This window comes from Aplidium turbinatum, chromosome 2 (genome assembly GCF_918807975.1).
Source record: "Aplidium turbinatum chromosome 2, kaAplTurb1.1, whole genome shotgun sequence".
In the NCBI taxonomy this organism is placed as follows: Eukaryota; Metazoa; Chordata; class Ascidiacea; order Aplousobranchia; family Polyclinidae; genus Aplidium; species Aplidium turbinatum.
The window spans coordinates 21,924,805-22,068,983 of record NC_137473.1 but is presented as its reverse complement, the minus strand read 5'-3'; the positions used below and the strand labels follow the sequence as shown (position 1 = coordinate 22,068,983).

Below are 144,179 nucleotides of genomic sequence, written 5' to 3'. Positions count from 1 at the left end.
ATACCAGTGACTGACTAATGTCATACTAACGACATACTCACTTTATAAATAAAATATTTATTAACTAACGCAATGTCACAGAACATAAAACACAACAAATAAAAAAATAGAATAAAATAAAATCAAGAACATTTAATTGACTTTGTAAGCATTAGCAGTAGGTTTGCTCGCTGACTAGCTGATAGGCAAGACAAAGGGCGAAAATAAATAATAGAAACACAGCCCGCATTCCTCCAGTACTGATGTCAGAGTTGCCCACACTACGCTCACACACGATGACGTTACAACGTCGTAACAATGATATGAAGGTTGTTTAATTGTCATTGTCAATAATAAACGTCGTTTCCTGTCCCGGTTCTTCCTGTGCCTTGGGCAGGTTGCGATCCGTTGGTTCTTGGCTTTGACAAACATCTTTATTGTCATCTTTAGGAAAGATTGACTTTTTATTTAAAGCGTCTCGATATCTATGAGCAAACAATAGGTTAACTTCAGTCCAAGGCAAATCAGCGCAAACAGTTCTAGAATGAAATACGTAGTTAATGTTTAACCAATTGTTGCACCAAATAACATCCGGGTATTTACCAATCGATTCCTTTTAGTTTGTTACTAAAGCAATTCCATTAATTTCGAATAAACCTGCAGTGCTCTACTACATCTACGATAATGCGGGTGTTATACGTTGTGACTGTACTGTAGGCTACAGACGTTTCTTGTTGCAAAACACGATTCGCAGTAGTAGGTATAAATTGGTGAACTTTACCTAGGTTTGTGTTTGAAACATGTAACTCTTTTTTATTCTACCCAATAGGTTTTCTATTCTACCAATCGTGAATGTTAACAGGACTTGAGACATCTTGGTTTTCTGTGCTTTCATGGTCTCGTATTTAAACGCTTTGTTTTATTACCAGGGCAGTGGAATTGGTTGCGTTTCATTTTTGTTGTTTTTGGTAGAATATGTGTTGAAAATATGTCAAAAAAAATCTTCAAGAAATAACGCATGACAAAATACTGTTGTATTGGTTCGCTTTGCTCTTGACGAGTTTCGGCTTGATTAACTGCTCAGTTGGATGGAAACATTGAATACAGCTAATTGCTAGCATTGATGTAACCTTGCTCTTTAGACTTTAAAGGATGCTACGCAAGCTGCCATGGTTATGAAACTAGTGTCACAAACTACTACCGAACAAAACATTTTGGTCTAAAGCTTCCTCATTTTGTCCATGCTTTGTAGCAAGGTCAAAGTGAGAAAGCTTAAAACATCTGAAACTACTTGAACATTTGACTAGTCCAATTCCAGAACCAGCAAGCTAGTTCTGGGACGAGAAACGTGCTAGGCAGGTACACCAAGGTTAAGTAAATACAATACTTAATACAAGCAACACCTACACCACGCGAGGCTGGAACATTATGAGTAGATAGTAGTGTAAACATCTGTTTGGATTGATGCACAGCTGCAGGTTGAGATTTTAAAGATGAAAGTTACTGAGTTTTTGCTATCTTACTGACCTTATTAAGCAATAAGCAGTTAGAAGAGTTAAAACAAGGCCAAGGGCTGCTATGGTAAAAAGAAAAGCAACTTTGTAAGTAGATTCCTCCGCATCACCCCCAGTTGGAATCTGTAAGAAACTTTAAGATTACCGACCGATTCCAGAAGAAACTGCATCAGTGATGCGATTGAGTGCATGGTCGAAGTGAAAATAGCAGTGATTCGTCATAGCAAAATGACAAGGAGTGTGTTGCAAATGCAATTGAGAAATGTAAATGTATCAAAAGAAAGAAAATTTGAAAGAGCTGGCATAGCTTTGATGGATTAAGGGACTACCGTGCAAAATTATCAGTGCAAACGTTGCATTAGAGAATCAAGTCAGTGCGTTAGTTAATACACATGCGACTAATTATGAAAAGTTGATGGCATGCACGATACAAGCAAACATGAACAATTCGTTCAACAGGTCGATGAAGCTTTTATGATTTTTGAAAACATCAGAACAAAAGCTGCATATTTATTCAAACGAAACCAGCGTAAGTAGCATGCAATGTCAACAAAACAAAAATTTCAATTTCAATAAATTTAAATCCAATTACCTCCAAATTCCGAGGATCAATTAGTCTTAGTTCGCATCTCGCCCCAAAGAATCCGGCCAAACAACTGAAAGAAATATTTATTTAACCATTTTCACACCACAAAGAAGCGATTGAAAGGAAAGCTTTAACAGTTACTTTCATCGGCAACATAGATGTTTTGACGCCAGAAAATAGATCGAATGACTTAGCACAGGGGTCACCAACTGGCGGCCCGCGGGCCGCATGCGGCCCGCCACGCTGTATCGCTGCGGCCCACGGAAGGTATCAGCGTACAAGTACAGTAGAATTTGCCTATAGTGACTTTGGCTATAGTGACACTTCGCCTATAGTGACACCTGTTGCAAAGTCCCGTTTGCATACGCAACAGTTGAGTAGAATTCGGCTATAGTGACACTTCGGTTATGGTGACACTTTTTCCGCGGTCCCTTCAGGTGTCACTATAAGCGAATTCTACTGTATAACTAAAAAAAAAATACTTTTCTTGAGGAGTTAAAGAGCACAAAGGCAAAAATTACTTTCCGGGAAGCATATTTTCGCTTTGCATACGATTCCACCAACCGACCAATCAGATTATAGTTCTAGGGGGGGAGGGGTTGCTTAAAGTTATTCCAATGCGATGTCCAACCACACTGTCCTAGTGGTTGATTAAAACGTCTGTTTTCGAATTTCGATATTGTCTATGAGCATAGGGTTGCTTATTTTAAGTTTGTAAATGTCCTGTAAACACTAGTGCGAGTTTCACCGTTATTGTGTTTCACGAGCAGTGTTCTCTTTATAAATGCAAGTTTTTGTTGGCAAAATAGGTCGGTGTGCCAACTCAATTTATAATAAATTGGCAAAATATTATATATAAATTTAAAGACTTTTTCTGATTGTATTATGAAAATATTTAGCTTAGTACTGCAAAATGTTTTTTTTTTTTTAAAGAAATATGGAACGCTTCATGATTTTGCGTGCCATCCTTGCGCAGGAGCTATGCTAATCTTCTCTGTATCGTTTATGTAGCCTACTGCTGAAGCAAGTACTGCAAAATGTTGTTAATCAACAAATTCGTGCCATGCTGATAAGCACCGCAAGTGACAGTTGTCTTATAATAAAAGAAAGATGGTTTTATAGACTCTCATAAAAAGGATGAAAAACCAACTCATTGCTTTTTTAGAGGGAAGACTGTTCAATGTTCATGAATTACGATTTTTCGGTGATTTCCACAAACGTTTGTTTCATGGTGCCTGGTTTCTTTTTCCATGTTATTGGAGCCTATTTTTCGGTGATATGTTTGCAGGTCACTATTGTTGCCTGTATTGCGATGTGTCAAACATTTCCTTGTTTACTTGCAAGATATCTTATGCGAAGCGAAGTGACAACACCACTCTTGCTTGGCGATGAATATTTTGATGAAACCGCTCGCCTCGCTATAAGTGCACAAAACAAGTGGCCTCGTTTATTAGGCATTGTTAAAAATGCCAAAAGTGTTGTAAAAGGAGCTTGGCCTGGCAGTAGCATTGTTCGATTAATTTTGTTGCTGCGGTATTATAATATAAATATTAACAACATGTAACGCTGGATACTGAGTATGAAATGCGTTTCTCTCTAGAATAAAAGTCAACCTACCTAACATTTTATTAGTGCGGCCCGCCACAGCTCTCCTTAGTGCCAAAGTGGCCCGCATGCAAAAAAGGTTGGTGACCCCTGATTTAGCACATTACCATGGCTTGCGGCCACAACGCTTTAAACCTTGCTTGTCATAACACCCTTTTCTCACCTGCAATATGGCTCCCCAGTCTGATCCGATATTAGACACTCTCCAAAGTTGACACAGCGGCCACTTTCGTTAGGAGGGCATCGAGTTGTTGTTTCCACTATCTCTGTGTATATATTTCATATTACGTATTTTCAACGCACACACATTCTAGCAATTCTGCACTTGACAAAAAAATTTAAAAATAACAATTTATCTACTGTTTTTAGTCTCAACGTAGCGTTTTTGTATTATATTTATTAGAATGATAAAGTTTTGATGGAGAGTTTACTTTCTTGTACAACAGACATACACTTATTAGCCACACATTCTGTTTTGAAATACCAAGGCATTGTATTTGAATAATATGTATAAACCAATCGGTTTTATACTAAAGCTATAAAATGCACGTTTTATGTTGAAACAAGAGAATTGTTGAGATTTTTCAGTGGAAAGACAAATATCTTAACTGGTGCGTTTTTAAGAAATCCTGTCGATTTTGTTTCTAGGCCAATGGATTTAATAGCATTGGAAAATTAGTAGTGCTTATATGGTTAACAAACAAGCAAGCAAAGCTCTAGTAGAGTTGGTCTCGTAAGAAAGTTGACTATTTGTAGTCTACAGCTTCCGCCCATCCACTTAAATGACGACACTTTCTAAGAAGCCCAAGCTATTAAGTTTATTTCTTGCAAGCTTTCTTCAGCGACACTATCAATATGTCATGTTGGAAAAATTGCATGAAATGCTATTTTGAAATCCTTTTATTTCAATGCGAATCCTTGTCTGTGATATCACACTGTGCTGACAGCCACGAGAATCAACACAAAGTGTCAATATACTGTAGACGAAGCATTGTGATTTATTTCTACATTCCAGCTAGTTCAATGTATAGATCTCAAGTGTAATATACTCAACATTTCCAATTACTGCTGTGTCATTAATGCCGCGTTGGTGCACTTAGTCACTATGTTTACAGTAGTACAAAAATTCAAGTTTTTGATTTTATTTTGTAACAGTTTTCTTCAGTTCATGTTGCTGAATTTTTCTCAGAAACAAAACTTTTTCTAGCTATCATCGTTGTCACTGAGATAGACATTAGACATTCAACGTCCTTACGATGCCACAACCTTTAAAGAACGAACAGTAGAAGAAAACAACTTTTACCCAAGAATGTGCATGAAATCCTAGTGTATTACTTTCCTGAGTGAAAAGAATATCTCCAAATTTCACCATAAACAACTAATGAAATTCTGTCTGGAATACCGCAAGTATCGGTATAAACGAACGACATAGCCAAAGTCCATAAAAGAAAATTTTATATTTTTTATTTGATTTTTACAATTTAAATTTAAGTTTTTGATGCTTTTAACTCAACGTTCTTTAAAATCATGACAATGTAAATTCTAATGATTTAGCTCATAATCATTCCGTATTAATTCAACGTGAACTCACTTTGACAGTCCGGCTTTCCACATATTCCTTTGCATGTTCGAGCTATCGGCGCCTGGTTTGCGCACTCCTGGGCTCTCCGACAAGCGTCGTTCACGTATGTTCTACAAATGTTGAAGATTAATCTAATTTGTTGCGTTGATTTACTAACCCAATTGCTGATTGCGTAGTGCCTTTGACTCAAATTCTGATAGGTTTGGATTGAATTCCAGATCGGGCCATATCAAACCCTTTAAACAAGGTCTCGATTTGCCGCATGTAGTTTCTCTCGATGAAAATATATTTTGCTAGCGATGCAGCCACGTTGTAACTATCAAGTGCACGGGACTATTGCAAAAAGATTTTGACAGTCACAGAGCGACAATGAATAAACCATGCCACGGGATGATAAAGAACCTAGTCCATGCATGTCATCACAATGTCAAAACAAAGGTCACTTTGGACATTTTATCTGATTCACATCAAACGAGCCTCTCACAAAAACTTTTTAATATTTAAACATCTAAATAAACGTGTCATCGTTTCGGTTGTTTTGTTTTTTATGATTTTAGCTTTTTTTTAGAAACAAATGAGTAAACCTATTTATTGGCCATTTACTTAAACACTGCAATAACCAAACACTGAAGCAACAACTTTTTATCCTGAGATATAATTTCAAAACTTACAGCATCACAGAAAAAATCACTGTACCATTTTTTCGTAATTATAAATCAAATACCGGTATAAACTCTTTCACTTACTGTCCATTATCCCCGCATACAGGATCAAATCCTATTGCCGAACAATCGAAAGCTTCACATCTACAAAGATAATCGCTTGGCTCAAAATTCCCGTTCTGGCTCAATCGGGGGACTGTGCTCATTGAAGAACATTGGCCTCCAAATCGACAAGTGGCCGGTTTAAAGGGGTCGCACAAAAAGTATGCACTTGTCTGGGAAGAGCTTATGCTCACTGATAGCAATAGGAAAAAGAGAAAAATCCAAGTTCTACTGCTTCGGGATGAAAATAACGTAAAGTGGTTCGATATTGAAGTCTTGTAATCCATGCAAATTTGTTTTTGATGGGTCATTATATTTCTGCTCAGTTCTCTAAGCCTATATAAATTAATAAATAAAATTTTTGCTTGATATAATCTGCACAACAAGTGATACATAAATTTTGTTAAATTTTATCCACAATTTTCGCGAAGCTTCAAGAGTCTCCGTATATCACGTAGGCTATGTATCATTGACTTCCTCCTGGCAATTTGCTAACCACTATTTTGAAACAATTATACTAAGCAACGTTATAATCTCATAACTTCAAAACAACTCAACAGTCGAGGACAATTCAAAATGACTTTGAGGAATACAAAAGTCGCCAAGCGACTTTTGCGTTGAAATCGATAAGCTACTGAAGATAGGGATATTAATAATGAGCTGATAGGCCTAATACCTGACAAAGTCCCTCACGCTGACCACATCCGCAGTGAAACCACAGCTTGGTCACAACCATACGAACGTCTTATCAAAGCGCTTCAGGCAATCGTTTGCGTAAAGATTTTCTCTTTCTTAGTTCAGTCCAGCAACGTTTCTTTTTTCAAGAATTCGAGTTGCACAAAACTTTCCTGATAGCCTATTTGCTTCCAAATGTTTATGCTTACCGAAGTTAAAAGCTAGATGTGGTTAGTCTCGACAGAAGCGATTTTAGTTTTTTTATTTGTTCTTGTTTAACCTCTGCTGGTATTCGAAATATTCAAAAACCATTATTCAATAGCAAAGATGAAAACCAGATACAACGTTGCCTGTTAGTCTAGTCTAGTCGGTGCCGCGGCAGTCGAGCCACACATACTCTATTCTAACACGAAGTTGATTCCAACAATTCAGTTCGACCTAAACATACTGTGCTTACTGGTGATAATAACAATTCTCAAGAAGCTTCATTCGTTCATTCTCCTCACCACAATAATTATATTTTGCTACGATAACGACTCCAGCTGCCTTGCCAATTTTTACTTTTTGTGATGTGCCGAATGGAAACTTTTATCTATCTCATCGTGATATCCGGCCACTGAAGGCTAACCAGCTCAAAATTTTACATTGTGAAATGGCGTCTTTTATTTATATACGCATCCTTCTTCTTTTCTTGTAAAAAGGCGATTTCCAAAAACAGTCACGTCGGATTACCATGACGCGTTTATGATGTCATCACTATGTGAATAACCAAGCACGTGAAGTCGAAAATAGAAAGAAGTAGAGATGTCGAACACTGAACAATTAATATCCTCGATGAAGAAAATTTTTCAGAAGCTTTATTCTTTGCGGATTACAGCATTTCCATGTTTAGATTTGTAACAGAACCTGTGAGAAGGCAAGTTTAAACGCGTTCGAATATGCATTATGGATTTAAACATAATTTCTAGCTGTAATTATATTCTATTCAAGATGACAATTAAAGCGATTTCTACATCTTGACACAGGATTGATTTCTCAATTCGCATGGTTTTGCTTGGGAACTTCTTACTTTTTCCTCAAACTCGGAAATTGTCCTACGAGCCTACTTGTAGTGAAAGGCAGTAGCGCAACCAGAAAAAAAGTTAGGGGTGGGCTAATTCAGAAATGTCAGCCGAGTGATTTGTGACAATAGTGACGGTGACAATACACCAATGCCCATCCCTTTGATTAATATTTAAATGCACTCACGGCCCACAACCCACCGGTTGCCGATACATCAGGATTCGTTCTTTCAATCAGATTAAAAGTTGGCTTAGTGAACCCCATGCTACTATAGCACCATCAGCATCTGCATCCTCATCCCTACGGCCACTCTTGCAATCTTCTATAGATTTAGACGTTTTTGTCATGTATGACAAAATAGAATTAGCTTTCCGTTTTCCAACACAAATAAGTGCGAAAACAACAACTAGCACGAAAACAGTTTGAAACAAAACACTAATTTTGTAAACAATGAATTTGATGTGGACGTTTTTCTTACTTACAAAACATTCAAATTTAGTTGTTTTTTTTACTAAAGTCCCAGACGCCTTCGTCTCTCTGCTCAAATGTCGCATACAGTTTTACATGTCCGTGTGATTCGGCATTGACATACGGAACATCGGTATGTCCACCAGACATTTGACCACGAGAGTACGGGAGCATCTGAACTTTATGGAGTTCAAGAAAAGTGCCTTCAAAGACCATATCATGGAGTGTTCTTTTTGCTCTGAGCGAAATTTCTCTGCCGACTCATTTAAAATTTTACGCAGAGGCAAATCCCTATTTGACACCAAAATTCAGGAAGCGCTGTTAATGAAACGCTATAACTCAAATTTAAACAAACAATTATTTGCTGGAGGCGCGTCCATTCTCTTCAACGTTTACTTAATGTATCATGTTCCTTGTGGTGTAAATTTTTTCATAGTTATTTCTGTAGTTGCCTTTTCCTAATGTAATTTTACCTTCAAGAAGTTGAAATTCATTGCATTTTCATAAATATTTTCAGATTCCTGACGAGGGCTTAAGTTAAACCGAAAACGTTCAACTGTTAAGTTAAAACTATTTGTAAATATGTAAAATATATGGTTATAATGCTCAGCCCTGTTGTATTGTTGTGTCTTATTCATACCTAACCTGTAAGCAAAATGTATAAATGAGGAACATACAAAAACTTCATTTTTAGTGGCGGGTTTGGGGGGGGCTTGATCCCCCTTAGCCCCATGCTGGGTGCGCTACAGGTGAAAGCTAGAAGTTGTCGTAGCCTAAATAGCTACAAAGGTTTTTCACATTTCTTGTCACGAGGGCAGTGTTAACCGCTCCCCGTGCCCACGGCTGTTTAGGCGCCCACTCATTTTTAGTCTATTTAAAGCTTTTAACGGTTTAAAAAAGCTGCTATAAAAGCTCGATAATCAATAGCTTAAATCAGTGGTTACCAACCCGCGGACCCCTTGGGGGTCCGTGGTTACCTTTATGAATTTTGGAGAAGAAAAAAAACGAAAAGCGATCTTTTAACACTCGTCTTCCATTTATTTGGCATTCCTTTTCCATCTAACACACGTTGACTGACTTCCTGCATTGTTTTCAATCCTGTCTCTCCACTTGCGCGTATCATTTCCACAGTGACTTCAGATAGTCCAGGAGCCTTCCCGATTTCATTTTCTTCATTGCTTGCGTCACCTCCTCTCGAGTAACTCTCTTTAATGGACCTGTTACCACGTCGGCTTCCACATTTTGATCCCAATCGTTTTCCTCGTTCATTATCATCTCCATATGTTCTTTCCGAATTCTTCCACGATCTTTCTCACTGAAACCAAGCTTTCCATCCCTTCCTTTAATAAATCGTCCACCATCTACATCTTTCCCATCCCGCTTCATAACCTTCATAAACTTATATACTTCGTTAGGACTGTTTTTTAATTTGGTCAATTCCTGCTCAGCTTCTTTCTTCATAGCTTTTGCAACTATTCTCTTTGTCCGATTTTTCAATTGCTTGTACTTGAGCTTAGTTTCTTCTGATCTATTTCTGCACCAAGCCTTGTATGCGACTTTTTTCTCCCCAATTGCTTCTCTCACATCTTCATTCCACCACCACGTATCTCCTCGATCCATCCTGCCTTTTGTTTTCCCACAAACTTCATCGCAAGCTTGCAGAACTCCATTCTTGAAGGATCCCCATACATCATTCACATCGTTGTAAACAAGACTTTCAACTCTCTTTTTAAACCTTTCTCTTGTGTCGGCATCTTTTAACTTCCAAACTTTTCTTTTGATCACCCTTTTTTTATTTACAGTTTTCTTCAGACCTTCCTTGTCCAAATCGATAACCACTAACCTATGCTGAAGTTCGCATGGTATCGCTTACACATCTTTGATCAGTTTTCTGTTTTTCCTGCATACCAACCCAAAGTCAATTTCGGTTTCATTTCCACCTGCACTGAAAGTCACTTTTCTTCCTTCCTCTTTCTTAAATCAGGTATTTGCAACACACAGGTCCTTTTCATCACAGAACTCAAGTAGTCGCCTTCCATCGCGATTTCTTTCTCCCACGCCAAACCCTCCATGAACACCTTCAAACCCATCAATTTGTTGGCCAATGTGGCCATTAAAGTCCCCAAGACCCAATACAATTTCCTGATCACTTCTTGTGCTCCATTCATAGGCCATTTCGTCATAAAACCTTTCTTTTTCTGCATCGGATCTTCCACTTTGTGGTGCATATCACTAGTGGAACTTTGTGGTCCACTTAGTGGTCTCATCACTACACTCTCGACCAACGGGCAATGACCAACGTTGGGACCGGAGGAGTTGGGATTTTGGTAAAGGAAGAGCTATATGAAAATGTTGTTGAGGTTCGTAGACAGAGTGACAAAGTAATGGCGATAGTGATGGTGGTCGTCTTCTTCAATTCATCAAATATTTGACCCCCCCCCAAACAAAATTCTGGCTACGCCACTGTATGCAACCAAAGTTTACCTCATAGTGGCGAGAACGACACCACTGCTTGCAGTTGAAGACTACGCTGTACTGGTAGGCCAGTAGATATGTACCGGTAAGCATATAGGTGAATGGTATGCATAGTCATAGTCAGTGGCGCCGGCAGGGGGGGGGGCAGGCGGGGCAGCTGCCCCCCAATGTTTTGGGCATCACCTTTTTAATTTTTTATTTTATTATGACATATTAATATTTTTTTTTTAATATATTTGGATCCCAACCTGAAGTCAACTCAAGTTTGCAAGGGGGGGGGGGGGGGGGGGGGGGGGTTAGGGCTAGGAAGCTCTCTCTTTTATTTAAACTTTTTCTTTGTGCTGTAGTTATTATTATGATTTTGTGATTCTAGTCGCAGCCCAGCAGATTGGTTCTTGCATAGGTTGGCTATTTTAGTTGCGTAATATATCATCTTTTTACGTCATGCGGTTGTAATTCTTTAGCTCAGTTTAATTTGTTTGCTGCATAAGCATAAGGGTCATTTGCTTCCATAGTGTAACATCACTTTTGTGAAAATAAAAGTTGTGTGAGCGAAATCAAAACTTTCCTATCTGGAAATTAGGTTGTCTGTTGGGTTACAGAAAAACATTTACATTCTCCCTTTGTCTGCAGCGTCCGGAAAAAAACAAGTCTATTAACTATCTTAGATTCTGACAGTTTTCAGACTCAAAAGGAGTCTATGCCGCTTTTTGTCATACAGTGGAGCCCATATTTCTGAAATTGTGTTATTTTTAACTTTTAACGCATCGAAAATAGCCTGTGTTGTCGGATTCTTTCCAGTTGATTAATTATTGCGAGATTACATTTGTGTATACATTGGCATAGCACAGTTTGACGTTGATTCTAATTTCTATGCTAAATGGGTTCACTTGTTTGTAAACGTATTTCTTTGTGTCATCATCATCATTAAGTTCCTTCCTCTCGTCGAGGGTTGGAGGCAATGAGACGCCAAGTTTCTCTGTTGTAAGATTTTTCTACTGCAGTTTTGTAGTTAAGTCCTGACCAGTCTTCAACATCATTAGTTCAAATTCTTGGTGTCAATTTCTTGAAAATTTGTTGTATTGTGAAATATTCAGCATTAACGTTAACGAACAGCCTTTTTATGCAACTGTAACGTTTTTACATTCAGCATCAGGAATAGCCTTTTTCCTAATCCATCGCTTCAAATAGAAGAACTTCGCATTATTTCTCAAATTCAGCAATAATAGCTCAGCTAAGCGAACATTCCTTTGGGTCATGTATTAATGGATAGAATTGTTCAGCAGTTTAGAAATAGATTACTGCAGTTGTTAACTGAGCTATTGAAATGAACTCTTGATCGTAATTTAAGAAAGGTCATGTTGGATTTTCTGGAGTATTTGTTAATTATGATTCTATTTGAATAAGTCGTGATATAATGCTTAGGCGTATCACCTTGTAAATGAATTCTGGAAAAAGGTTTGTCAAGTGTCAACAAATGAGAATTTTGTTAAACCGTACAATCAGTGTTCTTTATTTAGAGCAGTGATTCAGTAAATCTTAATATTTACCAACTAAAATTCTACAATGGACTTAAAAGATTATAAATTTGATCCTGCCTTCCCTTTGCCAAAACATAGTTATGGCCAAAATGCCGTGAAGCATGTAATTATGTTATTAGTAGAGGACGAATTAAAACTGTCAAGGCCAACTATCCGAAAGTTAAAGGTAGAAAATTTCGCTCACAATGGTTTGATGACTATCTCTGGCTGGAGTGTTCAGAAGCTAAGGATGCCGCATTTTGCTTTCCTTGTCGAGTGTTCAACAGCTTGGTATGTTATAGTCCTGTTAAGTGTTAATATTATTTAAAGTTTATTAAATTGCAATTATGCTCCACCGGTGTTAAATGATTATTTGTTCTTAATATTTCTTCTTCCTATCCACGAGGATTTCATGCACAATTGTATAAATTGTAAGACCTGCGTCCCCGTGAGGAAGATTGTACATTTTTTTACATCGATTCAACGCCCTACAACGTTGAATCGATGTAAAAAGCAGCAGAATCAGCTGGCTGGGGTTAGGGTTTTAATTGATTATTTTTACTATAAGTGAAGCTTGTTTTCACGTCTAATAAACGAAGAAACATGTTGACTTTAACTGTAGCCTATTGTTCCGTCATACTGCATTTTTGGCATCTTAATAAGAAATATAAGAATTGTTCGCTAACTTTGTGTTTTAAACTTATCATTTGATATAGTGCATTCTCCTGATGAAATCTTCGTGGAAAAGAAAAAGAAATATTAAGAATAAAAAATAATTTGCAGAGCATTTATTGCAGTTGAACTATGCCTGGTGGCCGTCACAGTAAATTTGTTCTATTAACTTTTATTGGCCTCAATGCTCGCAATGTCATAAGGCTACGCATGTGGCCGCCTCTGTGTTTGATATATCTACTATGTCTTGACATCTGTATTTTGTAAGCATGGAAAAACGTTTTCACAGCGTTTCAGTGCAGTATTTGATAATTTTTCTATCAACTGACAGACTAGTCCAAATCATGAGGCATATTTAACTAACAGACTGTTGGATAATCAGAAAGTGCAGCTACGCAGAATTTCGCTAGCAATGGCAGTTGCAAGTCCCATACGGAATCAAACTGTGATTTATTTTTTTCAACAGATCAGACATGTCAAAAATGTAGGACTTTTGGTAGGCTATATTACAATAGACAATAGCAGTAGAAAACAAGAGAAATTAAATAATATATCACTGTCTTGCATGTCTTGCACCAGTGGCGTAGCCAAGGAAGGGGGGTTGGGGGTTTCAACCTTTCAAATTGAATTTACGGATGTTAATATATTGTAAAGCTTTGGTAGAGAGTTTGCTTTATATTGTTTGCTTTGCTTTATATTGCGTAGTTTAATATATTGTTTGCAAGAAAAGCTTTAGCCTATGATGTAATTTCACGTCAAACTGTGCAAGGATGCAAGCCATCTGTAACTGCTGAGATCGCTTGTTCGATATAGATTAACGTCTAAACAGCTATTCGTTATACAAAACATGAATATATTAGAAATAAAGTAACTTCATTCTCTCAAAGCTTTTTGTTTGACACTCATCAAGATGTATGACCTCTATGACGTTACATTTTCTAAACTTTGGGTTGACTTTAAAGCATAAAAGTTAGTGACTTACCGGAATAAGATCGCTTTTTGGATCAACCAAGGAGAAAATTGATAAATAATAAAACTGTAATAATCTCGCAAAAAAAAAGCAAATCAACCTATGTCTCTAAAACAAAGTTTGCCTAATTTTAAACGAAACTGCATTAAAAGAGCGAGTTTTGCTAATACCAAACATTCAAATATCTCAGCCTGGAATTAGCAACAACAAAACATAGAGACTTAGCTTTATTTTCGAAAAATGCCGAAGAAAACGTGATCTTATCCTTTTGCTATGCCACCGGACAGCACCATTTTACAGGAATATTCATACCCACAATTTTTTTGAAAATGCTCTCAGAATGCACCAAACTGAAAGTAATTTTTCAAAATTTTCTGGGGGAGGCCCCCCAGACCCCCCGCCGCTAAGTGTCGCCTTCGGCGAACACGCCATCGGGCTTCGCCCGCCGGCCGTCAACACCTCCTTTTCAAAATTCCTGACTACGCTACTGTCTTGCACTGTCAATATTTTGCCCCCCCATTGTTGAAGGTCTGGCGGCGCCACTGGTCATAGTCAATATTTGAATGAAAACACCAAGATGGAGTTACATAGATATGAGGAATAAGGCGTAGGAATAATTTTTAGTAATGATTAAGTGTGAAGTTTTGAGGCTTAAAATATGCCTGTACCGGTACTTGTACGACCGATTGTGCATGACACTCAGCTTTGGCTTTCTTACAGTTATCGAAAATATGTGAACTAAACGGCCAAAAAATGGCACGAATTTGGATGTATTGAGAGTTTGTCATGGTATCGAGGACTTATCCTCTGGTAAAAATGATTTACCACTAATAGGTTTACGCTCGTAGACATGCAGCACGTGGCAGCGAAAGATTCTTAATACCTTACATTTTTAGGATTTAGCCCTTTAGATGTAACAAAAGATAAATTTAAATAGCAAAAAAACGAAAGTAGGCTATAATGACAATTATATATTGTATGGTTTTACTTTTACGGAGGATCGCGATGGCACAGAAAAACCTCAGTCTTTCCTGTGTGGAAAAGTTCTTGCAAATAGTAGCATGAAACCAGCAAAATTGAAGGAACACCTCAACACTAATCACCCACGAAATGTTCACGATTCCCTCGATGTATTTCGAAGTAAAAAAGCTCGATTTGAAAAAAGTGGAATTTTGACAAAACTTGGCTTTGTGCCAACTCAAAAACCTTTGGTGGAAGCATCTTACAAAGTAGCTTATCGAAAAGTTTCGGCATGGCACTTTGGGTCACCTTAATATTCAAATACTGCTGACATAATCTTGAACAACTCATTTATTTTAGCACCTGTTTAACCTGATATTTGCTGCCAGAGTCGTAGCGGCAATGCAATATGACACAGTATCAGTATAGTTGAGTAGCATAATTATTACAATAGTATGTTAATTGAGTTTCAGGAAAAAATTAGGTAGGGGTCCACAGAATTAATATACAATTTGTCAAAAGTGGTCCGTGACAACAAAAAGGTTGGGAACCACTGGCTTAAATCATGTAAGGCCGTATTTACTGCTTCCCAAACTACCGGCTGGAAAGGCGAGGGCCCATGCATATTTAGTTCCTGCAGCGTTTTGTTTTTGTGCTTGTAATTTACTTGCACCGGTAACATTAAAAATGAATTTTTCGTCGATTTTTACAAGACTTTCTTGCTCGCTTTGTTCGCTCAACTACATTTTATTCATCTAACCAGCGGTGTTGGGCATGTACTGTATAGTTTTAAAATTGGATTTAAGTGAGTAAAAAGCTTTTATGTCTCACAAAAAACTAACAAATTAATGTAATATTTTATTCCGAAGTAAACACGGCTCACTTAAATAGCCTCATTAATTAGCAATTAGATTGATAAAATTTAGTGTTAATGGAAATAGGCTATAGCCTACAATAAAATGTGGCTTATCGTGAAAATACAACGGGTCAAAGAAAAGTGGGGACACGGGACACCATAAATAAATTTTCGAAGTTCTAGCCTGCTGATAGGCCACGCCACCACAGGCTATACAACTTTTGAAGAAATACATCATTTTTCTGTGATCATGAATGATTTTTTTTTTAAGTTGAAAGGTGACTTAAACTTAAACCAAACCTTCTACATTAATCCAATTTTAATATGATGAAGTTGGATATATATAAAACAATCTATGGTCACATACACAGTGTGCATCTTGATAAGAAAAAATCATTGCGCCAAAAATGCATAAAAAGTGACCTAAACAAGATTGTATTTGTCAAAATTTTCCGGGAGGACAAGCCCCCAACGTCTCCAATGGCAATCCGCCTTTACTTAGTTCGGAAATTAAGATTTGCATTGTCCATTTTTCTTATAAACTTTGCTTTGTTAAAAGTCTGGTTCTTTCCCAACTTCTTTTCACATCCGCTACTGCATTGTGGGCAGGGATGGAGGGACCATTTTAAAAGTAGGTGGGCCCAGAGGCGCAGCAGTCAAAGTCAATCCAACTTCTGGGGGGCAAAGCCCCCCAGACCCACTTAGCATTGCTGCATTCCAAATACTTTATACCATTTATACATTGAGTTTTCATGATTGCCTTTCGTACCAACAAGCGAAAAGTTTCCATTCTTGGGTCCAATTTGGCCAAAACATTTACAAAATTGTTAAATTGCTTTATAGTGCTGCACAAAATATGGCGATGAACACACAAATAAAAAAGAAACAATACACACACAGTTATAATACCACCTGGGATAAATAATCTGCAGCTTTATACTGTAGGCTGTGCGCATATGTAACGGCCGCAGCACCAATATGCAAATATAATACTGGCATCAACAATGCACAGCTAATTATCACAAAGTTTCAACACCAGGAGTACCGGTACTAGTACCGTATATACACATATTTAACAGTTAGCAAAGTTATCCGGGAGTAACAGCCTGCAGTATTATGTGCATACACAACAGCTGCACCACCAATATGCAAATATAATAGGCCTACTGGTATCAACCACCAAGGTTCCTTCAATTGTCACTATATAGGTGGCTGCTACTGTATTACACTTGAAATTTTTTTACTAAAAAAGTTAATAATACGATCATTGAAAGCAATAAATTCTTGGCAAATTGAGGTGAGATCAACCTAATCGATCAAGTTTTTGAGAATGTGTTCAACTGTTTATCCTATGGTTGAAGTGCTCTTAGGTTAATCTGCTTTTTAAGTAATTTTTCACCAGTCTGTGCTGGCACGAAAAAGACCTTTTTGCAGTAGTATTAAACATAGGGATTTTCAAGTAAAACTGTATCAGTTTTGATAGATTTATGTAAATGTTTTATCTATTTTAACAGCTTGAGTTCGTTTTCGAGAGAATTAACATCAATATCCCCATCTAGCCTAGTTTAAGTGCCTTTTTTTGGAGACAAAGTTGCTGTATCCTCTACCTCTGCTGCAGCTAAAATTACTTTCTCTATATCACAAAAAACTGCATGTTATCTTGGTCAAATCTTTCGCTACCTTTTCAAAAATATTTGGCTTTCAAAAGTGGGTGGGCCGGGCCCACCCAGACAATAAAGTAGGTGTGCCCAGGCCCACGTGGTTCCTCCATCCCTGATTGTCGGCCTATTTAGACCCACTATTTTTTTCTAAAATTTTTTGGAGTTGTTTACTCTTCGCTGAAACAAGGAATGTGAATTATTGTCTCTACATTGAAAGAGTTTGCTGCTATAACCAAACGCTTTCTTGTCCGACTTTTAAAAGCCATCATTAAACATGGGAGTCCACTAGTGGATTTCGGTAGGGCAGGGCAAGATGGTGCTCACATGGGCCTGGTTGTTTCAGGACTACTTGAAAGAACACATATCGCTTACTAACCTTGTTTTTTTGCTTCGTTGACATAAGTCTTAAAAAATGTGAAATACGAATGCAGGCCTTGAAACAATTTTTTTCCAGCGGCCAAACGTGTCCGACTGAAGCAAGCTGTTCGGCGGCCATCGAAACTTGGACACGCGTGAGTGAATCGCATTGCCTGCTGGGCGATAATTAACGGACAAGGAACAAAAGTTTACCATAAAATCTACACAAACAGCTTACCTGAAGCAGAAGGGCCCAGCGCATAGGAAAAGGTTTGTTGAAGTGCTTTACAACTACAATATATACATGTGTATTTTATCAAACTGGTCGGGAAATAATAGTATTTGATCTTATCTACGGTACTGGAAATTTTTTTCTGTTTTAAAACCTCCCTTTGATGGAGCTAACTGCTCTAGGCTGCTGCTAAGCTGAGTCGGAGTCTGCCTCGCTTTCTGACCTACTCTTGTTCTGAAACGATCCCTGGTCCATATCTAGAAAGCTAAAACCTCAACTGCTAAGGCAACAATGATCAGTTGTCAGTAGATGTTATACAGAAAATATATTTCGCACTTGCGAGTGCATCTTCAGTTCTGACTTCTGACTTTTTATAAAGGGCAGTTAAAGCATGGTTAAAGCCTACAAGAAATGTTTTAAATAAAATATAGTGACGCAATAATGTCAAAACAGTGGCAGTTCCAAAACAGTGTATTGTTTTGTCACTGTTTTTACATTATTGCGTCACTGTATTGTTATTTAAAACATTACTTGAAGGCTTTAACTGCCCTTTATCAGAACTGAAGATGCACTAGCACTGTGGTTCTCTAACCTTTTTTCTTTCGTGGCCTATTTTCGTTGCACAAAAATTCTTAGCGCCCTTTAATTGTTTATGCAAGAAAAAAACTGCAAAATAGAATTTAAAAAAAAAAAAAAAGCAGAAAATGTTCCAAAACAGATTGTACCGTGCATCAATGAGATCTTTTCTTCTTGCGTTTGAGGCCGCCACAGATCACGTTGTTACATCCAGGCGCAGAAGCCAATGGATTGTGTATTCATCGAGCGTTGTTAGGTCCACATGTCTATCTTGTGGTCGGTATACAAGACATTGATAGATAATGTGGTGTGCAGTTTGAAAATCTGAGCCACACGCACAAGATGGTGAATCGGCGAGGCCCCACTGGAACATGTTGCTGCTGAAACGGCCCACTCCAGTCTGCAGGCGATTGAGCTTCACCCATTCCTTCCGGGGTAGTTCTGCTCCAGGTGGGGTGTCGGTATTGGGGAGGACTGTGAATTGGGTTGGTCTCGCAACTTCTCCATTCACGGTTCCAAACTTCGGAAATGTAGAAGTTCGATTTGCAGATAGCTGCAGCATGTCGGGAGAACGGGCGTCGAGATTTCAAGCGCTGGGGCTTTTGGGAGTGCGAGTTTAGGACAATGTGGTTGAGGAGGTGGTCATCCCTTGACATAGCTTGTAGGACCAGACTACGTACGTGGTTTTCCCTACGAAGTCTACCTGGGGCGATGCCTGATAGTAGCCTACCGGCAGAAAGTCAGTGGGAGTTGGAAGCAGGCAACCGGTGATTATTCTCATGGTGGTGTTGAGGGCAGTGTCAATTTTAGAAGTGTGTGCACTGCGGCACCAAGTGGGGGAAGCATATTCGGAGGTGCTGTAAACAAGTGCAAGAGCACTTGTACGGAGTGTGGATGTACTAGCACCCCAAGATGTTCCAGCTAGGTATCTCAGCAAGTTGTTGCGTGTTGATAGCTTAGCATGGAGGGCTTCAGCATGGTGTTTGTAGGTTAATTGTCGGTCGAGCTTCACTCCTAGGTAGGTGGGACACGGGTTGTGTGGGAGTGGGTTTCCGTTGAGAGAGACTGACAATTGGCGCGTAGATTCCATGTTGCAAAAGTGAAAAGGCGTGACGGTGGTCTTTGCCAGGCTCAGTTTCAGCATCCACAGCTTCAGGTAGTCTGCGATTTGGGCCATGTCATCTGTCAGTGCTTCCTCTACCACATGCCAGGACTTGTCAGAATTGAGTAGTGCCAGATCATCAACATAGCCGTACTGGCGTGACGTAGTCTCTGGCATGTCACTAATGTAGATGTTAAATAGTAGGGGTGATAAGCATGATCCTTGTGGAACACCGTTTTTTAAGCGGCGTGGCCGGCTGCACTACCGTCACTCGTCTTAAGCAAAAAGGTCCGATTTGCAAGAATATTTGCGAGAAATCGCACTACCTTTTTGTCTGGGATCATGCAGAGGAGCTTTAGGGTTAGCCCTTGGTGCCACACAGTGTCATAGGCAGAAGTGAGGTCCACCAAGATTACTCCTGCTTTGTTGCCCTTCTCGAAACTTTCCTCAATATCCTCGGTCAGCTTGACTGCTTGATGAGTCGTACAGCGTCCGTGCCGAAATCCAGCTTGTTCTTTTGGTAGCTGGGGATCAACAACTGGCTCGAGTCTAGTTAGCAGGAGCCGTTCCAGGATCTTGTATGGGACGCAGAGTAGTGATATTGGGCAATAGCTCTTGGGATCATCAGCTGGCTTGTTTGGTTTAGGTACTGCCACTACAATTGCTTTTCGCCAGATTTTTGGTAGGGGAGACTCGGGTAAGTTGGCCCAGCAAAATGAAAAATTGAATTTGTGAGCTAATAACAAAACATATGTTAAAGCGAATGCTATTGAAGAGTAGAGAATTCATCACTTTAGAAATGGACATATTCTTGCATCAAACAAACATTCTTAGGTATATAATTTTTCAAGTTTTCCGAAAAAAATAAAATAGACCATCTTGCCTTCCTGTGCGAGTAATTTGGCCCACCATGAAAGGTAAGTTGGCCACGTGGGCAACATGTCCATTTACGGTATATTAAACAGTGGAAAAGTTCTCTTTCTCTCCAATTTTATTTCTTTCTAATTATTTCTTGGTTTTATAGAGGCATACATACCGTACATAATTTATTCTATGTATGCATTCATGTATGGTTTATAATATAATCTACTATTAGGCTATAATGCTTTTTTTTACATCAGTATCCTACACAAATAAGCTTTCGAAAATAACAAAGGTTGTATCAAACATCATGTAGTTGGAACGGCATGCCTTTATTCCTAACGATCTGGTCACCTTAACAATACTGATAGGTAGGACCATGTTTGCAATAGGCTACAAACCCCTTTTTGCATGGGTACCAATATCGGAACATTTTTTAATGTATCTCCGAAACGAGGTACGTTTTAGACCGTCGCTTGAGAAGTGGTTGATACACATTTCCGCGATTGGTTTTCTTGATTAGGCTACTTAGCCTACTATTTTCTGTTATTACCATATGGGTTAGGAATAAGTTGTCGCAATTTGTGGCATAAAAACGATGTTAGGAAGTGTATTATTGTTATTGTTCGTTTAAAGCCGATGTAGGCTAAAGCCGCGATTTACTTACTTTGGATACTTGATGATAGGCTACTTCAATCTTGCAAAAATAAGTCATCGTATTAATTAGTCAATTATTATCATTCGCTCGTGTCTTACTGAACCGCCTCTTGAACCATCTCGAGCAAGGCCTCCTCCCTGAAAGCCAGTGTGGATTTCGCCAGGGCCGAGGAACTGTAGATATGATCTTTGCGGCCAGACAGCTTCAAGAAAAGTGCATGGAGCAACACCAAGACCTTTACACTGTCTTTGTCGATTTGACAAAAGCTTTTGATACAGTGAGCAGAGAAGGGTTGTGGAAGATCATGCACAAATACGGATGCCCAAGCACATACATCTCCATTGTAAGACAATTTCATGATGGAATGATGGCCTACGTTGCTGATGACAATGAATTCTCTGAAGCCTTCCCAGTTACAAACGGCGTTAAACAGGGCTGTGTCCTGGCACCTACCTTATTTAGCATGATGTTTTCAGCAATGCTAACAGATGCTTTCAGAGATAAAGACTGCAATGGTATTCCAATTCGCTATCGTTGTGACGGAAAACTTTTTAACCTGAGACGCTTCAAAGCAATCACCAAAGTTACCGAAACTTTCATTAAAGAACTTCTGTACGCGGATGACTGTGCCCTGAACGCCTGTTCCAAAAGCGAAATCCAACAACAAATGAATAAGTTCTCCTCTGCTTGCGATAATTTTGGACTAACAATCAGCACTAAGAAAACAGAGGCAATGTATCAACCAGCCCCTGGACAATCCTATAGCAAACCACTCATCACTGTAAACGACCAGATACTACATGCATGTTAAAGTTTCAAGTATCTCGGTAGTACTCTTTCTAACACAGCCACCATTGACCTGGAAATCAACAACAGAATCGCCAAAGCATCTATCGCCTTCGGTAGATTGAGGTCTAACGTATGGGAGAGGCGGGGAATCAAGCTGCCAACAAAGCTAAAAGTTTACAAAGCAGTTATTCTGACGACCCTTCTGTATGCATGTGAGGCCTCGACTCTTTATAGGAGACACGAAAGGCAGGTGAACCACTTCCACCTCTCCTGCCTCCGAAAGCTCCTCAAGATTCGATGGCAGGACAAAGTTCCAGACACCGAAGTTCTCAGTAAAGCCAACATGCCCAGCACTCTTACCCTCGTAAAAAAGGCACAAATAAGATGGGCTGGCCATGTCCACCGGATGCCGAACCATCGCATTCCTAAACAACTGCTCTACGGAGAACTGACTAACGGCAAACGTCATGTAGGTGGTCAAAGAAAACGCTTTAAGGATACTTTAAAAACTTCCATGAAAGAATTCGCCATCGACGTAGATTCGTGGGAAGACTTAGCCGCAGAACGACCAACATGGCGCAGTCTTATTTATAAAGGCGCAGAATCAGCTGAGAAACACCGTACGCTATCTGCTGTCAGAAAACGAGAACATCGCAAGGCCCGAGCCTCAAACAACCCTGGCCCTAGCCAACCATCCTTCCAATGTCCATCCTGCAGCAGAAGTTTCACCGCACAGATAGGCCTCATCAGCCATCTCCGCACTCATGTAGCCTACACTGACCAAAGTCAACACTAAAAAAAGAAAAAAAGAAACTTGATCTCAGTCTCATTGGCCATCTTCGGAAACGAAGGGCGAACATCATCATCATCATCATATAATACCACATGAAGGCAAGTTAGCCATGGTGGCCAACGTACCCACCCACGAAATGGGCCAACTTTCCTGAATGGCAACCATATTGTAAAAACTAAAATTTATGTCAAACTATCGAGCTTCTGACAACGGCTTCACCGTCAAAGTGAGCCTTGATATCCACACTAGCGCTGCACTCACTAAATAATTCTTTCTTATACAGTAAGAAAAAACTCACTTGACATCTAAAAAGTTCTAAAATCCAAAAATTTTAAAAATCATAATTTTTCATACAAAAATTGTGCTCACATGTTTATTCTGCTTGCTAGAGCCTCCCAACCTGGTGATAAGGTAGTTTCAACAGCACTTTCTCAGTATGCGTATGATACGTAACAATAACTATTGTAGTTAAAAAATTATTTAGAGTGGACCAACTTGCCTATTGGGCCAACTTACCTGAGTCTCCCTTATGGCCTGGAGGGTCAGGCAAGCAGAATAGAACCTTTTCAACCATGCCAGACATTTGGAGCCACAGTGCCTTAAGAATTCTGGAGGGATGTTATCGGGCCCTTGTGCTTTCCCGATTTTAACTTGTTTGATGGCAGACGCAAGTTCTCTGGTGCTGAAGGGGGCTAACAGATGGCCATCTGCGCTTGGTGCGTTCCAGAGCCTGCCGCATTCTTGCTTCACTGCAAGGGCGTGCTTCTTGTTTGCCACTTTACATTTGCCATTGGCTAGGAGCTGTTGTGCTATGGCGTTAGCGGTTACAGGGCATCGTTTAGGATTGGAGGTGCGGCCTGTAAGGCGATTGAAGGTTTTCCATGCAGCTCTGCTTGAGTGGGTGAAGTCAATGCCTTGCACTGTATCTTCCCAACGCTGCTTACGTTTTACGTTGAGGTGTTCCAACAGATCAGTGGCAGTTATGGATGTCTCTTCACTGGTTTTTGAGGCCAGGAACGCATCATAGCGTTTGTTGCATTCTTCGTCCCATGATGGTATAAATTGACGACGGAATCCACGGGGGACGGACTTCTTTGCTGCCACGAGTAAGGTTTTGCAGAAGGCTTTATAAGACTTCTCCAGTCCGTCAGAAGTTGATTCTGGGAGGTGCCGGGTTTTCTTTTCAACCAGGAGTGTAAACTTGGTCCAGTTTGCCTTGCGAAAATTCCACCTCTTCACAGATTTGCTTGGGACTGGGTTGAATGGGTTTTCAGGTGTGATAAGCAATGGTCTATGTTGGGACTTAGGAAAGGGGTTAAGGATGGTACGGTGTGGTAAAGGTCCTTTTAGGTTGTGCAAAGGCCAGATCCGGATTGGTTGTTGTTTTCCATCTTCCTGACAAAAAACTGTCTGGTTGTTTTGGATTGAACATTAATTGGATACCAGAGACAGCTGCCCATGATTCAAGCGCTATGCCGTCTGCCCTTGAGTGGCGGTAGCCCCAGGTTGTGCTATGGGAATTGAAGTCTCCGGCATATATGCATGGTGGAGCAAAGGCGGGAATGGAGTTAGCTTGCAGACGTGTATTTGGTGGTTTATACACGTTGATCACAGCTGTGCCTTCAATTTCAGTGGCTGTCCATTCAACTTCACAGTCAGGGTTGGATGAAGTAATCGGGATCCACTTAGCGGAGTTCTTTACATATGTGGCTATTCCATAAATATTGCTATTGGTGCATGCTGCCAGGGTATATCCACTGATCTTTGACTTCGATACTTTGGTGGTGTGGGTTTCTTGCAGGAGTAATGCTGTCACGTTAGGCTATGCTTTTGTGTGAGATGTTCCAACATGTCGCATTTGGCGTTGGTAAGGCCTTGAACGTTTAGCTGCAAGATTGTTATTCCGACAGGAGGATGAATTTCTCTCATTGGACACCGGGGCCGAAGGTTTATTCTTTTACCACCCCAGGTGTCCTGTGAGTTGCGGTCTCTGATTGTTGAGATACGTGATTGATCAATGAGATGCGTGCTCCTGAACGTTATTGAACAACTTGTAGTTACAGTAGTTCTCAACATTAATGCCGTATTCCTTCTTTAAAAGACACAACAATTGTCAATTTCTCCCCACAATAATTCACAAAAAAATACTAAAAACAGATCTGCACAAATTTCAGTAGGCTACCGCTTTCAGTTTGGCTATGACTTGATGGTAATCACAAAGTGGTCTATTACATCATAAAGTGTTGTAAAAACTCGACATTGATTTAAATTCTAAAACTATGTGCTCAGTCATAAATAAATTAACCATTTCAATAGATTATTTAGATAAATTTACATTTCATTTACATTTCTTCCCAATTCCTTTCAACACGATTATTACTTTCTTTTAAGTTGAAAATTTCTCTTAACAGAGCCAGGTGGCTTCCTATAAGAACCACACTGTTGTAGTTGCTTAAAATCAACGTTCGTATATCAACAGACGGCATTGATTACATCACGCCACCAAAATTATTATTTCAATAATTAGAATGGAAATTACCATTCTGCAGCAAATTACAGCAGCACTCTTCATTGTTGCTACAATCAAAACAACTAAACAAAACACACAAGTGTAAAATTAACTATAGTAGCACAAATGAAACTAAATTTTTCACTAACTCTAACAAAATTTTAAATAGGTCTGTGGCCCACCTCAAAATCTTTCCATGGCCCACTAGTGAGCCATGGCCCACCGGTTGAGAACCGCTGCGTAGCAAGTGCGAAATATATTTTCTGTTTAACATCTACTGACAGCTGATTCCTGTTGCCTTAGCAATTGAGGTTTTAGCTCCCTTTGATGGTGTTGACTGTTGATCAAATCGATGATAGTAATTCACTCCGACTCAGCGTTGCCAGATTCTCAAATAGGTTGGTCACCAGAAATCTCAATAAATTTTACCAAAAAAAAAACAAATCAATAGCTTTTTTTCTCAAGTCTAAACCTTAAACCATTTGACCAGGTTAATACTCCCAATAGTATTTCAAAATTTTTTTAAATATATTTTATGTTATGGAACCGGTTTTCTTCCAATAGGATTCATCAGCACAACTGGATCGAAACGAAAAAATTACAGAAGATTACTATCAGCACAACTAGCCCGAAAAAACGCAAAATTACATATTAAATAAATAAAAGTCACTGAATATTCAAAACCTTCATTTCTTTGCTTTTTTTCTTTTTCATTTTTTTTTTAAAAGCATGGCGGACAAATGCGGCCGACGGATGGGCGAGATCCAGCGGACAAAATGTAGGTTGTTGTAAGTTAATCGCGGCCATGGCTCCGATGGCCGCCTTCAGTTTCGAGACCTGAATGAGAAAAAAATCAAAAGTGATGTTTTGTGAATAAGCAGTTTTACCAACTCACAAGCTTTGCAAACGAATAAATATTGAAGTTAAGCAATGATTGTTCAACTTTCGAGGTGCGCACTTCAACCACCGACTTCAAGCACACTTTTCCACCTAGCTTTACTAAGTTCAGAAAAATTCGTAAGCAACCAACCCAAACTATTTCATCAACGACATAAATGTTGGTTGAAACTTAAAACACTCTCTAATGCCAGTTTCCATGGCAACTAAACTATTATATGTTAGAGGTAGGCTTCTCCAGTCGCTTCAGAGCAACTATGTAGGCCTATTCTTCAGTTAATTTCGTTGAAAATAAAATGGAAATAGTTTTGCCATACCGACACACGAAACTGAGAAAAACAAAAATGCAATTAAACTTCATCATGTTACAAATATTTTTTTTTCATTTTGATTGATTTCTGTCTGAAGCACATTGTCAGCATTCATCCATTAAAATACGTAGTTTCCTGCTAAGGAAGGTTTTCACAAAAAAGACGAACATCGGAAATGGCTTCTGTGTTTATTTGACTTCCCAACAAAGTCTGTGATTTCCATGACAAAGAGCCTCAGCAAACGATAATTATTATTCGCAAGTAGCCCAGTGAATTTTGTTGCCTCATAATACTGAAGGAAGGTCCGGGACGTTTCACTTCCGGCGACGTGTGAATAATTTTGCTTTTTTCACTAGGTTTACTTGTGATCTTCCTGCTAAAGCTTAGAAAGAAATTTTGTACAAACTGCATAAGCACAGTCACTATGATATTTAGGAAATTGCTAGTGATTATTTTTCATATTAATGTATTTGAAAAATAATCCTTTTTTTTTGCACAGCTGAGTATTATTTATACTTACGGTTCTGTAGTCACATTCATGTGCCATGAAAGAATGTCATTAGCAACTTATTTGATGTAATTCAAGCAGTTTGGTTTCATAAAACGCTACTTGATAGTGTAGTAGGCCAACTCAACATGAAACATCAATTAAACAAGAAACTTTTTAAATATAATATGGCTTAATAAATCTAATAATAATCAATAATACATATATAATTCAAGAGAAGTTGACATCCATAAAACATAGTAATAATATTATTGTGTGTTATTAATCAGCGCTGTATCGCAGATATACGTTTCTCTTAGAGCAGTGGTTCCCAACCTTTTTGTTGTCACGGACGCCTTTAGACAAATTATTAATTCTGCGGACCCCTAACTAAATGTTGCCTGAAACTCAATTGACATACTATTGATTGACTATTGTAATAATTATGCTACTCAACTAAACTGTACTCTGTCATATTGCATTGCTGCTATGACTCCTTCGGCAAATATCAGGTTAAACAGTTGCTCGAATAAGAAAATGAATGAACTGTTCAAGAAATGTCAGCAGTATTTGAATATCAAGGTGACCCAAAGTGCCATGCCGAAACTTTTTCAACGAAAGCAAATTTAATGAGAGAAGTGAAAGTAAAAAGATCGCTTTTCGTTTTTTTTTTTTTCCAAAATTTATCAAGGTAACCACGGACCACCAAATGCTTTCTCATCCACCCACAAGGGGTCCGCGGAGCCCAGGTTGGAAATCACTGTTTTAGAGCTTCACAAAGCAGACAGTGCCAAATACAGTATTGGTTTAAAAATCCACTTTAATTCGTGCATAATTTCAAATTTCGATTAGAAAGCAAACACCTTATAAACCTGGAGTTTTTCGTATTTTTGCAGCTCTTAGCAGAAGCCCTATTTGTATGTGTGATTTATTGTAGAATGCAGAGTTGTAAACCTTCATGTATGACCGTGCTTTTTCAAAATTAATGTTATAAAATTATTTTATTGTATTTGAACTTTGCTTTATTGAGTGACTAATAGGCTATAGCCCATTTCTCAAGATAGAAGTGCGATTTTGTGTGAAGCCCATGTAGCAATGTGATTTGCGGAAAGAGGGGAGTTCTGTTTTTTGTCTGGCTTCTCACTCAACTCGTGCACAACATCATGAGCAGATATGTGACGTAACGCTCACCATCGTGACTATTATTACCACCGTCACAATATGACGTATCTAAAGTTATACACCTTGCGCACGCCTGATTGAATGACACACAAGTTGATAGCCTATTGGATGCTATTTTGTTTTGTAAATTGGGACAAAGCTACACATAACTGCGTTTATAGTAAAATTGAAAATAGTATTAAAATTGCTTAGTCACACTAAAATATCAATCATCCTAGTCAGTAGTATTAATATAGAGCGGTGATTTTCAACCCTTTTGTCTCGGCGTGCACTTTTGGTGTCCTCGAAACGGTCGTGGACCTTTAAAGATTTTTTATATGAAATTTTGCTATAATTTTTCCTAACAGAAACAAATGTTTCGTTAGTTTCGAAGTGACACGCTTAGAAGAATTAACTGCCGACGAACTTATGACAATTGATGACATTGGCGAAGTTAAGATATTAACTATATGTTGGCACCATGGACTTAAGTAAAGGACTGGAATGTTGCGATCTCGGGGTTTGTAACTTGAGTCTGAAGGATCAACTTGAGTTCTGGGCTGAAATGACTTCAAGAGAAGCTAGAAACACAATCTTGGATTCCCTATTAGGGTTTTTGAGGATGGAAAGTTCAATAGTGTTACTTTCAAAATCATCTGTAGTCATTTTCAAGATCAAAATATCATATTTTAAGGTCAAGTTACAGAATTTTGGTCATTTTTGCCCATTTTTGCGTCTAAATCGTAAAGCAAAACTGTTTGAAAGAAGTCTGTGACAAAATATGCTATTACACAAACATCATATGTATTTCTCAACACATTGACTATTATCTAAAGGAGTTTATGATTACAATATAATAAACAAATTGACAATACGTAACAAGATGACACTATAATAGACAATGTCTATCACTAGTTGGAAAGCTTTTCTTGCCTCCTGAGGCATCGCAAAGACTTTTCTTTGTCACTTACATTGAGAACATAAGCTTTCAATAAAATGTTAGCTAAAGTAGTACAAGCAGCATTATTACTAGCTAAAGGTGCATCTACAAATGATAACAACTCAGCAAAATGAAACCGGCAACGCATTTCAGTCTTGTCATGCAAATTACAGCTATAATTTCAGTAAATTGTTTGGAACCGCAAAAGCTTGGAATCGCAATGTTTTGCAAGGGCATATGAAATCACCAAAATATTTCCCAAAATAAATAAAAAGAACTTGAAAGAACTTACGCAGTGTAGAGAAAATATCTTACACAATAGATGCAGTAGGTGCACAATTATCATATGTCGTCACAGACTTCTTTCAAACAGTTTTGCTTTACAATTTAGACGCAAAAATGGGCAAAAATGACCAAAATTCTGTAATTTGACCTTAAAATATAATATTTTGATCTTGAAAATGACTACAGATGGTTTTGAAAGTAACACTATTGAGCTAGCCATCCTCAAAAACCCTAATACACTGTAAACGAAAAAGGCTCGAAAAAGAACCTATAAGGGAGCTACTGCGAATGGGGTTCTTTTTAAGAAAAGAACCCTTTAGGGGGTTCTTGAAAGAACCTATAAGGGAGCTACTGCGAATGGGGTTCTTTTTAAGAAAAGAACCTTTTAGGGGGTTCTTGAAAGAACCTATAAGGGAGCTACTGCGAATGGGGTTCTTTTTAAGAAAAGAACCCTTTAGGGGGTTCTTGAAAGAACCTATAAGGGAGCTACTGCGAATGGGGTTCTTTTTAAGAAAAGAACCCTTTAGGGGGTTTTTGAAAGAACCAATACAGGGTTCTTTCAATAACCCCCAACGGTTTTTTTTCTTAAAAAGAACCTTTTTGAGGTACTATTATGAACCTTCTGAACGTTCGATAAAATACCTTTCAGGTTTTTTTCTTATTTAGTACCTTTTTGAGGTACTATTATGAACCTTTGATAAAATACCTTTCAGGTTTTTTTTTTATTTAGTACCTTTTTGAGGTACTATTCTGAACCTTCTGAACGTTCGATAAAATACCTTTCAGAGTTTTTTTCTTATTTAGTACCTTTTTGAGGTACTATTCTGAACCTTCTGAACGTTCGATAAAATATCTTTCAGGGTTTTTTTCTTATTTAGTACCTTTTTGAGGTACTATTATGAACTCTCGATAAAATACCTTTTAGGTTTTTTCTTATTTAGTACCTTTTTGAGGTATTATTATGAACCTTCTGAAGGTTCGACAAAATACCTTTCACGGTTTTTTTCGTATTTAATACTTTTTTGAGGCACCAACCTTCCTATGATTCCAATAGACACCTTTAGATAAACTTACAGTGCTATAACTGATGCTTAAGGTTTTATTGAAAAAGACGGTTACAAAGCAAATACCTTCACAAAACACGATTATCAAGAAATCGTGTTTTGTAGAAATGAACAAGTGTAAAGAAAACGATGAAGCATCTTCATTCTTTACAGATAGGACAATAAAAAAATACAGACCATAACAACTACAAAAATTATATAGGATGATCGACTTGCAACAACGAGATACCGGTACACGTTTTCTGATCTCCTAAAAATCTTCCGAGCATCCTGTATAATCACTGCCCATTACAATTTATTGACAAAACGCAATACCTTGCTTGTTCTAAATGTAAAATGTGGGTAGAGAAAAAAGACAAGGTATGCTTAATGGATTTGGGGTGCTGGATGTTAAACACCCAGTAAGTACTCATCAGCACGGCCACAGCATCCACTAAATTATCCATGCCAATTACTTGACACCAGTCAACCACGACAGTGAAGCCATCTTCTTCTTCAAACTGTATAACCGGATATGTTGATTCTGGATTCTATAACAAACAATGAGCATATTATATATCAACTCGATGGCCAGCACAAGTGCGGGCATTGAGCAACATTCACTTCACCAAACAAATAGCCTACAATGGGTGGGAGACACACAACCAAGAGCCTTTTACTTCGTATCACATTTAGCGATTTATCAATCAAGTGCGATGGCTCGCCATGCAGGACATCAGTAATGTTCTTAATCAACTTTTACATTCTTAATTAGCTTAATTATAACCACCAATTTCCGTAACAAAGCATGCATTGAAAATTGATGCTTATTGCATTGGTTGTGATGTAGCCATGATAACTCTCATGAAAGAGTGACGGTACCGTGAGTATAGCCAGCTTGGATTAAACTAGTTCTTCTCTAAAAAATGATCTATTATTATCTATTAATTAATAGTTGCTATACAAACTGTACGAACTACAAATTAGGGAGCGTTCAACGTCAACCGGTAACTGGGGAGGGTACCTGAAAGTTGATATTGGAGGAGGGGGTGAAAAGCTGGGTGACGTCAATTGTAAACCCTTCTCCTCAAGCAAAAAAAGATAGTTTAAACTTAACTTGATATAATGAAAATGCAAGTTTAGTTATGTTACCTGTAAGTTCAGAATGTCCGCCGGCAATTTCTGCTTTTTAACGTCCTGATAAAAACGGTGGTGGCTAGTTTCTGAGAGCAGTTCAACACAATCTTTTTGCACCAGACTGTTCATTTCTTCGATCATCTGGAAAGACAAAAACCTCAAATTAACCCTCACATACATCCACGATTTCTGTCACTATATAGGATATATTAAAACTCATAGTATAAACACAGGGTCAGTTGGATAATAATCCTTAAAGGCGAAATATATTTGTCAATTAATCAGGCTTCTGTGTTTATACTGTGAGTTTACTGCACTGAGCTAACAAGTTCCAGCAGCGATCGCCTGATAGTTGTCGCCTGATATATCTGATGTCAGCTAGATCCCAGTCACCTTACTAACCAGAACGTCACACTGGCTTTAGTCTTTAAATAGTGCCGTATATATATAAAAATGAACGTAATGTTCAACATACCCAAACAGCGGTTCCCAACGACAGATATTTCGCTTGCAGATCCGCAACCGACATTTCGTTCCCATTGTGCAAACACGTGGATCGAGTGCGCAACATTCGGTCGCGAATCAAGCCGTTGTTGCGACAGCTCTCCCCCTTCGCCATCTCCCCTCTCAATTGTTTCAAATGACGCTCAATGTTGAAAGCATCTTCTACCTCGCCAAACAACTGTAAAACACAACAATTAGCACGCACACAACCATAGATACAAGGTTTGCAGTAATAAGGTTTACAGTAGAGTAGACATTGACAGTTGACGGGCATCCAGATGCGACGGTTTCTGAAGACAATATTATAAATTGTAAATAGAAACAGAGAATTAACTGTTGTTTTACAAAGTATAAAGTTGTTGTTATTGTATAAAGAAGACCACGTTGCGTAATCACAAAACAACAGACGAGAACATTAATCTGACGTGAGAGGATCCTTAGAATACAAACTTTTAACCAGTATATCGCCAAAGTACGACATAATTAATAATATAAAGAACAGTATCTTACCAACTAATTGTAGCATACAGATCTTCACGAGTTGATTTCTGCACTTCGATAGTTGGCATAATTACTGATACTATCTTATATATGCAGCAGCAGATGTCTTGACTCTATGTCTATACACTAATCTAACTATCGTAAACTGTGAAATGCGTTGTAGTCACCACATACACTGGCTTGACCGGTAAACTGGTCTGACCCGTAAACGTACGATAACTAGTAGAAATTACGTCAAGAGACGCACGAATGCTTCCTTCAGCTTACGAAGACGAAAAAAAAGTTTTCTAAACAACGACTTCAAGCTTGACTGAACAGCGACACTAAACGATAAAAACACAAGGTTGTTTTGATAATTTTACGTTAGTTTTTTTGTTTCGCCTACTTGTGTTCCTTTATTTCGTCATGCGTTCTTTATTGTTTTGCACTCTCTTGCACTGATCGCCAAAAGAAAAAAGGATTCGTAATTGGCAAATCGGTTTGTATTGCATTCGTTCTAAAATTGCTTATTTCAGTCACAAATCGAAAGCTCAAAAGTTACAGCGCAAGTGAAATTGCCTAACACGCACATTAAAGTAGCCTAAATTAATGCACATCAAGCATATTAAAAGCACAAACAAAAACCAAATCAAAAATCGTGTGTCGTTTCATCTCATTTTACAAATGTTGTAGACTATGTTTTAATCATCATCATCATTCGTTCAGTCGATTGGAATTGTCGGTCACGCAATATGCCTTCTCTCTTCACAGCTGTACAGTTTTGCGTTTATCAAACCTTACTGCATCAATATCGGATTGCCCATGCACAAACTGTACAGTCTTGCCTTTACCAAAATGTAATGCACCAATATCAGAATCAACATATCCGGTTATACGGTTTGAAGAAGAAGATGGCTTCACTGTCATGGTCAACGGGTGTCAAGTAATTGGCATGGATAATTTAGCGGATGCTGTGGCCGTGCTGTTGAGTACTTACTGGGTGTTTAACATCCAGTACCCCAAATCCATTAAGCATACCTTGTCTTTTTTCTCTACCCACATTTTACATTTAGATGTGGAGGTAACAAGCAAGGTATTGCGTTTTGTGAATAAATTGTAATGGGCAGTGATTATACAGGATGCTCGGAAGATTTTTAGGAGATCAGAAAACGTGTACCGGTATCTCGTTGTTACAAGCATGTTTTCTGTGCTCTTTAAACGCTATCGATCATCCTATGTAATTTTTGTAGTTGTTGTGGTCTGTATTTTTTTTATCGTCCTATGTAAAGAATAAAGATGCTTCATCGTTTTTCGTTTTCTAAGGTTGGTACCTCAAAAAAGTATTAAATAAGAAAAAACCTGAAAGGTATTTTATCGAATGTTCATAATAGTACCTCAAAAAGTTATTGAAAGAACCCTGTATTGGTTCTTTCAAGAACCCCCAAAGGTTTTTTTTCTTAAAAAGAACCCCCATTCCCAGTAGCTCCCTAATAGGTTCTTTTTCGAGCGTTCTTCCTTTACAGTGTTGTTGCTAAAAGAATCTAAAAAAAAGGTTAAAAAAAAAACGTTTCGAAAAGAACCTTTCTGCAGGGTTCTTTTCGAAACAAGTTCCGAAAAAGAACCCTAGGCTTAGGGTTCTTTTGGCAAGCAAAGGGTTCTTTTTGCAATAAAGAACCTTTGTTGTTAAAAGAACCCTAAGCCTAGGGTTTTTCTCGAAAAAAGAACCCTAAGCGAACCTTTTTCGAAACAAGTTCCGAAAAAGAACCCTAGGCTTAGGGTTCTTTTGGCAAGCAAAGGGTTCTTTTTGCAATAAAGAACCCTTTTTGTTAAAAGAACCCTAAGCCTAGGGTTTTTCTCGAAAAAAGAACCCTAAACAAACCTTTTTCGAAACAAGTTCCGAAAAAGAACCCTAGGCTTAGGGTTCTTTTGGCAAGCAAAGGGTTCTTTTTGCAATAAAGAACCTTTGTTGTTAAAAGAACCCTAAGCCTAGGGTTTTTCTCGAAAAAAGAACCCTAAACGAACCTTTTTCGAAACAAGTTCCGAAAAAGAACCCTAGGCTTAGGGTTCTTTTGGCAAGCAAAGGGTTCTTTTTGCAATAAAGAACCTTTTTTGTTAAAAGAACCCTAAGCCTAGGGTTTTTCTCGAAAAAAGAACCCTAAAAGAACCCTAAACGAACCTTTTTCATTTACAGTGTAGGGAGTCCAAGATTGTGTTTCTAGCTTCTCTAGAAGTCATTTTAGCCAGGACTCAAGTTAATCATTCAGACTCAAGTTACAAACCCGGAGCATGGGAGGTTCCAGTCCTTTACTTAAGGATTCCATGGTTGGCACAATGGATCAAAAATCAGCAATCAATATGCTAATTTAGTGTTTTTCTATAACTTTTATCAAACATCAATAAAATATTTGCGATCTTTACAAAGAATTCGTTTTCATTTGCAATGTATATTTCGTTGTAATAACAGTCATGGTCAACTATGAGTGCTAATGGGCTGCTGTCTAACGTTGGTATTTCTAAATTAAGGGTTGATTAATAATTTGCTGTTTCTACGAATCAAGTTGAACATACATAGCCTTATAACAAGATTTAATTGTTTTATATGAAAACCTTTGTGCGACCCCCTTTGAAATTTCAAACGACGCATTCGGCGTCGCGATGCACAGTCTGAGAATCACTGTAGGCCTACGCCTAATACACAAATAAAGCACAACCCAGTTTTAAATGTCGTGATTTATCAATTATGCTGCAAATTCTGAAACTTTCATCTACCCCCTGTAAACACTTCGCGGACCACTTGGGGTTTGCGGACTCTGGTTCAGAAACGCTAGTGTAGAGGATGCAGTTTCAATAAAAAAGAAAAATAAAACAGACAAACAAAGCGATAGCAAGACAGTATTTACGCATAGACAGGGTCAAAAATCACGAAATAAGGATTAAAAATTCCACTTTTTCCAAAATAAACATCTTTTCCGCTGTAGTCCATTTCATGGTCCAGCTTGAGATGGCAAAGTTTAAATATGCGCCCTTTTAAACAATTTAAGTTATTTATTGTATACAAATCTTTTATGAACAAATCACGAAGAAAAAAAAATTGTTATTGCCGTTTTATTATGTTCAAAGGCAGTCACGTGAGATTGTTTCGTCTTTCCAAGTTATTTCCCACATAAAAGCTAGCTAACGCGGCTTCCCCTTTCTTTTACATCTGACGCTATGTATACTGTAGTGGTGTAGCCTACCACCAAGTAAATTATTGGAAATAATCGGACATAAGTTAATTACACTATATAGGCCTTCATGGACAAAATGTTTTCATAGTCGTTTACGTATAGGCCTACTTAAAATTCATCTCAATAAAGCGCAGTGTTGATGGAACCGGTGGTGACCGACCTATAGATACGGGTATTTTTCTCGGATGATTGTTGGTAAAAATAAAACGACCCAAGTCCGGAAGATTTTTTCAAAAACTAATATTAATCAATTTAATTTGTCGCAGACATTTGTTGGGCCAACAAGCGTGTCCTATTGTTGGCATGTCGGCGGGTATTGTGACCGTTTGGTTGTATGCTAACTAGAGATTAAAAAAAATGATAGCGAATCATTTCCAGTCCCACCATTGGTCTGTTCTAGCCTACTACGAATTGCGTTCATTTTATCCGTTTGATAACTTGGGGAAGTTAGGTAAAAGTACAGTACAGTATACTCATTAGGCACAGCTTGTAAAGTTCTAAAACGTGAAAGGATTTTATATTCAAACTTTGCTTTGCATCCTTTTTCACAATCATGCCGTGTGTGAGGTTTCAATTCAATCATCAAGTTAAAACTACCAAACAGCATAAGATCGAATCTAATTTTAACGACCTTTGGTTTCATTTTAAAATTGACAAAAAGAAAAATAACTTTATTGATGTCACATACACATTACTAATAGACACTTGCAGATTTAGTTATTTTAATAGAAAGTTAACGTCGTTTTGAGATGGCAAGAAGCAATAGGCAAAACAGCCGTGCGGCAGGCGATTATAAAATATGGAAAGCCCCGGTGCGAATTGCGAATGGCAGGACTTCGAATCTTGCGAATTCGAAACTTGCGAATCGCATCAGAAAGACTAGACCATTCTCGCAGCCAACCAATGAAGCGTGACGTGGAAAACAGACCACTTCACGAACTGATATCGTAGTAGTGAAGCACAGATTTTGAACTGTTTGGTTGTTGTTTTGATCGAACAATCGATCATTTTAGTCGTACATTTTGTACCAAAAGTACCTTTTTGACTGAGTATTACAATAAAGTTATCTATTTTCAGAAAAAAATTGAATTTAATGCAGGACCGTAGCCTACCCCATGGGCATAACTACCGTCGGCACAGCGCTATAGCTCACTGCACAATGACACTGAACAAAAAGACCTCGCATTGATAAATGTTATTTTAAAATACTTCAGTTAACCACTAAAGTAGGTAGCCTAAACTTGTTACTATTTCATTCAGAATCTACATTTATAATCTTTTCGTACAGCATTTTCGTTTATTAGGCTACTCGATGTTTTTTTCTTACTTTGGCCTATGCGTAGGGTCACTCCAGGTTTCTAGACATGTTTGGTTGAAATTTTATCCGCATGTGATGATCCAATATTACGAAGATAAATTAATGATGATCCAGGCGACCATTTTGCAACTCTCAACACAGAAGCATTTTACATAAAGTTAAGGTTCAGAAAATTGACAACTCTCAGTCGAAAAGTGACCATCGCTGACATTATTATCTGTTTTGTGAAAAGCTGAGAACAACGCACAACCGCGATGGGTACAGCGCTATATGAAAACATATTTTAATTAATATTATTATGCATTGTCACCATCAACTTCTATCATATGTATTTTGGAAGCGAATTTACAAAACTCACATGGTGTTGCATTTCCACAAATTGCTTTTCGGCTGCGATTGACCGGTTTAAAACTTGTGCGGGACACAGGCGCGGATCTATGGGGGGGCCCGAGGGGCCCGGGCCCCTTGGGCCCCCCGAAATTTTGTAAGAAATTGTTGAATGGTTTGATATGGTTTTAAACAGCTGATATTAGTCCCACAGCGGACTTGACCTATCCTGGGGGAGGGGGGGGATTATTTTTTGTTATTATTCAGGTTGAAATTATCCATCGATTATACATTTTAATAGCAACATTTGTTGGAGCTGGCTCAGCTGAAACCAACGCTGAGCCAAATGACGCCATTTGAAACAATCTGAAACCTGAATTGTTTTATAGTTTTAGTCGTCATCATAATTTCAATCAATTATCGTAGGCTATATGTCTGCAAACATACAAATATTCAATTGGTCATGGACACTGCATACTGGGTTACCAGATTTCAAGTCTACTTTGCATGCTTAGCAATTTTTATTCCAGCAAAATTTGTTGATGAACATGGCTGTTTTAATGTCTATTTTATAGCATATCGTATATGTCGTAGTATCATTGTTTACAGTGACGTAGCCAAGGGGGGGGGGAGGAGGGTGGGGGGTTACAACCCCCCCCCTTTGGCACGCGTGTGACGTCACGATATTGAGAATGATGTTTTCAGTCTCTATGTCTCTAAAACAAAGTTTGCCTAATTTTAAGCGAAACTGCATTAAAAGAGCGAGTTTTGCCAATACCAAACAATCAACCATCTCAGCCAGGAATCAGCAACAAGAAAACATAGAGACTTAGCTTTATTACCGAAAAAATGCCGAAGAAAACATGATCTTATCCTTTTGCTATGCCACCGAACACCACCATTTACAGGAATATTTATTCCCATATTTTTGTTGAAAATGCTCTCAGAATGCACCAAATTCAAAGTAATTTTTCAAAATTTTCTTGGGGAGGCCTCCCAGACCCCCCGCCGCTACGTGTCGCCTTTGGCGAACACGCTGTCAAAACCCCCCAACTTCCTGGCTACGCCACTGATTGTTCATATCTGTTTTATCTTTTTCTTTCTTTTTAATTCATTTTCAAATTTTCTGCCCCCCCCCCAAAAAAAAATCTTAGATCCGCGCCTGGCGGGACATCTCCATCTCCAAAAAACAATAAAATCAGCAGAAACCAGAGAACGTGACAAGGCGAGACAATCCTTTGTTTGGTGTAACGCTGCTTCAAAAATTTAAGAAAAAAGTTGTTGCTTCGATTCATAAAACAAAAATGCAAACAGGACCAAAAAAAATCAAGTTTTAGTGAAAGTCTTTTGTCGGAGTTAGTGACCCATTGCCTTTTCTCGTTCAAACAAATTTATACAGAATATTCAATTTGCATTTGGACAACATTCACAAAAAGGACATGCATGCTCCTCATAATGTTTTCCCATTGTTTCTAAATGAAAGAAAATATATGATGATTTCAATCCGTAAAGTCGTAAACTTTTATTCAGCTTAGTACCCACGATTCGACGAAACTTTCTCCTCTCGTGGAAATAGAAAAGCGACATCGCGAGATTTGGTTTTTACCGTTAAGTAAACATTCTCATGTTTATAATAAATAGATTTGCTCTTTTTCAGATAACAATTGGAGACGATTATATCTGAAAGATATTCGGGAACCTGTAAAATATATTCTTTTCCTTTTCGAAATTTGATCAGTTGACCTCATAAATGCCCAGGCGTCATGACTTATTCAGTTCACATTGTTTGCGATGGTCGAGTGTAAAGTTTCAAAGCTAAAATAAAAACGTGAACACATCTGGTGATTCATCAATAATTTGTAGCAATCTTAAACGTCTTTGAAAAAAAGATTTTTGCAAGAATAAGTGCTTTATATAACTGACAGATTGAAAAGCATCATTGAAATAGGCCACATCAAAAAATTCTTCATCATTTTACTCATTGGTAAACATTGTTACGTCATTTTGACGTTTTCAACTAATATTGCCACATTTACTACGCACAGTGGTAGAATATCACGCTTAAACTGAAGGGTTGTGATTATAGTTTCATTCAGATTTTTAGTTAATAAAGAATGGCCTTGCTTCAATAAATCGTTTGCTGTCAATAAAATTCTTGAACGTCATTACTTGCATTGGAACAAGAAATTCTTTTTTATTCTTTTACTGTTGATGGAAACGATGACGCAGTTGTAGCCTAATCCTTATTGTGTTTTTACGTCATATTAGTAAATATGTGACTTCCATTTTCTACAGCTGATCAAACTAAAGATTATTTCTCGCTTACCGGAAGATCTAAACCAAACGGATGTCAAAGCGATTATTACCGCTTAGAGGCTGCTTTTATTTGTCATTTTGCAAAAGCGTTGCCATTTATAACAGTAAGTGCTTGAGATATGCGATAATGTGCATTCTTCAGATGAAATTGCTACGGATATGTGTCTGAGTCATACGACTCTTTATATATAAAACCTTTGGTTGTTTGTCAGGTTATTCATTTTTCTAACTACAAAATATTTTTCAATAGGTCAAGCAAAACCTTCTTGCTTTGCAACTGAAGTGTTGCCCTTTTCTAATTACTGTAATTAATCTCTGCCTATCAAGCATATCTGTTTAGCCACCTGGATTTGGAAAGGAACAGTTGGACTTTGCATGATGTCTTCTATTTGATTCCTATTTGCAAAGCCTAGCACAGATATCATCACCATTAGTGCAAATGCGGCTTAAATCGTGACCTTCGTTTAGCGCAATCCTATCACGATCTTCGATGTTTCCACAACAACGACCAGTGCGCTCTTCTCCTGCCAGCAGTGGTCGCTCGTATTGAAACCTCCTTATCGACCTTTTCTTTACCATAGTTTTTCCAAGGAACAGAAAATCCGTGCAAAGAAGCTTTTCAAAGTGAAAGAGCTTACAATGATCGTTCGTGTCAGACGCGAGAAGATGATCTAATTGTTTGAGCATGACTCTAGAAATTTATTTCAAGCTGTCTTCCTTTTCTTACGATATTTTGATCCGATTTGATTTTATTATTGCTCGCCGATTATATTTCTATTGACTTGAGACCGTTCTTTAAACCAATTTTTTTTTCTTGCTTGAAAATTCAAAATAAAACGCTTCAGTTTTGGCCAAAATGCTTTGCATATTTATTTTGGGATTGATATAAATAGAAATGCATGGCTTAGTGCAAACAAGAGCTGCTAGTTTAGTGTGAATAAAATCTAATTATTCCAACAACGAATTATCTTCTTTTGAAGCATATTCCTCGGGTTTAACAACAAACAGTTGCCTAAATTTACAACTTAATCGCCTGAAGAAAACTAATCTGATGATCGTAATATCAGGATTGGCCTGAGGCAACCAAATGGCCGGGAAATTTACTCTTTTTTGTCTTACCAAGTTAGATTTCCATCCAAAAAGTGAATAAGTTATTCGTTTCGCCCTTGGTCATTCCAAGTAACAACTATTTTCTTGAGATTTCGTAGATAACTATAACTGTACTGGGCTATGCGCACGAAATTTCTTAAACACAAAATTGCCTTTAACTTATGATAGTACCGAAAGCATTATGTTAAACCACACAACAGCTGTAAGTTGACAGAATTCAAAGAAGCGAAAAGTAAAAACTATTGCAGGATAAATAGGCTATTTAACTTTTCCTTAAATTGTTTCCAACCAAGCTGCCAAAAGGGGAAAATTGCAAATTGCAATTGTTTGCTGATTGCCATTTTTCAAATAGCAATTTTTCACTGAACAGAATTTGCTGCAAAAACAATGGGCGGTATTATAATGAAATTTTTATTGTCTAACGTCTCGCCAGAGATAGCAACTGAACTAAATCAAACCTAAGCAGAGTGTTAGTATTATTTTTTTGCTAATTCCAAAACTCATTTGACAGGGAATGTTAGCAAACTTTGTCGATGGAAAAATACAAGCTTACTTTCTAACGACCTCGGCTAAGAATCTTGAACCTATCTTGCCAGTTGCGGCTGATGCTGTTTGTGAGCAGTGGGGCTGCAATAAATAACCCAGGGGGCGAAGCCCGTCTCTGAGTTCGCGGGGGGGGGGGTCTAAAGGAGGGTCTGGAGACCCTCCAGAAAAATCACATTAAATTTGGTGCGTTCTGAGCATGTTTTTACCCTAAATTTTGAAAAAATGCATTCAAACTTTGTTGAAAAGTTGATGTATTCCAGCTTAGTCTTGACTACTCTGCGAAATAAAAACTAACTTTAAAAAGTCTGTAAAGTTATTCGGTTAGGGGGGCTGTCAGCCCCAACATATTCAAACATTGCTGCTTTGTGTACTGTAAAATACCAAAAGAGGCGGAGCTTCAAGGATAATTTTTAGTCAATCAGAGCGTTTGAAATCCAGAATCTCGGGTTGCAGAGAAGTTTGCCCGAAATCCGTGTTGACAAACGAAACTTTTAATATTTCAATTTTCGATCCGCAATCCTTAAGTGAAAAAAGTAACCGGGCCGGACAAACACAGCGGAAAACAAATTTTCCCTCTTCTCTTTCTTTCAGTGGCTGCAGCCCCACTGCACGAGCGCCACTGTATCTTGCAATCGTTAAAATGGTATCGCTGTGACCAGGTTCATCGTCGTCCGAAATATCTTCACCCAGAAACGAAGTAACTGAGCTCAACGTCAATGGCTAAAAAGGCTTATGAAGAATGCAACATCCCACCAGCTTCTATCGTGTTGCTTCGGTTTGTTATTGGACAACGTCCATGGCTTGCCAAACTTACCTGTGCTTTTCGAACGTGTGTCATTAAGCTTTGGAATTAAACTCACGCACAGGTGTCTTCACCAGAAATTTACGTCAATGCGTAGAGCATTATCGCAATTAGATTACGAAAGATAGCTTTAAGTGCTATATTTCTTGATACTACGTGGATTAAGTTTTTGAAAACAGTTCCGTAATATATGTTACTGTTACCTGGTTTGATGATAAAGTGCCACAAGAACCGGGACAAGTATGTACAGTAGGCACATTCAAACATGAAACTAGAAGCAGCACAAAAAATGACAATTTATCTCCATCTGAGAACGCCGTTTTTCGGCCTTTGAGGATTTTGCAAATAGAATTAAAAAAAAAAAAAAAAAACGAAATTCAAACAAACCAAACAAAAACGACCAGAAATAGCCTCAATGTGTAAATCTGCAAAAACTGCGCATACAAACTAAACAAGGGACACCCGTTGCAATAAATCAATGTCTTTTGTTGAGTTTGTACTGCATACATTTGCAAATTTTTTGCTATAGTGATGGCAAAATTTCCTAAAATTTATAAGGTAACAATCCCTGGTAAGTCTAATTATAAATTTTCAATTGTTTCCCGAAATTCCACCTTTACTTGTGTTAGAGATGCAATACTCAACACAAGAATGCTCGTTATTGATATTGAAATTTCATGTTTCCTGACATCTGGTTGTTCGCCGTTGCATGATACGCATCTTGCGTTTGGTTTCCGTCTGACGGCAAATATACAAAAAAGGTTGACCGACAGGCCGCCAAGATACAACGTTCCATTGTAACTACAAAGTTTATATTACTACACACAAGCACTAGAATTTAAATCGAAAATCTCAAATGCCATAAGCTAATTTGATAACAAATTTTCAAACCCATAGTTTTGGTTTGTTGGAATAAATCATTTCATAATAATTGTGATTGTAATGATTTTCGCAACCGGTATCACCACGAGACGATGTTCTCTTGTTTGGTTTTATGTGGACATGTTTTTCAATCTTTCCTAACTTCTTATAAAAGTCAAACATGAAGTTTCAATGACAAAAAGCAGCTGTGACTTTCGCTCACGCGCAACCCACGCAGCAATTGTTTGTAGGTTTGCCAATCAGAAAATATCTTTCACATATCTTTCATACAAAATAATAAAGTTTTTGTTTAGATATTAATTTGGGTAGACAGTAGCCTAGAAAAGAATGCTTCCCAATAAGCTAAAGCTACTGTGGAGTTTTCTCAAGCTCATTGCTCAATCAAACACAAGAATCCTAGGGAGCGATTCACATTGTCTGAAATTCTTGGTTGTCAATCTCTTTTATTCAAAACAACTTACCACCAACCACGACTGTTGGACAGGTTTGCTTTGCATCGTTCACAAACAATAGCGTAGTTATGATGTCATAGATCGGTCGAGATATCTTCAAAAGAACAACGATACGATCACAAAACCTGTTGAGCTACTACAACTTCACGGAAATCGGAGTTAAAGATTATGTGTTTCATAAATTTATGTACAAATGGTAAGGTCGCTTGCCATGTTTTAGATTTCTTATCATTCAGCAAACAGATAACAAAAAGCGACCGATCTGGACCACAGCGACACAGAGAAAGGATTAAATAGTCGCTACATTGATTCCGCGACAAGCATTATTGAAAATCTATGACATTTTCTAACCAGGTTATTGTTTATATAAGCTTGTTCATTTTTCGTATTTACAAACTGCACTCAAGCCTCGCCAATCTGAGAGAGGATCACGCCGCCCTACCCCCAGGATAGATATCATTGTTTAGGTAAGATCATCTGATTAATTTGATGAACATTGCAATTTGACTGATAAAACACTGATACATTCATAATGGATTGTACCTTTGTGGAAAATATATTTTGACGTCTCTTTCTATACAAACAAATCTGACGAACATAATGCCAGTTGTTCCAATATGACATCATAATTAGTTTTAATAGAGGCTGAAAAATTCCCATCGGAAATTCCAAATTTTATGTTTAACTATTTTCACTCAGATATTCGTGATGCTCTGTTTTCGAAGAAAGGTTGTTGGTTTAATGATGAAAGCAACTAAGCAATGGCAACTTCTAAGCTTTGCCGCCACACATAACGTGAAGAGCCCAGAATACTCTGGAGTTCAGTTATACCAACAAAGCAATAAAATATATATTTTTGTGATAATAACGTTTTTTTTATAGATTGTCATGACACCATCTATAAAAAAAACTGTTTGTACCAATGAAGCTACTTGTGTGTTGCTGGCTGTTAAGGTGTTTTGAAAAAATGCGTTTGATTTATCAATCGCTTTTCAATACTGAGGAGTTGTGAGAGATTTTAATAAGTTTCAAAATGTTTTTAACAAAACACTCAGCGACCAGCACCAGGCATCAGAAGAACGCAAGTCACTTTATTTATCAAATAATGGTGAACAGTTTCACTCTGTTAAAACACTCAGCGTTAAGGCGACTAAAGTTAATTTAAAGAAAGTCTCTCTTATCGCCCAACTGGATCTGCCACAGCTCTTACACCACTTTATTGTAGATTTGATTCTATACCAAATACTCAACAGAAATTCTTGTGGGCTCTTTGATAGGTCACTTAGTGAGCATCATTGACCAGACAAAGAAATCAAGCGACAGAAAAGCAGAAAATGACCGCCACCACAATGAGTCGCCTTACTTCCATTTTACTTTTAGAGAACAATGTCACGATGAATCGAAGTTGTATTGAATAAATTAGCAAAACTGTGACGTCAATGGTGCAATAGCAAAATAAAAAAGAAAAGGTGGAATATTGACCCGGACAGTAGCATCTATCATGAAGCAATTTACAATGATACAAATACAATGATATAAACATCCTTTGTGAAAAGAAATAGTGTTACTGTTCGCAAGAAATAGTGTTACAAGTTCACTGTTCGCACCCTTATTACATCATTGTTTTCTAGATTCGAAATCGGAAGTTGATGTCTAAGTAACTTCAAGTCATAGCAAGGAAAACAAGATATTTCCTTTGTTTCGAGCATTTAAAGAGAATGTCCCCACTGATTGATAACCCCTGTAGATAATTTGTGCCATAAACAGAGTTTTTTAGGCAACTGACTTCAACTGACTGGTTTGTTTTGGTGAACGCCTCTTCGTTTGGTCGTTTATTTGAGCGTCAGCAAAATCTTACATTTTGTCGACTCTGTGTTTCTTAACGTTGAATCAACGTAGTTAGAAGTTTGCGCCGGCAAACGCAGTTTGTACTTTTTTGAGTATGACGCTATCATTCGAATCATTTCTCTTCTCTTTTCGTACATATATATGAAGTCTATTCTTAGCGAAATTCATAATTTTAATGTTACATTAGTTAACTACAGTACATGAACGTACCAGTTCTGTTGAGAATCGATTTAGTAGTTATAAGGATCGCCCGACAAAATTTCGGTTAGTGTATATTGCTATTTCATTATTGTTTTTTAGTTGTTGATCAACAGAGTACATTTCGATAAAATGTTTAATAATTCAGTTCTTCCGACGTAACATTGATTTGTAGATTTGTTTGTTGTTTTGTAGATTCCTTTGATTCTTATTGATCATAGATGCCTTTGATTTGAACGTGTTTACAACGTAATTTTAAGCGTAATTATTTTATGTTAGTAGCCAAGGTCTTTTCGTTTACAGAAAGACCGTGGTCAACGATAGAAGATAACGACACGAGGGTCGGACTGTCTTGCTATTTTCACGCGCCCACGATATACTGGGTGGTATCGTTTGTACATTAAAGTTATCATTTGTTTTATACTTCTCATCTATGGGTGTGAGTTCACGGGCGGAACTAAGAATTCATTTTCAACACAACAAATAGGATAATGAGATTTTAAAGAGGGACAATTTTAAACTAAAGGCTGGTGTTTAGGCATACCTATAAATACGGCCCCTAATGCAGTCCTCGGTGTGGTGGCATAACATATAGGGGTGCAGAAGATGATTTAAAGAGGTGGTCAATTTTGATATTTTGACCAAATAAGAAAATTTTCAGCCACTCCACGTTTGTTCAATCTTGTTATTGGAAGTGTTAGCTTGCAAAAACATGTAAGTAGAATTTCTTTCCTCGCTGAGGTGTAGTTTACTTTCCTTTTTCAGCATAAGTTTCGTATTTTCTTTCATTGATTACGTAATGGTGGAATGAAAAGCACTTGGTTTCAAGGCTCGCACGAAGGCCAGGACAACGATACTATTGGAAACAGAGCGGCCTTTTTTCTCCCTCAGCTGGCCGTCAAAATGAAAGCCGCGTCACTGTCTGAAATTTTGCATATTGATATGTACGGAACATATTTTGTTCTGTACAATTTGTCACCCTCAGGAATAAATTTGTATGATTTCTATAGATATAATATTTCTATAGGTATCAATAGGTATAGGTATATATCAATAGGTATATATCAACAGAGATATCAATATCTATAGGTAGAGATGGGCGTGATCTTGATCTTCAAGATCACTTTTTTTTGGTGATCTTGATCTTGATCTAAGATCACTTTTTTTGTGTGATCTTGATCTTGAAGAACAATAAGATCAAGGTCACTTCAAAATTGAATTTTACTCCCTAGATAGAGGCATTTTTTAAAACTCGTACTGTACAAAGTAGTTAGTGGCAACTACTAACATTAAGCCACTGTTAATATGATATGTGCCCAACAAAAGACGATTAAAAGTCTCCATCTAATCTGGTCAGTGTTGCCGTTTCAAAATTGAAAAAGTTTTTTGTGTTGGTCATAATAAAGAAGTCAACTTCCGTGTACTTTATGTTGACGTATAATAAAAAATGATTTAACTTTGTTCACAATTTCCATGTGTGAATTTTAAAGAAATGTTTGCTTTCTTTGACCCAATTTTAGATGTTTCAAAAGTCTAGAATGGCGGTGTTAAAAAATCTGGATTCTAGCCGACTTTGGTCATGTAAAGTGGTTTATTGCAGCAAATCAACCAGACCAAGACTTGTTTAGGGTCTGAGTATGGAGCGGTTTGTAGGACCGCAAACCTCTGAACTTTTTTGATAGCAGACAACAGTATCAAAGTTGCCAGATGGGTAAATGGTGCAATAAACATTGACATAATACAGTGAAAGTTAAAACTACTTAGTAACATGAATAAAAACTCCTACATGAACCAGACAAAATTTGGTAAAAAAAGATGCAGTTCAAAGTTTATTTTTATTTATTTATTATAAATAAAAACTTTAAAACTAATTACAAATTTTGTGACTTTTTCAGTACTACTGTAATTAACCTCGGCCTTGGGTGTGACGTTGCAATTCTACGCAAACTACGTCAGCAATTGATAAGCCTAATAGTAACAGCCACTAACTTATTACAATTTTTAGGCCAGCGATCGAGTAGTTAAAAGTAAAAGTTAGCAATACCAACTATATACCTTTACCCAGGTTGCTTCCAGTAATTACTTTTTGCAACATCATTGATCAAAAACTTTATTTTTTTTTCAAGTACACAAAAAGTGATTTTGAAAGTGATCTTGATCTTCAAGATCACATAGTTTGGTGATCTTGATCTTCAAGATCACTATTTCTTGGTGATCTTGATCTTCAAGATCTCCAATACTGGTGATCTTGCTCATCTCTGTCTATAGGTATATTTATATATAAAATGATCGAAGTAATAGACAGGATGACCACATGCTCCTTGGTTATTTGTCTGTTGTGTTACATAATTAGCAGTATTATTATATTTGTCGTAATAGGTACAACGTGAAGCATGATTATTAATAACAACTTTGCGCTTTTGCAAAAGATTCACGCAATGGGACAGATAAGACGTGACCGAGAGCAAGATGAAAAATCTACCACATGTTAGTACAAACAACATTATTCACCAACGAACGAAATCCCGTGTCAGAACTAAAATGAAATGCTCGTCATATCAAATGTTGGTCAAGCTGCATGGTAAATGTACTACTGTTGCTGCAATTGTCAGGGTGGGAACAGAAAGAGATGCAGTTACCAACTTTATACCGTGTGATTACATTTATCATGTTTAGAGATGGCATACTGTTAGTTTGCATTCATCAAATGCTGGCATATGCATTGCTTTTTGTTTGTGCCAAGTTGTGAGCGGGACTTGTTTGTTTGTTTGTTTATCTTTATCCTGCATTGCGGGAAAGCGGACTTGAGCGCTATGCATCGGTGTACGCCTTCCGACATACACCTGACCCACGCTGCAGCCGACGGCAATGTCTGTTTCCGGTTGTCTACTCTACTTATGACTTAAATTTGGTACTACCCATTACTCGAAATCGATCACTGGGTAGAGGCAATTATCGTAAAGTTTCTTGCCCAGAGAAACAACAGCAAGTGCGGGTGGCTGGAGTCGAACATGCAGGCTCTCGACTGCGAGCCCAACGCGCTAACCACTCGGCCACGGCTGCCGACTCTAAAGGTCTAATAACTTTGGAGATGATATCGGTTAAAACAATTACTACTTCTTTTGAAAGAGTAGCCTGCATACAAATGAAGTTATTTGGTAAGAGGATGGAAAAAAAGAGACATTTATTTCCTCTACTTAAATACACCAATAAAAAATCTTGCTGTGAGGCAAATTAAATCCATTATCTTCAAGTTTTCTCAAATAATTCAACAAATTACACCGGTACAAGCCCTCTTATCAGCTGTTTATAAACACAGTTATTGATGGTAGTATAAATTAACCAGGTAACGGATCGAACGCTCGAGAAAGGTTGTCATTAAATAAACATTACAAGGGGCGTGGTGTGATCATAGTAACACCAACGATATCGGCAGTCTTTCATTAGTAGAATGCAACAATCACCTCTGGTATAGTTCTTTCAGCCTTTGATGTGGCGTATGCTACAACAGCGCTTGAGTGTAAAAATAAAAGTGACATTTATGTCATAGAAAACAGAGAATCGATGTGTGTAAGATTTAAAGTTGATTTCTATAAATAAAGTAATATTGTAACATTGTTTTTCAACCATCCGCAGCAATTTAAAAAATGCTGTTTTTTTAACATTTTAACACTCACACGTTATTTCACAAAATAAGAAATAGCAGCCATTTGTACTATCCATTGTTTTAATAGTCTTCTTTTACATTTTCTTTTATAAGATAACTTATCTCAGCGATTGCAATCTTGCTGTTTTTCTTTAGAGTGATTGATCAAGGCGTAAACCTGTAAGTGTAACCCATTGCGTTCACGTTAGCAAAGGATACTATGGCAGTAGTACAGTACTGTACAGCATATTATTTGTAGTTTAAAGAAATACATATTCTGGGTTAGGGTGGTCCTTATGTAGCCAAAAATTTAAGTTGAAGGAAACTGAGAAAACAAAAACAAAAAAATAACTTTATTTACGATGTAATTGTAATTGCAAGGTCAGATTAATGTAAACCTACACATCATTGCTTGAGATAAACTTTCAAGACCGTTAAACTAAATTTTTAATCTGTACTGACTGATTGATATAAAGGAAATGCGTGGGCTTTCCCAGAGTCGTTGAGAGGATAAGTTCGGTGCTAATGGACTTTCAAGCCCCTAAATCAAGACACTCCTAAGAAAATTGCACTATATCTAAACAACATGCGGTAATTTCGTCAAGTTTCCAGGCATCTTGAAAAGGTTACGGGTCCTTAAAAATATCCTGGGCCAATGTAGGATACAAAATTACCACACAGCACTAATAGCTGTCAACATGTTCATTTTAATTTTTAATTTAATTAATTTCAATTGTTAATTCGAGCAATCGGTTTCGCCAAATTTTACAACTAATGCATATTTGAAGTATAAAATGTAGTAACCTACTCAGACAGCCACTTTATCGGGTCCAGATCCTGTAGTGCACCCAGAATGGGGCTAAGGGGGATCAAGCCCCCTCAAACTCGTCACTAAAAATGAGGTTTTTGTATGTTCCTCATTTATACATTTTGCTTACAGGTTAGGTATGAATAAGACACAACAATACAACAGGGCTGAGCATTATAACAATATATTTTACATATTTACAAATAATTTTAACTTAACAGTTGAACGTTTTCGGTTTAACTTAAACCCTCATCAGGAATCTGAAAATATTTAAAAAATAAAATGAATTTTAACTTCTTGAAGGTAAAATGACATTAGGAAAAGGCAACTACATAAATAACTACCAAAAAATTTGCACCACAGGGAACGTGATACATCAAGTAGGCTACATGTTGAAGAGAATGGACGCGCTTCCTGCAAATAATTGTTTGTTTAAATTTGAGTTATAGCGTTTGATCCGCAGTTAACCTTCCTAAACTTTAGTGTTGAATTGAGGTTTGGCTCTGCGTAAAATTTTAAATGAGTCGGCATAGAATTTTCGATCAGAGCAAAAAGAACACTTTATGATATAGTCTTTGATGGCACCTTTATTTAACTACCTAAAGTTCAGCTGCTCCCGTACTCTCGTGGTCAAATGTCTGTTGGACATACCGATGTACCGTACGTCAATGCCGAATCACACGGACATGTAAAACTGTATACGACATTTGAGCAGAGAGACGAAGGCGTCTGGGACTTCAGTTGAAAATATGAACTAAATTTGAATGTTTTGTAAGTAGGAAAAACGTCCACATCAAATTCATTGTTTACAAAATTAGTGTTTTGTTTCAAACTGTTTTCGTGCTAGTTGTTGTTTTCGCACTTATTTGTGTTGGAAAACGGAAAGCTAATTCTATTTTGTCATACATGACGAAAAAGTTGAAATGTATAGAAGATTGCAAGAGTGGACGTAGGGATGAGGATGCTGATGGTGCTATAGTAGCATGGGGTTTACTTAGCCAACTTCTAATCTGATTGAAAGAACGAATCCTGATGTATCGGCAACCGGTGGGTTGTGGGCTATGAGTGCCTTTAAATATTAATCAAAGGGATGGCTGCAGTGGCGGCTGGTGTTGTTTGTGAGCAGTGGGGCTGCAAACGATTTCGCTTGGGGGACAGTCGGGATACTGCCCAGAAAAATTTGAAAAATCGCATTAAATTTGGTGCGTTCTGAGCGTGTTTTTACCCCAAATTTTGAAAAAATGCATTCAAATTTTGTTGAAAAGTTGATGTATTCTTATAAGCTGTAGGCTTTTTAAAAAAACTAATAATATTGCTTTGGAGACAAACTTTACTAGTATTGACTATATAGTCTTGACTAGCCTATCCGTTGCATGCAAGGCTCAAGTGATTTTGAGATGCCCTAGCACTTCCTGTAACCTGTTGAATACCCTAACTCTACAGCTAACACTTCTACTCTGCGAAATAAAAACCTGCGAAATAAAAACCTACTCTGCGAAATAAAAACCAACTTTAAAAAGTCTGTAAAGTTATTCGGTTAGGTGGGGCTGTTTTCCATGCAGCCCCAACAGATTTAAAAATTGCTTTAAAATACCAAAACATGTGGGGCTTCAAGGATAATTTTTAGCCAATCAGAGCGCTTGAAATCCAGAATCTCGGGCTGCAAAGAAGCTTGCCCAAAATCGGTGTTGCCAAACGAAACTTTTAATATTTTAATTTTCGATCCACAATTCTTAAGTGAAAAAAGTAACCCGGTCGGACAAACACAGAAGAAAATATATTTTCCCTCTTCTCTTTCTTTCAGGTTGGGCTGCAGCCCCTTGGCACGAGCAGCCACTGGGGATGGGCATTGACCTATTGTCACTATTACAGTCCCTATTGTCGCAAATCACTCGGCCGACATTTCTGAATTAGCCCCCCCTAACTTTTTTTTCTGGATGCGCTACTGTCCAGATCTGGTAAAGATGTTGACCAGATAAAGTGGTTGTCTGGGTAGTGAATAAAGAATTGAATTGTCAAATACAGTAATATAACTTTATTTTTTGTTGTGCTTTGGGAAAATAGAGACATCTTAGAGCGGCTTGACGAAGCTTAGTTGCCTGAGCTCTTTTAAATGGAACATTTTCATGAAAAATAGATTGTTTTTGCCCACAATTGTAATAGCAGCAGTTGAGCAGTTCATGCGTGGTATAGAATTATAATCTTTAAACAAAACGACACTAATCTAGCAGCAGTAACCACAATGCTAAATCGTAGAAGTTGAAATTTACACTAACTTTGTGTTAAGGGAACTTGTCATCTGTGTCAATTTCGTGGTTGCACGATAAGATTTGGCAGCTATTTATAGTACAACGTTTTATTTGTCAAAACCGCATCGACGTGAGTGAACAAGTGAAGCTTGGAGAATTGTTGTAAAATTTGTGAAAACGTTTGGTGTTTTTATGATAACCTCTAACTGATTGAAATTCCGTTTTTAGTTTTCTCCCAAATGTGTTGTTGAATATTTTTAGAAAGATATTTTATGAAAATCCTGCTCCACAAAGCAATACACTAACTGCGTGAAAATCATTCATCTGCTGAAAACTGTTCTTTTTTCTTCCTTTGAACTTCTTTGGCCAAGGTCCAAGAATCAATCTGACCTCTGATTCTTGGTCATCCCGGACTACACTGGAAACTGGAAGGCTACTAGAGAGCAGCCAATCTTTGGTTTCATCATCCAAGATAAACCTTCCACTTCGTTAGGTGGCTTGAAGATGATAAATCGTTGATGATGAAGTTAAAGATGATTCCTCAGCACCACATTCACAAGGAGAAGAAGCTATTCTTTATTGCATGGTTGAGTGGAACATCCTTATGCCTGTATGAAAACGGTAGAGAGGTACTCATGCATGTCTTGGTAGCCAAATGCAAATGGGGCCTGGTGGCTCGAGTGAGTGTCTTGATTTCAGTCGACAGGGGTGTTGTTGAAAGGAGCAAAGAGCTTAGAGTAAAGAAGGTGATTTGTCTCCAATACTCATCGACCGAGAAACAGAGTAACTTATCACGACAAAGCTCTGCCGGTTAAATGTTAGCAAGAATTGGGAAATTGTCCAACGTTGTGAAACGCACGAATCCGGTCATTGCGCGCAGGAACTATTCAGTTCAATTCAGTTTGTCTTTATTTCAGCCATCACAACGAAAAAACAATATTATAACAAATATAGCAGAGGTCTAGACAGTATCGATGTTATGGCAGTGAGCACTGAGGCACCAGACAGATGCATAGTACTCTGCTGAAGAGTAGACAAGGGCTAAGGCTTCTGTATGCAAAGTGTCAGCCCTCTCCTCCAGCTGGAGGCTTCCAGGCGCTTTAATAGCGGTGCATCCGATGATAGTTTCCTTCTAAACCTTATTAACTTATCTTCAGAAATGGAGACTGAAACTCAGAGAATCAAAACTATGACAGCATCTTTCTATCTACATAATCGGAAGCTGATCGTGAGCTAAATATACAGAATCATTGTAAAATCTCTGTTTTTCTGCTACAAACCAAAATACCTCAGATTGACACGAGACAGATCGCTCACGTACCGCCACCATTCGGTGTGACCGACTGACCGTGCAAAAAGCTGTCTTCGCCAGCAGCTGCTGCGCTATTGAAACGCCTGGCAAGCTTCAGCTGGGAGCCATGGCTGATGCATCCCGCACAGCAGCTCTTATCCATTCTTCAATAGAGTACTGTAGGCCTACACTCTAATGAATCTGTAATAAGCCTACTCTGCGAATAAAATGTTCTTTTACTTTGATTACTCTCTGCAGAAACTGAATCGAAGGATAACATTTTGCCCAGATTGCAATACCACATGCAATATTCTTCAAAATTGATTATATTGTAGTTGACATTATTGGGAAAATGTTAATGCATTTGTTACAAAATATGACATGAACCATAACAAATATACAAAGCTTCTAAAATAGTAGGATGTCGTAACATCATGGTAAGATTAATTTTTTCAAAGAAGTGGATATTTTTGTCCAATTCTTTTTTTGTAGAAAGGGACCCCTTGCATTCTTATCTCCGTTGGTATGCCGCAGAAGGGAAAAACGTGACAGAAAAAATACAAGATTTGAGATAAAAGCTTATGAAAACACTTGAAGATGCTTTTGCACAAAATCATGCAACGCGTGTAAATTGATGGGATGGTTTGATCAATAGTTTCAAAGGTTCGCTGTTTGGCTGCACTTGCACAGCTGAGTAGTGAGAGCGTCAGCTTAACACTCGAAAACGAGGTTTGGCGTAAACACAGAACTGTATATCGCGATATTTCTTTAGATTTAAGTTGGACACGCAACAACAACTCAAAAAATTTTGTAACTATCTTATAACTTTCATTCACAACCCCAAGGTGGTAGATATGACACTTCACTAACTACAAATATAAAACAATATAACTAAGTGAAAAAGTCAATGTCAACGCAAAGTCAATTTTGTTTGTCTTATCCAGGCTTACACTCGGTGGTTGAAGATTTATATTAGGTGGACAGGGAGGCAATCTTCGTATCCACCTTCACGCATGCCTTTAAGTGCTTTGCCAAAAATACAGCTGCATACTTTTGAGCGGTGTCGAACCGCGCCCTTTCGATTGGCCTACCAAGGCTCTCACCACAAAGAATTGAACACTTCTAACAAACTGGAACGAAGAAGCTTTAACATCAAGCGGCGCTGATTCGACTCTCGGAGTATGCGCTTGAGCAACGCACGTTAAGGACTGCTCTCCATTCAGCGGCACCTAGTGAATGGAATAATTCCCCGGCAACCAGACTTCAACAATCGGAAACTTCACTCTGTCAATCTCGGTGACCGGCCTTGCGTCAGTGATTCAAAGCCTCTACAAGTATGCGAAACTGCCAGGATTAAGCTCTGCAAGAAGCTTTCCCAGTCCGAGGATAAAGATTCAATCAATCAATCAACAACTGAGCTATAAAACATAAAGTGAAACTTGTTATGATAAGCTTGTGTGGACTCAATACACTAAAGGTTCCTTCCGAACGCATTATAACAAAAATAGATAGCTGTGGTGTTTCTTTAACTTTCCTTGCCTTTTGAAAAAGTTTTGAGCCCTTGAAATAATTCCGAGCCCGGATCCAAAATTCCCTTTATCAATGCAACTGGCTGGAAATGTTTATTGCTGGCGTCAGAACAAAAATATTTCGAAACAATTTCATCTTTGAAAGAAGTATTAACGTTGAAGTATTGAATATAAGACAATACAATATCAGTTAACGTACAACATTTTTAAAATTTTAAGTCGGACCGTCAAAGAAATAGAGGAATCGGAATTCTATACTTTTTGTCAGACTCTACTGAATTTTGTACCAGTATAGTGTTGAAAATCGTGGCAGAACACCAGTTTAAGATTTAGGCTTGCAGGTTTTGATTTTAATTTTATGTAACCATCTATTTAAAATAGAATTCTATGCATGTTAATAATATCGGAGTTTGCTTTATTTGTTCGTTTTACGTATTTTCAAATTTTCTTTTTTACATGTGCTAGCTGAAGATGCTATTACTATAGCGAAATCGATTCTTACTTATTTAATAAATAACACTAAGAGGTTAGATTGTTGTGCAAATGCCAGCATTTGATGAATGCAAAATGGCAGTACTACTGCTCTGATTGATTAAAACTCCACTTTGTTGAAACACGTTTATAAATTCCATACGCTACAAAACGCTAGAGAGCTTATCACGAGTATTTTGAACAAAAATTAAACCCAATCTCAAAACCGTTGTGATGGTCCTCTGGACATTACAAAAAAGCTACCAAAAATGTTTTTCATTTTTTTTGCACTGCAAATATTTACTTAAAGGGATACTAAAGAAAATACCTAACTTGGCGACATAGCTGTACGAGACCAAACCATTTTGGGGGTGCAGAACGTAAATTTGCCTAAATCTGCACGCTTTTATAGAAATTGCCCAAATATAATGAATGCGGTGCATGATAACAGTGAACAACTAACATAACAAGATCACCAGCTAGCTAGAATTTCTTACCAAAGTAATCAAGATAGAACAACTGAATTTATCTTTGAAGATACCTTGCTTAGGCTATGCATTGCTCGATGCTTCTGCACTTTGGCATGGTAGGTAGGAGTAACAAATACCACAAATAAAAAACAATCCCACTTAAATATTCTGTATAAAAAGTACCGTATAAGGTAGGCTACTGGTTAATATTAGACCTATATAGACCAAGTGCATTGATTAATAGCCTAGACCTTGAAGTTGAAACAATGGAGCTTGTCTGCAGTTATATGGTTGCACAAATCATATCAGGAAAATCAGCAACAGGAAATATATTACTATAGTAGGGCAAAGTGGGGCGTGTTGTCACAGGGGCGTGTTGTCACAGCACGATTTCCATGTGATAACCCAATCGTATAACTACGAGTTTTCAATGGAAGGCATAGTTTTCAGTTCTCTTTCGCACAAGCAGTGAAGATTAATAAATTTGTCACCACAGCAGAAATTATGAGGAGTGCCATTGAATTTTGGGCAAAATCAGGTTTTATAACTAAGGTATGATCATAACTGATCAGGAAAGATACCATTCGTTTGCTTTAAGCCTGCTCTTTTCATCATACCAAACAGATAAGACATGCAAGTAGAGATGTACACATGGTTGTTGAAACCACGTGATTTCATACCATCAAAAATGCACACCATCAAAAATACACACCATAACATCAAAAATGCACACCATGGGGCGTGTAGTCACAGCTGTGACAACACGCCCCATGGTGTGCATTTTTGATGTAAGAAACATAAAAAAAATATTTTTGCTTATACAACGAGGTAATATGCGTATTTGTTAAAATACAACGCTTTTTTAGAAAAAAAAGTTAATATTAGATAAATGATACACACATATATTCGATAGTGACACATAATTCTCAAGATGACATTTTTATTGCTTTTGGCAATGGGCATAAACTTTTTACCAATATGTTGTAAATTAATTTCTTTGCATTTCGCATATTTTTTTATTCGTTCAGCTTGTATTAAAACCATTTTTTATTGGTTTCTGTCATATTTTAATCATAAAGCATGTGCAGAAATTTTGTGACAACACGCTCCAGGGTGGGGCGTGTTGTCACAGCCCATTTACTTGCATTAAACATGCATTTATGTAAAAACGAAATAATCTAGAAAAACTTTAGCTGTAGCTAAAAGAAGTCGAATGATACCTCTTTCAATTGCACTATCTAGCATCTCGATACCATTGGCACAGAACGAGATATATGCTGATTTGTAAAAATTGTGACAACACGCCCCACTTTGCCCTACTTACCAAAATGTACTGTATTGTTGTTTTTATTTACTGCCTTGAGACACACAAAGAGACTGACTATCTTGCTGGTGATTAATTGTACAATTTTTGAATATATTTTATAGACCGCTACACAGTAGGCCTACACACATAAATAATCCTTCAACTGGTGTGATGGACCTCAGACAGCAATGCAAAAACATAAGGTGTGGCCATGAAATTGGTAAGCATTGATCAAAAAAAATATGCACTGAAATTTACCACTTTACTGTACTGTACAGAATAATAATGCAAATCACCAGCTCGGTTTTAAGAACTTCATCGTTGGTTTAAAAGTATATGTAATTATCTTTGTATTGATAATGTAAAAAAATGAAAGTAGCATAAACACTTCAAAATATAGTGGATCATCAAGTAATGCTTAACCTTCATGCAGCTTGCCAACGTTTTTTTGCCATCAGAAAAAGCAGATCAAGCTAATGCAAACACAAACAAAGCTAAGCAACACCTCAACATTAACATTACATTTAACAGGTATGACATTTTTGTTGTTGTTGTGGTGTTGCTTAGCTATGTCCGTTTATTGTTGAAAAAGTACTGTAACCAGTAACCTCTCCACCCAAATTGTTTTCTGAAAGTATTCATCAGATTGATATAAATGCACATTTTGTAGTTGCCCAACCCAAATCAAGATGATGCATTTATGGATATTATGAGAAAAATTAAAGACTTTGTAAATTTTAATGCCGAGGCAACTGCATCATGCCAATTCGGGCAGTTTTATAAATAGACTATGATCAGATAATTTCATATTTTTTGTTGCCCAAATCTAAACGATACAGTTATGTAAATGGAAAAAATTTATGAATTTGTTCATTTTGGGGAAACTGCCTCACGCTAATTTGGGCAGTTGCATAAACAGCAGTGACGTTCGGTGGCTTAAACCATTGGGAAAGCAACTTGGAAATATGTTGCAGCAAGGTAGTAGGCACGAGGGGCGTAAACGTCGGGCGAAGCCCGAAGGCGTGTTGCCGAAGGCAACACTTCCAGCGGGGGGTCTGGGGGGCCTCCCCCAGAAATTTTTGAAAAACACTTCCAATTTGGTGCGCTCTGAGAGCATTTCCAAAACAAAATCTTCGGACTTTCCCAGTCCGAGGATAAAGATTCAATCAATCAATCAAACTGGGACTAGTTTAGAATGTTGGCTGCTTTTTTAGACTGAGCACAAAAACTTATTGTCAATGTCATCTGTAAGCATTTACAACATGCATTGGACTGGTGCACTAGTAAAGAGCAAATAATTAGCCTATAAATTAAGCTAGTCCATTCTTGAAGAACACAAGTATGTTTGCTCTGAACTTGTGATGTCAGTCTATTGACCCAAAGAATTTAAAAAACACTTGTGCTGTTTCAGTACTGGTTGGTTAATGTACCCTTTGGAATTGCATGTCTTATTGTAGAATCTATGTTTTTTTTGGTAAGAGAACCAGCTTTATTTTCAGCGTACTCAGTAGCCTATAGTTACAAGCCCGAAAATCACTCATGCGTAGAGGCTGTATTCCTTTCGCCTGAAACCAAAAGCAGCCACTATGAGATACGCATGACGTCACTGGGAAAGCAACTTTAACCACAACACCAGATAACACATCTGATTGGCTAAGCAGCTGGTGTCGTTTTGCAAAACGATTGAGGATTGGATAAAACGAAGGCGTTTTTCAATGTAGGGTAAGCAACTTTGAAAGTTGATTTCCCTGGAGCTTCAGTGATGGTTTCTGACAAAAGCGTTTGCGTTAATTGGCATTTATAGGCAAGAAATGCGGTTTGATGAGGACTTAGACTATTCACAAGCGTTACGAGTAATTCTAGTCACGAACACAGTAATTTTCAAGTTAAAATAGACTTGATAAAAATAATAAGAAGTTAAACCTAGAATTCAGTCATTATATTTTGCATAGTTTTCGCTCAGGTAAGCACTGCTTTCCTTGCTTTCCCTCACCGATCGTAACTGATAAACAGACTAATCAGTTTCATCAGGTAATTTCATGTTTTCAGCAGCCCAAATCAACACGATGCATTTGTAAAAATTAATAAAATTAGCTACTGTATATAGCAAATTTTGCGTTTTGATTTGGGCAGTTTCACAAAAGTATTAGAGACATATTGTGGTCGCTGCCCAAATTGGCATGATGCAGTTGGTTAAATGTACTTCGTACTACAGTTTAATCACCATGCAATACAATACATCAATACGGGTGTGCCAAATGAAAATTTTGCGGCACATTTCTTGTGCAAATAAGAGGCTGTAGCCTACTTAGTTTGACAGGTAAAAGATGTTAATTTATAGTTTTTCTTAATTCATCCAATTTTGTAGCTTTTCATATAGCAATTTTTGCCCTAATAATTGCAAGATTTTGCCCGAATTCACGACGTTTTGAAACAACAGGGGGGCGGCTGCCCTCCCTGCCCCCCCTGGCTCGTACGGCTATGCTTGGCGATTTTCCACGTTCTTTGTGTTTAACATGCTACCATAAAACGATTTTCAATAAATTTTTGCCCCATTGCGGTTTGATCAGCATTCCGCGCGTGCTATTGTCAGAGCTTTCAAAACAAGAATTGGCGTGAGCAGCGAAGCGTGCGACTATACATCTACGTCACTATAGACTAGCAATCAGCTGATCGCCCAAATGTTGTTTCTGCGGCGATTTAACTGTAGGCTATGTATGTATATACGTCAAAACATCAGATTTCAACATCAAAACATCACACAGTTTGCTCAAAACATCAGATCTGATGTTAAAACATCAGATGTGGTAACGTGGCTTTTGTTATTGCTGTCGATAGTGACGCATTCTCGTGCAGTTTTCCACTTTTTGGTCATTTTGAAAAAAATAAAAAATAAATGAAACATTGAAATTTGGGTCTTGCCAGTGCCATTGAAAACAAATTTTATTCGGTAATTTTTTTTTGAAATGCATTCTTGAATGTTCAGTTTATGCATTTTAATGCTTAATTCCCCTATGAAAATTTCATTTAGTAGGCCTTTAAGTCTTTTTGTAACTTTGAATTATGAATTAAAAGCTGCATAGCTTACTATTCTTTATGATCCAGATATCTTATTCATTGATGATATTATTTTTATGCATGTCAGCTTTGGTGCAATTTCTCTCGTGCTTCCATCAATCATTTACGTGTTGCTTACAACGATGCCTTTCGTATGTTGCATGACTTACCTCGTTATGCCAGTGCCCGCACTATTCAAATGGAACAAAATATCTTGACTATTGATGCAGTACTTCGTAAATTTCTTTACAATTTTTTATGTAGTTGCCAATCTTCAAAAAATTGTTACATGGCTGCTCTCTGCAATTCTGAAGCTCTTGTCAAATCGTCGTATTTTAATTCTGCCATTCGCAGTTTAACTCGTTGACAATTCTTCGCAGCAGCATTGTCTGTTTACTGGGATATTGTGATTATTACTTGTATTGTTTGTTTTTGGCATGTTTGATTGTAAATATGGACATATTGGTCTGACGCAAATAAATATTAAATAAAATAAAATAAATAGCCTACGCTACACAGAAATAAATGCGACAGTATCTCGGCTTTTTCAAATATCGGAAAAAGCTGCAATAAAAACAGTGTTTGCCATGACGTCTTCGAGCTTAAACCTTATCAAGCTTTATGAATATGCTAATGGCTACTAAGTCCGTGTATTGGTTATATAGGCTATGATCTGTATCTTCTCTGTGTTTGTTATTGTTGGCATGGTAACTAGTTTGAAAAAATTGCAGTCCAAACATTCAGGAGAATAGAGATATAGCATCGCCGACACAATGTCCGGTCTAGTCAAGTACGCCTGTCGCCTATCAAAAAGAAACTACTATTTCAAGCTATTTCACGCCAGAATAGGTTTTGTGACTCGGTCTAAAATTGCTGGCATACTTTTACGCTTATTTGAAAGCAGTCCCTCAAATGTAGCATTGCTCGATCTGCTTGAGTAAAACGTCGGGAGCCGATGACTCAACACTGCACGAATTTGGTACCAATTTAGTGCATTATTTGATTGCGCATACATCCTTGTCTACAATATAGATACATCACATTTCTGGATACACAGCAACTCTGCTTAGAATAAGTCATCGCAGTGAGTAGCAGATCAAGGCTGGAAGGTGCACCACCTAGTTCGGTCGTATAGCCTATACTACAGTTACTCAACTAATGTTAACGAAGGTCCAGTTTGACAAATTAAATATTTTTAGCGGTCCGGTAAATAAGTTACAGTATTTCCCACACAACCACGAAAGTTAAATTATCTGTACCAAACCACTTTTTTAGGTAAAATCTAACTCAAATTTGATTTCTGAGAAAGTGTTGGGGAGTCTGGCAGTCGAAGCCCCCCCTCCCAGCAACTATGATTATCATAGTCTAAATTGCTAAAATGATAAAAATTGCTTCCTCCCAGTAGAAACCTGTTTAAAGCCCTGAAACGTGGCAATGAGGTTTTTCTTCCAAAAGCTCAAGGTCCACCATCAACACCCAGAAGGTCCGGATTCGGACCGCGGTCCGCCAGTTGAGTAGCCCTGGCCTATGCTATATAGCCTATATGTATATTAACAAAGGCTTACAATAAAATTTGATTTGTAATAGTATCATTTTAATGTGTCTACTTTTTTAATACAAAGCTGCATTAATAAACACATAATTTTTAGGCTATTTTTCTTGTAATGTACAAATTTACAACCATTTCCAAGCCTTCTTTTCATAAATCACAATTCATTTCAACCTTTGCTTGTGTTTTGAACTTTTTTACAATCTCAACCAATTGAGTCAGACAAACGTATTTATGACATCACAATGATAAGCAGGGCTAAAAACGAGTAATTTGCTGTTTTATCTTTAGGACAACGATTTCAAAAATACTTTCATTGTCGAATATCTCAAAAACTAAAGGCAATTCGAAATGACTAAACGTATGTTCGGAATCAGGGGCCTTGAAATACCCCAAATTGACTCTCACATGCTGTTTCTTTTAAAAAGATTTTTTTGTTGGCCCGTGTAATTAAGCCATCTGTTGGCTATGACGTCACACCACAAAGCTTCATAGTTGATTTATCATACTAAGCTAAAGCCGGGCAATTGTGACGTCGAATTCCAAATTAGATTGAGTCGGAAAAGCAATGGCGAAAACTATTGGTTTAGGCCATTGGTTCTTAACCTTTTTTCTATCAAGCCCCCCTTCAATAATGGTCATGTGCCTCGCGCCCCCCTAGATTTTAAATAAGTATCATACCAAAAAAATTGTATTTTTGTCTGTTTATTGTACACATTAGTGAGATACTTGACACTGCTTCTTAGCGACTAGATTTTAATGCGAGGTTTAACTCCAGAGAGTGAACAATGTATGTCTCCTTCAACTCTCAGCCTGTTTCTGTACTTGGTCTTGACAGCAACGAGAGCAGAAAATGCAGCTTCACAAAAATACGTGAATCCAAACATTGTTAGAATTCGAAGAGCCCGAGTTGCGATAAGAGGGTAAACAGAAAGGTAATTGGCCCAGAACGTCTCAAGTTTCAGTTCTTTGAAGTCTTCTTTAGCTGTGGAGTTGAACTTCATCTCAAGAAACTCCTCTTGTCCTTCTTCGAAAATATCAACTACTTCGCATTGAAACGGGTTTCTGATGCATCGAGAAAATTTGATAAATCTGAAGGAGTTCAGCGCAAAATAGTTTTGTAAAGTTCTGGTCTAACTAATAAAACAAGAATTACTGAATACAATATAAAATAAGATAAAATACAAAATATGACGAACAGCATAGGTCTTAGGACATTAAAGCAAATAAAAAAATTGAAATTGTTGTAGAGCTCGCGCCCCCCTGAGAGATGTTTCACGCCCCCCTGGGGAGGCGCGCCCCCCGGTTAAGAACCACTGGTTTAGGCTGAAAGTACTCTCAAAATGTGCAAGTGGTATTTTTATCGATATTTTTGGTGGGAAGCCCCCCAGACCTCTCCTGACCTTGCCACCTTCGGCGACGCACTGACCGGTTCACTGGCACACAGTGGCGTACGCAGGATTTTTTCAAAGGGGGAGAGGGGGCATTTGAATTTTTTTCTAATTGAAACAAAAACAAATTGAAAAAACGCCCATTTGCCAATAACAACCAGTAGGTCATATTGTGTAAGATTAGCCTACCAAACTCAGCTTGCATTGACGATAAGTTTTTAGTTTGCAGCAACTAGTTTACTCATTTGAATAGATTTTGTATCGAAAACAAAACATTGTGAAATAACACACTTTGACGTCGCATATAATGTTTTACGTAGACGACGTAAGCTTACTCAACCCAATGAACCACGCGTACTGAGGTACGTTCAGTGGCGTACGCAGGATTTTCTTGTTGGGAGAGGAAGCGTTCGATATAATTTGACTTTTTTATCAAGAGTAGCCAAATGCTACTTTACTTTATTGCCTGACGAAGGTTTAAGGTAACCGAGGCTATCTGTTGGAGAAATATATACTCTTACGGTCTTTACGTATGTCACTGTACTTTTGGATTGAATTGTTAGATATGTGAATACGAAAAGCATGATATTAGGCCTAAACGGATAAGTAAAAACAGTAAAAAAAGTAAAAAAGGTGAGTCCCATACTTGAATCCAAGCATCGGGGGATGAGAAGCTGATTCTCATTATAGCCTTCGGCACTAACGAGAGTAGGGTGGCCAGTTCCTTTCTCTCGGCCGCCTTTACTTCAGCAATTACGCCCTGTCAATTTATTACACCCTGGGTAGAGGTGAGCGGTGTTTGTCAACAACCAGCATAAGCCGGGAGTCGAACCAGGATTGCGTGATTGGAAAGCGAGCGCCTCACCCGCAGCGCCATCCCACCGCTAAGTAAAAACAGTAATAGCTCGATTAACAGGCAATGTCTTCAGACTAAATTAAAGCATAAACCGAACCTCTCTGTGAATGTTTAAATATCGAATGTAATTTATTACGGTACCGTACTTTAAACAAAAATTACCGCAGTCTGAACGGTGCGGTACTGATGAGCCCAGCCTCATGGGCGAAACACGTGTCTATCGCTGAGTTCTTGCTACACTCGACTGCCGAGAAATACAAAAAGTTTGGCGACGTGGAGTTTCCTTCCGTGGCCTATACAAGCCCCCTTCTAAAAAGTTTTTAAATTAAAAGTTCATCTCAAATACAGTACAAAAGTACACGCTGGATAATCTCTGTCATCGCTTCTGGACGCCATTATTAAACACCTTCGTCGTTTCAGGAGCATTAATATTGGACAAGTCTTATGCCACGACCCGTTGAAAGACATTTTCTGAGAAAGCGAGAGCGTAGTATTATTTCTTTCCTAAACTCCAACAACATAGCATAAATTTACTAGTTTCGCTGATTTAAAATAGGCTAGTTATTTCAAATGATGATCAACAATATAAAACCGATGAATGCAGCCTAAACTATAAAATGTTGAGTTTTTGTAGCAGTATAGGCACATTTTTTATTTAAAATTGTCGAAATACGCTACATCAACTAAACATAAGTGTTGGAGGGCCCCTAAACATAATTGTGGACTGTGGTCCCACTAAGCGGTATTTTGGAAGCGATAAATAGGGCCTTGCGTGATTTAAGATATGTAATATCGAGCTTGTATAGCAATATTTACAACATTTTTTTTTTCATTTCAAAAAGCCCAAAAAAACATTAAACAAACTAAAATGAGTGGCCCCCTAAACAGCTGTGCCCTCTCTCCCAGAGGGCGGTTAACGCGACCCTACTATTTAAGACCTCTTTCTCACAATAAACTGTTTGCACTTACACAATCACAACAACGCTAAAAAAAATCAACATTTTAAAGGGGCTATGTCCCAATTGCCCCGTACGCCACTGCTGGCACACATGAGCAATAATTCTCATTGCCTTCTCCTGAAATTTTGTACTAGCTATGTCTGTGAGTCACTGAGTCCCAGTGTAGAGTGATAACTAACTTCTGTCTTCTCGAACAATGTTTTTTAAACTTTTTTGGACTACGGCATACCAAAGAATTTCTGAATCTACCATTAACTTACTACGTTAATGGTTTTTTCGAAATATTGCTTTTCACTCTTACTTCTTGATGGAAGCTGCTGCGTCAAACTATACTTGTATTTTAATCATTAACGCTTACGTAATTTGAACAGTTGCTCTTAGGCTGCAAATTTTAAGCTGATGACACGCAAAAGTAATGCGAAAATTTTTACTACGCAGTTAAATGGTAAGAGTTGGGAGTGGTTCAATGATCAAGCCATTTGCGCAGTTGATTGCCAGCAGTTTATTGTAGCCAGTTGTTTTACAAAAAGAAATATGCTCAAAACTAAATTGACACTTTGTAGCTTTTAGCTACGGTTGCAACATTCAAATTGCAAGGCTTTTACGGCACATTTGCAGCCTTTCTCGGCACACCAGTGTGAGCCTTTGTTCTGGAGACAACAAAACGACCACACGGTCTAAGAGTGAGTTGTCAAATTAGGTTCTGGATATTACTTTATAGGAGGATACAGTACATAGCGATCTGTATGCACAGACTTTGACAACTTGCGAACTGAAGGCCGATGTAATTTTGATTATTGAATTTAAGCTAAGTTTACTTTATATCCCTTTGAAATGATAGTTTTGAGAATCAAAATTGCCAAAGTGTGATCACTGAATCCAAAATCACGGCAAAACTCTAATTTTACGTTAAAAACATGACAAATTTTATTCGGAGCACGTCTTTAGGTGAAGACAGTTAGGTGCCTGCCAAATAGGTGCGCACACTGTGGCGTCAGGATATTTAGATGCGGCGCACTGTGTGTGAAAGTCTATTTCATTACGTGCTTGATATAAATACGGCAAACAGTAGCATACGCAGGATTTTGTTACTGGGAGAGGAGTCATTCGATATAATTTGACATTTTTGATCGAGAGTAGCCTAATGTTACTTTATAAGTATTTTTGATACATGATTATGAGTGTAATTTAACAAACCGAATAGTACCTAAGCGACCTGCTGCAACAGTGCGCCACGGCTATTTGGCGGGCACCCAACTGTCTGCACCTAAAAGATGTGGACCCACTTTTCTGGTAGCCGTTCAGCGATGTGCGCTCAGTATGGTACTGTAGGCTGCTCTTCCCAACCTGTTGCCAGTTTTGTCAAAGAAACAACTCTTAGCGAATGGATGCAATATAACGGTTGTTTAATTTTTCCTGTAGTAACCATTCTTAACTGGGGAGAAAATGGTAATATTCTAAACGTGCAAAAGTGAATGTTAAGACTTAAGAGTGCCATCTCATTTCTGAGATTACGTCGAACTCTGCGTATCTTCACCCAGTCACACATCACATTATGTTTGCTGATGACATTTGCTGCATCTCGCCTAGTTTGTGTGGATTACAAAATTTGTTAGATGTTTGCCACAAGTATGCTGTTGAACATGAAATTACTTTCAATTCTAAAAAGTCATTTGGTATGTTATTTTCCCAAAAAAACTTTTATCTTTTACGTGCTCCTCTGCTACATCTAGGTAAATCTGAAATTGTGTTCACAGACTCTGTAAAATACCTAGGTGTATTTATTGAGAGTTCTCTCTCAGTCTCAGATGAAAATGACATTTCAAGGCAGGTACGCTCTCAGTACTGTGCTGCAAACAACGCTCATTGTATGTAAATTTGTAACAGTAGATGGCCTATTTAGCGAGCTTTTAAACCGACGGCACCCAAAGTGGCTCTCTGTGACCTTTGTGCATTTGCAACTTGTGTATTATTTCGTTGTTTTGTTTTGGATATGGACAACTTTGTCTGACGCAAATGAATAATAATAATAACTTGTTTAGGGTAATTTTGCGTGTTCAATGTGTTTTGTTCTATACGTATGTATTTTCATAATGTACTGTATCTACGTACCTTCGTATGTACCTACGGAATGTATTTTCGTCTACGTTGTGTTTTGTTTAATTATTAATCTAATTATTATAATGAGGAAACCCAAAACAACTTTGCTATTCAAACTAGAGATTAGAAGTGGGGCAAATTAAGCCTTGACTAAACCCATTAGAAGAAAATGCAAGCATTGTGCAGAACGAAGCAAAGTAGGAAGAGGGCACTGCAGTCTTCTTTTTGTTTATGATTTCCATACAGAGAAACTGACCATTGTTGTCAGTGGTGCATGCAGAATAAATACGCAGAGTTTTACTCACAGTTTGATGGAACATATTACTTTATGAAGAACACCCTTCCCATACCTTCAGACGGTGAGTCTGTTAATGTTGAATCGATCTAAACTATTCTCTACCAGTGGTTAGCCTTATGACCAGCATATTCATATTCGGTCCCCATAGGCAGTAACGAGTCTAAAATAATTTTTGTGAAGTATCGAAGTTACGACGAAAAATAATTTATTAGAGAGAATAGCCCACGTGAATGTTAAGGTTCCTTATTGAATATTTTTATATTTTGTTGCAGCATAGGCTAATGTTTTTTGTTTGGGGCACATACTGTTTACATGACTGTAACCATAGCCTAACAACTAAACTTTTTATAGAAATTGAAGTTATAAAGTTTACTTTAAAATTAAGAAATTAAAACTATTTTTTGATGGCCATAGAAGACTTCAATAATTTTGAGATAAAAGTATTGAGTCGCGGTAGTCTTCATTAGGGATATGCTTTTTAGTAATAGTTTAGTATAGGCTACCTGTCCTTTTTTAACTGAAATTTATTAGGAAACTTGCAATTATATCTGTTTGATATTCTTCACGAAGACATATGAGTCAGGGGGGAAGGGGAGCATTGGCCCTCCCTGTTACCGTTGCCAAAAACATCACAAATTGGGGCGAAAATCTACAATTATTTATTGATTATTACATTAGCTTACATTTGAGCAATTTTAACAAAATTGCTCACATTTAGGCATTATTTTCACTTATCCTCTAAAATATTTGAGTCTCATATGGCTAGGCCTATATTGAAATAAGTTAGTTTAGTTGTGAACTTAGTGTAGTTGAGTAATGTTTTTACTTCAGAATATTGCTTTTTTGTTTTTCTCTGTTTTTGTTGGGGCAACATACCAAACTTCTACCACTTAAACCCATCGTTGATTTAAAACACGTTTGTCTTATGCCGCCGGCCAAGTTAATAGCCTACAATGTTATTGAACAAGCGAAGTGAACCAGAAAACATTTAAAAAAGTGAAAAAAAGTAAACATTTTTTCTCAATTTTTGTAACCGGCACGTGACCAAGTTTCTCTCTGGATCTGCCATTGTCCACAACTGTAACTCTACATATCTTTGAAACAGTTACGTCACTTATCATATCATATACATATATCTTTGAAACATTCAGCGGAACTGGCATCGAAGACTTATGACATGACAGCAAATAGAGAAAAATTGGAAGTTTGTGCTGCGTAAGATGCGCAAATGGTTTGTATCTGGTTATGTGAACAATTGAAACTTGCAAAAGCCTATTCATTCCACTCGATATTCACATTATGCATGTGGTAACTGCGTTAGTTTTGAACGTTTTTTTATGTGCATTTACTCAACAGAACATGGTATTTTTTTACTCTGTCACTTTGTTTCAACTTATTATAATAATTCTTCTTCTTTCGTTTGAGACTAGATCAAATTTCAGGGCAGGTGGTGGAGAGCCAGGTGAGTGTAGCTTCGTCCAGCGTTGCTATACCATGCGTTCCATTTGGTGCCTTGTAGATGGGACATTCGAGAACGACATGGTCAGCAGTTTGTTCCTCCGCGCCGCATTCGCAGGCCGATGAGGGAGCCAGACCCCACTTGTGCATGTTGGAATGGAAGCGACCGACTCCGGTTCGGACTCTGTTGAGCTTGACCCAAGTCGGCCGAGGAAGGTCCATACCAGGGGGGCGCGCCACCGGGTGGGGCATAAAACCATGTAGTCTGGTGTCGGTGGCGCACTATGCTGCACCCCAAGTGTCCCCCATGAAGTGCGCTGCGCCGATGGCACGATCGCCGAATGGCTGCAGTAGTTCAACAGCAGCTGGCACAAAGGGGTGTCTTGACTTTAGTTGCCGGGGAGATTCCTGAGGTGGGATGTTGAGTTTTGCATGGAGCAAGTGGTCAGGATCCCCCGCCCGGCGAGCCAGGTGTATAATGGCTCCCTTTCGGCGAAGCTCAGCAGGTTGGATGCCTGCAAGGATTGGTAAATACTCTGTTGGAGTTGGGCGCAGGCATCCAGTCACAATTCGCAATGCGTCGTTGATTGGGCTGTCGATGAGGCGGGTGTGGGCACTGCGGCACCAGGCAGGAGTGCAGTATTCAGCAGTGGAGTGAACCAAAGCCAGGGTTGCAGTAGGCAAGGTGTCAGCACCTGCGCCCCAAGTTGTGCCTGCCAAACGTCTCAGCAGGGCGACGCGAGATGTCAGCTTTTTGCGTAGTGACTGTAAATGGTGACGGTATGTGAGTGACCTGTCAAGTGTAACCCCAAGGTATGTTGGTTCTGGGCAGGGCGGCAGAATTTTGCCGTTAACGGTCACTTTCAGATCACGTTTTGCCTCCCTGTTGTTGAGATGGAAGGCTGCCGTCACAGTTTTACTTTCGCTGAGCTTCAGTTTCCATTGATGAAGGTATCCAGATATGGTCGTCATGTCTTGGCTCAACGTCGTTTGTAATGATTGCCAGTCTTTCGCAGAGTGCAAGATGGCCAAGTCATCAGCATATGCATATTTGTGAGATGTTGTTGATGGTAGGTCATGCGTATAGACGTTGAAAAGGAGGGGAGCCAAGACTGATCCCTGTGGGACACCGTTTTTGAGTCGCCGCAGTCTACTTGGTTTTCCGCTTCCGGTGGTAAGGGTAAAACTCCTGTTGTGGATGAGTTCCATGATCATTTTGACCATGTGCCTGTCAGGGAGTAGGCGGAGTAGCTTGTAGACTAGGCCACGGTGCCAAACAGTGTCATAGGCTGCTGTTAGATCGATAAAAACAGCCCCCGCTTTCTTTTTTGCCGAGAAACCCTCCTCAATATCCTGAGTTAGTAGTGTGACTTGGTCTACAGTTGACCTCCCGTGTCGGAATCCAGCTTGTTCGTTGGGAAGCAGTGGGTCAATTATTGGTTCGACACGGGCGTAGATCAGTCTCTCAAGGATCTTGAAAGGGATGCATAGCAAGGAGATGGGGCGATAGCTCTTTGCATCGTCTAGTGGTTTGTTTGGCTTAGGGATCGCGACGACCAGAGATCTTCTCCATACTTTAGGAAGCTTGAGGCGGCGCAGGCAGGACGACAGGAAATCGCATAACCAGGACTTTAGAATATAACCAGCGTGGATGATAAGCTCTGGACATATCCTATCTGGACCAGGGGCCTTACCAGGTTTTAGGTGCTTGAGGGCAGCATTGAATTCGCTCCGTGAGAAGGAGCTAGAAATGCTCTCCTGGTCAGGTGTGTTGATCTTCCAAAGCTTTGTCACTTCTTTGGTAACAAACCGATCGGAGGTACGATCACACGGCTTATATATCCCATTTTTTATTACCTGTGATGCGATCTTATTAGCAGGAATGGGACATTGTCGGGGTGATTGTCTTGATCGTCCCGTAAGGTTATTGAGTGTGCTCCACGCTGTACGGCTTGAGTGCGAGAGATCGATAGATTGGATGGTCTCTGTCCAGCGTTCTTTCTTTTTGCATCGAGTCTTTCCAGAAGAGCCTTGGCGGCTGAGGGTGTTGTTTGACCATCTGAAGAGCTAACAAAAGATTGATAGAGGCGCTCGCACTCTGCATCCCAGCACGGAGTGTAGTTACTTCTACGACCGCGAGGGATGGCTTGTTTGGCACATGTTAAGATGGTGTTGCAAAAGTCCTGGTAGGCCTCGTCCACATTGCGACAGTTAGGTGGAGGTAACTCATTTGTGAACTTGTTGGTAAGGAGGCTAAAGCGATTCCAGTCGGCTTTACGGAAGTTCCACCGCTTGACTGGTTCACTCGGAATTGGTGTCTTGAGCGGTATTGCGGTAATGAGAGAAGGTCGGTGTTGGGACCGAGGGAACTTCTGTAGCACACGTCTGTCCGGAAGCTGATTGTCGTTGCCAGTGCTAGCAAAGGCCATGTCTGGGTTTGTTCCAGTGCCCCATCGCCCGGATGTGAAACTGGCTTCGTCTTTGGGTTTGTACAGTGGGGCATAGTTGTTATTTGATGCCCAGCTAGCCAGACATGCACCAGAAGGACTGGTGATGCAGTATCCCCAGTCGACGTGCTGGCAATTAAAATCGCCAGCATAGAGGCAGGGGTGGGGGTACACTGGGATGGCCGTCGGAGTGAATGGAGAGGGAGGTGGCTTGTAGATATTTACGCTTTTGTAGCCGTTGACGTCCACACTTAGCCATTCAATCTCTGAGTCTGAAGGGGATTGTTCAACCAGTCTCCAGTTCAGCTTCTCGTGGACAAACGTGGCTAGGCCGTGTGCCCTGCTTAGGATTGACCCAGCTAGTGAGTAATTTGGGATCACTAGCCTGTCTGCGCTGTGGCAGTGGGTCTCCTGGAGGATGATGATAAGGGCCTTTTGTTGTTGAGCTACTCTTTGTACGACATCGATTTTAGCAGTCGTAAGGCCTTCAACGTTAAGCTGTAGGATGTTGGGACTTTTTCTGGCTTCTTTCTTCGTTCTCTGGGGCCGAAGGTTTATCCTTTTACCACTCCAGAGACGCCCTGATGTGTCTCTGTTTGTTGTCATTAGCCTGTTTTGTGCAGTTACCAGGACTCACCGCGAGGAGGTTGACAACATGAGTCCCATTATATTATAATAAGTGATACAAGGTCACAAAACCATGTTAGAAGTGTTGTGTAGCAACTGTTGAGAATGTAGCAAGCTATGTGAAGTACGGTAATATATTTTAAAGATCAGGACCCGCTGTCATAAGAACTTTTTTCATAAATCTGCCTCTTCAGACAAGATAGGCTACCATAGGGTAGGATTCTTTTCTGCATACGGTACGTAGCCTACGTGTTAAAGAATATTTACGTTGTTGACATCATCAACGAACTGTTAGATATTTGACGTTGCCTCAAATTATACACTGGTCAATAAATTTTTACTAATTTTTTAACCAGAGATACAAGTTAACTTTTCTAGATGCATATTTTGCGCTGATTCCGAATCTGCGCTCGTTTTTTTTTTATAGCACACTTGGTTTTTAAAATATTTGCACTTTATTACTTTCCGTATTTAGTAATACAGTATTGATGAATTAAACCAAACTTTGTTTCATATCAATTTTTTCAAAAGTTTTGTAAATTCATTAATATTAAATACTAAATACGGAAAGTAATAAATTCTTATTTTCTAGCTTCACTATACTTGTCGTGCACTGGAGCAATGTTTTGAAACAAAAAACTACACTACTACAGTTCTTATGAAAAAAGGTAAAAAAAATACAAACAATATCTAATTGCACACAATTCGTTTATGTTACGAGTGGAATTTACACATATGAATACGCTTACGCAATTAGTTGTTCTAACCAAATCTTGCACGTTAGTCCCCTAACCACACACTGAACTGCATGCATGGTTTCTTTATTGATAAGGAAATTACTATAAACACTCAAAAATACATTAAATGCGATTTTCATTTCTAAGAAAGGCTCGGGGATCATCACGACACAGCATCCAGCAATAATCGTCCATCATTTCGTCGTTCGAAAACCTTGGTAGCGTGCCTCCATTACTTGTATATCCTGATGAAATCGTTCACCTTGTTTATCACTAACTGTAGCCTACCAAGGTTAGCAGGGAAAAATTTAGATGTGAGTGAAGAATGTGTATATTCAAAGAAATGCGACAGCCCATCTCTTTGTAAGCTTCAAGCAAGTCCGCCTTGTTAGCTCAGTAGTTAAGCGCCCGATTCAAGATCACGCGGCGCAAGTTCGACTCTCGGGGTGTGCGCTTGAGCAACGCATTTTAGGACTGCTCTCCATTCAGCGGCACCTAGTGGATGGAATAATTCCCCAACAACAACATTTTAACAATCGGAAACTTCACTTTGCCAATCTGGGTAATCGGCCCTGAGTCAAAAGCCTCTACAAGTATGCGAAACTACCAGGAGTAACCTATCAAAGCTTTGTCAGTCCGAGGATCAGTGGCGCCGGCAAAGGGGGGACAGGCGGGGCAGCTGCTCCCCCAATGTTTTGGGCATCATCTTTTTATTTTTTTAATATTCTTACATATTGTTTTTTTTTTTATATATTTGGATCCCAACCTGAAGTCAACTCAAGTTGCAAGGGGGGGGGGGGGAGGGGGGGGGTAAAAGCTTTCTTTTTTATTTTAAACTTACTCTTCTTGCTGCTGTTGTTATTACGATTTTGTGATTCTGCCTTTTTTATACTTTGCCTGCTGCCTGTCACGTAACCGGCTGTTCAGCAGATTGGCTCTTGCTTGGTTCTTGAGTGGTGGCAGTGCATACAGCAGTGGGTCATTCCATGTTTCAAGGATATAATGTAGATTGAACTCAGCAAAGTCTACTAAAGTAATACAGTAAGTAACCAGTGGTTTGATGATTATCTCTGGCTGGAATATTCAGAAGCTAAGGATGCCACATTTTGCTTTCCCTGTCGAGTTTTCAACAGCTTGGTATGTTATAGTCCTGTTAATATTAGTTAAGGTTTATTCTATTAAACTGCAATTTTGCTCCACCGGTGTTAAATGATTTTTTATTCTTAATGTTTCTTTATTCCATCCACGAAGATTTCGTGCGCAATATAATGACGATAAAGTTTAAAACACACAATGAGCAAACAATTATATTTTTCGTATTAAGATGCAAAAAATGCAGTATGACGAAATAATGCAACTAAAGTCAACATGTTCCTACGTTTATCAGACGTTAAAATACGTTTCACTTGTAGTAAAATTCTTTTCTCATTTATTTATTTCTGAGGATATTGCGTTGCTTATTGCCTTTAATTTGGAAGACTTGCGTCCCCGCGAGCAAGCTTGTGCATCTTTTACATCGATTCAACGCCCTACAACGTTGAATCGATGTAAAATCAACAGATTTAGCTGGCTGGGGTTGGCGTTTTAATTGATTATTTTTACTTTCAGTGAAGCATTTGTAAAAATGGTTTTTCAATCTGGAAAAAAGCAACGCAGAATTTCGCTAGCCATGGCTGTTGCAAGTCCCATACGGAATCCAACTGTGAGTTATTTTAAATTTTATTTTTTTCAACAGATCAGACATGTCAGAAATGTAGGACTTTTGGTAGGCTATATTACAGTAGACAATAGCAGTAGAAAACAAGAGAAATTAAATAATATATCACTGTCTTGCACCAGTGGCGTAGCCAAGGGAGGGGGGGTTTGGGGGTTTCAACCTTTCAAATGGAATTTACGGATGTTAATACATTGTTTGCAAGAAAGCTTCAGCCTATGATGTAATTTCACGTCAAACTGTGCAAGGATGCAAGCCATCTGTAGCTGCTGAGATCGCTTGTTCGATCTAGATTAACGTCTGAACAGCTATTCGTTATACAAAACTTGAATATATCAGAAATAAAGTAACTTCATTGTCTCAAAACTTTTTGTTTGACACTCATCCAGATGTATGACCTTTATGACGTTACATTTTCTAAACTTTGGGTTGACTTTAAAGCATAAAAGTTAGTGACTTACCGGAATAAGATCGCTTTTTGGATCAACCAAGGAGAAAATTGATTTTAATAATAAAACTGTAATAATCTCGCAAAAAAAAGCAATCAACCTATGTCTCTAAAACAAAGTTTGTCTAATTTTAAACGAAACTGCATTAAAAGAGCGAGTTTTGCCAATATCAAACATTCAAATATCTCAGCCTGCAATTAGCAACAAGAAAACATAGAGACTTAGCTTTATTTCCGAAAAATGCCGAAGAAAACATGATCTTATCCTTTTGCTATGCCACCGGACAGCACCATTTTACAAGAATATTCATACCCACAATTTTGTTGAAAATGCTCTCAGAATGCACTAAACTGAAAGTAATTTTTCAAAATTTTATGGGGGAGGCCCCCCAGACCCCCCGCCGCTAAGTGTTCGCCCGCCGGCCGTCAACACCCCCCTTAAAAAAGTCCTGACTACGCCACTGTCTTGCACTGCCAACATTTCGCCCCCCCCCCTATTGTTGAAGGTCTGGCGGCACTTTCAAGACTTCTCAAATTTGTGGGCTGGGCCAACAAAGATGCTTTTCTTTCGTTTTTGCTTCACTTATTTTCGAAAACTTGTTGCAGAGAAATGCGAAACCATTGAAATTGGTCTTCCCCAGCTGTTTAACAAAATTCTTTAAGGCCAGTTTTATATGAAGTGGTGGCAATAATACATCGTTCGCTTAACTAAAGGTACACGTTTGATATATTAGCGTTTTCTGGTCGAGTTTCTTGTTGGCCAGTCTCTGCTGGCATCGTGTTCTGCAGTAGCACGACAATCCCATGGCATAGACAGAGAAAGCAAACTGCCGATGACTGATCTGTACAAATGTTTCATTTGTATTCACTGTTCTGTTCAGTTCAGTTCAGTTGTTTTTATTTCTGACCATCATATCAAAAACAATACACGTCAACATAGCAAAGGTCGAGAAAAAGGTAGAAGCGACAAAACGCAAACGTTAAAACGTGCTTGTGACCAAAGTAAGTTATTGAGTTGCAAAAAAATTTGGCACGGTCGCAACACCTTTAGAAAAATTTAAGATGTAAAGGGAAAATAAAAAAAATAAAATGTTACAAAAAAATAAAATAAAAAACATAAATTTAGGCTATAGCTTTATTAGCCCACATAGCTTTACCTGATATATTTAAGATTTGTATGGATAGTTGCTATGAAGATCGGCCATGGTGCGTTATCAAGAGTGCTGATGGTCGTAAGGGGAACACGTCTTGATGCGTTTAGCTCATAGCAAATAAGAGCAAGGCAGGCAAAGAAAACCCCACAAAGAAATCCTACCACGGGCAAAGCCATTTCAAGCGCAACGCACCATGCCTTGCACGAATCACAAAATAGATAGGCCATAACTTGACGACATGAAAACAATGACAAAAACAAATAAAACAAACTAGCAAAAACAACATCATCATCTTGTGGAAATCCAATTATACCCAGGAAAGTACTTATGTCTTGAAGATATCAAGCGTGCTTTGTTACAAAGTTGCGTTGATAAAGCGATAATTTTAGACCCCAGTCAGCTAAACTCGTCACCTCCACACCGATCCAACGTTAGCAAACGTTGAATTAATGCAAAAATGACAGGCATTGCTGGCTGGGATGTAGTCAGCGATTCAATATTTTCGTAAAATTTTCATGAAAGTAAATGTAAATAAATGTAACAAAAATGTAAATAGCTCAAAAACGTGATGTGCTAGAAAAAAAGTAAATACACATTTGAAATCAGCGTCATAAATACGTTCGAGGACAAATAAAGCCATCTTTGGTTACGATTTGCTGTTGACCAGTGATTATATATTACAACCCTGTTTGCTATATAGAAAGCAATGAAAGTTTCGAACAACACTGTGAACCGGTCGCAATCGAAATTTAGCCAATTCGATTGAACCACGGTGTGAAATCTATAGATTCAACACAAGCGCCGACAAGTCAGTGTGAAGGTTGAGTGATTCACTTTTGGAGACTTCTGTTTTTCTGCCCTTTTATTCGATTTTGTAACTCTTTATGACGTCATGCGCAAGAAAAAAGGTCAGCTCGATCCTTAGGCGTTTATAAAAGTTGTTGCTTGAAGTGATTCAAGTGAATTGTTGACTTTATCTGAAATATCTGTAGGTTCTGTTCAGTGCTGTTGGTTTCGTTCAGTTTATTCATTGTTTGATAGAGAGAAGAGAAAATACAGTGAAAGCGAAGTTGCACACTATTGGTTTGGTTTTGAATCTTTATCCTTAGACTTACAAAGTTTTGGCAGATTATTTCTGGTAGTTTCGCATATTTGTTGAGGCTTTTGATGCAGGGCCGGTTACCGAGATTGACAGAGTATAGTTTTCTGATTGTTAAAGTGTTGTTGCCAAGGAATTATCCCAGCCACCAGGTGCCGCTGAATGGAGAGCAGTTCTTAAATGCGTTGTTCAATCGCACACCCCGAGTGCAGAACTAGCGCCGTATGGTCCTTTACTACAACAAATCGCTTTGCTGTAGGGGTGCTCTTACATATTGCAGCTGAAAGAATGGAAAAGTGAACAGTGTCTTCTTATAATGATATTTAAAACAGGAAGGTCCTTCTTTAGAGCTTATGAAGTCGAGGTATGAATCCAACCGCGAAACCATAACAAGTCAGAGTATACCAAGATCTAGCCTCCTGAAGAAGTCAGTCGTCTCTGATTGACGAAATGTCGGGATAAAAGCACATTATCACCTTATATATCTTGTGATAGTGGAGCTAAGTTTGCATCAGAAATACGTATATCAATATATCATACTATTTAAATAAATGCCTGGTGAACAGCCTCATTCAATTTTTAACCACTTTTCTGAGGTGAATAATGGAATTTAAACTTATTGGAAAATTTGGCAATTCCTACACTCTACTTCCAACCCATTTCGGACCTGCTGTTGCAAGTAACTTTTGGATAGGCTACTTTGCATTGATTTTATTGTGTGTTTTTAGAAATCTGTTGACATCTAATCACCTTCTTAAAATTTCCAAATTTTTTGTTTTGCTAAAAAAATCGTCTTTGTACAATGAAAATTATCAAAGCAGCCACTTCTAATCTTGCACCGAAACGGGGTGTGCGATGACGTAGGCTGTGTTTGACATTCAACATTTGTTCTGAAGCTTATTGAAAACAAGTAGAAGTAAGATGTTTAATTTCTCTGTCGATCACTTACTTGCCTTTCAGTAGACAAACTGAGTTTGAATAATGATCGCAAATTGAGTTTTTGTTTGGTAAACGCCTTCGTTGTGCTGTAGGTCTAAAGGTCGTGAGACAGTCAGTTTGTCCAGTAAAAGCGTTTTATGCCGAATCACGTCAAAACTTATTTAATGAGAGCGACATCTCTGTCAAATAGACGAAACTTAGAAATATTTTGTAAAATATGTAAAAAGCGTAACAACGTTGTATGATGAGCTGAGTAATCCGTTCCCTGTTGTGATGTAAATGGCCCTTTCATCAAAATCCTTCAATTAACCTAACAATGTCCTTGTGTCTGAGATGGCGATTCTAATTCTAAGCAAAGACAAACTGGAGTCATCGTTAAAAGCGTTCAACTTGAAAACGATTTAAACAATGGAGTATTTAAACAGCAGCAATACGCGCAGTTTTAGTAAACAAAGAGCGGGATTAACAGCGAGGTGAGACATTGAACTTATTGTGACGTTTTACTGAGAAATTGTTACTGCATTTTCCCTGTGTAAAAGAGGCTTGTAACAACAAGAGTAGAAGTTTGTGCTGATGAGGTCCCATAGTTTTGTCTACAACAGGAAACGTTCTATAAAAATCCGAATGTTCGATTCGAATGTTGAATTTTGTGTGTTTAAGTTTAATTTATGGATTGGGCAGTTATCACTGATGCGTAATTTGTTTCAAAACTTCCAAACTAATGGTGGCAAATTGCTTATGACTCTATGCGAAAGATTTCAAATAAGACAAATAATTTAATGTTTCATGCGATTAATAGGGTAGTCAAAAAGCTGACATGCAATATTCCATTAAAAACACAAGGAAGATCATTTCACGATTGTATCATCCTTTTCCCTACAAATGGAGATGGATGTGAGCCAGGGGCGTATCCTCAATGGAAGCAAGGGAAGCATTGCTTCCCCTGTCAAAATTGAAAAAAGAGAAGCTGATATTTTTCAGTAAAACGATTTCGTTATTTCTTTATCTAAATGCGATTTAGAACGGTTTTTAACTCATGCTCCCCGTATGATTTTGAACTCGGTTTTAATTTTAAAAAGTTGGAAGCCAACGGAAGCGAAGATTCGTATTGCATCCGTTGCTCTCGTTTTTGCAATAAGAAGAAACAAGTTTGAAAGAAAGGAAAAAAGCAGCGCAAAGTTTTCGCAATTTACGTTTCTTTTAACTAATCGCTGGAAGCGATTTAAAAATTGCTTCCAGTCGCGGGATTGCCAGATTAGCCAAATTCCGCGAATTAGTTTTTTTTTAAATAACTTTTCAAAATGCATAATAATCAATATTTCTTTAATACTGTAACCTTACCAGATGAAACCATATTCACCATTGTTCAATACATGTTCTATACTTGTTTAATACTCGTAATGTGGCGAATCAAAACTCATCCGCTACTTTTATAGGCTAACTTGCTATTTTTTGGGCTACTTTCAGAATTATTTTTGCTACAATTTATTAAAATCCACTACAAGTTATAAAATATATATGTAAATTTTATTATTTTTGATAGAAACAGGTAAATATATCCATTTGGCCTTTTTTGTCTAATATTTTCCTTGTTTTGGCCTTTTCTTTGTATTATTTTGGCTTTAAGACTTTTTCAAAGTCTGGCAACTCTGCTCTGTTGGATGTTGTGCCAGTGAGCTATGTAATGAGAAAATCTAGGGCACTGTTATGGTTATGATATCGGCCTTGTAAGCAAAAGTTTGAGCCAAATGTTGGCTTTACACTGTTATCCTGGCTGGATAGACTTTGGAATAAGACAGGATATGTGAGGTCTAAGCTAGACTTGACTTTGTAGCTGAGTTTTTGGTGTTCTCTAATTATAGTCGCATTTTTGCCCTTTGCCCGTTCGTGTGTAAGAGCTACCTTTAATAAGTTAATAGCTGTTTATCTGCTAATAAATTTCATACAAAAATTACCCTAAAAGTGTTTCCAGAAAGCAGTATAATTCATTATTTGAGTGTAATTTTGCAAAATTTTTCCAGGGGAGCATGCCCCCGGACCCCCCTAGAAAACACGTGACGTGCCTTCGGCACGCTCTATTCCCCCACGAGTTTTATTGCTTCCCTTGATCAACCAACCAGGATACGCCACTGATGTGAGCGTGTCTAGAATCATGTGGTCAAGATTGACCACTCTTTGTCCGAATAAAATCGACAACGTAGAGATGTAAAAGAATAGCCTCTATCTGAGACAAATGAAGAAGACCTTTTATCAAGGAATATGTTTGAAGTCTTGATTTGAAGTGACTCTACTTAATACATTTTGTTTCTCAATCCACCAAACAATCGCTTAAAACTGCCCGTTCTAACTACTTTTAACCTAAATCAACAGTAAAACTCTGTCAAATGATGCTGTAACAGAGAGTGAAAAGTTTATTCAAGTTACATAAAACCAAAACAGCTGTAAGAATAAATGGAAAAGGCCTATAATGAGTTTAACGGTAGGCTTTGGTTTGGCAATAAATACCTTTCACATAAAATACAATACAGTAGGTCACTTATCTAATGTTCATGTTAGATCTGACGTGTACGCCGCACGCCTATTTAGAAACAAACATACGACATTACAGTAGACTACCGGTAAGAAAACGTGAAACAACAAACTTGCACATCACTGCCTCTGACTACTGTTAGCAGTGAAAGTGTAACATGGTTAAATAGCGCATAAATTCGATCAAAAAATACAATTTTCTAAAAGCTTTTCTAAAGCTTTTCAATAGCTTACAAGTCTCTTAGTCGGTTACTTATACAAAAATATTTCTTGGGGAAAATTGCCCCTTTTACCCCCACCCCTTCCTGGCTACGCTACTGTTGGGTAATGAGTATCGAGTGTATTTGCGTTGCTCGCTAATTGGAGCAAACAAAACGATCTGACTGATATGTGAACACAGGTTGGCCGCCAAAGGCACGTTGATGAAAAGTTAAGCTGAGCTGTTTCGTAAATATTGTACAAACCAAACACAGTGCATAGATGTGATCTGTTATGGTAGAGATAAAAGCTATTGTCTTGCTACAAACAAATGAAAATCAGTCCTAATTGCACTGTTCTTTAGTTCAATCATTTGGTTTTGTTTAGTTTTGCTACACTTTAATTTTATGCACCGCACAAACCCACCTAATTGTCTCCAGCATGGCAACTCCTGTGCATGAAATCGCTCCGAGAGAAGGAGGGTGTGTAACCACTAACTCCCCCGGCTTTGAGAGAACGAGGTAAATAATTCAAATCTTGTTTAAACAAGAATTGTATTTCTGAAGTTGCGATAAAACGTGCAATCGCAACTAAGGAACACACTTACTCCTGACAGCCAACCTGCATCGTTGTTAGCTTCAATAGACGTTTCTTCAAGAAATCAGCAGAATTACCACAGCGTTGGTGTTGTCAAGAGTGGTCAATTTGAAGTCATATTTAGCCTGATAGAATAAATATGTGACAAACGGACAAGTACAATTATCCAATTGTTCAACTCTGGTCACAACCACAGGATTCGAGATCACTGCCCGGCGAAATCGCTCTTAGAATACAGTTATCACGTTTCTACCTTGTTGAAGGTATCGTTGATGCAATGGGTGATTGCTCGATTTTATTTAACATGTAATCTGGCACGTAATTCAAACATATCGGTACGTGTTCTTATTGCGTTCTTGTCAAATAATTTTTCGGTGGTTGGCTTGTCAATTTGTGGCCATGCTGTGTGTACTTAGGGGGCCATCCGTGTGCTTTATGACGTTACAACAAAGTCAAAGAATGTTGATTGTGGCCTATACGGCTAAAAATTATATTTAGCTTTATATTACAAAGCGAACAAACCTTTCCAATGTCAAATACTTTTATAAAGCATTGTTGTATATACAATTAAACATTCTTGTTGATTCACGTGGTTTGCACTCCTTATTGTTACGTCATCATATGGGTGTTGTGAGGGGAATTGTAATACCGTAGCCTCAACGCCCATTAAGCAACTAATCTTTTCTGAAACCATTCTGTTTTTAGCAGCTTTTTGCGCGTGCGTTCGTTGTTGCTATGTTTTGTTATGTTGGTTTTATTTCAATATATCACATTTAATTACTTGTCGCTTATTCATGTAAGGTGCGGTAAAATTACTTTTCAACAAATTTTTTTATTGTGAAGAAAGGAGGCGTTCTTCCCGGCTAACAGCACAAGGCTGAGCACTCACTAGTACAGCGAGCAGTTGCGATTCGCTAACCATAACGGTGTAGCTTCCACGCTAGGCATTCAGACCATCCAATCAACAATATGTTTCTCGGCTGCCGAGAAACAAATTTTTTTTATCTCGGTGACGGTTGATGAATATGACGAACAACAGATTTATAAGTATACCAAGCTATCAAATGAAGCAACAGGAAAGAGAATTATGAAAACAATTTAGAGTGTTTTGCTGTATGTTGCAGAGTCGTGGACATTAAAGAAAATGAATGTTAGAAGATTTGAGCACGGTTTGAGGCAGACGAAACGTGATTGTGGACGAGAATTAAGAATGTTAACAGAAAAAAACAAAAGCATTGTGCACATGAAAAAGTGTTATAGTAGATGAAAAGAGGTTTCTAATTGAAACCATGAGAGCAAGGCAACATCAATAAACTGACAAACTTGTTGGCTTGAAAGATTTAATCAAGATTTAATCTGAAAACAGCGAGAATAACGATAGGCCTACCATATTTTCATTACCCAAAAAGAAGAGATGTTTCATAAACAAGTAAAAAGCAAGTAAATTTTTGCGCTTGAAATATTTTTTTTTAAGTTTCAGCAAAAACCAAACAAATTTATTTGTTAGATTTATCCCATGAATATTTTTCTGTTCTTAAACTTGTTTCAATAAGGAAGAATCAACTTTAACGAGAAAATAAAATTGCTTCTACGGAATATGATTGAAATTGTTCATACTGCAAAAAGAAGAGGACATTTGAACATTTGTAAGTGTCCTCGGAGAACACTTTATTTTTATGAGAAAAGCGAACAAATCCTTCTAAAATAGAGCATACGGTAGCTCTAGATAACGATGAGAATAGTAGATTTTGTAAAGATCAAAACTAGTTATGGTGAAGTAAAGGAGAAAGCAGAAGATGGAAATGTGTGGAGAGGAGATTCCATGGGGCACTTTAGGTCCTGGAATCTTTTCAGGAAGGACAAGAACGAAGAAAACGTTTCATATTCTTTGAAGTCCTATATGAAAGTGTCTTGCTTAGGGGGGAAGCGGGCTTCTCGTTGGCACAAGACCTAATTATTCTCTTAACTGCCCTGTGTGTGGAGTAAAGATGAGAAGCGAATCTGTTGAGCATTGATAAATTTACTAATTAGTAATCCTGTACAGCTGACCTATTGTGGTCGCCATGACATTATGACGCATGGTAGCGAAGGTGTCAGCATTATTGCTTTTAACAAACAATATGTGTTGACAAAAAAACTAAAGTCCTGCCAGGGTAAGGTTTTTCAACCAGAAACAGACTTAGGGCAAAAGCCTTTTTACCGCGAGTGACAGTTAAAAAAAAGCTAATCAAGCTCTCTTGCTTCCTCGAACGAGGTCATGTTTCAACAATAAACCACATCTGTTCTGTTACATTGTGAAATAATCTATTTCATGATGTTATCAAGAAACCACTTATTCTTCTTTTTGCGTTTGAGATTTTTCTCGTGGAACACCTGGGCCGAGGGTTTATCTTTTCACCACCCCGGGTGCCCTGTGAGTTGCGGTCTCTGATTGTTGCCATTCGCTTCATAAACTTGAATTACCAGGAATCACCACGGGGAGGTTGACTGAAAATGTACAGTACTTTATGTTCTATGTGTCAGCCCACAAGCGTACTACACATTTTTTTTGTTTGTAGTGATCATTTATTGGTTCGTTTCATGTATGCTGTTTTTTTTTGCACGGTTAAGCGCTCCAAAACAAGAAATTGGAAGAAGCACCAAATAAACTATGCATTTATTATCTTAAGCATAAGACTTATTAGCATAAGACTAACTTATAAAGATCAACATTTACAAAGCTTATATAGCCAACCGGCAGCTTATTTCAATATTCCTAACATGTTTCATAAGAAAAAGGTTTCATTCAAAACAGTAACTTTAATGCAGTAACAAAATGCTATTACAATGTGCATAGCCAACTGCTAAAACCTTGTGCTTAGAAATGATTGGGCTAGTTAGTGATTGCAAGCAGCGATCTACTTAATTAAACGAGTCATGAATAGGCTATCATGTGAATTTGAATCTTTTTATAGTTGATTTGCATAAGCAACTAAAATCTTAGCAAATATGACTTTCCTGACTTGCAACCTAAACCAGTGTAACATTGAGCTCATAATTTAGAAAAAATACATTTGTTTGAACAACTTTGTTTGATTAACCTTTACCATAGCAGTCACCATCATTACATAATCTTATACCAAAGCAGGGAACTTTGACTCGTACTGTAGCCTACAGTAAATGATTTCCAAGTAATTTCATGTGGGGTAATCTGGGTGTGTTTAGATGTTTCTTGAATGCATCAACTGCAAAACCAAGGTCGGAAGTCATTGTTTAATACCGAAAAAAGAACACAAAAATTTTACAATAAAAAATGTCTTTATTATCAAACATCGCATCAACCTCATTAAGTATTACCTTATATATATATATACTTTGATTATTAAATGAGCCACATAGCCACAAGAGGAAGTAGTTTGTTTTTACTAAATTCTAGAACTATTTGCAGCAAAAAGTTACACATTTTTTTGAAATGACGTTTTGTTTGTTTTGACTCAATTTTCCCTCGTTATGATTTTCTTTCGAAATCCAAGCAATATTAATTTATTGTTTGTCTTGTGTTTTCAAACAATCTAAAAAAGCGACGGAAAATCAAAAATACCTAGCCTTGAGCCAGGTTCGTTACAGATTGTTCTTTGAGTCTAAATAATGTTAAATTTTTTTTTATTTGAAACAAAATTTCTTCGTTTTTTTTTCTATGTGTCGACTGTTTTTTTCCACACGAATGCATTTTGTTTCAAATTGCGATTTTTCATTCTTTTTCGCTGATTTAATTTGAATTAAGCACTGGTCAAGCTTTTGTTGTTTTGTTTGGCAAGCTAAAGCTAATCTCTAGAGAAGTCTAACTAACTTGTCTCGACTAAAACTTTCGTTTGAAACGTTTTCCTGTTTGAAGTATTGACACTGTTGTCGAATGAGGCTTTGGGAGAGCATGACTAGATATGAGTTGAACCGTGGCATGTGGGTTTGTGTTGGTTGGTCGTGTTTGGATTATTGGGTTATACGATGCCTCGGGCGCTTGTTGTTGCTTTATAATGCGAGAGTATGCTTGAGGTATACTCATATGTCACAAACTCGAGATGACATTGCTTGAGAGTGCCACTAAAATATGTGTACAGTATCGGTGCTCAAGTATGCAAATAAAACAAATGTTTTGACTCCCAGTGAAGATCGTCTTGAAGTTATAGAATATAAACCTGTTTGCTTCTTCGTGTTTTTACAGGTTGACAAGGTCACAAGGTTAAGTTTTTTTTTTTTCTTTTAATCAAATTCGCTTGATTTGTTTAAAATTAGTGGAGGTCTGATATCCTCCCATTCACAAAAACATAAAGCTGTTGGAGTAGATCCTGGAAATACTATAAACAAGTTGAAATTGAGTAAAACCAAGCAATCTATTTGGATATTTCAGCTTACTGCTGAAATTACTTTTGAATAAATAATACCTCTCGTCGTAATGGTGTCATCATCAAGGACTCGATTGCTCTCTTTTATTATCCCTTGGTTTGCTTTCTTGTGTGTCAGCCAATCAGATGCAAGCAACGGACTTCACATGGGAATGTAAGTAGCTTGAATTTTATTTGTTCTGCTATTGGTTGCTGAAGTGACGTCACCATGCTGCGCATAGTCGATGCAGAGTGACATTATTATGTTGTTTTCGTGTTTCAAAAACAAATACAATTGCAGATGTCAATGCATTGCATACGTATTGTATTGTATTGGCATTACAAATGTAAATTAGGCAAATACCATTGCCCTTTCAAAAGTTTGCAAAATACAGTAATTTCATTATTCTTGCAAACTAGTTGGCTTTTCGGTTGAATAAGAAACACCATTAAATTGAATTTGTGGGTTTTTGATAACCAGGCAAGATCCTTATTTATCAGTGTACAAACCGATCTCATGGTACTGTGATGACATAGATAATAAATTGTATGCTCAGCAGTGTTTTGAGAAGTAGGCTATTATACACCAAGGTAGGCTACTTCCTCTCAAGATTAGCCCTGCATTTCGATTTATGTCCTTTCAATGGCACTTCGTGTACTGAAAAATAGGGATAATGATGTGGGCTTGCAGCAAGAAAGTGTTTGCAGCCGTGAAGTTTCCAGCCACTTTTATGTTTGCTGATTGCAAGGAAGTGAAACAGTTTTAGCACAATCGGAATTTTTGAAGGTAGCAAAGTCACTGTAATTCTCACACAAAATCATTAAAAAGGTTTTTTTACCCAAACCTAAGATTCTCTATCGTTGAAAAGAAAGCAGTAGTAAAGCTTATTCCGCAACAACTGTACAAAACATTTCTGCTAAACTCAAACACTGGAGCATTGTTAATACTTGCGAATTCCACGTGCGTCAAAACCGGATTTTGTCAACACAACGAGTTCTTATCATTTGGTTTGCTCATAGTGTTAGAACAGTGATTGATCATATTGTCACTCGATTGTGCAAATGCTCTGTTGCAATGTAAACCTGACAACTATTCAATTTAGAGTGATTTGAACAAACAAGTCAAACTACCATGCGTGCATAAAAAGTGATTTTAAACTCAAATAGAAACTAACTTTTGAACATAACACACAAAATCTCCTAAATATGGCTTTTTTAGATGACATCGAACATTTCGCTTCAATATTGGTCACTCATTTTACCTGGAAAGGTTTCGCTGGAAAAATACTTTGCAAATTTTCATAGAACATTTGGCATTACAAACAGATTCATGAGCCAAAAATTTTGCAATGCACCTAAACTTCATGATTATCACTAGAGCAAGTAAACTTAACAAAGTCAAGTTTTTTTTAGTAAGTTATTGCGGTGTGGTTTAACTATGAGTTTTGGACACAAGAGGTAGGTTTCAAAATCTTAATTTGATAGGTCAATTAAAAGTCAAGTTCTTATTGTTTGGTCAATTTTTCAAGTTTAGGTTAATTTAAAGTAAATTTTATGTAATTAACACGTCCAGTCCAAAACATTTGAAAAAAAAACTATTACTTCAACAAGTTCTTCTTCACCAATCTCATTTTGTGCTTCATTTAGCATCTCACCATTATAAACGCTGCAAAACATTAACGCTAAATCTAAAATAATGAACACTGAAAGACTAGAAAGTTAGTTAAGCGACGGTTCGACACCGTTCGACAAAGGTGTGCCGTGGATTGCGCAGTGGCTCCTCTATGACAATAGCTCTTGATTTCGTTCTTGATCATGAACAGTAAGCTGCTCTAGGGAAAAATGCCTACGGCTCTTACTAGGACTATGGCCTGGTAAACTTAACATCATGTCACACTTCAACTCTTGTTCTTGGTAAACGTGATGTTCGTTGTGAAGTTGGTTGCCTACTTATACAGCTTTCAAATGAACCTAATATATTCTGTTGAAGATTTCAATGTGTTTCTATTGATTTAAACTTATTTTTTCGTTGATGTAGCCTTATTATAGATATAAAATACAAGAAACAATAGTTCAGTCAAATTTTTGTTATGTTAATGAAGTCAATTTTTTGTTGTCAATAAAGTCAATGTTTTTAAAATGTAAAGTCAATTTTTGTTGTTGAATTTTTGGGTTAATAAAAACTTGCCCTGATCATTCCAATTCGTCATATCTGTCGAATCGTTAGAGTTTTCAAGTTATGTTGCTTTATGTTTGCTAAAGCTTACCATTTATGTAAGGTTTACTAACGTGTTCATGAACTTAATGAATAAACATATGAAAAATGTCAGAAAACCTACAGCTCTGTTATCTAGATTGCATTTACTTGAAACTGTAGCTTTCAAGAATTAAGCCTTGGAGATGTATTCACGGCAGCAGTTACATCATGAGTGAAAAAGACATGACGGCATCATCCTTGTTTCGTGCGCAACAATCATTGGAGAATGTTGTCATGTTTATACTTATGCACATCCTGTGGTTGTTGCCACCTCACCAGCCGCGTGAAAAACAAGAGTGTAGAGAAAATGTTGAAGCAGAACAGCTTGACCACAATATGCGTTTTCTTGACGCAGACAACTTTATGCCGACCAGCGAAAGTTAATCCTCGACTAAGTTTTGAAACATAACCAACTAGAAGAGCTTAGTGTGAATTAAAATATTTATCTTGAGATTATTGGAATTAGTTAGAGTTTTGTTTAGATTGGCTTTGTTTCTCATTCGCCGACACAGAAGCTTAAGGAATTAGCAACTTTCGCTCACCACATGACAAGTCAATGTAAAGGTTTTACGCTTTCTAGAAAACAGGTATTTCTGTGCTTCAGGTTGGCATAAAAATAAGGAAATAGAAATGATGGTTATGCTTCCAACCGCCGCTGTAAATTTTTCACTCAACGGGGTGAGCACTCCTTTGTGTGGGCAGTGGGCACTCAATAAAAGAGCCAAGCATATCGTCGATCTCAATAATCTCTCCAGCATCTTTTAATTATTTCGGCCCGAACAAAGCAAAACTTGTCCGAAGGCGATGACACAAGAAATAAATCTGCAAATAACAACACAACTCTATGACATCATGCTGATCTCTTTATTTTACTTCCAAAAGCCTGGTCTTCATCAAGAAAATCGTCGTACGCGGTGACTCTACTATTTCTTTCTGTCGTCGGCATCTTCAATTTTTAGTCTGCTGGATCTCAAATTATCATTCATTGTGTTTTTCGATGTTTTTTGGTATTTTTTTTCATTCTGTCTAATATTACTTTGTTCCGAACTGACAACGTTTACCGAATATTAATTTCAAGGTCATTACCTTGCATTGATACGATTGAGTACTGACATTGGAAAAAAAGTTATGCTGATCGACAGCTGTGGTTTCATTACGAGTTCAACTTATCCGAATTCAGAGTAGTGATATGGAAAGTTGTTGTAAAAACCTGGGGAACCTCATTTAGATTTTAAAGCTGTGTAGTGATGTGAATAAAAAAATTGAATAATAACCTATGTCTGAATATCTTTTCACTATCCAAAAACTCTTACTCTCACATGTTTTTTTATAATTGCTGTGGCATAGCACTGACATTTGAACTTATTTTACTTTTAAACCACTTGTTTTGTCAAAAACTGTTTATCTTTGAATTAATCAAGGATCAAGACAAATGCTGTACCGCTATTTGTTTTATTAAGTTCAGTTTTTAACGAAGAGACATACTAGTTCAAGCATTTTGCACGGAAATGCAATTTCTTTATTGTTTGGATCGCAATGCTCACCAAGCCATGGCAGATTAGCTTTGTTATTTATATTACGACAAGTGAACTCATGCGATCTATGGTACGGTGACCAACTGGCCATATATTCACATATAATTTGCTATGGTAGAAGATTTTTTGGCACACTTTGTTTCTGTTGCAGGCCGAACGTTTGTGAAAAGGAGGCTGTCAAAGTCGTCCGTTCTGTGCAGCCATGCGTGAAGGCATTCACTCGTCTTGTAAAAGTTTGGAAACAAAGTTGCGGGAATCGGAGGCGCTGGTGTGTCGGATATGAGCGAAGGTAATGACGTGTACCACGTAATTTGACAGAAAACTCATCGTAATATAACAACGTCGCTATTTTATCATGGTAAATCTCCAGTCATCATTGCACTTTTAAGTCTTCATTGGTTGATGATGATGATGTCTTCTCTGGGTAACACAGCACAACATGTGAGTGGAATTTTGGCAAAATTGTTCACTTTGTTAGTCCAAATGAAAGGTTTTGAGATATACGTCCTTTATGTTTTTTTTCTAGCATGTCAATGTAAAACTTTAAATGATTTAGTTTTTTTATCATGATGATTTATGATCTATAGTATATACCATTAAGTCAATAAATGGGAAGTCATGGCAAATCTTAGTTTTTTGTTTTTCTTGCGTTTAGATCCAGACTTAAAAGTATTTGCTTTGTTCTCAATTTTGTCTTTCTACATCATTTGCAATGTTGGAAGCCACTAATACATCTCATCTTGTACCGTGGTTCCAAGCACATGCTTAACCTTACATCCCATGATATTGGGACAACTAATAAAATTCAATCAAGTTAAGATTTCATTGCCTTATTGATGTATGCCAAACTTCCACAAACTAAATTCTGGATTATTTGGTGACAAACTTTAAAACTGTATGGGCAAAAAAGTCTATTTTATCAAGTCAGGTTTTCGTTTTCAAATTTTCTTTTTGTCACAATTTTGTATTAAAACTACGACAAAACGAATTTTGATTTGGTATGATATCTGTTTCAATTGTGACGTAGTAAGCTAATTTTTCTAGCTTCTATTAAACCAAATTTAAAAATATTAGTCAGCCTTTAGCTACTTGCTAATTTTTTTTGCAAAAGTTCAGTGAGACAGTTGACAACAGTAATAATCTACAAAATGTGACAAATCAGGCCACCCATGTTTGAACTGATAGAGCGTAGCTTAGCTATTGTTTTCCTATAAACTTATTTTATCTTAACAAAAGTGTTGTTTCCTTGTAAACTTTCTTCTTCTTGGTTTTGTTTCGAAACAATTTTTTGAACAAAGGAGTTAAGTTTAGTTTTTCCAAATAAAGTTTGTAACTTTTTTCACAGGACTGCCTACTACACAACATATAAAACATCTTACGACACCAAGCGGGAAGCTAAGGCAGAATGTTGCCCCGGCTGGGCCCAACTTAAAAATGAAGCCGGCTGCACTCATCGTAAGTCGATATTCTTTATGATTAAACAATGTGTTGGTTTGACATTAGATTTGATAAGTACGTTCGAGGTCACAGTTGTATCGAGGTCGTTTCATTGCTTTGACTTGGAACTCGCAATGTGGAATCCTTCCAACTTCGCTTCTAGCCGGATGTCATGTCGTCTGATGACTAATTGGTATTTTCACAGGTTTATGAAAGCATAATGAATTAAACAATGAAGCTTTTAGTGCCGGAAACCTTGGCCGTGTGTTTGCCACCTTTCTGCTTGTTTTTAAGGACGCACAATTCTATTTTTGTTTAATTACAAATCTTGTATTCCTGTAACGTGTTGTCGAGAATGGTCGTGCACAATTATAAGCTTTCCTTACTCGCTACTTGTAGCCCATCGCTATTTCCGCTCGAATTTTCTACTTGCAGTCAACATGAAAAGAGTATTTTACAACTATGAATGATAAGATGTTGATGAGAACATTTTTTAGCAAGTTTGACCATGACCATGGTTATACCATGCAATGGATTGTTCATGAAACGCCAAAAAGAACGCCATGGTGAGCAAAGCTTGTTTTACTGTAGGTAAAGTCCCCGCCTCTTCACCAGTCACTTTTTCATTCTGACGTTGCCAATGTCGCGACGTTTGTTTAAAAAGAGAAGGCAATTGCTGTCTAGAACTCCTTTTTTATCTTCTTGGCGGTGCCCCAAGCTTGAACCGCCTACAGATGATGTTTCTAAACTCTCAATTGTTTTGCTTCCTTTTGTATTTTAATTTTCACTTTCTGGTGTTGTGGCTTCAATTTTTTTTTTACGATTGACAGGCATACTACTACTGCTGCTGAATGGTGGTTGCGATTGGTTTGCATTAAACATACATTTGGGGAGAAAATCAGCTATATAATGTGACGTTAGCAGTGATAACCGATCTTGATTCTTCTTTGAGCGACTTTCGTCATTGTTTCTATGAAGCGATCTCCACGCCACTGGTTTCCTATGCTCATTGCTCGGCCTCGTCTCTGCTGGAGCATTGCTAGTTGAAGTTCTGGTGTGTATTTGTGTATGATGACGTAGTTTGGCTGTATTCTGTATAGGCTTCAAAGAATCAAAATCACAAATTGCGAATGATTTGGAATACTTGCATAGATTTTGAATACTGTATATTTTCTTTCCTTAGCTACCACGTTATGTCGTAAATAATAATCAGCTGCACTTTAAATTCTTTGGCATGTTTGGCATTTTTGGATTTTCATGTGTTTCTTTTCGTTTGGAATTCAAAACAAAATTAGCCTTTTAGATTTCCAAACGAAAGTGATAAAATCATTGGTTCCCAAACTTACTTTAAAAGTCTGCAAAATAAAGCGACGGAAAGGAACGTTTTGTTGAAACGAAAGGGCATGTTTTTTATCTTCGAACAGGACCAGTCAGTACTATAGAATGTGCGAAGAAACTAGACCAGATAATATTTTTCTGTAAGAAAAAGAAAGGGTTGCACCAAAAAAAATTGTCGGATTGGCCAGTAACAAGAGAAGAATCCACAATGGATACAAACCAATTAGCATAAAAAACGATAGCTTGGAAACATGCAAAAGTGCAGTTATTCTCTGGTACACAACACTCTTGCGTCGTCTTTTGTTAGTTGTTGCTGATCATTGTTTGTTATCAGAATATTTACTTTTCTAATAGTAATAATTCGATAAATATAATGTAAAAGCAGAAATATATATTTTTAATACTTCTATAACGTTTTACGTCTCGTAACACATCTCATCGAACGAATAATGTAATAGCCAGGCATGGAGATGCGGCCTGGTTTGTCACATTTTGCAGATTTTGATTACAGCTACTGCTAGTGTTTGACTGACATTTTCTGAGATTTTTTTTACTTTTTGTTGTTTCCTTATGTTATAAAACTTTTTTGTTGCCTTGGGGAAGCAATAGCAAATGAGAAAAAGTAAGTTGAAAAACGCGAAATCAGACTGTTATTGAAAATTTAACAGTCTGACTAAAGTCTTCGAAATCAAATTTTCTTTGTTTTTCAACATCTGAGGATGTTAAAACCTATTATGTCATCTGGGGAAAACAGTAAAGAAAGTGTAAAAATATAAGTTTTAGAAAAATTTATCTAAATATTCTTCCAAAGTTAGCAAAATCTGAAAATTTCTGCAAAATGTGACAAATCAGGCCGTATCTTTAGGTAGCCATGAGCCAGGCTATTAAAAGTGATTTTTGTTTTTATTTTCAAGTTTTGTTTTATATATATCATTCTTTATTTACTTTGTTTAGTTTTTCAGTCTCATGCTCTAACAGTTGTACGTTTCTGTTTTTACTTTCGATTACTTACATAGAATGAACATTGTAGCCACAGCTTCAAACGTCGTGGGTATTCTTTGTTTTCACCAAGTTGTCATCACATTACCTCTTGCCACAAATGCATGTGGCAAAATTATTTCTTTTTGCTATAGCACAGTGGCAGTTTAATTCCGATGAATGACCGCGTGATTGCAAAGGGTTTAGGTTCTTCTATAAATAACTTGTATTGGTGGCAAAATTAGCAAATTTTCACAGTATTTAAAATTAAACTTAAAAGGATGCATTCAACAATAGATTGATTGAAACCATTCATTGGATTTCTCCGTTGGCCTGCTAATAGGAGACGCGATTATGTTTTGCTGAAACATTTTAAAAGGTGAAAATGACTGAAGTTGGCAAAATTTAAAAGCTCGACACGCCTGGCAAACTGTACGCTTTCATTTCTTTCAATGTTTTCTTCATTATTGTTATCATCGTTGCATTTAGGCAACAATATGTTTGTTTTTAATTTTTTTAGTTATTAGCTCATTGAGCAAGCCAATTAGGATAATGATATTTCATCAGGAGAGATAATAAGTTGGATGTTTGACGTGCCACTGCACGCACACCTTCGTTAGCTCATTGGTGTGTGAGCCGAGGCAACTGATACTTGTCAATACAAGAAGTTGCCCATATGTTGAAGTTTATCGAAGGGAATGCTAACTGACTGCGTTACAGACAACCCATACTTCGATGTAAAACTGACGTGATCTTACCACTTTAGGAATACATTTCTCCTCTCTTTTTGCTGCTTTGTCGACAGGTCTTATTGCGGTACACCCTTGAATTCACAGACCTTCATCAAACGTCTTAATCTGATCGCAAGACGTCTAAAAAACATTTGAGTGTCGCAAAGAAAAGTATTAGAGAAATCTTATTGTAATGAATTGTTCGGTTTCCTGTCTCTTCATACTTGACGGCGTATAGTTATTTTACAGCCAAAAGTCTGCTTCATGTTCCGTGACATTGAAGCGATCTCTTCTGCACCGGAATCGAGTGTTTAGCTTGACAAATGATTGAGATTTGAAGAGATTTTGTTAAAAACTTTGGAATTTACTTTTGTAATTCGAAATTTAGTGAGACGATTCGAAAGACTTGCCCAGGCGCGTCACAGTGCATTCGTGCCTCGTGGACTCGTGGTTGAATTGTTTATAAGTAGTAACTAACAGAATGCCTAAAATTTTCTTTGAAGCGTTTCTTTTCTTTGTGATTACTTTGTACGCACTAGCTGTTTTCCACAACCTTCAATACAAGACAAGGTCACTATGTCGCAACAAGTAGTAAGGTTGCAGCGGTTGCACCAAGAACCCGCTGCTGGGGTGTTATAAAAACTTGTAAAAAAAACTCGGCTGCTGGTCAACAAACCAGAGCAAAGACAATTTCATCGGTAAGCTTATGTTTATTGCGACATCTTTGGGTTGATTCGCTATGCACTCAAGCAAGACCCGTGTCAACATTTTGCAAGGCATTTGAATGCATATGACATCTATTGCAAGTTATTTTTAAAGTCACATGTTAATCGCTAATATTAGTATTACTGAAAAAAATCTTGTTGGTGCTGACTTTGGTTCATGATGGTGCAAAAAACAAAAAAGTATTTGTTTAGACGTTGCTTCATGATGGTGCAAAAAACAAAAAAGCATTTGTTTAGACGTTGCTTCAGCCTATTTTTTTCATTTTTTGATATTGCTTTATCGTATTATTTGATCGAAGGTTATTTGGACCTTATACAAGTTCTTTCGTTTCGCAATGACATCACATCTTTCCCTGGAGGTCTTCAGCAAGATGATATCTGTAGGGAATCGGAGATTGGTAAAAGTTGATCTAGTCGGCTTAAAGGTTTTGTTCTGGCAATTCGTACGTCACTTGCAGTTTAGCGTTCTCGAGCTTATAAATGTACAGACCCAGACTAACTGTACATTATGATAGTCGTAACAGAAGTCTTGCAGGTTTACAATTCGTCAACAGTAAATCTTCGACATGTGATAGAGATAGAAGTCATTATTTTATGATGCTTTGATTTTAAATCTTTAGTCAATGCAATTGTAACATGAAGTTTGTTATTTCGATGGTCACATATTCCAGCGCCTTGGATTTGTGTGAATAATTTGTAAAAAAAATGTGTGGCTTAATTTTTCTCTTTCGTTTTGCTTCCGTTGTGGTCTCCCCCAAATATGCAAAATTCTTCACGTCGTGTTGTTATGTCATTACAGTAGAGACTGGTTTCCTACTGGGCAAGACACAGAGTTTTTCAGTCAATGTATTGTCAGGCGATATAGATCGACTTTGAAGACTGGTTCTTGTTTATTGTTAAGAGTCGTGGCTTTTTATTCGCTCCTTGTGTGAAAACGATCTTTTAGATTTGTGTGTTTTAGTACGAGAATAATCTTGAGGGGAGCGGTCAATAAGGAGAGCATCTTTAGAGATATTTATGAGTGCATTAGCAGAAGGAAACGAAGGAGAAAGTAATTTTACAGAAAAGTGCTTTGTTGGTGTTGCTGTTGAGTTCAAATCAAACATCGGCCCAAAAGTGGCTTAAAGGGTGCTTAATTATTGCCGGAGTTGGTTGAGTAGATAGTAACAGTACAATAAGCTTCTTGGTTCTTTTCCACATCACATCCTAGCTTGCAGCTTGCTGTCATACTTCAGCGTTCCAGCAAAAGCCTTTTTTTTAAACTATGAATCGAATTAGTTTCGAGTTTTAGTTAATTAAATTTTGTTTATCGAATTATAGCGCTGATAGAGTGTGTGAAGAAAAGTAGCCTAATTGACCGTAGAATTTTAATTAATTCAAACATGAAGATAATTTACATCTTTTTATGCAGTTTTTTGTATTTTCCTCAAAGTGCATTATGACCGTGCTCAACCTTATATTGGTATTATTTGGAACCGTCGCTTCAGGAGTATTAGCCCAAAATCCTCGATTGCCTTCTTTCGGCAATATTCATCCTCTCAATTTTGGAGAGGTGCATTGTGGGGCTGATATATCTCGATATTATGGCGAAAAAGAAGCGAGGGAAGTTTCTCCGGAACTTCACTACAGACAGCGGATTGCGGAAAATACTCATGTATTGTTTCGGAATAAACGATGGGCTACAGGTTGCAACAATATAGTAATTTATAGTAGACAACGAGATTGATCGAATCTTTATTTCTCGACAAATGTTTCCAAGTCGAAGTCACAAAATTGAGATAAATAAAGTTCGATCGTTCTCATAACCAGCTCCTCCCCCAAAGTATTTGTTTGGCTCAGAGAAAAACAGGTTCATTTCACTATTGCATCCAAAAACGAATGAAACGAAGCTGTTTTTTTCTGGCCGCCGTACACTTGGGGAGGACGCAACCAAGAATAGATATATTGTTTTGAAAATGTTTACTGTATTATTTTTGTAACACGATTACAGCGCAGTGCGCTTACGGCGTGTGCTTCAACGGAGGAAGGTGCCAAGATTCCGTCACTCAAATGTGCCTGTGCACTGGAGGATTTACGGGGGCAAGATGCGAAAACGGTAACACAAGCGGGCGAGTCCTGTATTTTTATCTTGCTGTGACAATAGAGGAAGTCGCAAGCGTGCTACGGTTACACTACTTTTTGTATGTAAACAAGCAAACGACTTGGTTAAACGGAGTTTGTTTGGTGATAAAAGGGCAAGATGAAATCTTGAGATTAATACTGTGCACTTGATTCGCTCTCTGTAAGCACCTCGCATTCTAAAGCAAGTTTCTTTGCTGAAACCACAACTCATGCACAAACTGTATTGTGATCTGTTTGCAATAGATCAACGCAAAAGTCAAAATCTAAACATTGTTATCTTGAGTTTGGTATGGACAAACAAAACTTCGACTTCACATCGCTGCAAACATTTGCAATGTGTCATTGACAAATGGCACAGCATCTGTTGGCTCCAATACGCTTTTTACCAACACTAAACCTCAATATTTTTCTCCTAACTAACACCACACAACACACTGTATCACTTGAACAAATTGCAATATCAATATCAATTGTGGGGTTTTCTTTGCCTGCCTTGCTCTTCTTGCTATGAGCTAAACGCATCAAGACGTGTTCCCCTTAAGACAGTGGTTCCCAAAGTATGGGTCGCGACCCAAACATGGGTCGCGAAGGGTCAGAAAATGGGTCGTGCAGAGACGATCTAAATCTGCCAAAATAGGACTGTTGTAAATTAATTTATAAAGAAACTTTTTTTTCTTCTATTGAGTTGTTTTAATCCCAACATCGACAGTATCATTGCATCCTACACTTTTATTTGGCTTCTCTTCTATCAATCAATTATGGCCAACAGTTTTACCGGCATTCAAGTCACTTCCTTCAACAAATCACGTTAAACGTAGATTACTCTCTGAGTTGACAATTTAAGATTTCTGAACTATTTTTTTAATTTGAAGTTAATTTTTATCTGCGACCCTGGTTGCAGGGAAGCCGCTACGTAGGCTGTGTTATAAAATGTTGTCAAACGAATACAAAGAAGAACAAGAAGAGACATCCGACATGTGCAAAAAAATGTGCGTAGGCTATTTTTAAGCACCAAGAAGAGGCACTGAAGCCAAACCGGTTTGACTCTACAACGAATCCAGCACTTTTACTTACTCTCTGAGCAAGACGAGCTACAGTAGGCTACACCACTCTACAACTGGTTGTCTGTATCTTGTTTATAGCAGGCATTTAAATAATCGGGAATCCCAGCGTCAAATGTCTGTCTCGCTAAACGGAAATCCTTTACCATATTATACTGCAAACCCAACTTACCTTGGAGTAAAACTTGACCGGCAGTTGGCCTACAGACCCCACATGGAGTCACTCCGTGCCAAGGTTACCTCGAGAAATAACTTCTTGAGAAGCCTTGCAGGAACAGGATGGGGAGCCCGAGCATCAACCTTGCGTACAAGTGCACTAGCCTTGGTCTACAGCTCAGCCAAATATGCCACAGCTGTGTGGAACCGTAGCAGAAACACAAAAAAGATGGATGTATGCATTAACGACACCTTGCGCATCATCACTGGCTGTCTCCGCCCCACACCTACTGCTTATCTACCAACTTTGGCTGCCATTGCTCCTGCTCATGTCCGTAGGGAAGAAGCCTCTCACAAACTGGCTTTGCATGCAAGACTCGATCCTCAACACCTTCTCCACAGTCACTCCCAAAGATATGGACCAGTCAGCAGGCGCGGATCTAGGAGTTTTTTTCGGGGGGGGGCCAGAAAATTTGAAAATCAATTAAACAGAAAGAAAAAGATAAAACAGATATGAACAATGATACTACGACAGTAGCGTAGCCAGGAATTTTGAAAGGGGGGGTTTTGACGGCCGGCGGGCGAAGCCCGTCGGCGTCTTCGCTAAAGACGATACCCAGCGGCGGGGGGTCAGGGGCAGCCCCCAGAAAATTTTGAAAAATTGCTTTGAATTTGGTGCATTCTGAGAGCATTTTCAACAAAAATGTGGGTATAAATATTCCTGTAAAATGGTGCTGTCTGGTGGCATAGCAAAAGGATAAGATCATGTTTTTTCGGTAATAAAGCTAAGTATCTATGTTTTCTTGTTGCTAATTCCTGGCTGAGATATTTGAATGTTTAGTATTGGTAAAACTCGCTCTTTTAATGCAGTTTCGTTTAAAATTAGAAAAACTTTCTTTTAGAGACATAGAGACTGAAAGCATCATTCTCAATATCGTGATGTCAAACGCGTGCCAAAAGGGGCTCCCCTTGGCTACGCCACTATACTACGACATATACGATATGCCATAAAATAAAATAGACATTAAAAGAAACAGCCATTTCATCAATTGTGAATAATTGAAAAATACAATAATTTGAAAAATACAATTGTAATATAAATGTTTGAAAAATACATTTTGCTTGAATAAAAATTGCTAAGCATGCAAAGTAAACTTGAAATCTGGTTTAAAACCCTGTATGCAGTGTCCATGACCAATTGGATATTTGTACGTTTGCAAGCATAGACGGCAATTGATTGAAATTATAATGAAGACTAAAAACTATAAAACAGCCATTCAAGGTTTCAGATTGTTTCAACTGACGTCATTTGGTTCAGCGTTGGTTTCAGCTGAGTCAGCTCCAACAAATGTTGCTATTAAAATGCATTTGCAGTTGTATAACGGAATAAAGGAGTCTGATCGATGGATGATTTTAACCATAATAATAACAAAAAATGACCCCCCCTCCCCCCGGATAAGTTAAGTCCGCCGTGGGACTACTATGAGCTGTTTAGACGCATATCAAACGATTTGATGCGGAAACATAGAACTTCAACAATAATTCCTCACAACATTTCGGGGGGGGGCCCGGGCCCCCTAGGCCCCCCCCATAAATCCGCGCCTGCCAGTCAGGCTTCAACGCCTGTCATCAACCATTTCATCGATATGCTACACCGCTTGTGGATAAGAACTTCAGCTGCATGGAGACATGGGCCCAGGAATAGAACGAGCTGCCACATATCCCTCCCCAGTTTTCAGTTATACCAGCACTCTCCATCCCTCCTGGAGCAGACCTCTCAAGAAAGGCATGGGTCACCTTGAACAGGATCAGATGTGACGTTGGCTGCACTGGAGCTAATCTGTTTAGGTGGGGGTTGCACAATACGCCGATATGTGTCTGCGGAGCGGTAGAACAAACAATGCTACACATATTCCACGAATGTCCCATCTTACGACCCCCAAGTGGAAACATCGGTACCGTATTTGACAACCGGACCCAACTACCGTATCATGGCTACACGATGAGGCATTGCCAATCTAAGCTACTACAAGTCAAACGAGAGAAGAAAAAGAAGCAGGCAAACATTGCGAAAACAGTATAGACTGCTGAAATTGTTTATACAGATTTTCTGCGTCTTGGGTCGCGAGATGTTCACCAAACTCATATTTGGGTCGCGCTCAAAAAAGTTTGGGAACCACTGCCTTAAGACCATCAGCACTCTTGATAACGCACCATGGCCGATCTTCATAGCAACTGTCCATACAAATCTTAAATATATCAGCTAAAGCTATGTGGGCTAATAAAGCTATAGCCTAAATTTATTTGTTTTTTTTTTTGTTTATTAACATTTTATTTTTTTTTTATTTTCTTATATCTTAAATTTTTCTGAAGGTGTTGCGACCGTGCCAAATTTTTTTTTTCAACTCAATAACTTACTTCGGTCACAAGCACGTTTTTAACGTTCGCGTTTTGTCGCTTCTACCTTTTTCTCGACCTTTGCTATGTTGACGTGTATTGTTTTGATATGATGGTCAGAAATAAAAAACAACTGAACTGAACTGAAGATCTTTTAGTTTTGTTCTTGGATCCAACCTGAAAAAAAATTGTGCGAATGGCTTGTGTATTTTTATATATCTATTTGTAGGATAAATTGCTTGCAGGATGGTGTTGCGCAATAGCGGTGCTTCAAAAATGCAAAAGCAACACTAACTTTCAAAAGTTTCAAACTCATATTTCTGTATCACTTGCCTAAGCTACTGAGAGCGCATTTTAGCTACGAAACCTATCTGGCAATATTGAACTAATGTTAATGTGGTAGGTTTGTTGTCTAGCATGAAGTCTGTATTAGGAATTGTCATTTAAGCTCGAAGCTGATTCGTCAATTATTCCTTATAAGTTTACGAAGTTCATAGCTGGCAGATCGGCGATAAGATCATTCGCAAGACTCGATCAACTTTCTACGATTTGAAATCGTCAGTTGGCTTCAACAACTGAAACCAGACACGCAACACAAGGTTGTGATTATCAATTTTGTTTGGGGGTAAATGCGATGAAAAAATGACTCGGATCTGTTTGTGCACAATGTTTGCTCTGTTCGTTTATTTATACACTTGTGACGTCGTCGTTTGGCTCACTTTCTTTTCAACTCATCAGGGGAAAAGCATTTGAAGACTGACGTTGGCATCTAACGCGAATAGCTCGGTTGAATTGCATCCCTGCTCGCGTCCGATGAATCACTCATGAGTCACAGTCTGTTGTAAAAAGACAAAAAGAGTTCAAACTTTAAATCCACACCTTGGTATTGAATTAGGTGCCCGTACAAATTTTCTTTTTGGTCAATGTTTTTTCCATTGCAAAGCAAAAGTGCCCTGGCTTAAAACATTTGAAGCAAGTTATCACAAAACATTAAAAGCTTTCCAACCACAGCTCTATACCATCAGATCCGATTGATGCTCTTGGCGCAGCTGCAAGATGTTCCTCTTCATAAACGTTGATGAGCACGTTTGTTGAAATATTTCACTGAGGTTAAACCATCGCCATGGTTACTGAAAGGCTTCAGCCTTTAATAAAATAGACGCAGCAAGGCAACAAGAGAAAACTAATGATTCAGCAGCGGACTATAAAAATTTGAGCGACATGTGCTGATGAAATGCAATTTTGTGTATAAAAAGTTATATTTCTGCAATTGACTTGCACCTGTTAAAGTTTTATTTTGCTTAGTTAATGCCATCTGAAAAGGAGCATGATCTTAATACTTACATGACGGGGTAGAAAAATATGAGTTTTTTCAAACGCCGGATGAAGATCATCAGATCAAGGAGTCGCTACCGCTTAATTTAGTTAACAATTTCTTATTTCCCGGCTGGTATCACATTTGCATCAACGAGAAAGAATGAAAGCATTTCTTAGGTGGCGACTACTTCTCGTAGATATTTGTGACAAAATCGCCAGCTTGACAGTGACTCTTTTATGGAACTTTTCATGTTGTTTTAGCTCAATTTGACATGGACGGAAATAGACGATGAGACCAGTTAGTTCATGTCACATTTCTACGACGTTGATTCATCGTCGAAAAACGTTTCTGCTTGCAAGCTGGAACAGTCTAACATTTTGACTTGACAAAAATTATCGAAATAGTTTAACTTTTTTGTAACTTTTTTGTTTGTTGTTTCAATGAAGCGCAATTAAGATAACATCACCTCGAGAGAGTCATTCTACCATAACCTCACTGCCGAACGGCAAACGTGATGAGTCTACTTCGACATTGGAGCACAATAAGTTAGCTGCTTTAAAGTAAAGTTATTCAACAGAATTAACATGAAATAGAATTTAAAGCACACAAACAAAGTTATTTTCTTAAAATTGAACATTGAAAATTGAGAAACTCAAAAGCTTTTTTTAGTCTGCAAATGTCTGTATGGTGCTGTCTCGTGCTGAGGTGATCATCATTTTTTGTGTTTTGTAGTAGTATTGAATTGGTTTATGTCATAGATTCGTGTTTAATGAACTATAGACAAACAAAACAAAGTAACCTTAGCGGGTTTAACATAATGTATTACATACAAAGCAAAATATATAACATAATAACTCAAACGTTTTCGACACGTACGTGTGTCCTCATCAGGAATTACATATCTGCAATATACATAAAATGAAACATTGTAAGATAAATTTGACTTTGCACTATAACCGCAACGACACTCTAGACTGAACAGCACAAACTAAACAAATGATACAATAATGATTACGAGTAAGTTATACGGTGGGAAACAGATCACATGTGGTGTAAACTACAGGCATTTGACAAACAATTAGAACACACACAAAAGAAACGAAGAGCCACAGGCGAATAACTGCCGGTCGAGAGATGGATTGTTACGTTTGATTCTTAAGGCTTCCATGATCTTAGTCTGAAAATCAAACCTGTCTCGAGAGATGATTTTAAATTGGTCGATCGAGACATTGTCAGCGCACGTTTCACAAGAGGCGATGTGCTCTTTAATTACACTTTTGGTTGTTAGGTTTGGGTTTAAGTGATTCGTATTTGGCGGCAACAATGTTAAGCGTCCATAGGACATTGATGACAAAGGAAGGGGGGAGATATGTCGCAATTGGACAAGTTTTGCATTGACGGACGCTGAATATCACGGGGTGTTGTTTTTGTTTAGACCTGAACGAATGCGCTACTAACAATGGAGGGTGCAACCAAATGTGCTGTAATAGCTTTGGAGGGTTCACCTGTAAGTGCCGACCTGGATTCCATCTCGACACTGACCAACTGACTTGCATTGGTGAGTTTACTGACCTCTTTATTACTCCAGGAGCACTAGGACAGTTCATCGTCAGACAGTTTGTGGAACCAAGATTGTTTCGCTTCTAACATTTCGACTGTTTGTTAACGTAGTTATGAAGTTAGTTGCATCCATGAACCGTGTGAATCTCGCTAAAGTGACATACATACCACAATGTTGATACTGTTTCTTTCCTACTTTCTTGCTGCTTGTTTTCGTAACAATGAATGGATCGGTAGTCTGTTACGAAATTTAATCGGGCGCGGTTGTTTAACTCAATCTCATTATCTACGCATGGCTGGCTCTTGTTTTATCTACGATACCGAATATATCTTCCCATCAAACAAATTAGTCTATACGTCAGCAGACGTCAAGTTAGTGTGAAAGAGAACTGATTTGCTAGGATAGCGACAGCGCAAATATCTTGTTTGGACTACTGAAACAAACGTTGGAGAGATGTTCACAAATAAACAGTTGAGCGTCTTAGAATGTGCGGGAACCAAACAATAGCTTGCTCACCATGGCCTGGAACGTCAAGATGAGCGGAAAATGGTGGATGACTTTTTATGATCCTGTTGCTTGCCTTAAGTTAATAAAAGCTGACTGGTTTACCCACGCTTTTATAACCTTTGTTTTCTGCTATCTATCTAGTGTATTATAGTACGAAAACATTTTTATTGAACAAGAAGTTCAAGTGTTGCTTTTTTAAGCATGTTGATAAAAAGCTTTATGAGGAGTGGTACCCAAACATCCATAGCCTACTGCGAATTAAACTATTGTTGCTTGATCTTGCACGTACATTTGTTTGGGGCTGGGTAATTATCAACTGAGCTATTGAGGAAATAAGCAGGAAAGGCTGCAAGCTGTTAGGTATAAATTATAACGCAATTATCTTCTTTACAGATGATGATGAGTGTGCTAATCATAACGGAGGGTGTGCGCAGGAATGCGTGAATATAGAGGGAGGCCACTATTGTAAGTGCAGAGAGGGATACAGGCTACATACAGATGAGAAGACATGCGTTCGTAAGTTATGTTTTTCTCTTATTGGTGTTCGAAACAATATAGCAAATTAGCTTATATTTGAACAGGGCAAAATGAGTTTTTACATTATGACAAGTAGCTCGATATCATTTGATTTGACATCATTATCTTAATTTTTAAAAGCAAAAATGCTTAAATAACCGGCATTTCAGCTTCTAAATGGAAACGTAACGCTTGGTTAAGTTACTCAGTTTGGTTGAACGTGTCTGCTCTAATCATTTTAACATCAACCACCATGCATCAACAATATTCTGTTCGGTACCCTGCGATTCATGAATGTACTTTTCTGCACCCCTCAACATAACACTGTTTTTTTATTCAACAATCAGCGACGAACATGTGCGAGATACGAAATGGAGGCTGCGAGCAAGTGTGTGAGCCCCAGGGTACCAGAGGAAGGTATTTTTGTAGATGTCGTCCTGGTTTTGTTCTCAACTCGAACGGGAGGACTTGCGACGGTGAGTAGTTTCAATTCATATCTCAATTACCGTGCCAGTAAATCCGACGTATCATTTCGCTACTGGGTGCATTAATTCTTTACGACATAAATAAAACATGATGGGTTATTGCTGTTTTTTTGCTTTTATATTTCAGTTAATGTTTATTCATGTCTGCATGGATAATTAATTGACCTTTTATTCAATAACTAAAATCTGTTTCGATCGTATATTTTACTCCAATCAATCTAAACAACATCGGGTTAGTTGCAGTGAGTTTATTTTAAAATTGAGAGAGCAGCTGCTCTGGGGCTTTGTTTTAACAGTTTTGTCTTCGTAATTGAACTATTAGAGGAGACCCGGTTGCGAAATATGATGGTAAGAATATTTTCGGATAATCGAAAAGATGTTGCTTATAAATTGTTCCATATCCTAACTTACCACGCAGAGTTGTATTTGTGGAACTGACATTCTTGATCTTTTCCTTTTAGTAGCCGACCCTTGCGAAACGAACAATGGGGGATGTTTACACAAATGCATGACTGTCGGTTCCATTGCTCAATGTTCGTGCTTCGAAGGATATCAACTTGAATCCAACAATCAGTCGTGCACAGGTAGATAGCTAAACCTTTTAGGGAAGACATAAAAAAAATATTTTCAAGTCTTCCCAAGCCACACCCACACACACATGTTTATTTTCAAGTGTTTCATTTCAATTGATATTATAACGCAACAGATATTGATGAATGCGCCGAAAATCTGGGAGGATGTTCACACAATTGTGTCAACACAATTGGTTCGTATTCGTGCGTATGTAATCCGGGATATGAGATTGGAGTTGACAAAAAAACGTGTTATAGTAAGTCATGTTTTTTTTCTACATTGATGCGTAAGCCTATTGATCCAAAACGCAAAATTCAACAATGAAAATGCAATTACAATTTTCGCTATCTATAAATATTGTTTCAGGTGATATTTGTTTTAATAAGCTTACTTGAACCTTTTTGATTTTAGAAGCTATCAAATAGATTGCAAAGCATGTGTATTGTGCAGGCTTGTGATACATTATTGTCCGTCCGTACGTCGCCTCGATAGCTCAGGTTGGTCAACGCGTGAATTCGCGAATGAAGAAGCTTCAAGATCAAGCGTCGCTGGTTCGACTCTCGGGGTGTGCGCTTGAGCAACGCATTGTAAGGGCTGCTCTCCATTCAGCGGTGCCTAATGGATGGAGTTACCCGGCAACAACATGGTAACAATTAGAAACTTCATTCTGTCAATCTCGGTAACCGGCCCTGCGTCAAAAGCCTCGACGAGTATGCGAAATAACCAGGAATAACATATCAAGGCTTTTTCAGCGAGAATAAAGGTACAAAACTAAACCAACCACTTGCAATACTCCGTTGCTGTTTCTCATAGGAATTGAAATGGAAGTAATTAAATCCTGCTCAACTATGAATGGAGGATGTATGCATCTGTGTTCCGAAGACCTCGGCAGGCCTTCTTGCTCTTGTAACGATGGCTACCAACTGGAAGCTGACGGAAGAAGCTGTACAGGTGATGCTTGAAACCACTATGTCAGCACAATCAATAGAAGAAAAATATTACCAACAAATAAATAATTACAATTTTAATCTTACAAAGAGATCTGGTTTCATTGAAAAGGAAGACAACTGATGATTCTCATGCAGATATTGACGAATGCAATGACGGTGGGAAGTGTTGCGACCAGGGATGCTCTAACTCCCCTGGTGGATACGAGTGTAGCTGTAGAGCCGGGTTCGCGTTGGACGCAAACGGGTGTTCGTGTGTAGGTGAGCAGAAATCAAAACAAGGTATTTTTAATTTTAGTTAATTCTCAATAACGAGATGTTTATTGTAGATGTCAATGAATGCTTGGACAAGAACGGGGGATGTGATCAACGGTGCGTAAACAGCGCTGGTTCCCACAGCTGCGTTTGTGATGGAGGTTTTCTCCTTGCCGATGACCAGCGTCGTTGCGAAGGTAGAGAAAATAAACATTAAAAAGCAAATTCTTGTTGAGAGAAAAGCGTTTGCGATATTTTCTTTCAACGTTGATAATTTTTATGACGTTTTATGTTTTACGTTTTAACTTTTTTTAACGAAAAGAAGACAGTGTGAAGCGTCAGCGCCTGGATTCAACAAGGGGATTCTAGCAACATTCCAAAGGCAATGTTCTGCTGCTTTTTGTTTATAAACCTTTTTGTAATTTTTTTCCTTCATAAAAACTGAATGGGCCACAGAACTTTTATGCAAACAAAAATGGGCCATGAAAGAAAAAAGGTTGAGAACCACTGAGCTAGACCATATGATCGCTTCGTTGTTTCCTTGTCAGATTGATAGATATAGTAACAAAAGTACAGTAGGCCTGTTGACGTATGTGTACTGTGTCTACGTCTTTGGTCAATGAATGAATGATACAATGCATCCACGTAACGTTATAAAATAATTCTAGCCATTTTGAACGACGCTTCTACACCCGATCGTACCATTTCTTTCATCCAACCTATTAGAAAAGTTAACCCAGAAGCTGAAGAAGAACTAGGAGCTTTTTCTTTACTCACCAGGTAATGAAAAAAATGTACCTTGATTTACCATTCACCCAAACTCGCTTGACGCCTCAAACTATTGCCGTGTATTACTTTGAACCTTGATTAGATAGCTTACTTGTTATTCACTAACAACAATCTTATAGTTTACATTGCTAATCTTCTGACGTTTATACTTTGATCTTTTATGTGTTTGAGAACCTGTGCACTACCGAGAGCGAAATAATAACTTTCCATACCCGATTTTTCCCAATTTTAGGATTTTTGGCCCACAAAAAAACTGAAGTTTCCAATGAAATAGAATTAATAGATAGAAATGACGTTGATTAATACAGAGCAAAGTTGCCTAACCATAACACAAAGTATAGAAGATTTGGCTTAAGTTAAAGGGAAGACAAGAACCTAACCTTCATATCCACCTTGAAGCATATAATTAAGTGTGAAAACACATAAGCGACATCAGGATCGATGGATGATAAACCGATACCCTTCCAAGCGTTTTACGGGGGCTTGTTACAGATAAATAAAAACGTTACTCTTACTTGTAGATGCGAACCGGGAAGATTTGGTCGCGGTTGTGAATACCGATGTTCTGATTGCAATGGAGGAGAATGCAATGGCAATGGTGACGGATGTCTTTGTGATGTCGGTCGTGTTGGAATGTTTTGCAACGAAAGTTAGTCGTACTTTGTTTGCTGGTTGTATACGTAGAGGCTATACTTTATGAGAGAGTGCGTTACTGGATTGAAATACCACTCCATTTATCTTTCCTTCATTCTTTTGTTTTGGTCTTATCTATCGGCTGGCTGTAATTATTGGACATTGGTGAATGTTTTATGTCGAAGGGGTTGTTGTTACATTTTTCAATCGAAAATCTTTTAGAATTTTAAATAGGATTTTTTTAATTGTACTTTACAAAAAAACAATTTATGCTAGATTACTATTTTCTATTTTTTTAGCTTGTTCAGAAGACAGATATGGACCAGGTTGTGCACTGTTATGTACATGCAGAAACGGAGGGGAGTGTGATGCGGAGACAGGACATTGTCGGTGTCCTCCTGGTGTGTCCGGAAGAAACTGTGAAAATGGTTTGTTTTTTTTGTTTTCAAGATTCTTTTGTGGTCAGTATTCTTTGATAAACCATTGATAGACGATCGTTCTGGGAGTCCAAATTTTTTGCGATGACAGTTACTTTTTTTGTGAAGATAAGATGGTATTTATAATGAATTGATGCCAAACACAAGTAGTTTTATTCACCATCAAATGGATTTTGAAAAAAAAAACTTTTAGTGGAAAAGAATATTCCTGCTACTATCAACAGTAATAATGTAATAGTGGATAAACGGTCGTCGCTAGCACACCACCTCTACACTAATCTTGGACAACTAAAATTTTTATATCTTTTGAAATTCGATTTTAATTATAAGTAGAGCTATTCAAGCTTTTACAAATTATACTAGAATTAGAGCTACGCAAATTTTTACAAATTAGAGTAGAATTTAAACGAGATTAGAATTATTTTGTATTTGGATTAAAGCGTCTATATTGTACTGTCTGTAACTCTACATCTAAGTGTCATTCCACAATCACAGCACCAAAACCGCTTATCGTGATATAAGTGAATTGATCAATTAATTGCGTTTTTGATGACTTTGCTGCTTAAAGGATGAAATTACAAGTTACAACATGACAATTTGATCTTGATCGTTTTATTGCATTTTTCTTGCATCAGGTTGATAGGAGCGAAGTTTCCTTTCATTTGCTGAAAAATAATTCTGAACAAACTAAAGTTTTTAGCAAAACCTGAGATTAGATTAGAACTACAATTAGAGTAGCCTAAATAAGTTTTCATGAACTTAGAATTACCGACATTTCGTTCTGATTTACCGAATAAGGCAACTAGAATTATCTAGTTGTTCAAGTCTGCTTCTACACATACTAACACATCAATAGCGTCAGCGTTCATATCATTGAAAAGAGAGTCGGTATTTGAATCCATGCACTGTCAACTGTAAACATGAGAAAGAGCGATAAATCCAACAGAATCGGTGCATACATGATGCACCTGTTGCACAACTTATTTAGAAAAAAGGATTACCCTCTCAATCCCATGCAGAAAGCTTGACCAGGTTCCCTTATAAAAAAACACAGAAATATTTCCACTGAATGGTGTTGATCAGTACTTAATGTAGGTTGCGCGAAAGGCTTCTTTGGACGCCGATGCAACAGGAGATGCCATTGTCGGGGTGCGAGGTGTCACAGATCTTTTGGAATATGCTTTTGTGACCCTGGTCGTTATGGAAGAAGGTGCCATAAAGGTAAGATTTTCTTTCTCTAATAGGCTGCATGCATTGCTGTAACAATTAACTGTGGCTCTATCATCCAACAGTGACTGAGATTTCAGTATTCCATCTTCATTTTATTGTAGTTAACATCAGTCATGGTTCAGTTCAGTAGGCCATATCCCTACGAAGGACCGTAGACATTTCCCTCTAGAACAGCTTACTGTTCATACATTGGAGAAATCAAAGGTTATAGTGGAAGGGGCGCCATTCGTAATTGGCGGCGTGCCTTAAAGCGTCTTGTCAAAGACAAAGTCCGAAGAATTTGTAAACATTTATCACTTTGGGTAATATAAAACATTTACATTGTTTACCTATTGAATTTTTTCTTATCCCATGCTGAGCTTTGGGGAATGAGAGGATAATGTGCTCATTATACTCAGCCTTCGGCACTAACGAGAGTAGGGTGGACACTAGGGAGGGCCGTCGGAAACAGTTCGCTTAGCAACTCGAGTTTCTTAGGAGGTTTGTCGAGTAAATGGCGAAATCGAAAACCATTTTTTAATTGAACGCCAGAAAGACGGCGCACAACAGGGACTTAATCGGTAAATCACCACATTCCAGGGATATTGACAGAGTTGCCATACCGTCCTTATTTCTAAGATTTGTCCTTATTTTGAAGAACTCTATCTTAGAAAATATTACTGTCCTTATTGCAAGGAAATGTCCTTTTTTTGACTTGAGTCCTTATTTTGTCTTATTTTCAACAATTAGTGAATAAACTTAGTGGAATGACAGCCAAATCCCTACTACAATAAAAGTAAACCTAGACCTGAGTTGTCTTGAGATGCACAAAGTATTTTTTTACGAACAATGAGTTGCTGGAACACATTGTTTCTGGCAAACAATATGGCATGTGATATATAATGGCTCGTATAAATGCTGAGATTTGTTCAAAAATGTTTGTTTTACTTTGTATGAAAATTTAATTTTTTTGTTGTCCTTATTTTGGGGTTCATGTCGGTGGCAACTCTAGATATTGCAGTGGCGTCTATTCAGAGTTTGTGCGCCGCACACCCCCATCAAACATGGTTGATTCATCAATCGTCATACACTTAAACATGCAAGTAGGCTACTTGGTAGCCTATATAAATGGTGAAGGCAGGGTATACAAGTAGCCTAAGTACTTGGTAGCCTATATAAAAGGTGATGGCAGGGTATACAAGTAAGTAGGCTTCTTGGTAGCCTATATAAAAGGTGAAGGTTTGGTATGCAAGTAACTAAGCTCTTGGTAGCCTATAAAAAAGGTGAAGGCATGGTATGTAAGTAAGTAGGCTACTTGGTAGCCTACATAAAAGGTGAAGACATGGTATGCAAGTAAGTAGGCTACTTGGTAGCCTATATAAATGATGAAGGCAGGGTATACAAGTACGGTAGCCTAAGTACTTGGTAGCCTACATAAATGGTGATGGCAGGGTATGCAAGTAAGTAGGCTATTTGGTAGCCTATATAAAAGGTGAAGGCATGGTATGCAAGTAAGTAGGCTACTTGGTAGCCTACATAAAAGGTGAAGGCATGGTATGCAAGTAAGTAGGCTACTTGGTAGCCTATACAAATGATGAAGGCAGGGTAGCCTATACAAGTACGGTAGCCTAAGTACTTGGTAGCCTATATAAAAGGTGAAGGCATGGTATGCAAGTAAGTAGGTTACTTGGTAGCCTATATAAAAGTGAAGGCATGGTATGCAAGTAAGTAGGCTACTTGGTAGCCTATATAAAAGGTGAAGGCATGGTATGCAAGTAGGTAGGCTACTTGGTAGCCTATATAAATGGTGATGGCAGGGTATGCAAGCAAGTAGGCTACTTGGTAGCCTATATAAAAGGTGAAGGCATGGTATGCAAGTAAGTAGGCTACTTGGTAGCCTATATAAAAGGTGAAGGCATGGTATGTAAGTAAGTAGGCCACTTGGTAGACTATGGAATTGGTAAAGGCATGGTATGCAAGTAGGTTACTTTGTAGCCTATTTAAAAGGTGAAGGCATGGTATGCAAGTAAGTAGGCTACTTGGTAGCCTACATAAAAGGTGAAGGCATGGTATGCAAGTAAGTAGGCTACTTGGTAGCCTATATAAATGATGAAGGCAGGGTATGCAAGTAGCCTAAGTACTTGGTAGCATATATAAAAGGTGATGAAAGGGTAGCCTATGCAAGTAGTAAGTAGGCTACTTAGTAGCCTATAGGGCCAATAAAAAGTGAAGTCAGGGTATATGGACGACACAGGTATCAGATCAGTGCTCAGTGAAGGCAGAACAGGTAGGGTGTTACCCTACTGACTGAAGCAAGTACCATAATTGGGTTCTGTTTCAGTGAAACATATAATCATAATAGTGAAGTGAAGGGATATTTAAAACACAATTCGCAATTTATTACAGGTATTCAGGACAGTAATTCGTAATAGTGCTAGTGTGGTAGCCTACCAGTCGTATTTTACGTTGATTGATTGAATGCAAATAATGACAACATACTAGTTGCTCCGGTGGAGTCAGTAGAAACTCACTGAGCCATCAATTCTACGCGATTTCAGCATCCAACAGCTCACAGAGCGTTTCGTCGAGACCGATGTTCCTACATCGATTGACAGTTTTCTATGCTGCACACAAGCAGTTGAGCACGCAGTCAAACTCGCCACCGAAGTGAGCGATGAAGTCATCGGCCATGATAATAGTCGTATTTTACGTCGTAGACATGAACTTATTCTGACGCGAACTGCTGCTCGTTCACAGCGTCCACGTTTTGAGTCAAAGAAAGATTACGTTCTGTGATTGTTTTTGACTGTTTACGTCGTTTTGTGTATTTTTTATTTTTTTAATTACTTTTTTTTGGAAAAACAATTTTTTTATTTTATTTGAGTGATATTGATTTTTTTGTGCGGCGTCTTCCCGCGGCCCGATCTAAAAAAGGTTTTCAGATTATTTGTTTGTGACCTAAGCCTCCTACCTGAGCCGAGTTGCTAAGGGATTTGACAAAAAAAGTGCATTGACGGCCCTCCCTAGTGGACACTTCCTTTTTCTCGGCCGCCTTTACTTCAGCAACTATGCCCACCCAATTTGTTACACGTTGGGTAGAGGTGAGCGGTGTTTTTCAACAACCAGCTTAACCCGGGAGTCGAACCCAGTTCGCACAATTGGAAAGCCAACGCCTTATCCGATGCGACTTTCCACCGCCACCTATTGAATGCCAAGTCAAAATTAGCTTATATCCCAATTTCCCAAGTTCATATGTAGCCTAGCCATGGCGATCTTCGCCATGAGCCCAGCTTATTTACGTCTTTAGCAACCCCATCTAAAAGTGGGGTTGATAAAGACGAATCATGACCAGGGAACTGTGTTCCGAAAGCTAGTGCAATTCGCTATTATTACAGCGAACCAGCAGCATCAGGCTGAAACAAGTCGTTTCTATCCACATTTGTGAAATTGTTAGTACAATTGCAGAATAAGCATGTGATCGTAATCGATTAATTTAAAATATTGAGTAATCATAATCAAGAAAGTAATTGTAGTCAATTGCATTGCCATTATAATCATCTGGTCTCTAATTGTTTCAATTACTTTTGTGACATATGTGACATATTGATCTGCACAGAATGTCCCCGGTGGACTTTTGGAGTTGGTTGTCAGGAGGAATGTGCATGCCACAAGAGCAACACAGCTTCCTGTGACAAGGTGGAGGGAAGCTGTGCATGCAAGGCAGGCTACATTGGAGAAACATGTGCATCAGGTACGTGCACAACTGGTCGTACAGAAACAATACTCCAACAAACACTTGACTCGAATATTGATGAGTTTATCATATAATCGTTGAAAATAGTAGGCACTTTATTTTATTTTGCCGACTTTATATCTTTCCTGCTTGCATTTTTCTTTCAGCTTTTTTCAGGCAATTTCCAAACTTCTAACGGCATGTAGGTAGGCTACAAATAATTACACTGTATCCTGGTGTCACGATTATGCAAATTAGTTAAGTTACACATTCTACCCTACCACATTCTACCCTACACATATTACCCTACCGTAATTAACATGATCACTTTGTACTTACCAATACATAAATATATTAGTTGCAATAAAATATGTATTTAGGCAACTACTTTCATCGATTTTACATGTATATGGGTGTGGTATGTCATATCTTTTAGGAAACATTTTGTTGCTAATAAAATTATCTTCATTTTCAGTTTGCGCCCAAGGAACATTTGGGACTGGTTGTAAACAGCGATGCCATTGTGAGGAAAGCGTCGATTGTCACCACATTACAGGAACATGCCAAAGAGAGTGCCCCCCTGGATTCCGCGGAGCTGATTGCTCGGAAGGTTATTGTTCAAATAGTTTTATGTTCTAGTAATATACGATCATTTTGGCTACATGATTGCAAACCATTAAGCGGCATTACAAATACTAATCTATAAAGTTGAAACAGAATGTCCGGAAGGCACGTGGGGAGTGGGATGCTTGGAAGTTTGCAGATGTGCTCCAGGAAGCAGCTGTAACAAACTTTCTGGAAGATGTATCTGTGCTCCTGGAAGAACAGGAATGACGTGTGAAGACGGTTAGTGACAAAAATTATATAGTCATGGCATTTCATGTGCTGGGACTTTCGAAACCACAAATTGCGAACTTGTCTGGTATTTGAGCTATTCACATCAAACGTTTAAAATTCTTATTCTTTAGATTGCCCTGGAAACACTTGGGGAGAGGAGTGTGCCCAAACTTGCGATTGCCTGAACAACGGCGACTGTAACAAACAGACTGGAGCATGTGAGTGTGCCGCTGGATTCGTCGGATTTAGATGTGAACACAGTGAGTTTATTTTATTGGTTTTGGGAATCTTTGGACCGAGAAGGTCTCTTTGGGAGCTTAATCGTGGCAACTTAGAATAAAGTTAAAGACACTAAACCAAAAACGCATGCCTGGTCACAGAAATATTGACCAGGTCACCTTTCCCTTTATAGAAGTGTTTCTGCCTATACATTTCTTCTTGTCGCTAGGTGCCACTGAATAAAGCTGTTTTGAAGTGTGTTGTTTAATCACAGCGGAGTTAAACCATCTTGTTAATTTACAAATTAGGACCGATTAGTTTAATCACAGTTTCAAGATATTAGTTCTTTAACCTAAATTGTTATTAATTTATTATTTTAAACAAACAAAGCTGTTACTGTTAAATCTTCATGAAGAATAAAAAGTTTAACAAAACCTACATCTTTGAATAACAGTACTAACAATCATTGGTAAAACTGAAGTCTATACATTAAGATGAAAGTAACACCACAAAAGCAAGTAGTCTCCATCAGCAACATGTTACCCAGACTAAAAAAACACTTTTAAAGCAAAAAACCGCTAACCGAGTTTTAGGTTACAACACTTGGTGTTCAGAGCCTGAAGCAGGGAGAGCATCCGTTTGTTGCTTGGATGCCATGCTACGAGATACGATCAGTAACAGTCTTGCCAATCATTGTTTTTAATCATTGTGAACATCTATTTAGCATCACATCGTTTGAGGTGGAAAAGCAATTTACTAAACTATACTTATCTCTCCAGGATGTCCGGTGGGCAGATACGGGCGTCAGTGCAGGTATCGGTGCAATTGTGGAAATGGAGACTGTGACGCAGTCACTGGGACTTGCTCATGTAGCCCAGGATACGCAGGACGAAATTGCCAGAAAAGTAAGTTGTGCGAGGTTATATTCTGACTGTCATATATGCAATACCGTCAAAACATAAAAAATAAAACAAAACCATACCCTCTAAAAAGATTTAAGACAATCACCTATAATTGAGCAGCTTAGCCATGCAATATCTCATGACTGTTTTTAAATATATTGGAGGAAAGCGTTAGATTTCTTGATTGCAAAACTTTGAACATTAAAAATACTTTCGGTAGGTTAAATCTGATTTATGATTGTACAATGCTTGTGTGACTAAATCTTTGTATAACCGAAACCTTTCTTATATCATGTCACATGAGAGTGAACACAGTCATGGCTACTTCATGCGCAGCTACAGTACTTGCAACATGTTTCAGCTTGTGGACTTGGATTTTGGGGACAGAACTGCGCTCGTCGATGTGATTGCGAGAACGAGGAGCCGTGCGACCCTGTCACTGGAGAGTGCAATTGCGCCGCGGGATGGAAAGGAAGAAGATGCGACGAACGTGAGTTTGGTTGCTATCTTCATATTTGATTGAAGCCACCTACAGTACATAAAATACATGTTTTATGTTTTGGCAATAAATTTTTGCTGCAAGCAGTAGCCTATTTGTGCAAGAATTCTACCTCGGATAGCTTATATACTCTACAAGTGTACATTCAGAAACTCCACTCTGTCAATCTTGGTGACCGGGTCTGCATCAGTAGTTCAAAGCCTCAACAAGTACGCGAAACTGCCAAGATGAAGTTCTCAAAGAAGCTTTCCCAGTCCGAAAATAATAATCAAATCAATTAATTAATCAATACCTATAGGCCTACGGGGTATTACAAATAATTTTATGGTCATTCTTTACAAAGATGCTAAAACATAATAGAGTGCTCACCAACTATGTTTCGCACATCGTGTAACAATTTGAAATTTGCACATTGCAGGTTGCCCTGCTAATACGTATGGTCCCCAGTGCCAGCAGAAGTGCATGTGTGCCAATGGAGCGGATTGTGATCATGTCAGTGGAGCATGCACGTGCTCCCCAGGATGGAGAAGCACGTTCTGTGACAAAGGTGTTTGAGTTTGAACAGTTTAAAAACATTGACTTTTGTATTTATTTATGTCAAACAGCTGAATAATCCAAATATGTATGTCTGAACATGATCGGAATAGTATTCTGAATTCAAATGTTTAAATCCTTTTCCTTAAATACAATTTTGGCAAAGAGGTGATTTTCTTGAAACATAGACAAATAAAACCTAACAGCCACACGACATTTAACATAATAAAATAACGTGAAAACAAACATGAAAAATTTTTCCGATAAATGTTATATTCGACTTCATGCTCAGTCTACGATACATGTGTAGTAGAAAAAATTTCTTGCAATATTTTAGCTTGCCCTTCCGGGTACTACGGATTGGATTGCAAACACACGTGCAGATGCGGAAATGGAGCCAAATGCAGTCATGTGACTGGCAGGTGTTCTTGCCCTCCTGGTTGGTTGGGAGACAATTGTAATGAACGTAAGTTGCCTTTATACATTGCATCAACGTGGGTGGCTTTTTGATTTATTCTCTATAACATATTATTTTTAAAATCAGGTTGTGATGAATTTTCGTGGGGAGAAAATTGCACGAATCAGTGCGAATGTGCAAATGGCGCCAAATGCGACCACGTGACAGGAAGATGTATCTGCGGGCTTGGATTTACAGGATCACGGTGTGACAGAGGTGAGCAGCGTTTGTTATCATTATACAAATTCAATTTTCTCCCCACATAATGGGTACGCGTTATTTGTAATCTGCACATCACTGCAACAGATGGAGTGTTTTGACCGGTAAACACCTTGAAGATACCACAATTTTATCTATGAACCAGCTGACTGCAGTCCTTGTGCCCCTTGTAGCACTCTGACAGAGAATTGATTCTCGCTTTGAACTTTTTTAGTAATCAAAGAGAAAAAAGTGGCAACGGTATGAATCGTACCCACGGCATCAAACTGATTATCGATCAAACTTTAGATTCTTTTAGTCTTCTTTCTCTTTTGCACATATGCCCATACCATGTTACTTCATTTGCTCTTAAAAGTTAGTCTATACTCTATAGTCTCCTTTATTTTAACATCTTCAATCTTATCATATCAGCTCTTCAATATTCTTCTCTTAGTTTTGAACCCACACATTGCTTTTATCGTTGCCCTTCTCTTTAGCAGAATTGCCAGTTTAATCTCTCTTAGGATCCACGTTTCGATACCGTACAATATTACAAAGTCTCACACAACTCTGAAAGACTTTTCCTTCATTTTTAGCAAAAATTGTCTACCATACAACGTTTCCGCACATTTCCTCAACTTTGCCGAATCCAGTATTGCCGTTCTTGACTCAGCTGTTTCGCATTTATACAAAAGTTTGTCTTTGTTTTAATGCCACAACAAAAACTTCATGGTGACTCTGTCATGTTAATTTTGTTAAATGACGTAGCCCGTTGAACACGCGATGATTCCGGCAATGTCTTGCGTTATCTATGATCTTTCGTTTTACAGTGTGTCAACCCGGATACTTTGGAGCAAATTGCGAAAGAATATGTCACTGTAGAAACTCTCTCGGATGTCACCCAGTCACGGGGAGGTGTGATTGCGAGCCTGGTTGGATGGGGCTCGCTTGTGAACTTGGTACGTAGTTGTAAAGTATACCAATACAAATGCATTTCCATCTTCATTTGTTTATTTATCATAGTATTTTTTTAATCTTATTAAATGACGTCTGATTGATTTTTTTGACGTAAATTGCGTTTTATTCTTTCTGCTTCTTGATATCGACATCTCTGTGCTGGTCAAAACGTCATTCTAGGTAATTTGCCAAGCATCTATATTTGACCGCATAGATTGATTTTGTTTCCTTAGTAGTTCTATAAATTGGCTTTTACAGTCCAAAAAAAAATATACGTTGCTACTTTTTTTGCGGAAAAAGAATATAATAGGCTATTTACATTTTCAAATTGGAAAACCATCCGTTTTGTGATTTAGAGTGTTCTGTGGGAACCTACGGACTTGGATGTGGAGCATATTGCGGATGCTTGAATGGTGGAACATGTGACTCGGCCACCGGAGATTGCACTTGCCGGCCGGGATGGGTGGGACCGGATTGCAGTGAACGTGAGCCTCGTGTTAGGTTTATCAACTGATTCGTGATACATGCACAGCATATTTTAGCAACGGACATTGTTGACTGCAATGGTGTACGGTAGGGGTGTCCAAATCCAGCCCGGCAGACGTTTTTGTGTGGCCCGCTCCTGTTGTTACACAATGTGTTACTTTTGAACCGAAGATACACATAAATTATACAAATTCAACTTGCATTTCATAAAACATACATTAATGAAGAGTGAAGACCGTATTTTCTGACAGACAAAAGCAAGGAGAGAAAAGTTAGTGTCATTGTTGGTCATAATTGCGAAATCAACTATTATTGTCTGAGAGAATGTTAATGAGGGGTACAGTTAAGCATTCATTCATTTTCTAGTCAGCAAATTCAACGACCGCTTTTGAAATTTTACCTTAAATGTGAATAACTTATTGCTATTCATTTCATCTTGCTTGAACCTTGATGAAGCTCCAGCTAATTGAGCTTTACCGCGACGACGAAGTAGCCAGCAACATCTTTTCCTCGTGCCTTGTTACCAGCAGCTAGATAAAAATAAATTTTCAGAAATGCGAAAGTGTGCAAAGAAAATGTTGAGCTTTAAAATTTTCAAAATTTTCGGTTCAAAATGTTCGTGTGAACAGACGCTCTTAGTCATGAATTTGAAGAAGAATCGACTGAGAGCAAAGCTGAGCGACTCCCACCTATGTGATATTTTACACTTGTTTATCACTAATTTCTAACTCGACGTCCCCTGGGTACAAAAAACGAAGACGTCAGTTTCATCTTTCACATTGGCCTAGCTGTGTTTTGCAACGTGTTTGGGTGTATTAATTTCTGATGGAAAACCAGAGAACTTGTAGAGTAGGGTAACCTACAACCTAACTTATCATATCTAACCAGGCCCGTAACTAAGGGGGGCGCAGGGGGGGCGAAGCCCCCCCTGCGATAATGTTGGCCCCCCTTGGAAAAAATTATATTAATTAGCTCTGTTCGCTAACTTTTTAGTTTTATACTCAATTTTCTTGTGTTGTTTAATTATAAACATTATGTGTGTCTAATGGTATGGTCGAATGTTTTGTTAAACAGACAGACTCAACATTTATTGCTTGTAAGATCCAGACTGGTAGGCCTATAGGCTTACATCAGTTTCCAACTGAGCTAAGCAGTGTGATAGCCGATCAGTCTCCAGAATACTGTGCAGTTGACTGCCACTCAGCGTTATTAAAGTACCGGACAACCACCTTGGCATTTGCATTCTATGTATGCTTCTATAGTACTGCAGTTTGGAACTCAGATTTGTAGACAATTCATGGTTTTACACATCTGTTCGTGCCCTTTCAAGAAAAAATGAAAACTTCTTGGACCGTGAATCGCTCATTCCACTACATACGAAACTGAAGATAGATATTTCATCAGAGGCGGAATTGCAAGTCGCAAAACAATTCCTACATGACCAATGACCATGTGGAAGTTGCAAAACACCGGGATTCCAATACAGTACGGTACAGAAAGAACTGTAGCCTACAATCAATCAACGACTGGCATTCCCAAATGCATATAAACATGCCGCTACTGTGGCATCATTCGGGTCCAGTAGTGCGGTTTGTGACAGTGGCTTCTCGGTCTAATCTTGGATAGACAAGCCTACACGCAGGTCTATGTTCCAGATGAACTTGGTTCTGTTGGCGTTTGAAAAGGAAATGACCGAGAAAATAGACCTGGACGTTTTTGTTAATAGATTCAGTGAAGTCTATCCATGCCTTCTGTTGCCGTAGGACCTAACCTACTGTAGGCTATATCTATGGCGAGGATACATTTCACTGATGGTGTGAAATAGAATCTCACTATTATCATTAAAGGATTGATCTTGAAGAGATGATTGTTGATTCTGCACTAGACAAAATGAGGTGCATTGTAGGCTACAATTATTTACAAAACGATGAGTGACAGGTGCAGCGGCTGCAGCTCTATTTGGTTGTGGTTCAACACCTATTTTCTATGTATAGGCCGAGTATATTTTGTGTGATTTATGCAGTGCGTTAGAGGAAAATGTAAATAAACTAAAACGAACTCAAAGTTCATGAAAGGCAATGGATTAACTAACAAAAGAATCAACTACAAAATCATCTATGCCAATTTTTAACCATTTTATCACTAGTTGATGGTGGCATGTTTTAAAAATGATTTTGCTTTTCAATTTCTATGCTGTCGTCATTATAACTGTTTAAGCTACAGCATATAATTTACTCTATAATGCCAGTTCACGCTGCTGTTTCTATGATAATCTATGCTAATGTAAACGCTGTATTACGATGAATGTTTTTGCGTAAATATACCCACATTTTGTACAAATGTCGTTTTCGTACATGATACAGAAGGTAAAAGTTGAGCCCCCTCTAGAATACTTGTTGCCCCTCCTAGTGCTCCAAGCTAGTTACGGGCCTGTATCTAACCTAATATCATATAGGCTACAACCTCACAAGATTGTTAGAAGCTGGCCGCGGGCACTTTTAAATCATCAAATCTAGCTCGCCTAGGAAAAAGTTTGGGCACCCCTGGACTGTACGCCTGTACGGTGACCATTTCTTGGATGTTCGCTTTCTTCAGCCATCTTCTAACGCTAGTTTAATTTGCACGATGACTTTTTATATGATATCAAACTATTTTATTTTGATTTGACGTGAAAATCCATTGTGCAAAATGCAACCTGGTAGCTTTCGTGTTTAAATCTCGTTGAGCAAAAAGAACACCCGAAGATGGTTGACGTACAGTTTGCTACTGAGACTACTAACTCAGCTAAAACACAGTTGCATTGAAAATTAATTTTTTCGTAGTTTAGTTGGTGCGAGGTATGACAGCACCATCATTTTCAGCGTGCGACAGTGGATACTTCGGTGACGGATGCAGAGAGGTTTGCAATTGTGAGAATTCTCGTGGCTGTGATCACGTGAGTGGGCAGTGCCTTTGCAATCCCGGATGGAGAGGAATCACATGCAGGAAGCCCTGTCTTTCGGGTAAGCGAGGTCATTGTATGTATGTACAGTATACAGTGATATCATCAGTGGTAGATGAAAAACTTGGATTACCATACTTTCATCGCCATACCTGAGCATCACATCTTTGTATTGACGCAGGAACATATGGTGAACATTGCGAAGGACTCTGTAAATGTACTTCCGGGGAGCCGTGTCACCATATTACAGGGGAGTGTCATTGTCCACCAGGATTTACTGGATCAGGATGCCAAAATGGTGAGTGATTTTTTTTAAATGCATTTAATTTGGTGCATTCTGAGCGCATTTTCAGTTTTAAATTGTAATGAAAAGATTCCGTCACGAAGAGCCGTATATGGCTTGCGAGCCATGGGTTTCCGACCCCTGTTCTAATCACTCCACAATAATCAACTGGGCAGTTTACGAATTCGAAAACACAGGCAACAAAACGTTCAACTTAGGTAAACATGGCTGACTTCACTTTAAGCTTCATGGCTGACTTCACATTTATTCGAAGCTTAACATTCAGCCCAAATTGCAATGCCAAATACAATGCCAATGCCAAACTACATTTTACATTTTAAGGAAAGTGTTAATTGTTAATGTAATTCAAAATATAACACTATACAAAGTTCCTAAACTGGTAAAATATTGAAAACTCAGGGTAAAAATTAATTTGTTAAAATAACTAGACATTTTCGCCCAAATGATTTTATTAATAACTGCATTTATAGTATATAGAGCAGGCTTTTGAATCCTACCCGTGAAGAAACGTAGCCTACATGCTAGTGAATAAGCTTACCTCTGCTCGTCAATTGTACTTTTTACTCTTACTCTTTGCAAATGTTCAATCGAAACTTATCATTCTGCCCAAATTGCAATACCACATGCAATAGTTTCCAAAATCGATGATAATACATTTTACATTACTGGAAAATATCAACGTATCTCATAAATTATAACACTTATGTATAGTTTGTAAATTGGTGAGATGTCGAAACATCATAGTAAGATTAATTTTCCCAAATAACTTGACATTTTTGCCCAAATTTGCGACGTTTTTTTCAGCGGACAGCGACCGCTCCCCTGCCTCCCGATCTCATACGGCTATGATTGTCTCACTTGTAGAAAAGAGGCAAGAGGAAGGCTTCAAAGACTTATTTTAATCTTTTTATTGCGGTTTAGCATTCAGTTACGACGACTACGTGTATACTGTCTGTTATTTTATTTGCTACTATAACTTAGAAAATTGTTCTTCATTGTTGTCTTTAAATTGTTTTACTTGCAGTTGATGAGAAAGTTAATTGTTTGTTAACAACAATTTGCTGTAATTTTTTTTAGTTTGTCCTCGTGGAACGTTCGGGGATAATTGTGCGGAAACGTGCTCCTGCGGTGTCAATTCCGAATGCGATCCCCGATCCGGGAGGTGCGTTTGCATTCCCGGTTTCACAGGAGAAGGATGTCAACAAAGTAAGTGACATTTTAATGACCAAACCACAGCTTTCCGATGTATTTTTGCTTGTATCCACTTCACTGGAAAATTTCATCTCTTGCTTTTTTGTGTGTTCAACATAACACTAAAATAAAACCAAACATGTGAAATCAATCAGAAAGGAAAAATCCAAAAGTTAATTTTATTCTACAAAAAATAACGCGGAAGCAAACCAGTTTGGAGGAAACTATGGCTAACCTAGAGATAAAGCCTGATTTCCTACATTTATGCAAACTTTTAACTTTTGCTTACCGTCTGAAGGAAATGTTTTATATAGGCTACTTACTGGTAATATATTTTCCTTTTTTTTTACTGCCTTCCCCAGATAACACTATGGAACATCACCAGGCTTAAAAATTAAAAACAATTGACTAAAAAAATTTTCAATCAGTCTTTCAGCCACTCGCTAACAGAGTGATAGAACGTTTTTTAAATTAATTTTCTCATTTTTTACCGAGTCCCCAAGGCAACTTAAGCTGTCACCTGCCATTGAATGTTGTAAACATCTAAATTTTAGAAAATTAAAAAAAAATCAGACAGAAACCGTGACCAAAATCTACAAAATGTGACAAATCAGGTGGCTAAAAAGAACATTGTGTGAACAATATTTCATGTCAAATACTGTAGCCTATGTGTGACGATTTATTAAGAAGGAGAACGATTGCCTGAAGTTACCATGAGGTTATATATAATAAATTTGATAAATTAATAAATTAATAAATTTTTGCCAACATATTTCATGCAGAACATTTTTGAAAGAATAGCTTATCAGATTTCACTGACGAAGTTTTTGTTAGGATGCAGAGAGGGGACGTATGGAGCAAACTGTTTGCTTGATTGCTCATGTGAAAACGGAGGACAGTGTGACACATCGAAGGGTACTTGTACGTGTCCTCCTGGATATACAGGACCAACATGCGGAGACTGTAAGTTTATACCAAAGTAGTTACACAGGAAGGTGTGAACAACGTTTTCAGGAAAAAAAAAACGAATTTATGCTTAAACCAAATCAGACTCCTTGTTCCTAACTTTCTAATCCCTATTTCTTTTAGCTTGCCCTGCTGGGTTTTATGGAATGGGATGTACTCAATCTTGCAACTGTGGATCAAACAGAGAGTGTACTCCACGAACTGGAGAATGTCCGATATCCACAATTTGTCCTCCTGGAAGGACAGGCCAAAACTGCGACACAGGTATGTGATTAATAAAATGCAGTGGCTCTCAAACTTTTTTCGTTGCGACGCCTTTGAAAAAGTTTGCTGGACTTGTGACGCACGTAGTGATAACAATTTGAATCATTTTTATTTTTGTCTAAACCTTTGTTTGTTAGTTCAAAAGGTTCCGTGAGTTTCGTCGTTTTTCAGGGTAATTGATTTTGACTACCGCGCCACATTCACACTGTAAGTAGGCCATTTCAAAAATCATTAAATAACATATATCTGCTTTGTTAAAAGTCCATAAACTCAATTTCAGGCTGATACGATGATAGGTTTCAAAATTATCAAGTAGGCTAATAAAAAATCAAATTTTATCATTGGGTTAAGTTTTTATTTGCGTAGCCTAATTTTCGTTCTCATTTTTATTATTACAACAGATAGCCTATTGATTTTTTGTTACAATTCTGGCGTAATAATTCGTTTGCTTCAGTTTTTGAGGTAATAATCTTGATTTGCCCATTAGCCTACTAGACGATGGAAAAAACAGTTAGGCGTAGAAGGCGGGTGTTTTGGTAGTGATACAGTATTTTCAAGTTGATATTTCACTACATTTGCATTACCTGCTGACGAACTTCATTTACAATAGCTTCTCTGTTTCAAACAAAATTTGCAAAGAGGCAGGAACTTCAAAGACGATAACGTGAAACAATAAGCAGCTTGATGTTGAAGTATAACACGGTTATAAGAACTCTGTCAGTAATCACAGAATATATAGACACTGCACATTTATTTCTTGCGGTTTTTGGAATGACTTTCATTACCTCTGATATTGAGTCTTCCACATTTTTGTTTCATCAGAGAGAAAATTACTTAACCGTTTGACTTCTATTATGCTTTTTATTTCGCATTTTAGTTGCAAACGCAGGAAGTTATCGGTCAAGATTATGTCAAAGTTTGTAAAAAAAACATATTCAAGATTTCAAGTTTTTACATCAACAACTTGGTTGCCCTTGTAATAATGACATAGTTTACTTTCTTGCAAGCAATTCGTGATTTTTAAATTTTTGTTGTTGGGAGTTTCGAGACAAATGCGAAAGTAAAACAGAGGTTTTGCGATGCCAAAAAGGTTGAAGAGCGCTGGTGAAGTGTCTATGCTTTGAGCTCTTTGTTACGTCCTGTTACTGTACTTAAAAAAATAATCTTTTCACGCTTTGCTGATGATTACAAGTAAAAAAATCCATTGAGTTCCAGAGATTTATAGTGTTTCAATTTCTCTTTAGTTTGTTCTCCCAACACTTGGGGGCCTAATTGCGTCAATCAGTGCTTATGCGAGAACAATGGAGTGTGTGACGTCACAACAGGAGAATGTACATGTGGATTGGGTTGGAGTGGTGAGAGATGCGATCAAGGTTTGTTGGTTTTGAAATGGTGCTAGTTTTTTTTTCATATTTTTAACGTTTTTTTTTTTATAGTATGAGAAGAAAGACATTCACTCGAATAAAAATGCTAATGAAGCCGCCTTTACGGCTGCAAAAGCTTTACAAATAAATTTAAGTTACTTGCCTAACCTGCTTGCTTTATTTATTGATATTATTTGTTTGGTTGCATCCTTAAACATGGATCCTAATAAAATTTAAATCTGCAAAGCCAAAACAGAGGTTTAAGATACATCAAAAGCACTTTATTACGAATACGATAAATTAGTCGGTACTTAGTATTTATACCACACTAACAGCAGTAATGACGTTGCTTTGTATCCTTAACAAACGACAAACTTTGAAGAAACACGGGAAGAAGCAGCGGCGGCGTGTGATCATTTGTGAAGGAAGGGCTGCAATCTTGGTTTGATATGTTCAATGTTCATTGGCCGATGATGATTTTATTAGAATTTTAACAGATATGCAAGACATGTTGCTGAACTGTTAAGTAGCTTATACAGCAGATTAGATTGACTCTCACACTAACCTACGTTTTGCTACCAATAGCCTAACGTAGCCTAGTGTCAATTAGTAGCCAAAGCTAGCTTCATAATAAAACCTTTTAAAATGACTAAGTTATATTTAGGCTTGGGGCTAGTTACTTTTCATTACTGTTTTTAATTCTGTATTCAATTACCAACTCAGCTTCCCAGTAACTTTTCGATTGTTTTATCACAAATAATGCAACTGTCTTTTTCATTACGTTTTATAAGTGTGATGTGAGTCTGTTGAACTTATAGCAGAGATGTACGGATCCAGGATTTTTAGGATCCTGTTCATGAAACCAAACTACACCCCAATCCGACTTCAAAAAATCTCATCATTTTAAACTACGAATCCACTCCTATCCAAAATCAAACTCTGAGAACATGGTAGGCTACTAAAGCCAATGCGTATAACATGCAATAGCTCGGAGGTGCAAAAATTTTTGTCAGCTTTAGTAGCACGAAAATGTTTTCAGTGGCACACCTCGGTCCTCTAGGCTTATAATCTACGCTTGGTCAAAAATCGTGGGGAGACAGTTTTGTATTTTTTTTCTTCTACAAACAGAACTCGCGCCGGACTTATTTAATTTAACCAAAATGCAAAGTTACTGAACCAAACTCCGAATCCACTCCACGTGAAAAATTTTGTAAGATAAAGCCCTGAATCCACTCCATTTTCTGAAAATCGGGAAAACTCCGGCTCCAATCCACTCCATTCTAGTGTATGGTGCTTAACCTACTACCGTACATCATGCATTACTGGCAGATCACCTCTTATAACACTTTTGGTCCCTACATAACAAGCATCCTGGCTTGTAATGTGTTCTTTTTCTTCATTCAAATGCATAATTACATACTACATGACAGATGACACAACCACTATGGTTGCTGAAATATTGATTCAGTGCAAAGTAAAAGCAATAACTGAAACATGTAGGCTGTAAGCTTAATGATGAAATAAACTCTATCATCATATTTTGTCAATTTAGTGTAGGCCTAGTAGCCTACATTGTAACCCATTTCATGCATGTTTATCTCTCAAACATTAAACAGTTTTAACACATACCGTACCGGTTCTGCAGTAAACATACAACAAACAAAACTAATGATGTTAATTTGGAAAAACTAACTATGATTTTAATATCAACTTTGACCTGACTAAATTTTAGTGTTGCCACAAACGCAGTGGTTCAAAACTTTCCCCGGATTTGGAAATGTTGCCAAGAGTTCATTAAACTTTTGAGGGCCACATAATAAACAAACAAGCATAGTCAATAAATGGTAAAAACAATTCATTGTAAGTTACAGGTGATGGTAATTATGGCCGAATCAGGATGGTAGAAAAAGACCATAAGCGGTCATCTAGTCAGCCACCTCCCTATAACAATAAATCTAACTAGGCTACTCATTCATGCACACATGTGTGCAGAGGCAGGCACACTACTTCAGTAAATAAAAAAGGTTAAGCCAATGACACTAAAAAAAAAACAACAACAATAACAATTGCTGTTGGTTTGAATCTTCATCCTCACCTTGAGAAAACAGAGGATAAGGATTCAAACCACCAACCAAGTTTAAGCCAACGACCAATCTGTGATTGTGTGCTAGAATACAGCGTTCGCCAAAGTTTTACTAAAATATAACAGGGAAAAAATCAAAAAAATGTATAGGCCACCATCACATGTCACAATTATTATGGTAAACAGAGATAAATGGGATGATGTGGTATTGTTGTAGATGACAAAAATTAAGAAGAACGATAATATTGAGAAAAGCAGTCCTTTGCATCAAGCACTTTACGGTGTGCATGTATATCCATGCAACAGTTGGTCTTTGACATTTTGTTTAAAGCGATGGAACGGTAAACCTTTTATGTCGTGTGAAATGCCACTCCACACTTGTACACACAAAAAATGGGTTGTTTTTTGCCATAGTTGGAAACAAAATTAAAAAAAATCATGAAAATTTAGGATCCGAGTTCTGTTTTTTTTTTAAATAACAAGATCTGATCCGGATCCGGCGAAAAACAGTCAGATTCGGAGCCGGTCCGGATTCGGTTCCTGCACAGTGATTTGTAGCCCATCAACTAGAAAATTTCAACAGATTGCTCGGCTACGTCTTGGTTCGTTTATCTTACGTCACAATAAGCAAACATCCCTTTTACTGGCTGCGATGCAATGCAGTCCAAGGTTTCATGAAAACAACGAATTTTCAAAGGGTGAAAGAGGAAATCATAGTTAAAGAAAGCCAATTTATTAATTGAGCTAGAATAAAACTTCTTTCTTTTACACAAACAATTGGGGAGGCTGCAGCCCAAGCAGTCCTTATGTATAATTCGCCACTGGGGAGAAACATACCTGATTGCAACAGGAAGAACAAAATCAGAAATGCTGTTGTCAGGACAAGAACACTGCATATAAAAATGTTGTTTAAACGGTAAAAAATCGGATCTGGCAATCGGCAAAACATATAGCAGGAATAAGAGGCCAAAGTAGACTACTGAGCAACTCGGAGAGATTCGAAGAGAATTTGCTTTATTTGACTATAAAGCGAAAAAAGAAAAAAAGAACCCTAACCTTTCGTTTTTTTATGTGCTTATTTCAAGAAGAGACCCATTTTCAAATGATTTTTGTTTTGTTTTTCAGAATGTGATGGCCAAAGTTGGGGACCAAGCTGTTCGATAGGGTGTTCCTGCAACCATAACGCGACTTGTGACAGATTTAATGGGTGGTGCCACTGTCCTCCCGGGTATTATGGGGCGACCTGCCAATCTGGTAAGTTTATGTGAGACTTGATGGTGAACAAGTTTAATCATATTGCTTCAGTTTGCTTATTAATCACGTTATGTTGGTGAGGTAATGTTGAGTTCAAACAGTTCAATTTGTTTTTATTTTCTAACTATCACCACGAAAAACAATATATGCCAAACGGTTATAGGCAAATTGTTCGTAAGCAATTGTTCGTAAAGCATTTCTTCGTATACATCAAATTTTAACTGCATGCACGAAAAAATGCTTTAGGAAGAATTGGTTTACGAAGAATTAATTTTACGAACAATTCTTTTACGAACAATTGCTTACGAACAATTGCTTTACGAACAATTGCTTAGCCTACGAACAATTGCTTACGAACAATTGCTTACGAACAATTGCTTACGAACAATTGCTTTACGAACAATTTGTCGGACACCTTGCCAAACATAGCAAAGGTCTAGAAAAGGGTAGAAGCAACAAAATAAAACGTTTAAACGTACATGATACCAAAGCAGGACAGATAGTTTAAAATGTGGCACATTAGTTATTAGTATGGAGTTCTAAAAATCAGGGAAGAAAAGAATAAGTAAAATTTTTCAAAAATGTATATGTGCAAAAAAATAAAAACAAGACAAAATTGTAGGCTATGTTTTATCGTTTTTAAGCCTAATCCGGATTTTTGACGGAAAAGTAAGTTCTTCTTCACTCAAGCTTACCACCCGCTTGTTGCACATACGGTATGTTTTTATTGACGTTTTAGTGTAGTTATTATTTGACTTAACTAGAAGTGAACTCAGTCATGTTCGGAAACTTAAATAATTTATTGATAAAGCTTTCGCCGACGCAAACCTAGACTAACAACAATTAAATGTCGGCCACATGCATTAACAAAACCGGGTATTTTTCCATTCAATATAACATTTTGTGTGAAAAACATTGCCCTACCTGCCAAGCTGATAATCTGCAGTATCACCATCAAGCACCTAATGAAATATACTTTACTGGGAATAGCACCTAAATGATGGAGCGCCACAGTGCTCCACACTTAGATATGTTGACGGCACCGTGCGCACACCTATTTGGCAGATGCCTAACTGTCTGCGCCTAAAAGACGTGCTCCGCACATTTATTATTCTCAACCTTTGTATCAACGGTACGCACTTTTTCGTTTCGCAAAATTTTCATCCGCACACACCAAAAATAGTTAGTTTGCAGCTATTTATTTTTTCTATTTGTGAAATAACAATGGAAGGGTTCATCCAATCAAATTCTTACACAATTGATTTTTTAATCGGCAGTTTAAATCGCAATAGATTGATCTGAATTCAAGTCTGATTTACTTCACTCGCTACTGCTCTTACGCACCTGAAGACAAGTGAAAGAAATTTTGTTTTGTTTACAGCAACAATGAAATTATTATAAGACAGTACATTGAGAGAATTACCTTTTTATTAAACTAATCAATAAACTTAATCTATCAAGAGCTTCCACTCTGAATTCAGTGTGCTTTCCATTACTAAAATCATTATTCACAAACAATATTCACAAACTATCCTTGACTGACGCTAGAGAAACTGCAGTACAACAACGAATCAGTTTATTAATTGGACTGAGTAGCATTTGAAAGGAATAAAAGATTTAACCTTCAATAGACTCCCAATCAAACTAAAAAAGCAAAAATATTTTACACTTAGGTTTTACCAGTGGTGCTATAGCATACAGTTTAGAATGCGTAAACTGGACGTCAATAACAAAAAAATCACCATATTCTAAAATCACATCATGATAAGCATGACCAACAAAAGGCTACTTGACCACATAAAAATAGAAGACATACTGACTAACGAAGATACAACCAATTGCAGCAACAACAAAATAAAAAGTCCTAAACTATAAACCATAAATCGCAATGAAAAAGCAAAACTAGCGCAAAAACCCGCAACCTGCGATTGCTGAAATATTCCTTCGATTCCGAATCAAAAATCAATTCTGCGGAACTGGTAACCTTGCAACAAAGTTCATCCACATGAAAAGACTGAATTGGCATGAGGGAATCAAAGACACAAGGTTATTGTTAATTACAAAACGGCTTGTTTGAGTTACTGCATATAACGAAAAGTAAAAATCATGGGCAAGTTTTATCCGTCTCATCTGCACCATGTTTGTCATCACAGGTTTGTAATTCAAAATTAAATCCGCACCATCCACACAAGTGCGTGCTTTCCCACAAGTTGAAAACACTGCGTTAGCTCATCATGATTTATCGACAGATAATAATGATGGCTTGTGGCAGTAAATCACAATCTTTTTACCACATCTCTCTAAAATAAATGCTTGAAGACCGCCTCCAGGCTTAAATTACAAATGTCTATTGGATATTTCATAGATTTATTTATATTTCGTTAAGCTTGATTTTTTTTCGGAAACTGAAAATCTATCCTTGTATTATGTAAAAGCAAAGGTGTTTATTTGCAGTATATTGATGATTTTAAAAGCGGTGAATGGTTGGATTTCAGACACGCAGTCATTCTTTTCCATGTGGTTGCCAAAAGATGGTTCAGTTGTCATATAGGATCTTTTGAAATCTAATATTTGAATTTCTAAAACCCATCAAGACAGAAATTTTTGATCGCATTTTACCCATAACTGAACAGTCTTAACTACGATGTAAATTATAAATATTGTTTTATCCAGTTTGCCCCAGCGGTTTTTACGGAGCAGCCTGTCAGCGTCAGTGTGATTGTCTAAACTCTGTGCTCTGTGAACCAGTCACCGGTAGATGTCAGTGTTCACCTGGCTGGCATGGACCCAGATGTGAACTTGGTATGTTTGTACAAAGTGTTTCAAAACAATTTTTATTTGTTTTGCCGACATGAAGTTATTTCAAAGAAATGGAAAAGTTATTTTGTTAAATAAATTTTCAATTCAATAATTTTAAAGTATTTTCTTGCTGAAAACTAAATATCCAATTGTTTTAAAATTTTATTGTAATTTATTGAATTGTAGGTCTATACATTTATGTAACAGATCTGTTTTTGTTGATAACGCCAACTTTAATTTAAGCAAACTTTTGTGTGTCACTGTTCAAATGACGTTGTTCATGGAATTCTAACTCTTTATAAAGCGAGCCAAAGTTATTCAAAAACTTTTATTTATATGAAATATTTATTGTTGATTTTTGCATGTTAGCTTGCCCAGTCGGTAGACACGGAGCCAGCTGCTTACTTACCTGCGATTGCGGTGATTTCTCAAACAAGTGCGATAGGATAACCGGGAATTGCTTCTGCCCAGCAGGCCGAGGAGGTGACAGATGCCAGCAAGGTGAATATTAATTACATGACTATGACGCGTTGTTATTTTTCAGATCGTTGACTTTTGATGACATGTTTCTTGTCGTAGTTTGTAGCACGGGAAGGTACGGACCTGGATGCGAGTTAGACTGCAGATGTGAAAACGGGGGGACATGTAATCCTGTAAGTGGAACTTGCTCGTGTCGAGACGGCTGGCTTGGTCCTACTTGCCAAAAAGGTAAAGCTTTGTTAAGATATCTATCAAAATATTCAGAATTGTTCTTTTTCCACATTTGTATACGAATCCTCATATATGAAGACAAGCTAACGGTATTAATTGAGATCTTGGCTCAATTTTTAATCAAGGTATTGTAAATTTGTCTTTAGCAACATTGTTTTCTGGCTTACGCCGTCATGTTTCTCATCGAGTGACGTTGTCGTCTGGCCTTCGTCACTCCGCTAGAAGAGGACGTCACAGGCTGGTAACATCAAGCGGTTATAGCAGACTCAGTTCATCTACATCAAGACATCATCTCAGATGAATGAGTTTCTTACTTCATTTTTCGTTCATTTATCGGACTTCAGCGGCAAAAGGACATAACTTTTCTTTCAAAAGTTAAACAAACACCATGAATACACCAACCTCTGTTGCTTTGTGCATGTCAGGTGCACCACAAACCTTTGCCGTGCCACAGAGTAGACCTTTGATGTTCATCAACTGATGATATTCTCATCTTTGAAGCAGTTTCTAGCTCATAGTTCACCATTTTAATATTTGAATGGCAAATTTATCGTGAAAAATCTTGTTTTATATTTTCATTTTGCTTTTTTTGGCCTCGACTTCAGCTTATTATGCGCATTAGTTTCTTTTGTTTTCAATAGAAAATGTGTCTTTTTATTGCTTATCAGCTCGTTGCTGCTGAAACAGTTCGCGAGTGCTGTTTTTCTGTTGACAACTTCGCTAAGTCATTGTAAGAAAACTGACTGTTGATTGGATACGTCATTCACTCCGCAAGATTACGAATGTCTTGAGTCTTGAAGTTGCAATCTTGCCTTTCGCATGCTTCATTCAACGTCATTCTCACATGAAACCAGCATTGGTTGCATAGAATTCTACCAACTTATTTTAAAAAAGAGCCTTGACTTTTTGCTAACTATTCCCTTCTGTAATGTTGGATAGCCATCTAACTGCTATCTTGAAAATATCAGATTAAAGCAATTTGAGCTTAGGTTTATTTGCAATATAGAGACACGCGGCAGCTACGCATAACCTGACGGATTTTTCATTTTCTTGCCTTTGCACCATTCTCGTTCTCATCAAATTTTGTAAATAAAAACGAAGTTGACAAAACTTTCATTGAACATCAAACGTCATCAAAATAATCGTTTGGCATCAATCACGTGTTCACGTGACATTTCATCTTTGATGGTAATTGAAAAGGATTTCCTTTTTTTATATATTTGTTTTATGAACTATTGTCACACAGCCTTTGTCAGCATATGAGGTTAACAGGAGCTTGTGCAAATGTTGAATGTTTGAAATTGCTTGTATTAAACCGCATGGTTTCGCGTTATTATTTACATATGTTTTTGCTCATAATGAATAAGCGTTCTTTAAAACTTATTTTTAACTGTTTTGCTAATTTGACAAGATTTAAAAGTCATTGTCAAAAATCCAGGTAATAATTTCAATTGTCTGACTTTACAGAGTATGTGCAGTGCCGGCAAAAAGTTTAGAAAGTTTTGGAAAAAACTTAAAAATCAGATTAATATTTTTTTTTCATATTTTTATTATTAAAACTTTGACAAACTTTATCATATATCGAACACCATTAATACACACCAAATTGTATCATATGTAGGACTAATACTTAGTGTGATAAACTTTGTTTTTGAGAACATTTTGAATAAGGCGGGGCATAGAATTTGGGGGGTTTTGCACACATTTTCGTCAATATCCATGCACCAAACTTCTGTAACAATTCGTTTTCATTGCTTGGATTTGATCTAGAGACTTTCTGTTTTATCACAGTCCATAAATTCTCGATTGGATGCAGGTCAGAAGAATTTCCTGGCCATTTCAGCACATTTACATCTTTGGTCTGAAACCACTTCATAGCCGCCTTAGCTTTATGACATGGTGCAGAGTCTTGTTGGAAAGTCGTATATCCTTGAATGTTCATAAAAGTCAGAAGATGAGCATCTAGGACACTGATGTAGCGTATGGCGTTGATCATTTAACCTTTATGTAAGAAATAGAGGCCCCTTCGGCCCTGACTGAAAAAGCACCCCCAAGTCATGGCAGACGGAGGGTGCTTGACAATTGCTTGGATGTATCGAGGGTTCACCGGTGAAGAGCCAAGAGGTCTGCGGACGTACGGTTTATAGGAGGCAAACTGCAAAAAGGTTGACTCATCCAAAAATCCGTGTCTCTAGGAATTAAAACGAATTGTTACAAAGGTTTGGTGCATGGATATTGACGAAAATGTGTGCAAAAACCTTCCAAATTCTATGCCCGCCTTATTCAAAATGTTCTCAAAAACAAAGTTTATCACACTAAATATTAATACATATGATACAGTTTGGTGTGTATTAAAGGTGTTCGATATATGATAAAGTTTGTCGAAGTTTTAATAATAAAAATATGAAAAGAAGCACATTAATCGGATTTTTAAGTTTTTTCCAAAACTTTCTAAACTTTTTGCTGGCACTGTAAGTAGCCGGGCGTTGACTAGTGATATGTGAGACAGGCTGCAATAAATTCTCAGAACGGGCTGCACGGAAACTGTTGGCTTCATCTCAGTTCACTTCACAAACAGGTAGAAGTAACAAATGTAAACGTTATAACGCACTTGATTTGATACCAAAGCAGGGTTATCAATCTGAAATTTGGCACGTCGCAACCCCTTAAAAGAACTTTTAAATTCATAAAACAAAGAGAGAAAAAAGTGCAGGCTGAGTGAAATTTTCAAAATTTATTGAGTTAAAAAAGTAGACAAAAACAAACAAAACATAAACAGTTTCATGTTGATCGGCTTTGATACGTTAGAAAAAAACGCTGATGGTCGTGAGGTGAACGTTTAGCTCAGAGCTACTCAAACTTTTTAATACCGCGTACAGGCAGAGGTCTTACTGGTATTTGGGGTAGGCCTACTGGTCAGTGGTCACACATTTCAAATGTCCAAGTTCGGTTTTACAAGTCTACAATTAGTAAATTCGAAAACAGTCTTTCACATTTCGCAAACGATGTGCAGTTCGAGTTTTTGCAAGCTTTAGCTCTGCATATGATGCACGGAAAGTTTTTACAATAGGCCAATAGCGTAGCCAGGAGTTTTGAAAAGGAGGAGTTTTGACAACCCAGCGGCGGGGGTCTGGGGAGCCTCCCCCAGAAATTTTTAAAAAATTACTTTGAATTTGGTGCATTCGGAGAGCATTTTCAACAAGAATGTGAGTGAATATTCCTGTAAAATGGTGCTCTCCGGTGGCATAGCAAAAGGATAAGATCATGTTTTCTTTGGCATTTTTTTTTCGGAAATAAAGCTAAGTCTCTATGTTTTCTTGTTGCTAATTCCTGGCTGGGATGTTTGGTAATGGCAAAACTCGCTCTTTTAATGCAGTTTTGTTTAAAATTAGGCAATTTTTTTTAGACTGAAAGCATCATTCTCAAGCATAAAGAGACTGAAAGCATCATTCTCAATATCGTGACGTCACACGCGTACCAAAAGGGGGGGCCCCCAACCCCCCCTTGGCTACGCCACTGCAGTAGGCTACCTATGGCTATTTGTATGAAATGTATGTACATTGTACAAAAATGTACAGTACATCTATTTTAGCGCAGGTTTTAATTCGTTTTGCTTCTTTGAAAAATTCATTTGGCTTAGGCCTACATTGAATTTAATTGTTTCTTTAGATCTGATGGTTTCATTGAGTCATTGCTGAGCACAACTCCACAAACGACACATTGCGGTTCCGGCACACTAACATCATCTGTTGCTACAAAGTCGGATTTTAAACACGATGTAGCCTAAATGAAACAACTTGTTTTACTCCAGCACTTTGATACTTCCGATAGCGTATCACTTTTGCCCAATCGGAATCAATTGGATTTGAAAGTGATTGTCTTTAATTTATGTAGGTCAGTGTTTTTAAACCTTTTCTGAGCCACAGAACACTTAATGCTTTAAAATAATCTTGGAGAACACCAAAAATTTTTTTTATGAAAGTGCAATAAAACAACACAACAACTCATTCACTTTCAGTTTTTCTCAGTGCGATATCTGAGCCTGTTTGGATGAGCACAAAGTTGATATTTGTTCAGGAATTGCAGAAAGACAACCGCAAACCTCTTGTGATGTTGATTGTCGATCCGTGTTTCATGAACATTTGTCAAACTAATAAACTTCTTGCGAAACGTTTAACAATCTTTCATGGAAAAATAGTGTTCCGCGCCACACCTGTTGAAAATCACTGATGTAGGCCACATGTTCATATAACGACCACGTTTGCCATTTGAAAAATTATGGCTTTAATACCACAAGTAACTAGCCTACGGAAATTAAGTCGAGAAAGAAAAACAATCTGAGCATGGTAAGAAGCATATTCTGTTACACAAAATAATACTCAATTAATTATATCGCGTACCTGTAGTCAACTGCTTGCGCACCGGTACGTGTACTCAGGGCCTCCGAGAGAAATCATGACTGGTCGGGAAACAATACTAAAAGTGGGCCCTAAAAAAACATTTTTCAGCAAAAATACAAGTGACGAATTTGTATCATGCCTTGCATCATGTGTCTTAAGCCGAACTTGGCTACTTTCCTCATCGTGAAATTGAATTCCTGTAAAGTTTCGATTTTAAACAGCGTATATATTTATATGAAAAAACTTCTTTTAATCTGAAAATCAACAAAAATCACTCGACTACACTTGCAGCAAAATTGCCATTGTTGATCAATATTTTCTCTTGAAAGAATTGCAGTGAAGTTATATGATGTTCACATCATCACATGCACACCTCATAGCCTACATGGTGCCTTTGGCCATGGTCGTTAGGAGGATAATTTAGGTCCCGTACCAAAACGATTCTCTGGCCCCAAATAAAGACACTTCTAAGAAAAATGCACCATATTCAAAGAATGCAGTAGTTTGTGCAAACTCTCTGGTGTTTGGGCAGTGTGGGCGTATTTGGTGATGAATTCTTGTCTGGATGTTGTGTGGAATCCTGGAAGAATCGCTTTTGGGTCGGTGATAACGTCTCCTCCTTTAACAAGTCTGCGTCACTGCATCTGCGTTGGCTTCAGTCATGTTGTGAATCGAAATTGTTATAAGTGGTAATTTTAGTATAACTTGCAGTAGATAGAGGAAGAATTGCAAACACACAGACACAGTGCGGGCAATGAAAATAAGTTAGTTCAAAAAGTATTCAATCCATTTTGAACCTATAATAAAGATTTTAAAAGGTCTAATTTGATGCACAACATGCATAAACTGTTCACTCGGTTTTGAGTCGTGGTGGAGCGTAAACAAATCTTACAAATTTCTGTGTGCTAAAACCACGTTTTCAACTTGCAACCGTTGGAGGTAGCCTACTGGTTTACGTAACAGATTTTCAGAGCAACAAAAATATTTGGAAAAGTGTTTCGAAATTTGCAATCAATGATTTCCTTGAGCAGATATCATGAGCCTGAGGTGATGCGTTCCGGTTTGCAGCTCAAGTTTCTTTCAAAAGTAGCCTACAAACTCATCCAAAATGTCATTGTTGTACAACTTGTTTAAATTTGTTCCACATGCTTGCAACTACACTTCCGACATACAATGATATTTCCATAGGACTTCAAACTTATCGATATTTTTGAGTTTGTTGATACATTTTTGAATAAACTACCAACAGCTAGCGAGTCCTTTGCAACATAGCGTACAGTAGAATAAATTTCGTTTGTAAGATTGAGCTGGTGAAGCGGAGTTGTTGGAGCGTTCCGTCACCAAAAAAATAAAATCTTCTTTTTTTTAAATTCATAGTTCCCATAACAACTTAAGCTTGCGAGTAGCCTACTCTTTCCAACTTGCTGTAACTTCGATTACATCTTCCTTTAACTTCATTAAATCCATCAGCTTATTGTCCATTCGTCGTCGTCGTGTGGGCCTCCTCTGGGGCCGAAAAACATTGCACAGTTCTTTATCGCTGCATAAATAGGTTAGTAGAGTGAATCTCGCTTAGGACTGTGATCTACATAATGCAGAGAAGCACAGGTTTGAAACTGCTTAGGTAGGCTGCTTGGAAATGGGATAACTTTGTTTAAAATTTCCTATCTGGCTTGGCTGCAATTGAAAATGACATAAGCTTATAGTCGATCAATTAGACTACTCAAAACTGATATAATATTTGGACAACACTGCACACCATGAACTCCAACTCTAGTGCAATGCTTGGCAAACGCAGTTATTCATGTCAAGGGACAGTTGGTCAAGCAAACATAATACACGCTTAGCCAAAGCAGCACTAGTTTTCAAGTTAGAACAAGATAAAACGTTCAGAGATCAGCAGGCTTAACAACAACAGATTTCACGCGTTGAAGCAGTTTAACATAGCCGGAGTCAATGAGAATGGTTTGTTCTTGATAAGAAACATCTAAAGTAGCATCTACAATAATCGAAAAATACTTGTAACTATAGGCTACGCATTTCATTCAAAATTTTGTTTGTTTTTAATTTAATAAATTTTTATGTTAGTAGTAAAAATGGGCCCCTCTCAAAGTGACAAATCGAAATACTACTCGTTTTTCCTTTACAATGCTATGCTAGGGGGGAAAGTAGCCCGACTTCCCCCCCTCTCGGAGCCACTGCGTGTACTCAGTGTTGGGCGCGATAACTCGTTTTTCAGTTAAGCGATAACGATAATCGATAAACGAAAAATGCCTAAAGCGATAACGATAAACGATAAATCAAAAAAAGTTAAGCGATAACGATAAACGATAAATTATCGCCGATAATGTCCTATAACGATAATTTTTTTTTTTGATTAGCGCTGCCCCATCCCATGCAGCACGAACTGTTTCCATCAACATGACGAAAAATCGAACATAATATACTGTAGTGTAAAGGGACAAAACTTTTTGTAAGTTATGCATAAATAGAATCGCAACAGCGGCAGTAGGCATCGAATCTTCAACCTCTTGATCCAGAATCAAACCACTGAGGTAACCGCCGTGCTTATAATTATACCTTCAGACATGGGCGCCAATTCCTATAGGACAGCGGGACATGTCCCAACCATATCTTTTTGTATGTCCCCACCATCTTTTTACATTATTTTTGTAACGTATAAGGGAAATTATTAACCGAATGTCACAATTTTACCAGTCAGACATTTAAAATCTATTGAAAGGAGGGGACAACATTTTTGTTTTGTGCAAGCAAACCTCAACCGTAGTAGCCTACAAATGTTTTATTAGGCGGAGAAACCCAGGTGCAACTCGCAAATTGTATTTGTTTTGGTAACGCCAAAGCCAGACAGTGCAGAGTGTTAGAATTACTTAGAAAGAGTCGTAGGCTACAAGCATGTAGTGCAGTAGGCTTAGCTTGTGTCACTTTTGTGTGAGAAAAATAGACTTTTTTGAGTTATTATTAGGCTACATTGAAGGGACTGCTGAAATGTTTTTGCCGGTTTGGCAAAAAATTGTATATAGACCAAATCAGCAGATGGAAGTCTGGCAGGCAGCTTTTATGCTTTGTTTCAATTAAAACAACTCTTACCCTGCCAATTTTTTTAAAAGACTTGTCACGTCCCAAAAAGATCCCAAATCGTAGTCAGTATGGACATGGTAAACCTCTTCAACTTCAAACACCAGAGATGAAAATCGGTCAGAGTATTTTGCAATCATTGACAGCGCGCAGCAAAATCTTACTGACTATTTCAAGTCGGCCGATCTTGAGCACTACAAAATTCTAGAAGAATCACTTTTTAGTGGAAAGCCACAATCACATGTGGTAGACGATTATCCTGAGTTCTCTCACACAGAGTCCCTTGCACAGATTTTCGAATGATATTCAAAAAGATACCATCCGCTGTTCGGCAAACGTTTCCGCAAGTGGAACTTTTTGGGTGACTTTTGCTCATTTCACCAACCAGCTCGTGTTCAGCTGAATGGTCATTTTCAACTTTGCGACGTGTCTAAACTTGATTACGATCCACCATGATACAGAAACGAACATATCATGCAATGGTCTGGCATGTGCAAAACAAAGCTTTGAATTCGATCAACCTCCATGACCTCTCCAAGGAGTGCAAGGACTTCGTTTTTAATTCGCCGAAGACTCGTTGCCGAGTTGCAGTGTTTGGACAACTGCTGTCCAATGCTGACACTGACAATTAAAATATATATAGTCTATACATCGCATTAGACTTGTATCTACTGTATTTGTTTGTTTATCAGAACAGACCTCCAATCTTTTTAGCTCGCTTTGCTCGTCGCCCCTTCCAACCTTTCCTAGTAAATGTCCTTCCAACCTTTCCTAGTAAATGTCCTTCCAACCTTTCCTAGTAAATCTTAGAGAGCGATCGGCGCCCATGCCTTCAGATACCAGTTGGATGCTTTTATCAATTGAGTTACACTGCCGCTTACGTGCAGTAGGCAAAATAATTAAATCAAATGAAAATATCATAAAAAATGCCAAACTTTGTATTTTGCTTTCTGCTTAAAGGTCTGTTTACAGCAAAGTCAGCAATAATTGAAAAAATTCCAAAAAACGCAAAATGCTTGAAAATTTATCAGTAATCTTAAGCGTTATTGGTAGTAAAAATGTGCATACTGTGAAATCCATCAAGCTTATCAAATTAGTCGTGTTTGTTTAAGAACAAAAACATAATTATCGTAATTTACTAGTAATTTCAGATAATTTTTTTTTTGTTTTCTTTGTGAACACCATCATTAAAGCAACGGCAGAACGCTGAGTCGTTGAGATAAGAATTACAATAACTTATAGGCACTATATTTGTGTGAATAAAAATATTTGATTGAGGTAGGCTATGTCGCATGGGTAGGCTATGTAGGCTTAATGAGAAAGGTTATACTGTATTTAGCATAATTTTACCACGCAACTCGATGCGCCTATTGTCATGCAAAAACTACTACAAGATGCAACAAATGTGATGTCGGTCTGCATGTCAAATGCTTCAAGCAATATCATATTCCGCAATGACTTGTTTCAGTAATGTTGTGTTACTTTGCTAATTTTCATCTTCATATTTTTTGAACTTTCATTTCAATAAAATGCTCGATGACAATAATGACATGACAAGACATGAACAAGACATTTCCCATTTATCACTTTGAGCGATAAGTAAAATGTAATAACGCTTAAGCATTACGCACAAGAAACTTGTAAAATTTGATAACGGATTTGCCTAGCGTCTTATTATATAGGACGGCTTTTTTCTCAAAAAGTACAAACACAATTAGGAAAAAAATAATTGTGATATGTTTTTTAGGTCATAATTATGCAATATTTAAATTTTCCGAAAATTATTTTAAGTACTTTCACTTTCGGCACAAATGGGTTAAATTTTTAAGTTAAATGGTACTTACGCATTTGTTTATTATTTTTGGATTAAAGTTATATCGCCAAGCTAGAAAAAAATCGATCTTACAGTCTATAACCGATCTTGTGTTTTTATGGTGTGTGAATTTTGTTTGTTAAGCTGAGTTTGTGACGTAACCGCACGTCTCAAGGCAGGTTCTTGCCGATAATTATCGCCGATAAATTATTTATCGCCGATAATGCTCATCACTACAGTTTGAGTAACACTGCTTTAGATTAGAATTCAGTGCTTTTCAACCTTTTTGAGAACCATCCGCACATTTTTTTTGCAAAAATTTCATCCGCACAAACCAACCGAGAATTATTACACAAAAAGAAAATGAAGAGACTCAACACTTTTTTATTCAAGTGTCTAACAAGTAGGCTACCGGTTATTCAATGACTCGGTTGCTGCTGAATATTTATGGCAATTTCAGACCAGTTAGGTACAACTTCTTGCTCCAACGCTCCCTCATTAGGCCATCAAGTGTCTTATCAAAAAGACAACTCCTTTTCCTCGTTTTGATGTCAACTAGTGCACTATTTTCGGCCCTTTTCGGCCAAATCAGTTGTGGGGTTTTGTACAAGAACTTTTAGTGCTTCTATGGCCAGGTCTTTATAAGAACTATCCAGAACTCCTATCCAAAATGCAGCGTGTTTTCCGCGATTGAAAAATGCTTGCTGGAAAAATTTGGTTTTGAAAGTATGACCCAAAGGTCCCGGAGGCTCCTGTTCACAGAAGGGGTTAAAAACCCACAGCTTTGTTTTTAATGCTTGTGTCTGATGGCTATGAAAATAAGATTCAAAACTATCAAGGAGAGTGGGCACATGAGAGCTCGTCACGTTCATGATCCGCTGCTCCAACTTGTGTTCTTTTTTTTTCTTTCTTTTCATTTACATGTAGACATGAAGGTCTGTAGCGTCTTCAAACTTTTAAGACTGTTATTGTAGATTTCTTCTTTCAAAATTTGAATTTTTTGCTTAAATGAAGTGATTTTTGAGTTCGCTTCGAATATTCAATTCCCTTTCCTTGTAGAGTGGCGTTGAACTCATAAGCATACCGAATATGTCAACAAGATAAGCTAACCTGGCAAGCCAGAATAAGTCTTGAATCAAATGAGCTTGATGATCATCTCGCTCATTAAACCACACAACAAGTTCCCCTTGTAATTTCCAAACCTTCTCCATTACTTTTCCGCGAGAGAGCCACCTCACTTCGGAGTGATAAACAAGACGCTCACCATCTCCCATTTCTTTGACAAGTTCATGAAACGAACGATTTGACTTTGAGCTTTTCAGTATTTTAGTTACAATTTTAATGACGTCACAAACCACGTCAGCGAGTGGGCAGTTGATTTCTTCATTGACATGTTTTTTGGCAATCAATGCTTCGCGGGGCAAAATGCAGTGAATACTTATAACCTCCGGTGAGATTTTCTTTATGAGGGCAATAACCCCGTTACGAACTCCGACCATAGCCCTGGCACCGTCAGTGGACACAGTCTTACATTTCGACCACATCAATCCATGTTCTGAAAAGTTATTGTCCACTTTCGTAAATAGGCTATGCTCAATGCAGTGGTGTCTATGCCAATGGGAAGACAAAAAAGATAGTAAATTAGTGATTTGAATAGTGATTTCATGTTCAGATAGTTATTTGAATTATTCCACGTCGGAAAAAGTAAAAATATGCACAATTTTCATCCGCACTCATCCGCACCACGTTTGTCATCCGCACTGCAATTTTTTTCATCCGCACAAGTGCGTACCATCCCACAGGTTGAAAAGCACTGGATTAGATCATCATGGAGCAGAGCAAGGTAGGCAAGGAAAATCTCACAAAGAAATCTTACCATGGGCAAAGCCGTTTCATAACATCATCAGCCTGGTTGCATTTTTATTCATGGTTTAAAACGTTGTTTAAGGTTTACTATTTGATAAAAGCAGTAGCGTATCTAGGGGGGAGGATAATGGGCGATGCCCCCCCCCCCCTTAATGATCAGGTAAAAAAAATACAAATTTTACAAAAAAAAAAAAAATTGTAGCGCAAAACATAATTGCTTGGATGATTCATTCATCCTAGGGGGGGGGGGGGGTGGTATACTTTTTGCAATCTAATTTGTTAATAATATTCTGAGTTTCCACCTAGACAACAACATCGACCTAACATTCCAGCTGAAACTGCGGAGATCTATTTCAAACGAACTGTTTTTCTCCTTTTCATGACAATTGCATGGCACAAATTCACGAGAGATTTAATGAGCACTGCTCGCTAGTTTTTAAAGTCAGCACATTTCTGCCTTCATTGATTAATGAAGATGAGGACTGCCCAATCGACGAGATTTTCGACTTCTACCATGAAATGCTGGATGTTGAACCAAGTAATTGCTTTGC

General features: G+C 37.9%; 4 protein-coding genes and 1 non-coding gene across 7 annotated transcripts; 1 reads left to right on the top strand and 4 right to left on the bottom strand.

Moving 5' to 3' along the window:
• Positions 1-36: 36 nt before the first annotated feature.
• On the bottom strand, positions 37-6,442 carry LOC145764986 (uncharacterized). The gene is made up of 6 exons (XM_082576705.1): positions 6,013-6,442; positions 5,276-5,376; positions 3,848-3,950; positions 2,086-2,149; positions 1,507-1,616; positions 37-464 (listed from the first exon to the last, which is right to left on the bottom strand). Exons 1-6 carry the CDS (start codon positions 6,423-6,425, stop codon positions 314-316), a joined length of 942 nt encoding a protein of 313 aa, XP_082432831.1. The 5' UTR covers positions 6,426-6,442; the 3' UTR covers positions 37-313.
• On the bottom strand, positions 3,011-3,114 carry LOC145765748 (U6 spliceosomal RNA). The gene has a single exon (XR_014288626.1). It is a non-coding gene; the product is annotated as a U6 spliceosomal RNA (small nuclear RNA).
• A 23,944-nt stretch (positions 6,443-30,386) lies between the features above and the next one.
• Positions 30,387-33,937, bottom strand: LOC145765007 (uncharacterized). 2 transcript variants are annotated; one of them, XM_082576739.1, is made up of 4 exons: positions 32,502-33,937; positions 31,963-32,169; positions 31,503-31,628; positions 30,387-30,901 (listed from the first exon to the last, which is right to left on the bottom strand). In XM_082576739.1, exons 2-4 carry the CDS (start codon positions 32,104-32,106, stop codon positions 30,650-30,652), a joined length of 522 nt encoding a protein of 173 aa, XP_082432865.1. In that variant the 5' UTR covers positions 32,107-32,169; positions 32,502-33,937; the 3' UTR covers positions 30,387-30,649. The 2 variants fall into 2 exon arrangements, with proteins under 2 accessions (XP_082432865.1, XP_082432864.1); XM_082576738.1 differs by having other exon boundaries at positions 31,963-33,937.
• Positions 33,938-85,707: 51,770 nt separating this feature from the next.
• LOC145786144 (uncharacterized) lies at positions 85,708-134,988 on the top strand. 2 transcript variants are annotated; one of them, XM_082597798.1, is made up of 38 exons: positions 85,708-85,960; positions 89,729-89,866; positions 90,923-91,032; positions 96,777-96,881; positions 103,275-103,397; positions 104,301-104,423; positions 104,771-104,899; positions 105,370-105,492; positions 105,615-105,737; positions 106,295-106,432; positions 106,567-106,689; positions 106,758-106,880; positions 107,352-107,463; positions 107,994-108,121; positions 108,405-108,533; positions 109,638-109,763; positions 113,368-113,502; positions 113,960-114,094; positions 114,202-114,330; positions 114,453-114,581; positions 115,320-115,445; positions 115,804-115,932; positions 116,360-116,488; positions 116,813-116,941; positions 117,020-117,148; positions 117,961-118,089; positions 118,444-118,572; positions 121,435-121,575; positions 121,696-121,812; positions 122,896-123,024; positions 123,844-123,972; positions 124,099-124,239; positions 125,484-125,612; positions 128,812-128,940; positions 131,614-131,742; positions 132,109-132,240; positions 132,319-132,447; positions 132,597-134,988. In XM_082597798.1, the coding sequence occupies exons 1-38, from the start codon at positions 85,857-85,859 to the stop codon at positions 132,749-132,751; spliced, it is 4,845 nt and encodes a 1,614-aa protein (XP_082453924.1). In that variant the 5' UTR covers positions 85,708-85,856; the 3' UTR covers positions 132,752-134,988. The 2 variants fall into 2 exon arrangements, with proteins under 2 accessions (XP_082453924.1, XP_082453929.1); XM_082597803.1 differs by lacking the exons at positions 85,708-85,960; positions 89,729-89,866; positions 90,923-91,032; positions 96,777-96,881 and adding an exon at positions 96,367-96,471.
• A 7,778-nt stretch (positions 134,989-142,766) lies between these two features.
• On the bottom strand, positions 142,767-143,306 carry LOC145788424 (protein FAM200A-like). The gene has a single exon (XM_082600192.1). It carries the CDS (start codon positions 143,304-143,306, stop codon positions 142,767-142,769), a length of 540 nt encoding a protein of 179 aa, XP_082456318.1.
• Between the last annotated feature and the right edge of the window lie 873 nt (positions 143,307-144,179).

What these genes read in the sequence shown, in the direction of transcription:
- LOC145764986 (XM_082576705.1), bottom strand. Translation starts at nt 6,425, where the DNA reads ATGTATCACTTGTTGTGCAGATTATATCAAGCAAAAATTTTATTTATT. An exon ending in TGGAAAGCCGGACTGTCAAA is followed by an intron (nt 3,951 to 5,275) that starts GTGAGTTCACGT and finishes ATATATACACAG; the next exon opens with AGATAGTGGAAACAACAACT. An exon ending in ACTGGGGAGCCATATTGCAG is followed by an intron (nt 2,150 to 3,847) that starts GTGAGAAAAGGG and finishes TATTTCTTTCAG; the next exon opens with TTGTTTGGCCGGATTCTTTG.
- LOC145788424 (XM_082600192.1), bottom strand. Translation starts at nt 143,306, where the DNA reads ATGTGGTCGAAATGTAAGACTGTGTCCACTGACGGTGCCAGGGCTATG.
- LOC145765007 (XM_082576738.1), bottom strand. Translation starts at nt 32,265, where the DNA reads ATGCCCGTCAACTGTCAATGTCTACTCTACTGTAAACCTTATTACTGC. An exon ending in CGTTGGGAACCGCTGTTTGG is followed by an intron (nt 31,629 to 31,962) that starts GTATGTTGAACA and finishes TTGTCTTTCCAG; the next exon opens with ATGATCGAAGAAATGAACAG. An exon ending in CGGACATTCTGAACTTACAG is followed by an intron (nt 30,902 to 31,502) that starts GTAACATAACTA and finishes TGTTTGTTATAG; the next exon opens with AATCCAGAATCAACATATCC.
- LOC145786144 (XM_082597798.1), top strand. Translation starts at nt 85,857, where the DNA reads ATGGTGTCATCATCAAGGACTCGATTGCTCTCTTTTATTATCCCTTGG. An exon ending in TGGAAGAAGGTGCCATAAAG is followed by an intron (nt 109,764 to 113,367) that starts GTAAGATTTTCT and finishes TGATCTGCACAG; the next exon opens with AATGTCCCCGGTGGACTTTT. An exon ending in TGGTGAGAGATGCGATCAAG is followed by an intron (nt 125,613 to 128,811) that starts GTTTGTTGGTTT and finishes TTTGTTTTTCAG; the next exon opens with AATGTGATGGCCAAAGTTGG.